Raw genomic sequence first — 143,134 nt, 5'->3', positions numbered from 1 at the left:
AAGATAAATTGTTTGATATACTTTATTCAGATAACAGATCAAAACATGTAAACATATAACATATCATAACCCATGTGTTACATAAATAATAAATAAACTGTCAGTAGAACAAAGCACTACAGTGACTCTCTTTATTCTCTTTCTTCATAATGCTACACCCCTCAGTGAAAACATTCTGAACGTTGGCTGAAATGCATAAGTCACAAAACATCAAGCCCAATTTGGAATCGTATCTCAACCAGTTCCTGTTAAATTTCCAACTGATGTTAAATTTACGTTTTGGAGTGGATGGTTTGACTATTTTGACTGAATTAGATGCTTGAGCAGGAGGGGTTGAATGTTCAGACCCCGAATTGGAAGAAAAACAAAACATTGACAATTTCTGAATTTTAGACTGACAAGGGTCAGAAGCTACAAGTTTACGTTTCCCCATATTGACAAGCCAAATGTCAAAAGTAAATGGGGTATTTGGTCAAGCAAGATTATCATATTTATACCGCAGCGCACTGGACATCAAAGAAAATTAATTGTCTGCGTTGATATGTCCATATCAATGACGACAGACTGCAGTGTTTTGAAATTTCATAAGAGAAAAGCAAACACAACCCAATTATAGAAAATTTTAATAAATAGTTTCAACGTTATCCAAAAACAAATGTTCGGGAATACGATTGATGTATACATATTATACGCATTTATATAACCAGTTATTTAGCGATCGGTGCACTGGTTACGATTTGACACTAATATGGAGACGATAACAGTATAATGAGTTAGACCTTAAATGCTTTAAAAATTGACCACAAGCCGTGTATACAACAGTCTCGTGCCCGATTACATAATTATCGACGTCTTGCTGCCAAATATTACCTGAGGCTATTATCTGGCCAGAGTTCTGTGTGCACTGGAGCGACGCGAGATTTCCGGTCGCGTGCAATGACTAAATAAACACACTGACTGAATAAACAGGTGTATATTTTAAACGAAAACTGAACACTGATTTTTTATACCATTTTATTACAAAAAAAGGATTTTCGCCACATTCAAATTTCTTTTCGCCACATTTGAAAAAAATTCGCCATTGGCGAAAATGGCGAAGCAGCCCAGCTCGAGCCCTGGTATTGGACTAGTGTTTTGAGACAGCAACTGGAAGCTAGGGCTGTATCGCCCTCGGGGCTGATATTTCTCTGTCTCAGCCCGTCGTCAAGAGGGTGTATTGCCCTCAAATTTAAAATCGCTAATTCCCAAATATCTTTGCTTTAAATTAAGACTAGTTTGTAAAATAACGATAGAATAACAAATATGTAATACAAAGCATCACCTTACACGTCTGAATATTTTTATTTATTGCTGAAAATTGAAAATAATAATTCAAAAATAGCGCCAAAGAGTGATATGTAGCTAAGCAAGGGGAGGTAACCTACACAACGGTTGTGTATTCAGAACAATAGCATGCTATATTTAATATCTCAACATTAAAATTATGAAGGATATAGAGAAGGATGGAACGAGACTTAATCTTAGAAAACCAGAGATAAGACTGTAAAAATTAAGTGATTAAAGTAATGGACGCACTTATGAACATTCTCAAACAACTTGCTAGGCCCTATAGGTCTAACAGTATGGATTTTTATGAATGGAATCTGACAGGAAACTTACGAAATCCCAGTGAGGGAATTTGAATCATTACGACGTTGGGAAGGATGTAAGTTTCTCTCTCGTTAATAGATAGTGCTTCATTTCAGACGATAGACTCTCTTCTACTATATATTTCAAACAACATAGTTTGTCAACAAAGTCCGACAACTCATACAGTTCTTAACACATATAAAAAAGAATAAAACGAACAAGTTTTGTAAATCCAAAAAAAAATCTATAGCTTCTTCATGATAAATTATATTCCTTATTTGGAATTTGAATAAAAGTCTTTGATTTTAGATATATGATATAAACAACATCACACTGTTGTTTTGATCTCGTCCCTGGTATCAGCCCTCGGATTGTATCGGCCCCCGCCTTTCGGGCTTGGGCCGATACCAACCGCTCAGGCTGATACCAGGGCTGAGATCAAAACAACAGTGTGATATTCTATGTGTCTCATAATATCGCTGTACTTATTTTTTTCCCTAAAAAAAGATATACCAAGTTATCATTTTCACACGTCATTAGTGCTGTTCAAAAAGCTTGTATTAGACCAGCTTCTCTGAGAAACATCAATTTCCCAACTTACGTAGTTTATTTTGTATGCTATTTTTAAATCACAAGTCTTATTCACCTTCAAAATTAGAGAGTTCCATTGTATCGTGGCATTGAAAATCTGGAAGCCTGGTTCAGTTATAACGGACAGTTTTTATTTTTTAAAAATAAAATATGACTCTTCATGAAAGCAAAGTCACTTAAACTGGTTAGGGAATAAAATAAACATTTTATTATGCTTTTTATTTAGTTTTTTTTCATCAGATACATTGTGGACTTTTGAACTTGCTTTCTCTCTTGAAAAATTTTAATTTGTGAGCAAAATTTTATTTGCTGATATACATGATATATTTGACAACCTTCTTTGCACTCATCCTGAAGTTGGAGCATGAACTCCTTGTGGAAAATTGCGAAAAACGGGAATCCTATTTTTTGGAACATACCGCGATACAACGGAACCCGCAATATAATGAGAAGAGAGTATATTGTTTAATTCAGACCAAAGTCAAGCAACTTTAGATAATACATTTTTTTATAAAATCTTGTTCACATCTTTTAAACAATATTTCCTACCTCAACAATACAATAGCTAGGTATTCAACAAGACCATAGAGTTTGACATTACAATTTTGAAAATTAAGTTAAGATCCTTTACCCTCTTCCCACTGGAATCACTGTAACTGAGTTCAAAATTCAAATTGCATCATATTCGTACCTGGGTTGAAAATCGTAATCTAAGATACTGTTTTTTTCTCCTAGAAATATCAAGCTCTCATTTTACGGGTAGATTAAGAAACTTTATAAATGTTGCCTTAAAGATTTACTCATTATCATTACTGATCCCTACAATGCTTCTCGAAAATTTCCCTAAATGACAACTGTGGTTCATGTACTGGCAAATGTATATGGTTTCAGGTGGTTTGGCAAAGTTTGATAGGTAGATGATTATATCATAGGTTGTTTGTTATAAATAAATTGCTGTTATTATACTCATATTTCAGTAAATTGTAGCAGTTTACCCTGAAAAAATGTTGTGCAACATTTATTGTGAAACAGTAAATGTTTACGCATGTAGGTTTTAAATCTCAGAGGTTTTGAAGCTGTATTCAGTGTTAAAATTACTTTGAGTTAGCTTGATTTCTTATTTTGTTCCTATTTTGTGCATAAAAATAGTGTTTTTGATTTGCATTGAAGAAACTGAAACTTTCCAAACTCTCTAACCTCTATCATAATTTTTTTTTTTAATTGAGCTATAGGTTTGCAGCTAAATGTAGATAGAATATGTACCATTACATGTAGGTACATGAATTCTTTGCTCTCAAGTCTTTAGGATATTCTGTAAATTTTGATTTGTTTTTAGCACCTACAATGAGACTGGCATTTAAAAATCTGAAGTATTTGCAACAAATACTATCTTCATCAAGGAAATGGCAGCCTTTGTCACTAAGTGGAGTTAGATCCTTCTCTGGTAAAAAAGATGAGAGTGATGGTAATTCATATGAGAACGACTATATTTATGATGAAGAAGGAAATGAAAAAATCAGACCTGGTGCAGGAAAAGCAAGGTAATGATTTTCTGGATGCACTCTTTTTGTAAAAAAAAAAAATTAGTTTGCAGGAAACAATTAGCAAGGAAAATGAAAATGCAAAATTTAATAAGAAATTAATCAAATAGCACCTAATTTAAAGAAAGAATTAACCAGTTTTGTCTAATTTATGTCCTGTAAACTGTGTAAGCAGCCCCATATTAATTTACACATTGTATGAAGCTTGGCTTGATATTCAGGACTGAGACCTTCATCAAAAGTTGGGGTTGTTGATTTTTTCAGACTTAAATTATGAAGGTCTGCCTAAAGATTCAGTGAAGCCATCAGTCCAAATTTCAAGCTGAGCCAAATCTCAGCCGAGATTAATGTAACATCTTTGACCTTACATTGACAGGAAAATGGGGAAGTTTTTCAAGGAATCCATATCCAAAATGTTCTCTTTAAAAGAAGAGATTCCAAGGTCAACTGACCTAGTGATTGTTGGTGGAGGGCTGGTGGGGTCAGCGGTAGCCTTCTTTGTCGCTCACAAACAAACAAATAGAGAGCGCGAAATCATGGTTATAGAGAGGGATCCAATGGTAAAGAGTGGTCATATACAGCTGTTTAGAATTTTATTTAATCACTAATTTTGTTTAAGACTTATTTATCTTGAATTAACACAGAGTAGCTCATATATTGTACAGTATTAATACTGCAAACCTCTTGTCAGCCACTTAATCATATATTTGTGTATATATATGTTTTATTTAGAGAACGAGACAGGTTCTCTATGTTTGATACAAATTTGGGGGTGGACTCGTGCGTAGGGTGGACTCGTGCTACGCACGATTCCACCCCCAATTTTGTATCAAACATAGAGAACCTGTCTCGTTCTCTAAATGATTTGTGATACGATTGAGCATCTGGCACTTCTTACTGAATAGCAGTGACATGTAAATTTCACTTCTTACTGTATCGAAAAAAAACCTAGGTGCATTCCAGGGTCAATAAGTGTATTGGAGTTAGATGATTTTTACACAATTTCCGCAGATGGCGTGAGACTGTATCAGTTTATATTTGACTACAGCTAGGGTAAGATGGACATAAGCTCTCTTGATTTTTTAACGGACGAAGTAGACGATATTACCTTATCGCTCATATGCAAATATATAGAGACAGAGCATCATGTATTTAAAGGGCTTCAAATTCTTCGTTTTTGTGCTGATTCGAATGCGGGCGCTGCAGACAGCTGTTCAATCGACTTTGATTGCGGGAAATTATGACTATTTATGGACTGTGACGTTCATAAGAGCAAAGTGAAAGAAAACACTGCCTCTAGATTTGGACCAGTCGTAAAAACGATAAGAATGAAGAAATATTATTGAAGGTCAGGAAAACCGAAACACAAAATTTATTACAAAATAGGCCTTGAATGTGTTTGAAAAATGGCTTATCTTTGGTAAATTTGGATAATTCTGAAGATGACGATGCAAAAACCTCTTGCCAGGAAAACCAGTTTTCATTTTCGTTTGGATCTAAATAACTCAGTGGAATTAAGTGCTGTGTTCCTGAATTAAAAAAGTCCTAATTTTCTTGGGAAATTTTTATTGAGAAGGACCCATACTCCTTTTCTTGCTATGTGTATTTTAGTAGTTTTGAATATTACTGTGGAATCATAAAATTTCGTGGGGGCCAATTTTCGTAGATCGCTTAAATTTTACAAGTTCATGGGGACGTACGGTAATTTCATGTATTCTGTTAAACTTACAAAGGAAATATGACTTTTTGTTATACTTTCATGTTGAATACTGAAATCTGATTGGTTAAGACGCAGTTCATAATCCTTTCTATTACCCTCAGCGTTAGCAACGCACTTAGCAACGGGTAACATTAAAAATTGTTACAAGCGCGAAAATTATGCGCGTACGGTTCGCTGTAGAATTCACGTTATTCCTATATAAAAGCAGTAAAATTTTCTTAAAATTAAGACATTCAGTATAACAAAATAAATAGTGCCTGTTTGGGAGGATAACAGTTGAAATTGACACCCCTCGAAAACCATTGTCATCCTCCGCTTCGCGTCGGTTGACAATGGTTTTCTCGGGGTGTCAATTTCAACTGTTACCCTCCCAAACAGGCACTATTTATATAATAACACTTATTTATTAATTCGTGGAGGATGTTAATTCGTGGATGAGAGGTACCCACGAATTCCACGAAAATTTAGCAACCACAAAATCTAATGATTCCACAGTATTTGCATACTGATTTTGTTAAAGTTGACATTAGATTTAAATATGTTGCATTTATTGTTGCATTGATTTATATTTAGATTGTTCTGTATTTAAGATACAGAACAGTTGGCTAATACAGAACGGTTTATTGGCTAATATCGCACACTTTATCAGGTAATACAGTACAGCAAATAGCTCCGCCCCCAGTAGCCTTGTACTGTGTTGCTATTATATAAATAGTGCCTGTTTGGGAGGGTAACAGTTGAAATTGACGACTCGAGAAAACCATTGTCAACCGACGCGAAGCGGAGGTTGACAACGGTTTTCGAGGGGTGTCAATTTCAACTGTTATCCTCCCAAACAGGCACTATTTATTTTGTTATACTGAATGTCTTAATTTTGAAGAAAATTTTACTGCTTTTATATAGGAATAATGTAAATTCTACAGCGAACCGTACGCGCATAATTTTCGCGCATGTAACAATTTTTATTGTTATACTTTCATGTTAAATACTGAAATCTGATTGGTTAAGACGCAGTTAATAATATTTTCTATTACCCTCAGCATTAGTAACGCACTTAGCAACGGGTAACATTAAAAAATGTTACATGCGCGAAAATTATGCGCGTACGGTTCGCTGTAGAATTCACGTTATTCCTATATAAAAGCAGTAAAATTTTCTTAAAAATAAAGACATTCAGTATAACAAAATAAATAGTGCCTGTTTGGGAGGATAACAGTTGAAATTGACACCCCTCGAAAACCATTGTCAACCTCCGCTTCGCGTTGGTTGACAATGGTTTTCTCGGGGTGTCAATTTCAACTGTTACCCTCCCAAACAGGCACTATTTATTTAATGTTACCCGTTGCTAAGTGCGTTGCTAACGCTGAGGGTAATAGAAAGGATTATGAACTGCGTCTTAACCAATCAGATTTCAGTATTCAACATGAAAGTATAACAATACAAAATGGTAAGCTTCAAAGAAAAACACTGCCATCGTGTCACAATATATTACATTACAGAGTGAATGATAAAAAATGTGCAACTATTGTGATTCTGATAATTAACAAACAAGATTGAATAAAATTGACACCAATTGATCAGAGTCAGTATTAACGCATTAAGATTTTGAATTAATGTTTACATGTGAGTTAATGATGTTCTTGTAGTACACCACAGCCTCTTCTTCCCTGTCAGCGGGGGGCATCAGACACCAGTTTAGTGTCACAGAGAATGTGCAGATGTCAATGTTTACCACAAAATTCTTGAGGAATATCAAGTTCTTCTTAGGATTAATAGGTAACGTCTGTGATTTTCATTGCCATTTCAAAATGTACAGTAAGAAATAAATGTAAACATGTGTATATACTGATGTGTTTAAAATGTGTTTCAGTATGAAAGTACAACTACAAAAACATGACTGTACTAGTATTTAGATATCTTTGGTTGCATTTTAAAAGATCCTGTAGGATTAAATGTTTTACAGATCAGCCCCCTCCTGATGTACAGTTTAATCACCAAGGTTACTTATTCCTTGCAACGCCAGAGAAAGCTGAAAAGTTAGAAGAGCTTGTGAAAATGCAAAAGTAATCTAATTTGTCTTTTGCTTGAAATACACGTCCCCCATAAATTCCTTTAATAGGATATCTTCTTCACCATAGAAAGACTCTTTCATGATAATTCCCCCTCTAGAAAATGACCTTGAGATATTAATCAACCTCTGAAATTAAAGGACACAAGTGTCACAACTATTTTGTTTTGAATGTGTTTTGTTTTTTGACAGATATTTAGGAGCTGAAGTGGAGATGTTTTCAGCAGAAATGCTGAAGCAGAGATTCCCATGGTTAAATATTGATGGAATTGAGGCAGGTTCTCTTGGTAAGGCAAATTTTTTATGAATAAGTTCAAATATTTGTAAAGCTCCTAGATCAAATGAAGATCTTGCAAAATTGGCTTAATTTTTATAACATAGTCATACTGTACCGGTATTGTTTTTATTTCTACTATTTCACTGTTTGTTGTGTTGGGACAATATATTCAAACATCAATAAAATTGATTTAGTGTGTTAATAATACAGATACCCAAATGTATATGAAAAAATTTAAATTCCTGCTTTTTTAGCTCACCTGAGCCTTTCTGAACACTTTTTGTCCGGCATCTGTTAGTCTGTCTGTAAACTTTTACATTTTCAATTTCTTCTCAAGAACTGCTGACTCAATTTCAACCAATTTTACTTAGCACAAAGCATCAGTGAGTAAAAGTGATTCAAGTTGAAATAAAGGATCATGTCCTGTTTCAAGGGGAAATAATAATTATTGAAAATTTGTTTATTTAAAAAAAAAAATGGTAGGATTCGGCCACAATTGGGGGGGGGGGGTTGAATTTTTACAAAGGAATGTGATATTATAGGGAAAAATCTTTCAAGTTTTTCTTTTAAAAACCATTTGCTTAAAAAAGGTGTAACATGTTGTTAAAGATGTTCCTGAGAACTTCAATGCTCAATGTGAGATTCAACTATAAAATCATCCTGTTACATAAGAAGCTCAATGATAAACATAAGAATAGCTAGAGAAAAATTTAAAAATCTTTTAATACATTGTCCTGATATTTTGCATGTGACTCCATAAAGCTGATTTCATTATGTCTTTTGTTGCTAAGATGAGTGATGTGGCCCATAAGCCTCTTGTTTATTCTACACTAAATTATATTTACGAAATATTTGACAAACAATTTTACAAACTTAATCTAAGGACTACAGAACATTCAAAATAGCGACCATGTCAATGGCAGTGTGAAATTGTTTCTTTCAATGCTTAAAGTTTAATTAATTAAATGTAAAGTATATTTTTTAAATCAAAAAGAAAATATTTTGTAGTGACACATATACCATGATAAATACTGAGACAGAAAGAAGTGTATCTTCCCTGCCCTTGGTATCTTTCTTGTGGCTTTCACTCCACAGAGAATAAATTTTTCTTTTAAAATATATACATCAGTTTATCAATTCTTATGAGTAATTAATGAACATTTACCCTCGTAAAATTTCTTAATGGAAGAAATCTAGGAAAGTAAATGTCTTAACCCCTTTAATTGCTATGAGAACTGAGAGAAATAATTTAATATGAATGCACCATATTTAATGCTTTTATTGTGAACTAAGTAAAAAATAAAAATGCCATAATAAATTCCATGACTACAGTATAATTATGTATTCTAAAATTTTGTTAGCATAAAACCATTTTGTTTTCCTTAAAAAATTGTTTTTGTAAATGGTAACTCAATCTTTGTGTATTGTAAACTAGGTATACTTGGTAAACAGGAGGAACTGTTAATTAATATATTTTTCTTATAGAAATGGTAGCTCACAAATTTACATCATTACACAACAGTAACTTTTCGAATACCCATAGACAATGGCTCCCATGAAATCCAAGGATTCCACAGTGGATTATCCATTCAACATTATTGGTAGATTTATCCCAGAAATTGGTCCTAACAGGTCTATCATTTGTTTGTTTCCTTGTTCAGGTTTAAACGGGGAGGGCTGGTTTGATCCCCATTCACTCCTGGCTGCCCTGAAACAGAGAAACATCGGCCTTGGAGTGCGGTATATTGATGCTGAGGTCATTGGCTTCACCAAAAAATTAAGTGCACCAGAAACAATTGGCAACCAGTATGTGCTCGCCTCTGTCATAGTAAGTATGTGCTCGTCTCTGTCATAGTAAGTATGTGCTCGCCTCTGTCATTGTGAGTATGTGCTAGCCTCTGTCATAGTAAGTATGTGCTCGCCTCTGTCATAGTAATATGTGCTCGCCTTTGTCATAGTAAGTATGTGCTCGTCTCTGTCATAGTAAGTATGTGCTCGCCTCTGTCATTGTGAGTATGTGCTCACCTCTGTCATAGTAAGTATGTGCTTGCCTCTGTCAAAGTAAGTATGTGCTCGCCTCTGTCATAGTAAGTATGTGCTCGCCTCTGTCATAGTAAGTATGTGCTTGCCTCTGTCATAGTAAGTATGTGCTCGCCTCTGTCATAGTAAGTATGTGCTCGTCTCTGTCATAGTAAGTCTTTCCTCTCTGATGATCAGTTTCTTGGATTTCTTGCATAAAGACCACAGCCACTTGAAGTACATGTATGGATGCTTCTACTTAACCCCCCAATCTGAATAAAGATCTCTACGGAAGCACAAAGTTCAGAGAGTTCTGACAATTTGATGTGGGTTATGTTCTGAGATGTCAGAATAAACATTGATTTAACCAATCATATGGCAAGTTACAATCTTCTGAAAGTGATCTTTTTGGGAGTTGATTTTAATCAACTCTCCTATGCAGTTACTTGGACAAACCGAAAGTGAAACAGCGTTTGGACCTCAGCACAAATCATCGCTGCTGACAAGACTTAGTTCTTGAAAAAAATTGATAAATTTGATGTAATGTATGCTAAAGCATTGTTTTTCAAGGAAACTTATTTACAAATACCTTGAAAATAGTTAGATTTTAAATGGTACGAACAATTCAGACATTTTTTGTAGTCGTATATATTCCTACGCCAGAGTTCAATATAGTCTCGTTCAAGTCGACGCTCGGCTGTCTCCGTAGATCTCCAACAAGCAGAGAGTCTCGTCAGCCGAGCGTTTGGTTGAACGAGACTAAAGTTCAATATTGCTTGGATCCATACAGTTTTCGAGAAATATTTCTATTACTGATACATAGTTTGATTGAATTAATTTTATCTTTAAATATTATTTAACATGATGGGGGTTTCTCGACATTCTTGTCGAAAAAGTCCAAAAATTCATATTTTAAAAAATGTACTTGTCATGCAAAATAAGATATCATTGATTTTAAAATATATTAACATCGACAAAATCAACTCCCGTCAGTTCTTCAGTACTTTGATTAAACAATATTACCATCTACCTCTTAAAGTTAATTGTGATTATTAATAAATTTATCTTTCATGCAAATGATAAAGTTTATTCTGAAGCCATGAAAGATGACTCTCAATGGGTCGTTGTTTGACCTCTTTGCACTTTGCACTATTGTAGAGATCTATATTTTAATCAGATTTCATAAGCAGGCTTTTTTTTTCAAGTAAGTGTGTTTTGGTTAAAAAATAGTACATTTTTTTTTAAATTTTATTACTATTTTACCAATATTATTTAAAAAAATTTTTTTTTTATTGCATATGAATTTTTTAAGATTGAGATGAAACAGCAAAATTTAATATTGCAAAAATAAAATCAACAGCATCCCCCAGAAAATCCAATTTTATAGTCTATTAATGTCTTGATTTTTCATGGAAGAGATGAGTACCTTTATAACAATGTTTATTCATTGTGTTGTTCAACTATCCACAGTCAAGGGACACTGATGGAGATATGTTTGAGACCAACTGTCATCAGGTTGTGAACTGTGCTGGACCGTGGGCTGGCCAGATAGGAGAGCTGGCAGGAATGGGGACCGAAACGGGGGCGTTATCCATTCCCTTACCTGTGGTACCCAGGTAACAACCTTATTAACACTCTCAAAGCATGTTTTGGTACACTTGTAATTTATTTGCAAATCAACAGATCCATTTCACCTATTTAAAGTAAAAAGTATGTTGTTTATTTGCTGGTACAGTCCAGTTTTCTCAAAGTGCATGTCCCTTTGTAGGCTTGGATTAAATGTACATCTCTGAAATTCCTATTAGAATATAAGGACTCACCATTTTGAGATAACTTTTGTTGGACTCTTTCCCCTAAAATACAAATAAAAGTATTCATCTCTCTAATAAAGAGATCTATATCTGGAGGACGAAAGTATGTCGGCACTTAGTACGTATAATTTAATTTTAGCCACAAAGAGATTCTAACATACATATACAGAACATACTGGTGTCATATAATATTTAGAACCCCCCAATATATTGAACCCGGGTTCAAAATATTACTGTGATACATTGAGCCCTTCCACCCCTCCACCCCCAAATATATTGAACCCGGGTTCAGTTTAATTTGCGGTACAATGAATTAAACTATTATATGACACTTGTATATTACGGCCCAAATACGGCAGCCAATAAAAGACTAATTTCTTTACCCTACCTAGCTCTTTATTCATGCTTGCAGTTATATGCATACCATAGTAAATGTTTCTTCTTAACAATGGATAATACATGTACACCATATAATTGCCAGAAGCATGTTATTTTGTATGCAAATGTAAGAAATTGTTTTATTATGAAAGCAAAATTCTAACACAACTCATGAACTGTCTAATAGGGATACTGATTTTCTAAATTAATTAATTTGCATTTCTAATCAATAAATACTTCAAAATGAAAACCATAAATTTACAAGTATATATAATGAAATAAGACTCAGAAATAAAATAAGCAATTTTGTCATTACTGCTATCTATTTGTCTTACACAGGAAAAGATTTATTTATGCCTATCACTGTCACAACGGCCCGGGGATTAGCACTCCTCTTACTGTGGACATCACTGGGACCTACTTCAGGAGGGAGGGGCTTGGGGGGATGTATATATGTGGAGCTTCCCCAGAATCAGAGGTGAGTTTAGTCAGGGTGCAAATCTGCTATCTGTTTTGTTGTTTATAGAGATGCATGTAAAAGCAAAGCTAAGGAACCTTGGATATGTAATAATTGGTATATTTCATATCATATTTTAGTTTAACTATTTTAATGAGAAAAAAACTGAGATTTTTTTGAAAATATACATCTTTCAAAAAGTTAGGTACAGTGTACATGTATTACCTAACTTTTTAGGTCACCTGAGTCACTCAGGTGACCTATTGCAATTGGTCTTCGTCCGTCGCCGTGCGTCATGTGTCGTGCGTTAACAATTTTACATTTTTAACTTCTTCTTGAAAACTACTTGGCCAATCGTTACCATTTTTGATGTGAAGCATCTCTATGGTAAGAAGAGTCTAAATTGTGAAATTCATGACTCTACCACCCCTGGGGTGCCACGGGCGGGCCAAATATGCAAAAAAAGCCAAATTTTCAAAAATCTTCTTCTCTACTCCTACGCATGTGAGGAAAAAACTGGTTGCATGGCTATGATGTCCATGAAGCCCTCTACCAAAATTGTGAAATTTATGGCCCCTGGGTCAGGGGTTCTGGCTTTAGGGTGGGGCCAATATGGCCATATAGTAAAAATGTATTAAATCTTAGAAAATCTTCTTCTCAACTACCATATATATTTTTTAAAAACTAAATGCATGATTATGATGTCCATGAAGCCCTCTACCTAAATTGTGAAATTCATGACCCCTGGGTCAGGGGTTCAGGCTCTAGGGTGGGGCCAATATGGCCAAATAGTAAAAATATATTAAATCTTAGAAAATCTTCTTCTCTACTCCCATTTATATTTGTTAAAAACTAAATGCATTATTATGATGTCCATGAGGCCCTTTATCAAAATTGTGAAATTCATGACCCCTGGGTCAGAGGTTCAGGCTCTAGGGTGGGGCCAATATGGCCAAATAGTAAAAATGTATTAAATCTTAGAAAATCTTCTTCTCAACTACCATATATATTTGTTAAAAATTAAATGCATAGTTATGATGTCCATGATGCCCTCTACCTTAATTGTGAAATTCATGACCCCTCAGTGAGGGGTTCAGGCTCTAGGGTGGGGCCAATATGGCCAAATAGTAAAAATGTATTAAATCTTAGAAAATCTTCTTCTCTACTCCCATACATATTTGTTAAAAACTAAATGCATGGTTATGATGTCCATGAGGCCCTCTATCAAAATTGTGAAATTCATGACCCCTTTGTTTGGTGTTCAAGCTCAAGGGTGGGGCCAATATGGCCATACAGTAAAAATGTTTTAAATCTTAAAAAATCTTCTTCTCTACTTCCACACATGTGAGCGAAAAACTGAATACATGGTTATGATGTCCATGAGGGCCTCTACTAAAATTGTGAAATTTATGACCCCTTTGTTAGGTGTTCAGGCTCTAGGGTGGGGCTAATATGGCCATATAGTAAAAATGTTTTAAATCTTAAAAAATCTTCTTCTCTACTCCCACACATGTGGGCAAAAAACTGAATACATGGTTATGATATCCACAATCTCCTTTACCTAAATTGTGAAATTCATGGCCCCTGGGTCAGGGGTTCAGGACATGAGGGGGGGGGGCAATATGGCAATATAGTGTTAATGCATATAATGTTTAAAAATCTTCTTCTCTATTCTCACACATCTGTATAAAAAAACTGACTAATAATTATGTTAACCAGGAAGTTCTCTACTGAAATTTTAATTTTCATGTCCCCTCATGGATGGGTTTTGACTCTAGGGCAGGGTCAAAATGGATGTATAGATGTTAATGCATATAACGTTAAAATATTATCTTCTTTACTCCTACACACCTGAAAGGAAAACTGAATTCATGATTTTGTAGATCAGATCTTTTAGTTTTTCACCAAAATTATAGGTTTCACAGTTCTTCTTGAAATTGGTCGTCATTACAAATTTATAATTTTTCTACTCCAGTATGAAACCTACCGTAATTAATTAGATGCATATATGAGACTCCATGACAGATTTGTGTATGGGATATATGCTACTCAGGTGACCGTGAAGGCCAATTGGCCTCTTGTTTAAATTTTGTTATCAATAATAATTCCAATATTACTGTGAAATGTTGGATATTACAATAAATACATATTTATGTACCGGTATATCTCTTAAACTATATGTCGGTTATTCATTTATTTTTTAGGAAGAGGAACCATCTATTGAAAATTTAGATGTAGATTACGAGTTTTTCAATGAAAAGATATGGCCAAGACTAGCTCACAGGATCCCAGCTTTTGAAAATATCAAGGTAAGTGCGTAGTGGGGTTTTTGTGCTTATATATGCATTTAGCCCACATAAAATTAATATTTAGATTCTCATCTTGATTTGCAAAAAAATATTGGGCGGGTGGGCAGATTTTATTTATTATTTTTTTATTTTTTTAAAACCACCTTTCCCACCGTTCATGTTCTAGAAATAACAACAGCTCTTTTCTTTTAAATTGTTAATGCTTATATGAGTACACAAACCCACTTGTAATCTTATAATTCCATTTTATTTCAACTTAACTGTTAATACATGAAGAAATTTGTATCCTTATGATAACAAACATGACTGAAATCAAACGGTAATTCTTATTTTTGGGCAGCCACTAAAATATTTTGAATTTTTAGCTCACCTGAGCCAAAGGCTCAAGTGAGCTTTTCTGATCACAATTTGTCCGTTGTCTGTCGTAGTCGTTGTCGTTGTCGTCGTCGTTGTCGTCGTTAACTTTTCACATTTTCATCTTCTTCTCAAGAACCACTGGGCAGATTTCAACCAAATTTGGCACAAAGCACCACTAGGTGAAGGGGATTTAAGTTTGTTCAAATGAAGGGCCACGCCCTCTTTAAAGGGGAGATAATTGAGAATTATTAAAAATTTGTTGGTATTTTTCAAAAATCTTCTTCTCAAAAACTATTTGGCCTGAAAAGCTAAAACTTGTGTGGAGGCATCCTCAGGTAGTGTAGATTCAAGTTTGTTCAAATCATGGTCCCCGGGGGTAGGGAGGGGCCACAAGAAGGGGATCAAGTTTTACATAGGAATATATAGAGAAAATCTTTAAAAATCTTCTTCTCAAAAACTATTGGGCCACAAAAGCTCAAATTAAAATGGAAGCATCCACAGGTAGTGTAGATTCAAGTTTGTTCAAATCATGGGTCTGGGGGGTAGGGTGGGGCCACAATTGGGGGATCAAGTTTTACATAGGAATATATAGAGAAAATTTTTAACAAATCTTCTTCTCAAAAATTATTAGGCCAGAAAAGCTCAACTTTGAGTGGAAGCATCCTCAGGAAGTGGAGATTCAAGTTCGTTCAAATCATGGTCCCCGGGGGTAGGTTGGGGCCACAATTGGGGGGTCAAGTTTTACATAGGAATATATAGAGAAAATCTTTAAAAATCTTCTTCTCAAAAACTATTGGGCCACAAAAGCTCAAATTAAAATGGGAGCATCCACAGGTAGTGTAGATTCAAGTTCGTTCAAATCATGGTCCCCAGGGGTAGGGTGGGGCCACAATTGGGGGGTCAAGTTTTACATAGGAATATATAGAGAAAATATTTAAAAATCTTCTTCTCAAAAACTATTAGGCCAGGAAAGCTCAAATTTGAGTGGAAGCATCCTCAGATAGTGTAGATTCAAGTTCGTTAAAATCATGGTCCCCGGGGGTAGGGTGGGGCCACAATAGGGGGATAAATTTTTACATAGGAATATATAGAGAAAATCTTTAAAAATCTTCTTTTTAAAGACCATTTGGCCAGAAAAGCTTTAACTTGTGTAGAGGCATCCTCGGGTAGTGTAATTTCAAAATCACAGTCCCTAGTGGTAGGGCGGGGCTGTGATGGCGGTTTGAATTTTTACATATATAGAGAAAATCTTTAAAAATATTCTGGGAAAGTTTTTCGGTCCAAAACTCAGTACTTAGTGTGAAAGCACAGGTTATGCAGATATAAGTTTGATGAAACCATGATACCCTAGAGAAAAGTGGGGCAACAAAATGGGGGGGGGGGGTATATAGGAAAAGAGAAAAATCATCTTACAGGTACAACAACAAAAGGGGCTTGGTATTTACCAAAAGAAAGAGGTGGATAAAAATTGGCAGATTTTCAATTTTTTTTTTTGCAAGATCTACTGTACTTAGTTGTCAAGATATTTTGATACATGTACTGTAATGCTAATTTGATCAGAATTAAGGCAATTGTTGCTCAGGTGAGCGATGTGGCCCCTGGGCCTCTTGTTTGTATGCTGAGCCCGATTTTTGTTACCGAATTTTTTTTCCACAGAATTTTTTTCACAATAAAATGCATTGGGCGGGCCATTTTCAGAGGGGCGGGCGGGGATGAGAATCTAAATATTAATTTTATGTGGCCTTAGACTCACCATTATACTGTATTTTGTATCACAGTATCTGTAAAGTTACATGTACCGGTAGTTACAATTAACTTGTGAGCGTTGTGGCCCATGGGCCTCTTGTCATAAATGTGTCGGGGTAGAAAGATTTGAAGATATACTGTAGATTCCTAATTAAATACGAGGAATTATTTCTGCGTAAAATCATGAGACCCTCGCCATTTTTAAAATCTGGCTTTTATTTTTCAGACAATTTTGAACTATAGTAAATTTAGCTGCAATAATGTAGCCCTCTCCGATTTTTTATATCTGATGTTTACTGGAGAGGCCTCTCCCAAAAAAAAAAAAAAAAATATCGGGAGAGGGCTACATTATTGCAGCTATAGTAAATTATAACCAAAAAATTGGTGATCACAATTTTATTTTCTTGCAATTTAATACAAGGAATCGCGAGATTAAGTATTCGCGTAAAATAAGAAATTTACAGTATGTAACCGATAAGCTATTCATATTGTGTTTATTATGAAAATTCACAGAGTTCCTCTGCAGTTAAATGACTTTTCTTTTGATTTCAGTTGAAGAGTGCATGGGCTGGTTACTATGACTACAACGTATGGGACCAGAACTTAATCATTGGACCTCACCCTGTCATCACAAACTTTCTGTTAGCCAATGGAATGAGTGGCCACGGTTTGCAGCAATCCATCTGTGTGGGCAATGCGATCAGCGAAATGATACTCAATGCCGATACCTTTACCGTGGATTTGAGTAGATTTAATTTTGACAGAATAATTAGACGAGAAAAAATCTTAGAAGATTTTATAGTGTGACATGGGCTTTTTAAATGGAGACTGGACAGCAATTCTGTCAAAGTTCTAGAGAGACTTCTCTGTGATTAATTCATCTGTTATTTGACTCTCATCAATGAATTGATTGATACTGGGTGTGCCACCTAATACAGCATTAGAAAAGTGGATTGATAAACTTAAAATTTTTTTAATATTGTAACCAGAAATCTTAGACCAGTGATGATCATATACAGACTTTAGATATAGAATCCTCATGATTTTGAAAATGAGCATTGTTTTTATAGCATTCATAATTTTAAAGAATACACATTTGTAGATGGAAATTTTTGTTGCGTTTTATTTTACCAGTAGTCCAGTACATGTATAGGGTTTTAATCAATCAATCAACACTTACATTAGACTCTTTGATCATGTACTGCATCAGCCATTTTTAAAAATTTTAATACGTTCATTGTAAAATGCTTTATCTGATTTCACTTTCAGTGCATGTACATGTATTTAGAATCACTTTTCATATACATCTTTATGTGCAACAAATTAAAGCAAACATAAATGAATATTGCAAACATATCCTTCAAGTAAAACATAAAAGATCTTTTTGCATTCAACCATTCAATTTTATTTACACAAAATACATATATTATCACAGGTAACAATGAATATTGTCTCTAGCCGCACTGCTCTTCAAATGTCCTATTTACCTTTTTTCTGGTTTTTCTGGGGCTAAAAAAACAAAATGAAATGATCATACATCCTGAAATACACATGTAGGCACATGTGATAATAATTTCTAGATGACAACAGGAATTACAGATAAATATAATTCAATATCACAATTCATAAAACTATGAATTGTATATTATTTTGCTTTAGACCAAATGTGAGTAGTAAAAATTCTAGACGGTTAAAAAAAAATTAAATGCAGAGCACGAAATATAATTAAAATATAATTCTGCTATAACTTATTGATAACACATGATGATTGTAATAGTAATGGAGATGCATGATGCATTCTTGTTAATCACATTAAATTAAAAACAACACCATTCCACATTACCCGGACAAACTAAAAACCTTTCTAATTTGTGATGCACGCTCTACCAACAACAACTTGCCAAGTGGTGGTAAACAAATTAATGTCATGCTTTAAATCACAGCAAACATTCCGAGTTAATGGAGTTCAATAATGAGTTCAGACAGATGTTGTGTAGGCAGTAAAAAAAAGTGATATCGTCATTCTGGGTGGACAAAAGGGGAACACACATGCGCTCAAACTAATTATATACTTACTGTTTCTACTGTTAAAATATTTAGAAACATTGTATTGACACAGTATACAAACAAAGTGTAATGTATTCCATACATAAAGAAGAGCAATTTAAAGGCAATTTAATAGTTATTATTTGAATTATCGTTCGAGTTTTTATTTTATTAGTACCTGGTTCGTTAAGTTTCTGTATTATTGGTGTGATGATTTCGTCCAGGTTTTGTCTCTGTGATATGAAATCCTGTGTCGTAGCATCAGAGGTGTTCTCCACCCATTCTGTTTTTTCTTTACATGAGTTGGTAATGATGTTCTTTACATAAAAAGAATTTTAATGGTTACAGATTGCAAGATTGATGTAATGAAAAAAGATTGTAATCAAAGGCACCATGAATAACTGGCCTCATATTACGTGATTTCTATTGTTTAAAGGCTTTGTGAAAATGATATGTAGCCATTCAAAATATTAAACTGAGAATCTGTTTAGCACTTAGAAAAAACAGAACTGTTATTTATTTGTTCTATAAAAGAGCTTCACCTTGTCTTCTTTGGTAAGACGGCCTTGATTTCTTTCAGGATCTGTCAAAAATTCCTGATGATTTCGGATAGCCTCAAGTAGCTCTGATTTTGCCTCTACACATAAAGAAAAAAACACATTGTTTTTCTAAAGTAGATAACAATTACAATAAAGTGAATTTTAGAAAGATGGTGTATATATAGTCATAGAATTGTACACATTTACCTGCCCAGTCTAGGAAGTCCACACATTCTGTTTGGTTGTATCTTAACGCTGTTTCCCGAGCCCTTTCTCCATGCGCTGTCTTCAGCTGTAAATCTGCTAAAGCATCTACCAACACTTTCAAAAGACTGACTTTTCCCCAAGCAGCAGCATGATGTAGAGCTGTATACCCTAACACATGTATAAAATTTGGTTTGTTAATCTGCTTCCTGATATTAATGTTCAACATATTACATGTATATTATTGATAGTGTGAATAATAGGCTCAGTACTGTCATATTTCTTTTAGCAATAGCTATATAAAAGTACCCGTAAGTTAATTAACTTATTAACTCAGTCAGTACTCAGTAGACTGAAAAGAGTTTTGATTTTTATACTTTATAAGGGTCTTGGGTTCAAGCATCATTGTGGTTTAATAATAGAAAGAGATTTGTCAAAACTGAAAAATTTTGACTGATGATGTCTCAGAATTTTTTTCAGTCTCAGTACGTGAACATGGTGAGTCTCCCTGAGATTATGATTTGGCCGTCCTCCTATTCTATTACAATAATATCACAAACACAAGTGATTAGGTCTCAATCAAAACATAGGTATGTTACCTTCAACAAATAAGACCCAATCACATAAATTATATATAGGCCTATATGTGATCACAAATAAAAAAAATACCTTTTATATTTGCAGAATTAACTTCAGCGCCTCTAAGTATTAATTCCTTTGCAAGTTCTATTCTACCAAGCGTTGATGTCAAGTCAAGAGGAGATTTTCCATCACGACCTCTGGAGTTTATCAAATCGGCTACAGTTTCTTTGTATGGATCTTCATCATCCTCAAAAGATTTTCTCAAACGTTCGACGTCATTTTTCAAAACGCAATGTGTAACGATATTTGCATTCGGTAACAAAACTTCAACTGGTTCTTCTGGCTCCTCTGGCTGCGATGCTACGTCTGTTGTCATATTTTTTTCTCAAAAATAAAAAAAAATTCCTAACTAAATTTTCGGTTTCCACCCAAGCTTCGTAGCTAATAAACAAGTCTTCTAAATGTTTGAAAGCAAGTATTCCAATGAGTGCTTGTTATCAACACAGAATGGTCTCTAAATTACAAAACCAACATGATCAGTGTCGTGATTAAAGTTAAGCTTTAGGACGAGAAAAAATATTTCCTTTTTGAAAATGTGTTTTTTTTCCTACAAATAATCTAATTTTACTCAAAAGATAGTAACTTAAGGTGTATAAGTTTTAAAAAAAAATTAACCATTATTTTTCCGGAAACATTGTGCGTGTAGTTTTTCAACTGTTAATGTGCTAATGGCATTTCCTGAAAAAAGAGAAGAAGATATTTTTACGACTTACTGTTATATTTTATTTTAGGATTCAAATGTTTCAGTAAAACAATAAAGACTTAAAAAATTTGAGGACAAAGGAAATATATTTTGGAAATATGGCTTGGTAAGTATTCTTTATCCTTTGTAGTCAGCTTAAAAACCGGGTGGAAACAGTAACCAGTAAACTGATATGTTGAATCATGACCCACAGGAACACAAAATATATTAATAGCAAATCTTACTAATGTTAAATTTAAAGAAACCCGTGACTGCTTAACCAATCAGTTGTCCCAGTGTACCTGACTCTGAAACATACATGTATCTAATGTACTCTGTCCCAACAGCCAATGTATTTTGATAAACATACATGTATTACAGTAATTCATACCTTTGTGACCAAGCTACATTCATCCACTTAAATGGAAAAAAAATCCAGTTTTGAAATGCTCCCTCTAAAGGATTGCGAGAATTTTGCATTGCAAACGACATTAAAAGTACCCGTATAATAGCTAAACATTTAGGTGAGTCCTGAGAATTTCCAAATGGTTAAAAGAAGTCAGATTTTCCCATTACCTATTGTATAAATAACCATAAAAAACATATTTTTGTACCTAGGGGTTTCTTAGAGTATAAAGGGAAGACATGTAAAAAAGGAAATCTTAGAATTTTTGACTTATATTAATTTTTGTTGACTATCAAGTACAGTCAAACTTCATTAACTTGAACTATAGTTTGAAATGTGTTTAAAAACTTTGAGATAACAAATTATTTTAGATATCGAGGGTAAAATACTTAAAAAATAACTGGTTTGGATTAATAAATCACTTCGACAAATCCATAGTATTAGAGATATCACTGTTTGAGGTCTCAAAGAAAAAGGGGCATTTCAAAGTATAAATCTTTGGGATATTCCTCTAGTGAAATATTTTGTTAGAACTGAGGTATTTATTTATATTAGATAATTTTATAAAAAATGTGCTGCATTATAATCTTGGGAAAGAGTATATTAGGATTTATGATAAATTATAAATTTTCTTCATATTAAATATTAAATTATTAATTGAGTGCAACATTTTTGGCAAGAATTTTTTTTGTTGTAACCCTACAGTTTTGAATGCAAAACACCCTGGTCAACAGAAATTTTGTCCCAAAGACATCTCAGCCAAGACAGGTCAGCCCAAAATTTAGGACATCTTAGCTTATACATAGTTACCAATCCATCTCATTAATTATGATTCAGATCTGAATTTTAGAATGAAAATTTAGATCTCATACATAAAAACTGCATCTAAGTGTAATATTGTCTTCAGAATTATTTATACTGGAAAGGTACACCCTTTATGTGATTTTCCATGACTGTCTGTTTATAGCCTTCCAGGACATATAGCATCTATATCCCAAGCCTATGACCGTGTCGGCCATTTCTCAGCCCAAATCAGGTTATCAAAGCAGGTATTGGAAAGCTTGTAGCACGTTTGGTGTGGATATTTGAGCTTTCACTGCCACATTTTAAGCTCCAAGCTTTAGCATTATATTCACAATGGGATTTAGAAAATCTATTCATATAAAAAAGATATCTGTAAAAACACACTTGCAAATGTGCTATGCACAGATTTTTAAATTGCTTGCCTCATAGTCATTCATCTGTTTTTCCAGGAAATAATATACTGTACATTACAATTACATCTATTATCCCATCTAAACAGACAGTACTGAAAAGTTTCTGTGATCAATTGGTGAATATTTTACAAAGTTGAAATGTAGAGGGAGATAGAGGGAGAAGAAGGTATGGAGAGAAAAAAATATGAAATTTCATGATAAAATAAATTGATTGCATCTTGGGAATATCATATTTTTATTAGTGTTTAGGAAGATTGGTATTCAGTATTTTTTGTACTTACAGGATTAAGTGACTTTTAATGTCACTATTTTCAACATATCTGAATTAAATACTTATTTTTTAAAATTCATTTTGTAAATTGTAGATTTCTTGATTAATATATTATGTTCAATTAAGATTTTTAAAAGCATTGAATATCTTTTTGTTTGCTGTTGTTGTTATCAATAGAAAGTTGTTTTGACAAGAAATTGTCAGTTTTTCCCACTGCGTAATTAACTCTGTTGGAGTCAATCAAACAATGTAATTATCTTATAATAATACTTGATATAATTATCACATTTGTTTTGATGGTAAGATTGGTTTGAACAACAGTAAATATGATTTAATTGTAAAGCAAACAAAGATATTGAGTAAATCTTGATTCTTACCCATAGTAGGACATATAAAGACACGCACATTAAATCCACATTCAAAGCAGGAATTGGTATCATGCCACCCCATGAGGTTTTCTTTCGATGCAGGGTTACATTTCTCCCCAAGAAAAAGTGTAGGAGAAGGAAAATGTACAAATATTTTCATTGATTTTTATATTCAAACCTTTTCAGTGTTCTTGCACATATTTGATGATACATGTAATTGATAATATTTCAAATTCAAATTTTGTGAATTTTAATTTATAGTTTCATCATTTTTCAAAGTGAGTCCAACATGATTATCTTTAAACATTGCATGTTGATTTTTCAGTCGCAACCTACAGACAGTGATTTGTTATATTTGAAATTCAAATTCGTTAATTTTAATCTTTATTGTGTCATTGTACTAATTTTAATCTTTATTGTGTCAATGTACATGTATTTCAAAGCCAGCGGGACAAAATAATTTTTTAACATTGCATGTTGATTTTTTTTAGCCGTGACCTACAGACGGCGGACCTGATTCAGACTGGAGGGATGGACCGACCCCCCTCCCCTGCACGTCTAGCCTACACCTCTGACAAACATCCCAGACACACCCTGGAGGCCATCAATGTCCTGCGCAAACACAGAGAGCTTTGTGATGTGGTCCTTATTGTGGGAAGTAAAAAGATCTTCGCTCATCGCGTCATCTTATCTGCCTGTAGTCCGTACTTCCACGCTATGTTTACTGGAGAGTTAGCCGAGAGCAGGCAGACAGAGGTGACCATCAGAGACATTGACGAGACAGCGATGGAGCTTCTGATAGACTTCTGTTACACCTCTAACATTACTGTAGAGGAGGGCAATGTTCAGACCCTACTCCCTGCAGCCTGTCTGTTACAGCTGGCAGAAATACAGGACGTGTGTTGTGAGTTCCTGAAGAGGCAATTGGACCCCTCTAACTGCCTGGGCATCAGGGCTTTTGCTGACACTCATGCCTGCAGAGATCTGCTAAGGATAGCTGATAAATTTACCCAGCATAATTTCCAGGAGGTAAAATTCAGTTTTTATTTTTAAATAGACCTTTTATTTGGAAATGCATTAATAAATTATCGTATAAAGACAGCTTGCATACTACAGCTGTGTACAGATAGTATGTTCTTTGACAGATACTTCTGAAGCAATCGCAGTATATGTTTTAAACTTAAATGATATATGTAAGCCTAAGAGAGGTGGTCAGTGATGAGACATACGTTTTTATTGTGGATATACAGGTAATGGAGAGTGAAGAGTTTCTGTTACTGCCTGTCAATCAACTCGTTGACATCATCTCTAGTGATGAACTCAATGTACGCAGTGAGGAACAGGTCTACAATGCCGTCGTTAACTGGGTCAAGTTCAACATTGCCGAGAGAAGATCACACCTGCCTGTGGTAAGTGTTTCATTAAAACATTGGCAATGTTGAATTTAATATGAAAATGTGTCTGTTGCATCTGTATTATTTGTTTTATCACAATTTTCAGAAATTTCATTGTTAAACAATTTTTCTGTGCAAAAAATTCATTGTTAAGAAAATAAAAAGTTCTAAAAAATCTGTAGTAGAGTAGAAGTTTTCCCCTTTTGTATTTTGTCATGAATGTTGAATTGCATCATATTCCTGATTTCCAGGTTGTTCAACATGTTCGTCTTCCACTGATGAGCCCCAAATTTCTGGTGGGGACAGTGGGCTCTGAGCTTCTTATAAAGAGTGATGACACGTGTCGAGATCTGGTGGATGAGGCCAAGAACTACCTACTGCTGCCCCAAGAGCGGCCCCTAATGCAGGGCCCCAGGACCCGCCCACGTAAACCAATCAGATGTGGAGAAGTCCTGTTTGCAGGTATTCTTTTATAAAATTATACACTCGTTGTATTTTTGTGCGGTATTTATTTAGCAAACATAGATTTCTTAAATTTAGTGTGATGATTTTACAGAAATTAAAGAACAGTGTATTGAAATACCAATATACAATATCACATTTTACGGAAAATGTACTCGTGCATTGAATGCTGAAATGATCTATGTATGAGCAGTCTCCAATTTATATTTACATATGTATTATATTTTCAACAGACAAGGATAACATGATGTAGTTCTTTTACATAATATATTATATCAGAAAATTATATTTATCTGCATTTTATTCAGTTGGAGGATGGTGTAGTGGAGATGCCATTTCTAGCGTTGAACGGTTTGATCCACAAACCAGTGAGTGGAGAATGGTAGCACCTATGTCCAAGCGGCGTTGTGGAGTGGGTGTGGCTGTCCTCAATGACCTTTTGTATGCTGTTGGGGGTCATGATGGTCAATCTTATCTTAACAGCATTGAAAGGTAAGATACTTTATCATCAGATCCAGTTTGCAACACTTTACAATGACCAATTGGTCATGGATTGAATGTTCTTAATTTATGGAGTAATGCAAAGACAAGTATCTGAATATGGAACACATTATAACTTGGTAGTCAAAATTATTGCCTGAATTCAATTTTTCTTGGGTTTGATTTTAACATATTTATTTTAAAATCATTTAATAAAACAAAGGGATTAGAAACTAGTTCTTATTACTTACAAGTTCTTGAATTAAAAAGAACTTCAGAAGACAAGTGTCTGAACCATTTATGAAACACATACTGGTCAAAATTAATATCTTAATAATTCATGGGTTTTTTTCTTCAGATTTGACCCACAGACCAACCAGTGGAGTGGAGATGTTGCCCCGACCAGCTCCTGTCGGACCAGTGTAGGGGTCGCTGTCTTGGATAATTACATGTACGCTGTGGGGGGCCAAGATGGAGTCTCCTGTCTAAACTTTGTAGAGAGGTAAAACTGAAGTCAATGTTTTACACTGTAATCGAGAACATCAACAACAATAGTTAAGTTGATAATCATTTCTTTTGTGGAAATTTGAACTGTAATCCTTTATACATATCGGACCACTTCATCACTGCATGTCATCAAATAAGATTGAGTAATCTGTAAATTATGTTGGAGTGTAAAACTTGTTAAAGAAGAGAATTCATACATATTGTGTTGATTTACATGGAACATTGTAATAAGCAATGGTTTTGTTTTGATAGGTATGACCCACAGCTGAATAAATGGACCAAGGTGGCGTCTATGAGTACCAGGAGGCTGGGGGTGGGGGTTGCTGTCCTGGGGGGTTACTTGTATGCTGTAGGAGGATCTGATGGGACTTCACCCCTAAACACAGGTAAGGGGTTATCACATCATAATGAACTTGTCCATTGATTTTCATTTATGTTCTGGTACATGTAGTAAAGAAAACTGAAAATAATGGACTAGACATTTGATTTAGAAGCCTATATTTTATACTACTGCAGTGGTAACTTTCTGTTATTCAGAAAAACAGGAAATATCACGACTGAAATTTTAAAGAAAACTATTATTATGAAACTTTCATAAACAGAGAGACCTCTGAAAACACCACTGGAATTCTTTTGGTTATCATTGAGGGCATTAATTGTACCAACAATGGACAAATTTACAATTATTATCAGTGAAAGAAAAAATATTAAATCTACTTTGTAGAAAATTAAATGTATCAATTTGTTGATTTACATGTATTCATTTTCACTTTAATTTCTGCAGTGGAAAGATATGACCCCAGAAGCAATCGATGGACGCCGGTTTCACCCATGGGAACTCGGCGTAAACACCTAGGAGTGGCAGTGTACAACAACATGATCTACGCAGTCGGAGGAAGAGACGACACCACGGAACTCAGCAGTGCGGAACGCTACAACCCCCAGACTAACACCTGGCAAGCTGTGGTCGCCATGACATCACGCAGGAGTGGGGTACGTGGTTTACTCAAAAGTTGGGTCAGATGTCTACTGTCACAAAATTCAATTGCCAGTATATTTTGTTCATTTAAAAATCTTGATAAAAATCAAGTAGGATAAGGAACTATTATACTGCAGAGAAAAGGAGAGAATTATTTGTTCTTATTTTATTTTTCCATACTTTTAGGTTGGTTTAGCTGTAGTGAATGGACAACTTATGGCCATTGGAGGATTTGATGGAACAACTTACTTAAAGACAATTGAAGTGTATGATTCTGATGCGAACTGCTGGAAGTTGTGTGGGGGGATGAATTATCGCAGACTTGGAGGGGGAGTGGGGGTGGTGCGCATGCCCCAGCATGAATCTCATCTGTGGTAGTCGCAATGCTTACAGACATGATTGTAGAAATGGCATTACTTACAGAATTAGCTGCAATACAAGAAGGGGCTGTTACAGCTTTCTTGTTTCCCTGTATAATGAGAATTGGAAATGTTTGTGGGGAAGACTGCAGGGGTTGTCTTTCCATGTTTACCAGGAATTCTGGTATATATCATCCATCTTACAATTTATTATGTGTATTATTTGCCATATAATGTCATTTTTAAATATGATGTATAAATGAAATACCAGGTAAAAACTTGTGATAAGAAGAATGTCCTTTGACTTGTGATGGAATTTTTATATTTCAATATCAAAGCAGGGTTCTTTCTCCCTTGACAAAGCTTCGAGATAAAAACTTCAACTGGTGAATTGAAAATTGAATTCCCTCATAGATTGTGTGAGATCTTGTTGCTATATTTGTACATATGGACAGTATTTATCTTCTATTTAACTTAGTGCTTTCACTGTTGCACCCCAAAGGATGCATACTTATGTCATATGATGGCTGCCATTGGCCCTTTCCACTACCCCTAGAATCACTGGATTTCTTTGCCCAAACTTTTCGACATTTTTTCAACAAGCAAGGAAATCAGAGTTAATGTTCTTATAGCATGAACATAAAACATCTAATATCAGTGACAAAAGGTGCTTAAATAAATCATTAAGAATTATTAAATCTATTGTATATGTATTTGTGTGAATGTGTGCCTGCATGATGTTTTAAGAATGTGCAAATGACACCCGAGATATAATAATGAAAGCAAAGCAAATGTTGGTTGTTTTATTTTTTTATTGGTATTGACGATGATGTCCATTATGTTTACACTGCACAAACATTTGCAACATTGCAATTTGTAGCTTTCATCATCATCAGTTATTTGTATGTACCAAATATGGGGGGTTTTTTGTGTGCAGACTTTTTTTTTTTAATCTTCTGTCTTGTCACATGGGTGTAAACTCCCATTTACAGAGCAGATAGAGATATTGATGAATAAAAAGACATCTCAAAAACAATATTGTGTGATTGTCTTTGGCTTTGAGATATACTGTATTACACAATATGTGTATATACACTGAACATGTAACAGTATTTACCATTGTCCACAATAATTTCATCTGATTATATGATTTTTCTGCAACCAAGATTTTAGGGATATAGGGCCCAATCAATCTACATTTATCTGCAAAGAGGTACATTAATTGCATGATCAATATATGCCCAAATATTTGCTACCAGTAATATTTTGATAGTGTTATTGCAGTCCACAATACATATAAAAAGAAAGCACATGGATATATAACTTTGTCGGTACATATGGTAGATAATCTACGTCCTTATAATTACCACCAAAGAAACCAGGGATTCCCTCTGTCTTGATTGACGCACCCTCCATCAGTGCTGCTCTACACACTAACATGGGCATATTTTTACATTATTTTTGTCGAGTGATAAAAATACTGATAGGTTTAGGAGAAACTACAACTTGGTTTTTTCACTCTTTTTATGCTTTCAATTTGAGTTTGAGCCTGATGCACTATTGGAATAAGCATCTGTTGAAGCTAAACTCAAGAGGACTTCTAACATTGTTTTTTCTGTTTCATGCATGAGTGGAGTAGTCTTAACTTTTGAAGCAACTTTAACAAGTTTTGGCTCATTAGACTGAAAACTGTTTACATTCTGAAATTTGAGTTCGTATTTATATATATTTATTTTTTCTCTAGCATGCGAAAAAAAATTGCTTTTGCAGATTTTAAACTCCTCTACTAACCCGGAACAAAAAATCTTGTAATTTACTACAAGCCAGCATGCAAGTATGGAAGAGTAGGAGAATTTGCAAGAAACTGGGCTTTCAAAAAGGGGAACACGAGAACTCTCTAACAAAACATCATGTTCTGTGTCATAAAACAAAATAATCAATTCTGAATTTCCAATTCCAATGCAAGGTGTCAAGAAATGTTCACGCTCTGGGTGTCTTTTTTCCTGTAGAAAAGAAAACACAATAGTCTGAGCAATGATTTTGGGGTTTCTCTGAAGATTAGATTTAACTTCAACTGCAGATTTTTCTCTTGGACTGTCTAGAGAATTCCCAATTGCTTCCACAGCCAAATCATCGTTGATGATGATGTCTAAATTTCCATGCCACACCTCCGAATTTCCTGGAATGTTAAATAATACAATGCAAATATTGGCAATGTCAGTAGTATCGCATTTAATTTTACCATCCAGTTTAACTTGGCTATAACGAATTCCTAGGGGTCAGTAGATCTACTTTGCAATATCATTAATTTGCTATATTTGTATAAAGAATTTATAATAACAAGCATAGAGAATTTGTTATATACAGTCATGTTTTCTTCAACATGACTATCATTTGTGTTTATTGAGGCATTAAATAAAAAATACCTTCTTTGTAAAGCTACAATAATCGGAATTTTTAATTGAAAAATTTGTGTGGAAATAAATTCATTGAAGCAATTCTGTTAATTGATATTGCTAGCTTTTAACTCTATATAAAAATATTCTTTGTAAAACGTGAATTTCATTATTTTTCACCTCTACGGGACTCAAAATCAGTTGACTATATCCGTGAATTTGTTATAATTTATTTCTTTTCACTGTAAAAATTAACATCAACGATGAGATGTTAATAATTTTGCCTGGAACTCCACACAACTTTGCTATATCCGTATTTGTACTACATGTAATGAAAACAAGTTTTACTGTATCATGTTCACTAAGATTCTCATTCTCTTTAGCTTTTAAATACTACAAGTGCCAAGAGAAATTAAGCACCCTAAATTCATAAGACCTTTGCATCAAAAACCTGACAAGATGCTATTAAAAAAGTACATACATGTACATGTCATGTACATGTATGTACTTTTTTAATAGCATCTTGGTCATGTATAATAATTAATATATAAAGGCTCTCCAAGTTGGTAACAATTTATAAAAGACAAAAATTGGTAACACCAGTGAAATTAAGGTGAATTCATGAAACATAGGAAAAACTGAATTGTTCATTCTCTTTATTCAAGTAATTTAAGACATCAGAGAAGAACCTCTATGTTCAATTAAATTCTAGACAAACTGCTTATGATGCAAAATGGAGGATAACTTTCCAATGTCTATACTGCAATATATTTACCAATACTTGTGTCTCCATACTCTCCTGTCATTCTACAAGAGTCTACTCCACAACAACATCCATCTCTTTTTCCAGTACAATTTTTGTCAACCAAGTAGCAGGATGAAATAGCTAATTTTCCCAACAAATGGTTTGCTACCAGTACTGCAAGCTCTGTTTCAGGCAAGGCATGAAGATTCTGAGGACTGTTAAATCTGATGCTCTTTTCTAAAGCATAAAAAAAGAACCCATAGGTTATAAGAGATTACAAAGCTCACCTCGAAAAGGTATCATCTTTATGAGACACTATTATGCATTAATTTTTTGATACAATAAATAATCGAAACATATTATACATTTCTTATTTTCATACAATGTCATATGATAATATTTTATTACACAGTATGTTATTATTATTAATCATATCATGTAATATAGCTTATTACTATTGGATACCATATGATGCTTCAAACCAGTATATAATTTGAAGGGTCACATCAGCCAAGGAAGATTAAGTAATTTAGTGGGAGCATTTTCATATAAATAAAAGACTAAAATATAGAATCAGGGGAAACATCATGTGCAAGGTTTGAATCCACAAACTAAATCTACGCTACATCAATCAAAACAGTCAGAGGTGTTTTATTTATTCATTTAGTTAATTTTTTTTGGAGGGGGGGGGGGGGGGGGATTTTTAGCATCCAAGTACCCAACCCCACAGAATCATGATTTGAACAAACTGGAATCCACACTACCTGATGATGCTCCCAAATAAGTTTCAAATTATGTCTCCAGATAAATTTCAACCTCTTTATAGACAAATTGCTGTTTAGAAATTTGTTAAATATTTTCCCTTGCATACTTCTATGTTTCAGTTAAACCAACAACCCCCACCACCACCACCACCACCACCACCAAAATGTGATATTATGTTGCAGGATAAACAGAATACATGCCAACTGTCTTGAAATATAAGCTTTATTTGGGCTTGGATTGAAAATGTAAAAGAGGGCTCGACAAGCCTTGTCCTCTGTCACGTTTTCTTACCCTAGCCCAAATATCGCTTATATTTCTAGACAGTAACTACAGCAGCATAAAATCATAGGCTCTAGCTATAAGTACTATGTCAGCTGTATGTGTCATGATGGTAAGAGTAAATCAATACTTATAGTTATATACCTCCATTTAGAAAGTTCAGAAGTTTATCAAATGCAAGAAACATGCGTCTCTCCTCTGGAAGTGTTCCATTTTTGGCGAAATTTTTTAAAGTTTTAATCCCAGTTTGAAAAACATCACCGAGCACCATTCCTTCGTCAAAGGATTCAGTGTCACAAAAAGCCTTAGAAAAACATGCACCGCCGGACGATGCTGCATTGCAATTTGTTATTTTCAGGGGCGTAAGTGTTATTTGCGTGTTATAAGCATCTGCTACACACAGCCCCAATATTGCCATGCAAAAACGTCTCTTGTCATAGTTTTCCACATCTTCCACACGCATTTTCTTTACTGCCGAAGCCATGATGAATCAGGTGCCGAATTCACCAGGTGCCGAGTTGACTTGTTACCAATGAAAATATGCTGCAACGAATTACCCAAAAGAACCCCAAAAGACTTCTGATAAACTCCAAAGGAGTATCAAATGACATGGTAAACTAATAAAAGTACATTTTTTACCAGGATGAGGTAAATGCATATTTAGGATAATATAATTCTTTATTTTTATAAATACGGTAACCTACAGGGAGATCCCTAACCGTATAAGGATGCTTTAAATATTTTTGAGGCATTTTCTGATATCAGATATGAGATTTTTGAATATGAAAAATTATATTTTTATATTATATATCCAAAATCGAATATCTGATTTCAAAAATAATTTTCAGATATCAGCCATGAGATATTCGATTTTTGATATTATAAAATGATTTTTTGATAACAGAAATTCAAAACTGTTTTTGAAATCAAACTATATTTATTTTCTCTGATATCAGGTATTCAAATAAAATGCCGAATAGATATCAAATACTTCATAAATATGAATCACGTACCTTTCTGCATATGAACTACAGAGTCCTGTTTTCTTTTTAAAAGTTGTTGCTTCTTTATTAAAAGATTTATTTATTGTAAGAAATTTATAAGTGTTCTTGAAAGTTCTTGTCTAAACTATTGAAAGTGCAAACTGAAAGCCTGTATAATACCTGAATATTATTATGCGTCGCCTTCTTTTTTTTTTTAGGATCGTCTCAATACTCCCAGCGAATCGCAAAGAAAGCCAGTGCTTATCATTGTATATATACGATGCATATGGACGAACTTGCCAAAATAAAAATAAAACAAACTGTATTATTTCTATTCATGCATCTACAGGTTTTAAAACACAATTACTGACGAGAATACAAAGGTTGCATCTCAGGAAGCATTCATTATTATACATGTAAGTTGATAATAATTTTAGTCTTCTTTTCTGATATCAGAAAATACCTTAATATGATTTTTTTTATATCAGAAATGATTTTCTAATATTAAGAATTCAAAATTTTGATATCAATAGACCAAATTTAATTTTTAATTTTCTGATATCAGAAAATCATCTATTATTTATTGATTATCAATTATTTATTAACGTATTATTGGATGTCAATTATTTGAATTATTGATATTAAATATTTATTTTAGATATCAGAAAATACCTCGAAAATATTAAAACAGCGCCTATTATATCCGTCCTAAAATGTAATATGTTTTCATTTTTCAAACATTAAATATATATATATATATATGTATAACATGCGAGTTTTAACTAAACTCTAAACTATATAATACTCTTGCCATGTGTATAATACACGACTAAATCAAAATGAAAGAATCTACGGAGATTTTGCATTGCAACAGACATGAAAAGTACCCGGATGATAACGTTGCGAGATATTCCGAGTGACTTCCGAATGGAGAAAAGATATCGACTTTTCTTATTATAAATCTCCGCAAGAAATCTGTTTTCGTTCCTGATTTTTCCAAATGAAAAATGATTATGTGTCAATGAAGATATCTTGGATAGTTTATTTTTCATAAATTTCGATTGTACTTCTTTCACATGTGTGGGTGTTTTACTTTAAAAAAAAATTAAAATCGTCTAAATGTGACAGAAACAACAGTAACTTGGGACAGACTCTAAGTGAGGATTTTTTTTATATTTTGATATGAGAATAGGTCTACGACTGACTCTCAAATTTTGGTCGATCATTAGAAATGCATTTCTAAAGCATTGTAAACAATAAAAATAGAAAATAAAATTTGATCAAAATCGTGACCATGCCCCTTTAAGATCAAGTCATCAACTGACTTCATTAAAATGTTGCTGACTTCATAATTTGAAAAGGTTTCAGGAATTAACCAACCATAAAACAAAATTGTTTAGAATTGCTAGTTTTCCACTTAGTCCATCAATCAATTACAGGAAGCCACAACAACACGAGGTTTACTCTTAAATAGAGACCAAATTTAACCAAGGTCGTTTGTCATGGCATTTATATGCAAGTAAACCCATTTAAAATTTCTTTGAAAAAGCAATCCATATGACGAAGCATGTCCCATTAGTTGTTATATTGATCGGAATATAAAGACTTCAAAGTCTGGCTAAAACATGTTTATTTACTTGAAATCTACAGGAACATTTACATTTTCAACCTCTACACTGGGTTAATCTGAAAGAGAGTTCATAAGTTTGATAAAACATTTGTATGTTAACATACATTTTAAACCAATTCTCTTGCATTTTTAAAAGATTCGGTATTTTTAATGCTAGAATAATAAATTTAAGAAGCTATACCAAACTATACATTAAAAAACAAAAATCCAAATATTTAAGATGTGAAATTCTAAAATTTTCCTTTATCTTAATAAATACAGAGCTCTTCGTCTAGAGAAGATTAATAAAGTATAATTAAAAATAAAATAATTAATTCATCCAGCCTCCTTAAGTGTGCATGACATTAGACTTACCAATCAAAGCCATTGTAGCCAGGTTGTGGTGGAGACCTGTGTGGGGGTACCCGGGGTGGATGTAGGCCAACTGTAACCCCCCGAATGACGGGCTTGGCCGGAACAGGGAGTAGTAGGAGGGAATCCGTCCAGGCGATCCTCCCGAAACGGTCGAGAGACTGCCGCCGTGGTTGACCGGGACAGAGGGAGGGGCGCCCGGAGATCTGCCCCCGGAGACGACAACGGGCACTGGAGCCGCCCCACCGGACAGGGAAAGCCTGGCCTTCAGTTTGATTGCATCAGATACTGAGCCATCTAACAGAAGTAGATGATATACGATATAGTCATAGCAAATCCAGACTCTCTCTCTCTCTCTCTCTCTCTCTCTCTCTCTCTCTCTCTCTCTCTGGTTTTACCTGCCATTTTATAGAGCTGTTCTGCTGGAATCCCGGGTATACCTTCGAATGCACGCTGTTCAAACGGGGACAGGGAGAAGAAATCGCTCCCCAACAGACAGGCCACGCCTACAATAAACACAAAGGATTTAATTTTGTCCTGGCGTCTACCTCTTCATTTAACTCGCACTCCTTTTGTTTAAATCCGAAAATTTTTGACAAACAAAAATAAAATCGTAAACGGATACATTGTAGATACGCATATGACACAGAAGAGTTTTCAGATCAAGGTCTTAAAGGAAAATTCTTATATGAGTAAGTAAATATAACTTTTTCATAGATAAGTTAATATGTAATCTAGATAACTCACTTGCAGCATTTAGTATTAGTACTATAGCTCTCCACATTATTTTGAGGTCTTCTCACCAGTGCTGGATGGCCAGTTAGAACGATATTTCAATAACTATGTTATTTTTGAAATTAGAAAAACAGGAAGAAATGTCTTTTTTGATAAATCGAGTCATAAAACGAACAACCCTCAAAGTCCTGAACAAGTGATACTTGTCATAACAATCGCTTTAGATCACCCGCCTCATTTCTCCCAGATGATGTGACAACAAATTATTCATTAACTTATAACTCCTTGGGGTCTTTCGGACGGACTTTCAAACAATTCGTGATTTGTCAACACTGAACTTACGTGTAATATGACATATAATTCAAAGCCAATCATCAAAAACGGAAAAATTACACGAATGTAATACGCAATATTAAAAATGGTTGGAATTTTACCAGAAAGGGGGAGGGCCATTCCACTAAGTTGTCTCAGTATATTGAGAGAATCTTCTTGAAACGGAATAGAGGGTGCATGTCATTTGTCCAATTTTACTGTGTATCATTCTGTAATTTTTTGTGTGTGATAGATTTGCTTTCCTTGATATTTCTGGACAGCATAGATTTCTTTTATCAGAAAGTTAAGACCCGATCATTTAATGAAATAGTTATGGTATAAAATAAAAAAAAAGACAAAACTTTTAGCCTCGATACTTCGAACTAATATGAGCATTTATATCCAGAATTGTGCAAGGAATAAGCCTATATATAAAAATACACACGTTTTATAATGGAATAAGCTACCCAATAGTCAGAAACAACGATGGAAATGTACACGACCTCGTTTTGACAAGATTTATACCCCCTCCCCTTTTATACATCAATTTAAGAAGAAAGTCAAGGGTGAAATTTGCAACAACAACAAAGTGTAAAAATGATTTTTATTTCAAAAAGGTTGTTTATTTAGTTTTTTAGGGAAAAAATAATTAAATGTTCATTGATTTATTTTTGGATTTTTTGGAATTTTTGTAAATTGTATTGAGAATTAAAATAGCCAAACAAATGGATGCAAAAACCCATACTTGTACTTTGTTAGGACTTTGTGTATCACCATTGTTCACTTCAGTAAAAGTGGAAAAAAAACCACTTTAAAATTCAAGATGTTTAAGGATTTACTTATATCAAAACGGCTCACCTGTTTTAATTCATAGTATGGTTTTATGTAAAACATTATTAATTAAATAAATTACATATACATTTAAGCCGGAAATATTAACAGTTTTCACAAAATCTGTAAACTTCTTGAATCTAAAATACTGTGTCAATCAAGTAGCAATGACTGAAAAAATGGCCAGCTTTTATTTTTATTGAGGACACAATACAATTTTTTTTGTAAAATATGAAATGATCACGTATACACTGGACCCAAAATTTGGATACGTGTAACTTTTAAACATTTTAGTTTTTTTCTAAACATAATATTTATCATTTTCTACTGATTTTTTATTTTCAGAACAGTCTTGTCAACATTTAGTTATATTTTTCACTTCCCAAGAGAATATTATAGAAAGAAGAGAGATTCTTTGATCCTGTCCATCATATACACAGGATGATCTATGATTTCCAGTGGTAAATTGTGTCTGTTGCAAACAAAGTTACAGAATAAATAAAACATTAAAGTTATTTTTATGACAAATTATACTTATGGAAAAATAGAACAAAGTTGAAATCCAGAGAAAAGAAGACAGAATCACTGTTATAAGAAATAAATTGTCTAAATAAGTAGCATAATAAAGTGTAGAATATGTCGTTACATAAATAGTCTACTGGTGCAAAAAATAAAGTTATTTAACGATGTTTTTCTTATTTAGATTTAATTGAGATTTTATGCTTCAAGCACTCATTAACAGTAATTAATGCTCATACATCTGGGAACGGCTTTCGTTCGTTATTATACAACCGGAGGAGTAGCATCCTGAGCTTTACAAGTTTGGTTTATTGCCTGATGAACGTCATTAATAATTTCATTAGAACGCAATAATGTGTTCTGTTAAGACGTGCTTTAGTAAAACACAATGTTTTCGGAAAACTTGTCATAAGATCTGAATTACTTGTTTTTATATGACAATCTCATATTCTGCTATTTTCTACTCCTTACATTTTGTTTTGGTAATAAACTGATAAAGTTCTGGTTTATGCATAGATGGAAAGCAACTCAAGAGTATAGAAAGTTAATACATGTAAGTTTCGCATGCAATTTAACAGTTCAATGTTCATTTAATCTTGTAATGACCGTCAGATGTGTTCTTTTTGAATGCTGTTATTGTTTGTTTGTTTTTGTGATTGTCTTTTTTTTTTAGGGGGGGGGGATGTTTTGTTTGTTTGGTTGTGTTTTATTTGCGGATCATGTAGAGCGGAGCGGATCAGAAACCCTTGACTTGAGAAGATGTATGCGGATATGCAACTGGGTTTAAAGGGGCATGGTCACGATTTTGGTCAAAAATTAATTTTTCGATTTTGATGTTTACAATGCTTCAGTAAGTCATTTTTAATAGGCAACCAAAATTTGAGTGTCATTTGATGAGTTATTAGCGAGTTACAGAGCTTACAATTCTTCGCTATGTAAACAAAGCGTTTGTTTACATTTCGAATGTTGAAGTGAAAATTCCACTTTTGGACCTAAAATAAATGTGTAAATCGTTAGGAACCGTTTATTTATGCTTTAAATGAATAATAAGATAGACGAACAAGCTTTACAAAGATTTTTTACTGGTATATTGAACCTATGTAAACAAAAACAGGGCACGAGCCTTGTTTACATGACGAAGAATTGTGAGCCCTGTATCTTGCTTAAAACTCAATGACTGGCACCCAAATTTCATTTAATCATTAGAAATGCATTTCTAAAGCATTGCAAATAATAAGAACAGAAAAATAAATTTGACCAAAATCGTGACCATACCCCTTTAATATTAGATTGAACTCTTTTTGGTATTCAAATAAAATCCTGAAATATTCTGAATTTTTTCCCAACAGGATATGACTCAACATAGGCAATAATCCACGCATTAATTTCAGACTTAAGTGTTAATATTACTTTTAAATTTCAGATTAAAGCTGCGGCCTTTAAATAATTTTCCGTTGCGGACATAGGTTTGGTCCTTGGCATTTCGCGCCCAGTCTCCATTTGAGAATGGTCTGATTAAGAGATCCACATCTAAAATGATCGTTCGTATTAACGTAGTAATGATATTAAAAATGTGAAGAAAAAAAATAAACGATTTTTTTTTCTTCATCTGTTATGATATGCATGTAAATAATTTTCTCTGTATATGAAAACAATATTTTACGTTTAGTTGCTTTTCTTAAACACTTATGCATGTGTATATTTATTGTTTGTAAATCTGACTTGTTTGATTTTTTTTTAGAGAATGGAAAATTGAGATAGCAGGTTGAATTATACATAACAAGGATTGTACAAAGGAAAGAAAAAATAAAAAAACAAAAAACAACTTGTTTAGCTTGTTGAACCTAAAACATTTATGACTGTCCTTCAGTTAAAACCGCAACATGTTTAGTGCTGATGTCTTTTGAGCTTACAATTGCACCACTAAATACGTGTGATAATTATGAGGACAAAAATAGTAATATTATCATTAAGCAAATTCAGAAAATGTACTTTAAATACACAAAATGTTATTGTCATTACTATTTATTACTCAAATGCTCATGTACATGTACTATCAAAAAGAATTCAGACACCTGCTAATATATGTCATAATGGTGTAAATGTGGGTAAAAATAGATCCATCACTTTGTTAATTGAACACAGGGCATGTCTCCAAACATTAATCTGTGCTAATTAAACTCGGCATGGCGTGCTTAATCAGGGATTGCATCAGTTTTGGCTTGTAAGTGATTATTCACAATTAAAATTTTCACGACTTTCGACAAGAAATTTTAAGTTTTATTTTACTCCGTGATTTACAGTAATTGAGTGACAACGCCATTATCACGAATTCCTCGCGATCGTGAAACTGTACGTTTGTGTCATTTTTGTGAGCGCCTAAATTAGCGAATACAATAAAAACACATATATCTGTCAAAAGAAAGTTTGAAGAGAAAATGAAGTCGTTTAAATTTAATTTTGTATTAGTCCATTCTAACCGTTTGATATGACATTTTATTTGAACTTAAATTACCTGATACACGTGCACCCTTCATACCTGTGACCCCGTGGTTGTGACAGAGTAACGTCATACAAGATCTCTATAGATATATTCCCTGTTCATTAATTGATATCGTAAAAAGCAGTGAACAATACAAATGGCCATGGCGTGTAAAGGTCAGGCAATCATTATGCTAATCTGATCATTAATATTTAAAAATAACTTCTCTAATATATTATTTTCTAGAAATATCATCCCATTTACAGAGGGACTAAATACACCTCCAACAGTTGTTTTCACCTGCATACATTAAAGCAATGATCCCACAATTTTTGCTTACTAGACTCAGAAACCAGAAAGATAACGATAACAACAAAACAAACCTTAAGCTTCAATTTTACAATCATATACGGGTTAAGTCTTTGGGAGAAAATGTCCCTGCTCATCCTTTAAGACCTTTTATATATAAATTCCCATTTTAAAGCTTTTTAGGAACATTTTAATAATCATTACCTCTCTCTGCCCTCTTGTTATGGAGTAACCTTTTTGGCCTTCTCTTGAAACAGACCCCACACCCATGTACCAAAATTCAAAGTTTGTCTATATCATGTGTATATTTAGCGTCTCCCTCAGAAGTTGCATGCTTTACAGGAGCAGCAACAAATCAATTTCATAAAGCTGCAGTAAGAATGGGATTAAAATGATATCCTTGATCCAACAAACATGCCTCCTACATTTCAGCAATAAATTGCGCGTTTGTCAATGATCATGGTGTTATGAACTGCAAATGCCCAGCTTACATATTCCAGGATGCACGGTAGCACATGATGGATAAGATGCTAGCAGACTTATTGGAGATCTATTAGGAAATGAATAGCAATATTAAAAGGTTCATCACGAAATGAAGCTGGTTGGTCACGTGATCAAATTTTCTCTAAACCCCAAAACCCCAAATAGCACTATATTCATTTTTTTAAAAAGGATTGTTTGCTTATGCGTACAGTGTATACTCTATTATGATTAAAAAAAAAAGAACTAAAGAATCTAGGAAAAATAAATACTTAGTAATGTAATCTTCACTAGACTTGGACATAATATTTTATTCGGATTGAAATTTATACAGATGTAACATTAATGACACCTGTGCTCCTCTATGGGGAGATGACTCCAGTAGTTTTGAAGAATAGTGCATAAGAGTGTTCATAAGAAATCTCATCGTTTCTGATTTATCTTTAATCAGAAAGTATTCCTAATATCGTATTTCTATATGCATATCTACTTTACTTGTAACAACGATTAACGGTTTTTGAAATGGTATCATTGTACATATCCTTAAAGAGGCATGGTCACGATTTTGGTCAAATTTTATTTTCTGTTTTTATTATACTATGCTTTAGGAATGCATTTCTAATGATCATATGAGTCAGTTATAGAACTATAAGCAAGATAAATGGCATACGATTCTTCGTCATGTAACAAGGAGGTTCGTGCCCTGTTTTTGTTAACATATGTTCAATTTACCAGTAAAAATCTTTTTCAAGCTGTTTGGATATCTTCTTGTTAATTTTAAGCACTAATAAACAGTTCTTAAAGTTTAACACATTCATTTTAGGTTTTAAACTCAAATTTTCACTTCAACATTCAAATTTAAACAAGAGTTTTGTTTAAATAACAAAGAATAGTAAACTCAGTAACTCGCTTATAACTCAACGAAAGACCCTCAAATTTTGATTGTCTTTTAAAAATGCCTTACTGAAGCATTGTAAACATCAAATTCGGAAAAATTATTTTTGACCAAAATCGTGACCATGCCCCTTTAACAATTAAATATTGTTTTGTTATAACTACATTGTGGACAGTGTTTTAAGTTTTTAAAAGGTAAACGTGCCCTGTCCTCTTGTCAACAAGACCCTACAATGAAATATGTTCAAACAATAATAAAATGATCTTTTCTTGGTTTAAGGTTTATGTGGTTGCACAAAGGCGACGAACGAAGCTGGATCTTTCTTTTGTGGAAATAAATTGTATGAGAACTGGAGCTAAGATCCCAAAAGTGAAAGTTCTACGTGAGACGTCAACAGCATAGACAGTTAATTCGATGAAGACACCGAGCGAGTTCTAAAGACCTTTGCATGCGATTGTTCAATTCCTGTAAAAAGTTCTAGAAAAGACACAAAACAAACGAGCAAACAACGTTTAAATACTCTTATCTTACTGAACTACATAAAGTTTTTGAAGTGTCTTCACCTACTTGTATGGGTTTTGACGTTTAATTGATTTGTGCACTCACGCTTTTCATTTTGCAACGTCTGCACCCGAGTCTCCAGCACTGTAGCTATCAGTATCTACTGGTTTCTGTAGTACAATAATACGAATGACAAGAAAACCATATTTACAAACCTTTACAACCATAAAAGCGACAGCGACAAAATTTAATGGAAAAGCGTAAAACTATTTATGAAAATATGAATATAGAACCCGAAAAGAAAAATACAAAAAACATTTTCTTGAAATGAAATATAAAATATTATTTCAGTGATTCAAATTATTAAATATATGTAAATTAAACGCTGTCTAACAGGGTCGTAATTTATCAGATGACATCATAGCGATCACCACAACTGAGGCCAAACCAAGTGTCTATAAAGGTATTCAGTTATCATCTGCATCTAATACTAAAGAACTGTGTAATTAAGGTAAATATTTATATTATGCAAACAAGCATCGAACTTTTAATGTGAATTATCAAAATTAATTATGTACACTATTTTTTGTCTTACTTGTTATTTAATATGTATATGTTCACATGCATATAACCTATGAGATATTTGTCTCTTGGAATAAAGAACTTGAACTTGAACATTATACATGTCAGTGGCGCCAGAAGCAAATTTACTAGCTGTTCAATTTGTTGTAATTCATATATCATATATATTTTCATATATGAATCAAACACATATTTTAAAGACTTGGACTTGATTTGAGCTATAAAAAAAATCAACTTTGTTTTATAAATTAAAAAAAAACCGCGCTATCGACTTCTTGAGATAAGTATCATTTAGTTCTCCAAATCATAGATTGCAATAAAATCTAATCATTTAACGGTTTCGTTTATGGTGAATTAATTGCCGACTTAATAAACTGCTCAAGCGATGTTCGTGTATATGTAACAAATCATTGCCTAAATAATTTATCTACGTGACAATAGTCCAATCCACACTTTGCTGCAAAAGTTGTTCCCCTTTCCGGGGTCAACCCAAAGGCAAAAGGGAAAAAGCAACTTTTCCCTTCTTTAAGCAACCCAATATTTTGGCGTCCTCTGAAGAAATCTCTTGGGATATGATTTATTCCTTCGATATGTGGGTTGCCCCAACTTGGGGCAATAAAAATATTCACAGTGGAAACGGATTTTTAATATCAAATGACGAAGTTACAACCCTCTAAACTACAAAGGCTAAGAAATATATGGGGTTTTCCCCAAAGATGGCGGCCAAGGGATATAACGTTTGTAAAGTGTGGATTGGTCTATGTATTTATATTTGTTCTGACATCATACTGCTGCTGTTAATTTGCTCAATTTCAATGTTGTGAAAGTTATCTAATGCACTGAAAAGAATTTAATCAATGACTTGAATCAAGTATGTGGAATAGCGAAGGTAAGTACAGTTTTATACATGGTCTTGATCAAGTGAGGAATGAGTATGTTGTGAGAAAATTATCCACATTTAAATATTTGTACTCAATCATGATTTTTAACATAATGTGAAAAGCGTGCTGGTTCATGTTTTTCAATGAGATGTAACTCTTTTATTATACACTTAATATATGTAATAGAAAAGCATGCATTTATATGAAGTAATCATTTGAGAATTACAGTATACATTTAACTTGATTATCCTGTCTTTCAGGGTCATCATCCAAACCAAAACAATTTCATGACTTTGCAATTCACAAGACGAAATTCAACAAGGCACCGAAAAAGAAGAAAATCAGAGCTTTTGAGCATGATCCTCGACATCCCAATGACCAGAAAGTACATTTTCAAGATTGCCTACAGTTGTTTTCTTCTTTAAGAGAGTGTAAACCAAATGCCCCAATTAACAAGCTATACCAACCCTCTAAATTTAGACCCCCAGAAGACAGATTTTTTTTTTTACAAAGAACACTCAGTTCAGTCTCTTCCAGATATGTATACTGTAACAGAATGCAGTGATCCCAGGGTTCCATCCAGAGAAGAAATAGCCACTGAAATGGATAATTTGCCAGAAGAACCATCTCTACCTGGTACAGCTCTACAATTAAGTCAGAATACAGATAGCTTGACAAATTTAATTGAACTTGTAAAGCGAACGCCAGAGGAAATCCGTGCCACTGAAGAAAGCACTCAAGGCCAGGCAAAAAATGTTTGGTGGCATGACTACAGAAAAGGTATTATTACAGCCTCAAATGCACACATTGTTAAAACTGCCATGGTAAGTCTAAAAGCAGGGAAAACCCCAAATGTCAGCAGCCTACTGAAAACATTCCTGGAAAAATCATTTAAAGGAAACAAAGCTACTGAATATGGCAACAAATTTGAACCAGTAGCTCTGCGAAAATTTGAGGAAGACATGAAAAAATGTCATGTAAACACAAAAGTGAGAGAATCAGGATTATATCCTCATTGTGTTGGATATTCATGACTTTGAGAAAACTCTCTTTTTGAAAAAAATGGGATGAAAAGATTACACTTAACAGACCATAGGCGTCGGAACCGGGGGGGGGGGGGGGGGGGGCTAGGGGGGGGGCTTAGCCCCCCCCCCCCCCATTTTTTTTGCCGAGTTAGACCTAACCATTAGGGATCTAGCATCATAGAGGGTTCACCCCCCCCCCCCCCCCCCCCACTTTTTCTTGTAGCAAAGATAATTGTTCCTAAATGTACCCTGAAAGATTGAAATGTTGGAGTCATAGACATACTTCCCCCCCCCCCCCCCCCCGGATTAGGAATTTCATGATTTGGGGGAAAAAATGTTGGTAGGTAAAAAAAATTTTTTTTGAAGTACAGATATCCCCCCCCCCCCCCCCCCCCCCCCCCACGGATTAGGATTTCCATGATTTTGGGAATTCGGTTTTTTTCCTCAATATTTCTGAGGATTTGTCTAGCCCCCCCCCCCACCCCCCCCCCCCCCCCCCCACTTTCAATTTGCTTCCGACGCCAGTGGACAGAAACCATAAGTATTACACTCAAGTTCAGGTACAGATGGGTGTGACGAATATCCACAAAACCCACTTCATTGTATGTTCACCTGCTGATTATGTTCATGAAGTCATTGAATTTGACCAAATGTACTGGAATACTGTTATTGAAAATATATCTCTTTTTTTTGAAAAATTTCTAGGGCCACACCTAATCAAGATGAGTGCTCGTCCTAATGAGTCAGAGGCAGCAACTTTCTCAGACTTGAATATCAAATGTGGGCACTGGTTAAGATCTTTGGAGAAAGAAAAGGATAAGGGCATTTTATGTCAGTGCAACTGTGTATGTAGAAAATGGTATCATTGGTCATGTGTCTACTATACTTACGAGTATGAAGATTTAGATTGTCAATGGTATTGTCCTACTTGTGTAAGGAACTGTGACATAATATTTTAAAAGTCAGACAATTCACAGTTTCCTTGAAATCAATTCTGAATTTTTCTTTGCTCTTGAAGTTTTGAATTATAAAAATATCGATCCCCAAACCTTATTAAAACATGATTTTAAACAAGTTTGTAGTGATATGAACATGTATTTGATAATATGAAATAAATAGAAAAAGTAACCCATTCATTTTTATTAAATTAATATCAAATTGAAATTACGGTAAAACACGATACAGGGTACAAGTATTTATCACACAAATAGAACTTGGTGGTGTGTATATTAAGCAGAATTATTTTCCAACTCAATACTTTTGTATACTCTACATCAGACAATGACAGTTGAACTTGCATAACATAAAATATATGCATCTCAATTATGTATCAGCATTATTTTTTAGTTCAGAAACACCATAATCATCAGACTTTAAAGCTGCTTAGTCCGATTTTATATCAAATTTTATGCACGCTTTTAAACGATGGCTATGCTTAGTATATGTATAATAATAGACATTGCAGTAGTTTTACCCGTCAATTATGCCAAATTTCAATGAAGAAAAATACGTACAAAAATTGCTAACAAAGCAAACGACATTAAAAGGTACCGCGTTATTTCGCCTCATGTTAAATTTCACCCCTGACGACGAGACGGGTATGGTTGTATTACGACTTTGTCATCGCTTTAAATAAAGGTCGAAATGATCAGACAAATTACAAATAAACATGTGTACGTTTTGTTTGCTAATATTTCCAAAGTCTGCTTTCTTTACAATCGATGCATATCATGCGGGTTGAATAACCCCAATCATTCGGGGGACGAAACCAAGCGGTTTCCTTTTCTAAACATTCCCGTGATGCATTTTGGTTTGTTTTTTCGTTTGCCCAAAGAGAAATAATAATTTTTATTTACTTTGAATATTTCTAACTTTTAAAGGAGACTGATTCTGCTGGTGTAAATAGGAGAAAGTCCATAGCTGTCTAAGATAAATGGTTTGTATGGAAAAAAAATTGATACTGTAATTACAAAAAAAATCGGACCAAGCAGCTTTAAATACGGATTTTGAAAATTAACAAGATAGGCACAGGTTTTGAATATTTGCTCGTATACATCAACTTGCGATAGTTTTAGTTCTTGTCTTAGAATGTTGAAAGACTTAATCCTACGCATACATCGTTCCACATGAACTCGTGCCCTGGAGATGACTTTTGACTTTGATAGCTCATTTGCGGTAAGTTGTTATCTGCTTGCACCATTGAAAGAAGGAATAACTTATTTGACACCACAAGGGAGATCCTCTTCAATTGTAAAGCCCCTGTCCACCATAACTTTTTGTCCTGGTATAAGGGAGTCAATAAGGTCCAAGCTTTCTTGTGTGATCTGTTTGTCTGACGACTTTCCAGGATAAGCTTTAGAGATGTATGTCACAGCCCCTGAGGGATGGATCCCAACTAGAAATTTTATTGTAGAGTGGTGTTTATAATTGCTGTGAGTCTGTTTATGGTAATCCACACTTGAAGGTGTTTCACTGAACAGTTCTGTACAGTCCAAAATATCTCTCAAGTTTGGAAATGGTTTGAATCAACTTGCAAGTCCAACATCTTCATCTGGCTCTGCGTTTTTACATAAAAGTTCCAGTTCAATAGATAAGAGATTGATCCAGGTTGTGAAATTTCTGGAGAACTGACTGGTGCTCACACCAAAGCGAAGACTACATTTTCCCAGTAAATGTCCTGTCTGTAAACGATACAAAACACTGAAGAATTCTCCTTGTAGATTAAGCTGCCTGGTGACACAAGGCTTTCTCTTCACACCAAAGCCATCCAGATTAAATGGTTGGACATATGTTGTTCTTTCACCATGGAAGCACTGCATAGATGAAGCTTTTCGTTGTAGATAGGTAAATAATGAGTTGAAAACATCAAGATCCAAGCCAGTGTAAAAATTAAATAATTGTTTATTTTGCTGTATGACTTCCATTTTGAAGATCTGATTTTTGGAACACATTTCTTGGTAAATCTTAGAGTCTTTTTGAACATAATTGAAAAATTTAGTGAAATCAGGGTCACTTAAACTTAGATCTTCAAAATTCTGGAAACTCGTCCTGTCATACGGTGTTTGTAAATAATCATGACCATTCCTCTCTGGTGCCTGTAAAATTAATAGAATAACCTATTAATCGCATAAAATAACTCTAAAATATATATGGTTTGAGTAAGTCAGCGAAATGATCCAGATATATATTCTGTTCATACATTTTTTAAAAATCTAGTCATTTTTTTCAAAAATACAAATTTTAAAACAAGAAAAAAAGTATATATTTCACCAACTCTCAATGACTCTTGGAGAGATTCATGCTGATTGGTAGTCTCTGAAACCGTGTCAACTGAAGCTAAAAATAAATAGAGCATTTAACTTCTAATTCCCTGGAATATATGCAGTAATCTATTAGACCACATTGGCTCCTTAGATAAAACGTATTTTTTTTTCAATGAAATGTGACAATAAAATCTAACAAATAGCTGACTCTTACTGCTTATTATGCAAAACTGATTACCTGTACTTTCAGAAAAAGAAGATGCAGTTGGTGATGGTTCCTGTAGCTTATCATGTGATCCTATTTGGACGTCTTCTCTTTGGTTTTCCTAATTATAAAAGAATAACAGAATAAAATACAAAATGCTTAGATTTAGATTTAGATATTTGAGTTATTTTAAAAGATGATAAGAATACTGGTAATTGTGTCACAGGGAATTATTGGCACTGACCATTAAGAGTCAATGGTATATATCAGTTCAGAAACACTAATGACTCATGCAATTTTAAATGTAAATGAGAAATTAAAAAATGAAATGTGAAATTTAAATGAGAACTGTAGCACCACCTATGCTAGCCTGGTTCCCGAGGCATTCCGATTGTGCAAGCACAGAAGGCCTTCTGTGCTTGCACAATCGGAAGGCCTCGGGAACCAGGCTACACCCATGCCAGTGGTATTATGGGAATACAGTTTTTCATGGATTATTCTTTATATGCATAAGACTAAAATTTTGTAAACAGTGCACAAAAGTACAAGATAAAGTTTAAAAAGCATGTACAAGCCTACGTAATGTTTAGGTCTAACGTTATATTCCTCGATTGTACTTGTATATCATATATAAAACCTACATGTTTTGACCTATTTATGATATTGGTGATTGCCTACGTAAATATATACATATTACATGTTCTTGCCTTGTGTGAAAATATCGTGGGAATTTTGTTTTTGTTCCCCGATTTTCTTGATTTTGGGTCCGGGCACCGGTCGTTTTCAAAGTGACAACTACAAAGCTTCTGGTATTCTGATGGCGTCCACTTCGTTCTCTTGCCACTTTCGTAAACAACTTCTCGTTTGCAGGCATTGACCCACCTTTGAAAATATTCTGGGTCCTCGGGAAATGTGAAGAATGTACAAGTTGCCCCGTAGGCACGGTGGTGGTTGCAGCCGTATGCAACACAAAAGTAATTTTTGCCCATTTCGAAAACAGTATACAGTTGTTGACTGGGGTCGAGGGCAACAGTTGATCTGTCGGACCGGGTCGCAAACTGTTGCCCAAGGCCGAAGGCCGCGGGCAACAGTTTTCGAGCCGGTCCGATAGATCAACTGTTGCCCTCGACCACAATCAACAACTTTTTTGTTATACCCCTTCTAATCAATAACACGTTTTCGCGGAATGTGACGTCACAGGTCAACAGTCTTTTTTAACAGTCGATTTTAACAGTTCCAATCTAACAGTTCCAGTCCAACAGTCAAAATGCTGGACTTTTTTTCGTAAAGAGTTATATAGTAACTGTTTTACAGGGATATAACAATATCTAATGGCGCTTTACCCCTGACATCGCTTGACCCTAACATCCGCCGCAATGCATTATCGGAATGTACAAGTCGAGAATTTGACTGTTTGTTTCAACAATTATTCGCGCCGCCATCACGTTTATGTTTTTGACCTGTTCATCTTTTTAACGGAGCGCTGTGCCGTAAGTTCGTTGACAACTGGTATTGTAGGGTAGGAAGAGAAAAGATCTCATTACTTTGTGTCACGGGGACCTAACGAATTTTGAAATCATGAAGAGGATATTTTGTTTTCTAGCTTTAATCCATGTAACATGTAAGTATTTTTTACTTATTTATTTTTCATTATCAAATGATATTTGAAAAGTTTCAAATTTAACAAATGTATTTTATTGCCAATTTTTAAACTCATTTTGAAGAGACATTGTTTGAAGTTTCATTTCATTGCTTTAAAGTGCTTAAATATTGAAATTCAGAAGGATTGGCTGTTCGTTCGCTCTAAAACGCGTTCGCCCTTGACGCCGTTTAAAGTTAATGAAATAACTTATAATATAGTTTATTTATAAACAAGGAGCGAGCGAGGTTTAAAGGGACATGGTCACGATTTTGATCAATTTTTATTTTTCTGCTTTTATTATTTACAATGCTTTATGAATGCATTTCTTATGATAAAATGAAATTTGGGTGCCATGCAGTCGATGAGTTTTAAGCAAGATACAGGGCTCACAATTCTTCGTCATGTAAACAAGGCTCGTGCCCTGTTTTTGTTTACATAGGTTCAATATACCAGTAAAAATTCTTTTTCAAGCTGATTTGTCTATTTTCTTATTCATATTAAACATAAATAAACAGTTCCTAACGATTAACACATTTATTTGAGGTCTAAAACTGGAATTTTCACTTCAACATTCAAAATGTAAACAAACGCTTTGTTTTCATAGCGAAGAATTGTTAGCACTAAAACTCGCTTATAACTCAACAAATGACACTCAAATTTTGGTTGCTTATTAAAAATGCCTTACTGAAGCATTGTAGACATTAAAATCGGAAAACAAATTGTCCAAAATGTGACCATGTCCCTTTAAGGCGAACGATAATTTGGGCGAACGATAATTAGAGCGAACGGACCTAGAGCGAACGGACTAAGACAAACGTGTGAATAGGGCGAACGCACCCGAGACCATTCAGAAGATATTAGTTAAAATTTATTGTCATCATTTTATTTTTCTAACAGTACAAACCAATCATGACTGAAAAACATTTTAAAGCAAGTATATGAAAAGGAAATTCAATAGATTTCTTATTTTGCAGCTGAAAATGAAAGTTCTAAATTAAAAAAAGATGGGAAAGACTTCGTGGACGGCTTTTTGGATGACAGGATAGAGGATCGAGGGTTTGAAAGTGAGGAACAGCAGTATAATGACAGACTGTGGTGCGAGGCGGTTATTAGAGAGCTGAAGGATTTGCTGGCTGAGAGAGATGACTGGGACAAGAAAAGGAACAGGAGGGACAAGAGAGAGAAGGTCTATGATGGAACTGAGGTCAAGGAAGAAAAAGAGAGGAATTTCAAGGATGGGAAAGACTTCCTGGATGGCTTTTTGGACGACAAGATAGAGGATCGGGGGTTTGACAGTGAGAATGAAGACATGCTGTGCGAGGCGGTTCTTAGAGAGCTGAAGGATTTGATGGCTGAGAGGGATGACCGGGAAATGGAAAAGGAACATGGGGGACAAGAGAAAGAAGGCCTACCATGAAACTTTGAGCTTACAATTGCACCACTAAATACGTGTGATAATTATAAGGACAAAAATAGTAATATTATCATTAAGCAAATTCAATAAATGTACTTTAAATGCACAACATTTTATTGTTATTACTATTTATTACTCAAATGCTCATGTACATGTACTATCAAGAAGATTCAGACCCCTGCTAATATATGTCATAATGGTGTAAATGTGGGTAAAAATAGATCCATCACTTTGTTAATTGAACACAGGGCATGTCTTTAAACATTAATCTGTGCTAATTAAACTCGGCATGGCGTGCTTAATCAGGGATCGCATCATGCAGTTTTGGCTTATAGATGATTATCCACAATTAAAATTTTCACGACCTTAGACAAGAAATTTCAAGTTTTATTTTTCTCCGTGATTTACAGTAATTGAGTAACAAAGTCATTATCATGAATTCCTCGCGATCGTGAAACTGTACGTTTGTGTCATTTTTGTGAGCGCCTAAATTAGCGAATACAATAAAAACACATATATCTGTCAAAAGAAAGTTTGAAGAGAAAGTGAAGTCGTTTAAATTTAGTTTTGTATTAGTACATTCCGACCGTTTGATATGACATTTTATTTGAACTTAAAGTTACCTGATACACGTGCACCCTTCATACCTGTGTCCCCGTGGTTATGACAGAGTAACGTCATACAAGATTTCTATAGACGTACGGTTTATTCCGGATAGACCCCTGTTCCTTAATTGATATCGTAAAAAGCAGTGAACAATACAAATGACCATGATATATAAAGGTCAGGCAATCATTATGCAAATCTGATTATTAATATTTAAAAATAACATCTCTAATATATTATTTTCTAGAAATATCATCCCATTTACAGAGGTACTAAATACACCTTCAACAGTAGTTTTCACCTGCATACATTAAAACAATGATCCCACAATTTTTGCTTACTAGGACTCGGAAACCAGAAAGCCATTCAAAATTGTGAGATTCAATTTTACCATCATATATTGGTAAAGTCTATGGAAAAAATGCCCCAACTTCTCCTCTTATACCTATTATATATAAATTCCCATTTTAAAGCCTTTTAGGAACATTTTGATAATCATTACTTCTTTCCGCCCTCTTTTTCTGGGAATTACTTTTTTAGCCTTCTCTTGAAACAGCCCCCCAGGTACCAAAGTTCAAAGTTTGTCTATATCATGTGAATATTTAGCGTCACTATCAGAAGTTGAATGCGTTAAAGGATCAGCAACAAATTAATTTCATAAAGCTCCAATAAGAGTGGGATTTAATTGATATTCTTGATCCCACAAACATGCCTCCTTCGTTTCAGCTAAATAAACTACATTTAATTTAGTCAATGAACATGATGTTATGAACTGCAAATGCCCAGCTTACGTATTCCAGGATGCAAGGTAGCACATAATGGATGAGATGCTAGCAGACTAATTGGAGGTCTATTAAGAAATGAATTGCAATATAAAAAGGTTCACTACGAAATGAACTTGGTTGGTCACGTGATCAAATATTCTCTAAACCCAAAATCCCAAATAGCCCTATATTCATTTTAAAAAGGATTGTTTGCTCATGCGTACAATGTATACTCTCTCTCTCTGTGTGTGTATATATATATATATATATATATATATATATATATATATATATATATATATATATATATATATATATATATATATATCATCGAGGAAAAATAGATACTTTTGTTAGTAATGTAATCTTTACTAGACTTGGACATAATTGTATTCGGAATGAAATTTATTCAGATGTAGCAATAATAACACCCGTGCTCCTCTGTGGGGAAATGACTCCAATAGTTCTGAAGAAGAGTGCATACGAGAAATCTCATCGTTTCTGATTTATCTTTAATCAGAGAGTATTCCTAAAATCGTATATCTATATGTATATCGACTTTACTTGTTACAACGATTAACATATTTTTTGAAATGGTATCATTGTACATATCCTTAAAGAGGCATGGTCACGATTTTGGTCAAATTTTATTTGTTTGTTTTTATTACACACTATGCTTTAGGAATGCATTTCTAACATTTCAAATGATCATATGAAATTTGAGAGTCAGTCATAGAACTATAAGCAAGACAAATGGCCTACAATTCTTTGTCATGTAAACAAGTTTCGTGTCCTGTTTTTGTTTACATATGTTTAAAGCATTAATGAACAGTTCTTAAAGTTTAACACATTCATTTTAGGTCTAAACTCAAAATTTCACTTCAACATTCAAAATGTAAACAACAGTTTTGTTCACATAACAAAGAATATTAAACTCAATAACTCGCTTATAATTCAACAAAAGACCCTCAAATTTTGATTGTCTTTTAAAAATGCCTTATTGAGGCATTGTAAATATTAAATTCGGAAAAATAATTCTTGACCAAAATCGTGACCTTTAACAATTGAATATTGTTTTGTTATAACTACATTGTAAAATTTATTTCCACAATAGAAAGATCCAGATCCAGATTTTTTCATTGCCAGAGTCTTGTTGACAAGAGGACAGGGCACGTTTATTTTTCAAAAACTTAAAACACTGTCTATGAAAACTGAAACTGAGATCCCAAAAGTGAAAGTTTTACGTGAGACGTCAACAGCATAGACAGTTTTTGGGAAACGTTAATTCGATGAAGACACCGAGACACTAAAGACCTTTGCATGCGATTGTTCAATTCCTGTAAAAAGTTCTAGGAAAGACACGAAACAAACGAGTAAACTACGTTTAAATACTCTTATCTTACTGAACTAGATAAAGTTTTCGAAGTATCTACACGTACTTGTATGTGTTTTGACGTTTAATTGATTTGTGCACTCACGCCTTTCCATTTTGCAACGTCTGCACCCAAGTCTCCAGCACTGTAGCTATCAGTATCTACTGGTTTCTGTAATACAATAGTACGAATGATAAGAAAACCATATTTACAAACCTTTACAACCATAACAGCGACAGCGACAAAATTTAATGGAAAAGCGTAAAACTATTTATGAAAATATGAATATAGAAACCGAAAAGAAAAATTAAAAAAAAAATTCTTGAAATGAAATATAAAATATTATTTCAGTGATTCAAATTATTAAATATATGTAAATTAAACGCTGTCTAACAGGGTCGTAATTTATCAGATGACGTCATGGCGATCACCACAACTGAGGTCAGATGACAGGGTCATAATGAGAAAGAAATTAGAACAATTAAACATAGATGCATTTCACTGTTTGTTTCAGCAATTAATCGCGCCGACATCACGTTTATGTTAATGACCTGTTCATCTTTTTAACGGAGCGCTGTGCCGTTCGTTGACAAGTGGTATTGTAGGGTAGGAAGAGAAAAGATCACATTACTTTGTGTCACGGGGACTTAACGAATTTTGAAATCATGAAGAGGATATTTTGTTTTCTAGCTTTAATCCATGTAACATGTAAGTTTTTTTTACTTATTTATTTTTCATTATCAAATGATATTTGAAAAGTTTCAAATTTAACAAATGTATTTTATTGTCAATTTTTAAAATCATTTTGAAGACACATAGTTTGAAGTTTCATTTCATTGCTTTAAAGTGCTTAAATATTGATGTTCAAAAGATATTAGTTAAAATTTATTGTCATAATCATTTAATTTTTCTAACAGTACAAACCAATCATGACTGTATGTCAAGCAACAATTTGAATGCAAACAGAATTTGCAACACAAAAAATCAACTTAGTTATAAAAACGTATACATTTTTCTATCTAAAGAGTCATTTTAAAGAAACAGTAAGGATCGATTACCCCCAGTATTTGATAAAAGCAATATATCATTTATATGATTATTTTTAAAAAATAGATCTATATGATAACGATTAGAACTTCAATTTCCTTAAAAGCAAAAAATAATTTTCTTTTTTTTTCAAATTAACCAAACAGAAACTTTGAAACAATAAGGATATACTGCGTTGTTTTCTTAATAACACTCAAGGGAAAATTAATTTAATGTATTCCCGCAAACGCTTAAATCTGCTTCATTAAATATAGCGTAAACTCATTAGAAGTCTGTGATGTGACATAAGGAAATCCAACAATGTAGACTAGAATTAATGGTTATGTCATAACAAACTCTCTTTTTCTGTAAGGAGAGAACAAAAGTGAACAGTAAATTTAACTCATTAAATTTGAATTAATGCAGCACTTCGAGATGATCACTGCGCGCCAAATTGTCAAATCAAACGTGATTTAGAGAGAGCTGACGATAGCCATTAACATATATAGCAAATCTGATGCTCATTACCACTACTGAAATGTAAATTTTGCGATTCGGCGATTATATGAAAAGGTAATTAGTGCTCTGCTTTTTTGCTATTATCCAAATGTCTCATTAACTGGCACCTTGCAATCTGTATATATAGGCATTTGATATAAAAATTCAAGCGCCTCGCCGATAAGAACGATCATGGTCACAAGTCGCCTTTGCGTCGCGCGCACGCTCTGAGACAGTGCTGAGTTCCTTTCTTGTGACATTTCCGATATCTTTTTCAGATATAAATTGCCAGAGTCTTAGTCATATGCCAGATCAAATTAACTTAAAACGTGGAAAACACGACCAACGAACACATTCTAACCTCGGATTAGGGCCCACTTTTAGTATGAAAGACATCATAAGCAACAGAGGATCAAATGTATATTTTCCATCCACAAACAACAAATCCAAAACAAGTGATTCACAAAGACAAGAGCAAATGACCTCTTATTCTCAACAATTTTTAGGTGCACAAGGACAAGGTGTAAGACAAAAGCTTCAGCAGGCTCCAGCTGCTACATTTGTTGGCTTCAAACATAAGGCTAAAGAGGTTGCTTCACCTCCCGTTGGTAAGTCAAAAATTGTTCAGGAAAGCGCGCATAGCACTACTCCTGAGTCATCTCTCAAAACCAAAATTGTAAAAGCTATTCAAGTCGGTGAACTTTCTCCAAACGCAGCTCCAGCTCCTAGCAAACCTGAGCCAAGTCCAGAAACTTCTGGGGTAGCGCCAATAGTCAATAACCCGCTACCAGCACCAGTGCAAAAAGCTGCTCCTGCAGCTGCCCCTTCCCCGTCTCAGCCTGAAACCGCAGTCAACGCCCAGCCAATGGTTCCTGCAGCCCCAAATAACAACGGCCAAGCAGCCAACAGCGCGGCAACATCAGGGGCAGGAACTCTGGCCAAAGCTGATTTCTCTCAATGGTTTGGTAACAATGTTCCTGAGCAGTTCTCACAAATGACCCCCGAACAAATGTACATGATGTCAGAGCAGAGCGCAGCGGCGATGCTGGCCCAGGGATTACTCGGGGCTGCTGCATTCGGTCAGAATCTGCCGCCACCCCAACCAGCAGCCGCCGCCGCAAACAATCTCGTCGCTAACAATCCAAACGCTCCCACCAACCCTGCGGTTCCTAGCAGCGCCAATTCCTGGATGTCTGGTAACGCAATGACCGCCATGGATCCTCTCAATCAGTTGAAGCAGATGAGAAACCAAATGGTTCAACTTAGAGTCAACCAGAAAATTGCAGAAGCCATGAACCCTCGTGAAGCAGGCATAGGTAAAACCCATCAACTGATAGAGTTAGAATTTTGCACATACGTTTGTCTACTAGTATTATGAAACAATGCTATGGACTTCTAAACAGATATTTGCGTTTAATTACTTTTAGATGTTAACCCCCTCCAAAAACCAATCGTTTGTAAGGGCATTGTGCCGCCAGCACCAGGGAATGAAACAGTACAACAAATGTTGGCCGACGGAGGCAAAGCCTCAATGGTAGCAATGACTTTAGGATTAGGTAAGTTTTCACAGTACTCAAAGCAGAGCTAAAGTGAAGAAAATTTTTGACGAATATACAATCTCAGTTCTTACATTGCAATTTTATTTGAAAAAATTAAACACTCATTAATTGAATTAGTTCCAATATGAATTATTTAACTATTTGATTCGTTGTGTATTCCAGAGTTGTCGGTGATGGAGGGTGCCGTTCTGTGCCACAACAAACTAGCCGAGTTCCAGGCGTGCGACATCACCCCTAGCCGTCTGAAGCGACCCTGCCAGCCTAACATTCCCAACGCCTGCCCCGTCGGTCAGGTCTGTAACCTCTACTCAGGAGAGTTCAGCGCCATGTGCTGTCCGAAAACAGTCAGAGAGGCTGTCATGTTGGGTAAGGATGCTCACATTTAAAATCTGGATTCAATAAAACAGTGGAGGTTTCATTATCTCCAGTAATAGACCACATATCATAAAGTTAAAACATCGTTATGTGTTTTTCAAAAATTAAACATTTCCTATTCTTCTTTTAGATATGATGGCTTAAGAAAACACAGTTCAATTGAGACTTTCGTGATTTCAAGACTTTGATTCTACCGAGTGCGGACATCCCTTGCGTATACCGAAGCTATGCGTGATGCTTCCGGGCCAAACCCCTGTATAGTTATAGCATAATGCATGATGTGTTCCTGTGTTACTTGAGAAATGACAATTGATGTGAAAACCAGGAAATTATTTATACCTTTACATGTTTCACTTGTTTTTATACTGCGAATATCAGTTTTAAAGACATCGATTACTCATGTGTGCATCTTTGTTGTTGTTTCTAATTCATATCACTCCAGTTTATATGTTTTAATGAATTAATAAAAAAGTAAACATTGATTATTAGGTAATAGTATTAATTTTCTGTATTTAGAACATATGGACCCCTCATTACTAACGCTCTTTTTACAATTAAATATTAGATGCACTTTGATTAATAAATAAGCAATACACGTGGTTCCGTTAGCATAGAAACATAGGCTAAAGATTATAATTTCTTATCTAATGCGAGGACAAATTATAAGAGATCACAACAGTTTGATCTACTCACAATAAAATTTGCGAAACCTTTAATAAAAAAGATGAGTAAATGACTATTTTATGTCCTACTTTGGTTACAAAATGATTTTTCAAAGCCAATTACTGAGATTTTTACGTTAACGATTTTTATTCGTTCATTTTAATAGTTCTGCAACAACAAAAAATGAATATTAAAAATAAAGTTCGTGGTTAAGGTAACAAAATAGGAAGGGGGGGGGGGGAGGGATCAGAACAATGTCTCAACGCAATTTTTGTTCTACGATAATTCCTCAAATTGTTTAGTATAGAAGATTTACAGCAGATCTAGACTGAAAAATGACAATTCAAATATAAATAGCATTTTGTAACCGTTTTCATATCTCAATCAATTCGAGAAATATTAAATTAATTGAAAATTAAATATTTGTTTCCTTCTCTGTTGTTTTTATTTTCATTCAACTTTTGTAAAACAGCTCAAAGATTTTCACTAATTTCTTCATCGAATATGGATAATTTTTTATCAACGTGATTTAGCTTTTCACATTTTTTCCCTCAACCTTGGTTGGATGGCCTTGCATGATTAAATGAACAAGAGTTGTCGTAAAAATAATTTGTTTCGCTTCTTTAATCTTTTATTTCACGAAAAGTTAACTATTTTTGTCATTTTGGCGTCAGTGACATTGGAGCATTTCGTTGTATCATCCAGCGTATTGGAGGAATTTATGGTAATAGTATGCAGATATAATTATGTTTCTTGTTAAAATTCAGCTTTAAGGGAATAAAACTTGTTAATTTGAAATATACACATTACAAGATAAGACAAGTAGTCTACGGAAGTAAATTTTTGAATAGGTAAGGACGTCACATCATCTGGGGTCAAATTATGGCTGTTCTGTAACACCAGCTGAACATCGAAAGTAAACAAACTGCAAAAAAGTTTATATATTTTCACAAGCCAAAGCTAGATGTAAAATAGAGATTGATACAATTTTGTGTACTGGTTTAGTTTTGGTATTTTATTTTTGTGACCGGGGTTTTTGTTTTGTAAGAGTTGGATGGGAGATTCTTTTTCGTATGTATTACTGTGTGTATACAAAACCATGTGGTAGATTATTGGGTTTGAGGAATGCGAATTGTCGTCCATGCATAATATTTTCCCTGCCTTGCTTGTCAATGTTGTTTTAAATCCTTTTAGACCTTATCTCCCATGCAAAGACTTTAAAAAAACTTTGAAAAAACTAAAAAAAAAATCGACATCGACCAAATCTTATTACCTGTAAAGTCTGTCAATCCGCTTCTTGACTGTTCATAAGTACTCGTATATGGTATCTAATCTAACAATTCCAGGGGCGGATCAACGAGCACTGGATCGTCAATAGCCATTTCTAGACTATAATAATATCATTTAAACACAGAGTTCTGTAAATATAGGGAAATATTCAAATTTCGAAGCTGAAGTATTTGGTTTTTATATCACAGAGTAATAGTTTATGGCCAAAAATATCATCTCTAAAAGTCAAAGGCATATCTGAAGGGCAATTTGTAGACAGACAGCCTCCTAAATTGGATTAAATATGGAGCCTCACTAATGGATTTTAAATTGTAATTTATTGTCATTTGAAGCATGCACCAGGTAACTTAATTTTACTTTTATTTAAAAAATGGATATGAAACAAGAATTCATCACTGCATAATTATAATGGATAATAAACCATCCGAGATATATCGAAGATATACATGTATGTGTACACGTAACTAATGGTGCGTGCTTTGTGTCTCTGGATTGCGAAACATAAATTGCTATCTTGCAGCAATAAACTTCTCCCGTTTGTACTTTAAGAATAACTTTTTTTTAAGATTCAAATTGGTGTTTTGGTATTTAAGGTGTGATTTTTTGCTGTCAAATCGTCCTTTAGATAAAATATTTATCTTATCTTTCCATTCTACATGTCGTAAATTTTGCTAGTTACAAATTAATCTATTTACAAAATATTGTATTTTAGATCAACAAATGCATAATGCATTATTTATAAATTGCAATACGTACTGAAAATATTTGTCAAACAAGCTCTATCGTCATCAAACCAAGCTCATAAATATGGTAGTTAACCACACAAAGCCGTTTAAGTGTTAGATGAAAATTAGTACATTATTTACCGCATAAATTTCATAAACCAACGAACTATAATAACAATTGTGTGGTGTGTAGTTCTTATAAAACATTTACATGTACATTTATAATCATGTTCAAGGAATATGAAATGGTAATTCGGTGATTTTTATTATAGCAATAAGTATAAATTTTTACTTATTTACGTACATTTTGAAGGAACATTTAACATCTCCTCAGTTTTGAATTCAGTTACTAGTTAAAGGATTGTACAGAGACCTTTACTTTGGTTTTGGAAGCAATAATTGATTAGTACTTAAACGCTACATGGTTGCAGCTTTTTTTTTTTTAATGAAAAGGGGAAATGAGCGTGGTGGTAAACCTACGGCTAATACAAATACAGTACATGCAGGGAGAGTGGATGATTAACAGTTGGCCCTCTATTATGCCAAGTTTACTTTCACTGTTAAAACCACCAGTCTGTTAAATTGAATGAATTTTACTTGAATACTAAAGTCAACAATTCTTCTTAATTTGCAGGAACAAACCTTCAATTGAGCTCGATTTAGGACTGAGCGTGCCCTATGCAACGATGAAAAATGGTTGTTCTTACAATTTATTTCCAATCTTGAGAAATTATCTAGATCCGCGCCATTATCCGTGTCAATGACTCAATGCTATGCAAACTGCTACAAAATACATGAGATGCGGACGACAACTCTATGAGGCAAAAGCGTTAAGGTTATTGCCCGGGCCGTCTATTAATTTCAACGAAATGCATGGAGATTAATCTATGCTTTACCACTTGTCTGTCCATAGTGATTCAACAGTTGGCTGAATTCAAAAAGCATTTCTACGTTGTTAACCAAGAGAGTGTTGCCAATCAGTTATATTTCTACATTTCTTCTGTTTGACTTACACTCAAATATCTATTCAACGTCGATGAAATATTTGTTTTGAATTGAAGTGGTTCAGAATCCACGTGGTATTTGTACAGTGTTGTCTGTTTTTGACAGAATAGAAACTTAAAACAAATAAATATGCAATTGTTGTAGGACGTTAAATCTGTTCGGTCGTCACTTCTGATATTTGTTTTGATTGTTGTCAATTTGGTGTTATTTTGTTGTTATTTTTGAGTAAAGTAATGATTATTGTACAAACGTATATTATGAATATTTAAACGTGTTTTTGGGTTAGACATATATAAGCACCTGATGCCAGGGCCGGAGAGCTTTCTCATGAATCGATCTACCTGGGGAAACAAGACGAACGCCGCATCACCGGCCTTGGATTCCTTTATGGCAGGTTTAAGTCTCCCAAATGATTAATCCTAATTAATGAATAATTGATACCTGACAAGCTGGGGAAGTCAGGTATGGTCAATCGACTTATTCATCAGATTCTTCAATATCCAATATCAATCGTGCAAGCTTCTCGACACTCGATCAAAATCCAGATAACTGCTTCTTATATTGATTTAAAATTAGGAAAACCCAGTAAATAGTTTAAAATCCAGATAATTGCTTCTTATATTGATTTAAAATCATGAAAACCCAGTAAATAGTTTAATTTTTACATTTGCATGAAGACATTGGAAACAATCTTTAAAACATCTTAACGATTTATATCTGCATGTTGCCCACATTTTGTTTGCACCAGCAATAGAACATCAGTTTTAAATAAGAATTGTTTTAAAAATTGATTATGGGTTTAGTGTTGGAGCTTCAGTCTTTACAAGGCCACAAACTGAAATACAATCCGCGGCATGTACACGGGTCAACCACCTGTCTACAGCCTCTGAAGATTCCCGCTGCACCTGAAGCGGCACTCGTAACATAGGTCGATAGATTTAAAAGCGTTCAAAGTCGTGGAAACGATTTATATATACGTAATAAGCACCCTTGAACGATTTTCAGGATATATTTGTAGCTCTTCAAATGTAATTGAAATACAGCCCCCCTTTTTCGACAATTCAGCATTTGTAGGATTTTCACCAAGAGACCAGTATGTCCACCTTCCTTAATTCATTCCCATTACCAAGTGCTCCTATCTGAGTCCTTAAGCTGTCATCTTTCGAAATGAAGGAGGACACCGCCTTTAGCAAGTGCCCCAATTGGCACAGAGATTGGTTCTCTGTTGTGAGAACAACGACAGCCTTTCCGTCATTTTGACAACACCGGCTTCTTGTTGCACACTAACCGGAAAAGGACAGGATGGTCATGAGACACCCAATAAGGAGACCTCCAAAACTTATAGATTGTAATTACATTATTAATTAAATCTTAATAGATTGTTTCTTAATCAGGGCTGCTACAAAGCTATATAAACACTTATAGAAGCATTGTGCTACTACATGTATTACATTCTGCTGTTTTTGAACCAATTGCAAGTATGCGATTTGTACGATTTGTTCCCTTGAGTTCGATGCAGTATTGAAAGTAAGTTTTTATTAGGTCGCTTTTTTTTCTTCGAGTGAAAACTGCTTTTCCATCCATATCCACAACATGATAGTAAAACTGAGGACTCGGTGGTTGAAGAGGACCAGAATCAAAATGAGGACCTGTTGAATGAACCTCCTCCTCCTCCTCCTCCTCCTCCTCCATAATGTGTAAATTCAGACCTTCAGACATTTTAGACATTTCTATACATTCATTGAAAACGGATGCTAGTTATTATACTCATGCCCATAGTACTGATAATTCTATTTAGTCAGTTCCGGTTTAACCTTATACAAGTTTGGCTCCGGCAATTGTTGCGACGTTGGCTCGTGACTCTTGTGGTCTCTCGAAACGATGACGTCAGTCGTAAACAAAATCCATGCATTAATAAAGGTTTTAATGTACATGTATCCAATATGGATAACAGAGTTCTTCCTGGTTCATAGGTCTAATGTAATCAGTTATTCTGTGTTATTATTGTTATTCTGTTGTTATTGTTGTTGTTTTTATTCTTTATTTTTGTTTTGTACCGATTACTTACATGTACTGCAGTACCGATGTTCTTTATAGAAAGGTGTGCGCTTTATGTGTTACGGTGTTCATGCTACTCAAAATATCGAACATCATTAAAAGTAAGAAAAATAATTTATGAATAATTCATACACTTATCAGAAAAATTTTCATACTTTCACAAAAAAACTTTAAAAGGTTTGATAAAGAAGGATTTCGAGTCCATTCTTTAACATTAAAAAAATATCTTCTTTGACCAAAAAGGGCTTTAGGCACATTCATACACTATTGAACTAGTGTGAGGAAAGACTCCATCATTCAAAAATGTATTTCAATGAAAGGAATATGTTTTGAAGAGAAAAATTCAGTTGAATGTTTCTTTGATCAAAAAGAGCTTTAGGCTCATTCATACACTATTTATCTGGTACTAGGAAGTGATCTGAAGCTTAAGACTCGATCATTCAAAATTTCAACGAAAGGGAGATGTTATGTTTTGAGAAGAAAAATTCAGTTGAACGTTTAGATTTAATGAAATTGTTTCCTGAAGTACTTTCAAAATTACATCATTACATTACAGAATTGATTTTATTATTTTTTACAAAATAAAACATTTGCCCACGTGATGCATCACTCTTTAAAGTACAACCATCAATTTTTTTTTAACCGGTAAGGTTCGCGTGGTTGACATTTTCATTTCTTGTGTTAATCATGAAACTACAGCCTCCAGTCGCTGCTTAATGTTTCAATATTCAAGCAAAATTCAAGTAAAACTACCATTTATAGGTATTTGACTGATTATTTTATTCAGAGTTAATATAAATACCGAGAAAACAACTTCATGTGCCTTAAGTAATTGGCTCAGCAGGAGTGAAATATTTGCATAAACTGTTGCCAACGGTTCATCCAGGCATTCTACGGATAAAACACGGTGTAAAATGATGTTGGAGAGTAGTCAGATTGCTGGGGGTTTTAGTGTTTAAGTACAGTGCAACTATGATAAAGCCAGTTTATATTTATAATGTTTAATCTTAATATCTTGCATAAACTTCATTTTAAATACTTGTATGCATAAAGGACCAGAACATCCGCTAAAACATATTTATCCCGACTTCAATCATGCCGATGCATCTTAATGTTTATACCTTAAAAATACATAGATGGAAAGTTTTGGCAATGTTGACAAAATATTAAAGGACTATATATGGTATGGGCCTAAAAAGGCCCCCTAAAAGGAATATCATTATTTTACTGTAATTCTTTGTTTTCTTTGTACAAATATATATGTGATGTTTTAACTTAATGTTCATTTTGATTCAACTGCCCACAATTTAGAAATACGGCATTGTAAAGACAACCTTTTTCCACCATTTTTGCATTTTAGCATAAAAGAGCTTGTTTTCACGAAGTTTTTCTTTCAGGAAACATAGAGCGCATGCTTGAACCAACAAAATATTTTAATCAGAGATGTATCTAGCCAAGACTAATAAGTGACAAAAAACTTGTCCTGGTTCAAGCATGCGCTCTATATTTTCCATTCGTAAAAAGATGAGAAAAATGTCAATTTCGACTGCTTTTGATTGAATTATAGAAATAGCGTCACTTCTGACGTCATATACTGCAAGTGAGTGAAAATAAATCAAACAAATATGTGAAAAATATATTTTATATCAACTCTTCTAAATTATAACATAACATTTTATTGTACCCGAAACACTTTAAAAAATGGTGAATTATGGGGGCCAAATTTAACTCTTATCATATATAGTTCTTTCATCGGCTTATATTTACTGGTAAACGACATATGGCTCCTCCTCATCAAAAAATGTAACATGAAGGCATATTGATTTCTTGATTTGACTTCTTTTTTCTTGACATTAAAATACACTGATCCTCTGTTTCGATGATATTGCTATTTTTCAAAAGTTCATTATTTTCTTGAGTAATCAAATATTATATTATAATTAAGACTACAATAAGTATTACAATAAGTATAAGTCCATGTAATTACATTGCTTGCTGTCTGATGTTCTAAATGTGCACAAGTGTCAAATTTACACAAGTGTCAAATTTACACGTGTCTATATTTGTTTTACACAAGTGTCAAATTTACACATGTCTATATTTGTTTCGGGAATTGTATGAAAAATATTTTTACTTTTGTCCTAGCGGCTTATCAACTAGAATATTGATGTGCGAGTCCTGCAGAGAAACCCACCCACAGGACGATCTCTATTGTCCTTCACAAAATCAAAAAGTTGGTCATATTGACCATTTGATAAGAAAAAGAAATGAATTTGTTATATGCAGTAGTTTATGTACAAGAGCATAATGACGTCATAAAGGCCGTAAAGAAGAAATGGAAAAATGGAAATGGGCTAGAAACTTTGTACACACATTTACATGTTAACATATACACACAGTACGACGTAGCAACCCCCCCCCCCCCCCCAATTCATTATCCCATGAATTGTAGTTTTTTTGGTGTGACTTTTAATAAAAACAGTTTAAAAAGTGTTTTTTATATATCATTTCATAAGTAAACATGTTAGTACATTGTTCTTAATTCTTATATGTCTGTAAACTCATCAATAATGACTTCAGATTGAGTGGCAATTAAAACCTCCTGTTTGGTTTTCTAATTACTCCTAAGATTTAAAAGGGAAGGTAGTTGCTGATATGCATATACACCGGACGGTGTTTCGACCATCGACATTATAGGTGTATAACCCTGTAACTGAATTTTTCATCGATCTTTACGGTATGAAGTCTCTTTAAACTCCCCCAATAGAACGCCTTGCCGATCCACTGTTTGAACGTCGTGGCGAAATACAGGCTCTTGAAACCCGTGACTTTAAAATCGGTCCCTTTTCTGAAGGAATAAACACTGAACGGTACGTAATTTATCCATACAATCTTAATTTGCATTTGGTAGAAATTTCTTTGACAATTTCGAGAGAATATACCTTTCATTTGATTTTTGCTTTCTTGTATTGGTATGAACCGTTAAGTAAACCTTTGTTTTTGGTCATTTTCCTCAACAGGAAACTTTTTTATATTTTTAAACGTAAAAAAATGTCGTATCACGTTATGAATACGCATCGCAAGGGTTTTCGTCTTTATAACACTGTAATAATAGCACGAGTAAAGTTAAAGACATTTTGACTATCATTTATTATTTTTCATCATTTGATGAATGGTCTCAAATGGAACGGTATTCAGAAAATAATAATGTTAACGTTTGAATGTGTGTTTTTGACTTCTTGGGCGATCGGGTAAACATTACATTAGCTAGCATGTGACGTTGAAGATAAATAATTGCTTTTCCTTTAAATTCCAAGTTTTGATTTAAAGTTAAACCTTTAACTAGGTTTAATTTGATCGCTAGATGATAGGTTATTCGACAAACAATGTTCTAGAGAAAATCGTGTGTTAACTGAATGGGTTGAAAACAAAGAAGAAAAAAGGCTTTGAGAACAACAAAATGGTACCAACCCCTTCATGGTTATCTTTGGTCTCAAATTTCAAATATGCACGTACTACCTTTGAATAGAACAAATACTCTTAAGATCTCTCCGTTTCATATTAGCGAACATAGAATTTTTTTTAACTTCCTTTAAACCAGCAACAAAAATAACGCGAAAAGTGATGAGATTTCCCTTTAACATGTACCGAGTGAATTTGTACATGGTTCAGCGGTGAAATTGAATTGTGGCCATACTGTTCCGGGCTATGATCGATATTTTACTCTTAAGCCATTTTTCCAGTCTTCATATTCATGAAATCAATATTAGAGAATTGATTATGACTCTGTTACAATACCCGGAATTAATAAAGAAGGTCCTTTATTGATGCATGTATGGAATTTGTTTTTATAGGTTAAAAACTCTCATGAATTTTCTATGTAGCAATAATTTAAAAACTGAATATTTTGTTTTCATTTCAGTAAAATTACGCGCTCCTATCTCTTTTTATATATTTTTCTGAAATGTCAACATTTAACAGTTTATTTAACTTTTAAAATCAAACTTTAAGCAGCGTTAAACAATGAAAATATTGCCCTGTTTTTATTTCAGGAACTAAACAGCCATTGTTTTTTAGGAAACCGAATCAATGCTTTTTGTTATGGTTATGAAACGCCTAGCTGCGGGTATGTAGCTCCCGGTCTGAAAAAATTCGGATTGACGACCTGGGCTGCATTTTACAAAAGAGCTTACGACAAAGTCGTAAATATTTACAGTCTCATGGAATGGTCTTTAATGAACAAAATTTATATCAAACCATTTATTTACAACTATTTTGATTTTCATACTTGTATTTTACAGATATTACAATAAAACATTGATTAGTTTGTGTTTAAAAAACATTCATTAATTTGTCGTAAGTCGTAAGTTCTTTTGTGAAACGCAGCCCAGGGCTGCATTTTACAAAAGAACTTACGAATTACGACCAAATTAATGACTGTTTATTAATCACAAACTAATCAATGTTTTATTGTAATATCTGTAAAATATGATAATGGAAATCAAAATAGTTGTAAATAAATGGTTTGATATAAATTTTGTTCATTAAAGACCATTCCATGAGACTGTAAATATTTACGACTTTGTCGTAAGCTCTTTTGTAAAACGCAGCCCTGGGAGCTACATGTACAGTGCCTCCCATAGTGGAAACCTGCAATTTACGGCGCATAAAAAATTGCGCAAGTTTTGGATGATTCACCTTATTTCCGAACTCATTCTGTGGAAAAAAATTAGAACCATTAAATTCTTTATTCAATTTATAGCTGCAGAACTGTAGCTCTCCGGGAAAAATATATTGACAGACCGGAGAGCTACCGGGCCACCCATTGAAAAAATTGTATATTTATTGCGCAGAAAAACGTGCGCTAGTTTTCGACTGATTTACCTTATTTATACGCAAATTCTGTGAAAACAATTAGTACCATTAAATTCTTCATGCAATTTACTACTGATATCGTCTCTTCACTTGCCTCGGATACTCTTTTAAACACCATCACCAGTCCCGTAAATTCATGTGGTGCACTTTGTTTACATGTAAAAATGGCGACTCTCGATCTCGATGTAAATTCAACATACTTGATTTTCCGAAGTCGGTAGCGTGTTTCGGAGAAAGTCTGAGGCAAATAAAGAGGCGATATCAGTAGTAAATTGCATGAAGAATTTAATGGTACTAATTGTTTTCAGAGAATTTGCGTATTAATAAGGTAAATCAATCGAAAACTAGCGCACGTTTTTCTGCGCAATAAATATACAATTTTTTCAATGGGTGGCCCTGTAGCTCTCCGGTCTGTCAATATATTTTTTCCCGGAGAGCTACAGTTCTGCAGCTATTCAATTTACTATTGAAATCGGACGTTCATCCGAATTTTCTTCAGACCGGGAGCTACAGGCCTGCAGCTATGAAACCCGAATAGATTGCAACTACCCCCTCCCCCCCCCCCCCCCCCATTTGCAGCTTATATCACCTGCATTCTCGCCGTTTCATACCTTAATCGGGTTCTAGGTGTCGTATACGTATACTTAATTATCACAATATGTACATTGAGGGTACTTAATAGTACCAACATATTGAATATTGAGAATATTGAATTAATTATAAATTATTATGTTAGCCATGTAGTTCATGTTTACTGTATAGAATTACCTGGATAGCAATATCACCCTGTGTAAAAGGATATCTTAACAATACAAGGAGTCAAAAAACCGACAGAAAATAGATTTATGGTTTATAGGTAGCCTTTCAGCTGTACAGTACTTGCAAGCAAGCTTGCACACACTTTGGAACTCATCTTCTCTGTTTTATTTCATTTATGTGGATGTTTATTTATTTTAGAGGTAATCGTGTTGAAAAAAATGGACACCTGAACGTGATATGTTCTTTATTTTACTTTCTAGAATACACATTAAACATTTGCACTGACTATCCAATAAATCATGTACATGGGGAAAAAAATGTCTGAAATTCATTGCGAAAAGACCAAAGTTAGCTATCGCAATTAGAAGCTTTTAAAACTTGCTTGTGAAATTCAATCTTTTGGTCGACCCATAATTATCATTTTAAATCCTGTCTACTGGTGTTATGTTCTTAAATTTCGTTTTTGTAAAAAGATAATGTTAAGATTTTCAGCATATTTCCAATTATTTTTTAAAGTCCAAAACATGTGAAAGTTAAATAAATCTTCATTGCATACCCTTGAATGAAAATATTATACAAAATGTGTTAATAGAGGACCGATGGTTAAGGACTTTTAACATTCTACTGAAGGATTCTTATTTATATATATTTCTAAAACTTTTGTCTAATTTTTGGGTCGCAGGGAAGTTCAAATGAATAGAATGGGCCTTCCGAAGAAAACGTCAGCGTTAGAGGAATATATTATTTTACTTCGTGTATTGAAAGTGAGAAGTGGGCAAACATTGAAATAGGATTGCGAAGTTGGAATGGGTTTTAATCGTGCGCCATAAACAGACAACTGAATGCCGTGTTTTAAGTTAGAGTCGAGGATCCCCTTACACACCGTTCTATTTGTTCCAGATCGGGGTCCTGGTGTTTGATCTAATCTTTAAAGCAGTTGAGAATCCTGAAATGTTGAGGTATTGGTCACTGAATGTGCATTTGTCCCTGATTTATAACTCAAAAGTATCAATTGGCCGATTAATTCGTGTGGAATTCAGATTGCAACTTGGTGTGCTGCAAGTTATACCTGTCATGTTTAAAAAATTATAAGGATAAAGAAGGGGCGGAGAAAGCGAATCGACAAAGTCCCCTTTTAATCTTTAAAATTATACTTAACATGATCTAATTAGATAAGCTTACTAAAAACAAAGCTTACTTGTTCGTTGATTAATATTTCTTTGTTTTCGTTCGAAAATCTGGCCTCACTGTGATCATGAACATTCTGGACGAATAACATTATCACTGAATAGGATATTAATTCTGCATTTGGTGATTTGATGAAAAAAATATTTTATGTTTATTTCGAAATACATGTATCTGTGCTACACGTACCTTCGAATTCAACATACTGGAACGATTTAATTATTCGACTTTTCTTCTATCGTGGCAAGTGAAATTCATTTCACATTTTTGTTCCGGTGTTATATAGTGCCTTTTCCCCTAGCCATCTTTCCCCCCGGAAAAATGGCTATATAGCAGTTCTTCCCCCCGGAAAAATGGCTATATAGCAGTTTTTCCCCAACGGAAAGCAGACTATATAGTGGGCTTTCCCCCTTTTTATAGCCAGATTACCCCCACGGAAAACCTACTATATAGTGGATTTTCCCCCTTTTTTTACATTCCGGCCATGTATATGGTGGACCATTCGTGGCAATAATTTGCAATAATTGATATATTAATTTCTCATAAAAAAAGATAATTATGGCATTTATTAATACATAGAATAAAATAGTATTTCATGGTTTTTTAACCCCAAATATGAACTAAGGCACGCGCCTCCATAACATTCATGTGTCATCATCGTTTATTTCACCTGTTTTTACACCTTTTTGGAACACCTTTTACACGGATTTCGGAATACCTCGAAACTTTTTCATCTAATCGATGCTTATCTACAGTTTCGACTTCGACGTTAAGAACACGTGAGAACACATTTGAGTAAAAATACGCTGGTTTGGAACTTTAATTTTTCAATGTATTACCATCTCTGTATAAGCTTCTCCGAGGGAACAAACTGTACAATCTTGACTTAATTTTGTAGAGGAAGGGAATAAAAAGTGGAAATGTATTACTCCCTTCGTCCAAAAGGCTATCAATTTTAAATTAATACCCTTCGAATTGACGATCTTAAAAACAATTATATATTTCTTCTTCTAAATATCAAAGGGGAGACAGGGTGCAATGATATGATGAGAACTGAAATGTTTTAGTTTTATTTTGATTGATGGGGTTTTAAATCATGGGTAAGGGGTATTTTAATTGATTATATATTAAAAGCATGTGAAAAGTTAGTGTTACAATTTTGTTTTAAAGTTACGCATATTCATATTTTTTTGGCACATTTTTTACGAAACGCGAGATTTTATGATGTAAACATTTTGGTAAAAAAATTAAATGTCTTCACAACCAGAACAATGTCGGTATCTTTGCTGGTTACTTTGGAAAATGTGAAATGGAGCCTGAACTAACCTTATGTATATATTTACACTCACTATTTGCTAATTTTCCACTTTTAAGTTTGCAACGTGATTTATAAATATACAATTTTGAAAACGATGCCATATAAATCAAGATATACGATTCACTTACCTAAAAATCGTAAACAAAAATGTATTACTATTTGTTTCATATTTTTGCAATAAAGATTTACTTGTGTACCATATTATTTCTTCGAACAATGAAACAAGGGTAATTAAAAAAAAACCCCAAACCCCCCAAAACCAACACATCTATAGTGATGAGCTGACTTATTTCTTTTTTAAATATAAGCTTGGTCTTCTAATCAACTAACAAGTTAAAAAAGTCGTATACATGTATGCGCTTAGGTTGGTTATTTATTTTTGATTTTCAGTTGCTCCTTTTATGAATAAAAGTTTATTGATTTATTTATCTAGTTATTTATTATATCATTAGTCATCTTATGAATTGATTAAATGTTTTGAAGAATAATGAATTTACCTGCGTACCTTTTTAAAAACAAATGTTCGAAAACTTTGGACTATATATGATATGGGCGCCTTAGATGGCCCCCTTAAATGAACATCGTTGTTTTACTTCAATTCTTTTTTTTCTTTGTACAGATAATTATATATGTGATGTTTATACATAATGTTCATTTTGATTCAAGTGCTCACATTTAAGAAATATGACATCGTAAAGACAACCTTTTCCCGCCATTTTTGCAATTTTAGCATAAAACAGCTTGTTTTTAAGCAATTTTTCTTTCAGAAAACATAGAGCGCATGCTTGAACAAACAAAATACATTTTCCTTATAATTGGATTTCAAACATCGGGCTCGAAAACAACAAAGGCCCCTACCCTGCATCCCCAACTTTTTTAAAAATTACAGTAATTAACATGTCATATACTAGTGGTATAACACTATCACTGTGAAAATATGGTTAAGTGGTCATCTCTAGAATATGAGATTCGGATCCCCACTTATAGAACACTATTCAATCATTATTATGGGGGTTTAAACATCGGGCCCTGAAACATCAATGGCCCCTACCCTGAGGGCTGAAATTTTCAGAGTCATCTACAAGTGGTAAACCACTGCCACTATGAAAATATGGTGATATGGTCATCTCTAGTTTATGAGACATTGGACCCTTAAGAATATGCACTATAATCATTATAATAGGATTTTAAAAATCTCTTTAAAACAGAGGTTTAGCCCGGATGAAATTTTTAAAAAACAGACAGACAGTCTGATAGATTTATCAAAAAATTCTTAAAACATTCTCGCTTAGTACAATTTCAGAACACAGAATTATGCATAAAAGTGTATAACTTGTAAAACCAAGTTGTTTTTTTTCAATTAATTACCTAAATTAAGTTTTATGTGTAATTCCATTACACACATGTTCAATTTTCAGCATAGTCTATTAAAATAATAAATCGGCAAAACGAAACTTAGCCTTTATAGATGAATGCAGGTGTACATGTATGCAATCTTGGAGTGTAGAAACATTAATTTTAATCCTCACTGGATTTCCATTAATATTTTTTATAAAATCTGAACCAAAAACGTGAGGGAGAAACCCTACTATGGGGGAAAAGCTACTATATAGTAGCTTTTCCCCCAGGGGGAAAGGCTACTATATAGTAGGTTTTCTGGGGGGAGACGCTACTATGGGGGAAAAACTGCTATACAACACCGGTTTAATCATATAAAACAAAAACCTTAAATAGAGTTTCGGATAAATTAAAACAAAAAGTTTTGAAAACGTGCTTTTGTATTTTTTTTTTCATTACAAAGAAACTAACCATGGTTTCTCCAATTATCAAAGATATATTGTAGAATAACGTTCTTTCTAAGATAAAGTCGCGAGGCATTAAATAGTCGTTTCTTATCCAAGTTAATTACTATGATGACCCCCCCCCCCCCCCTTTGTTCTGTCTTAACCCCACCATAACACGACTAAGTCGTCTTACATTATAACAATATCGGCGAGCCGGAACCAGCATACAAAGAGCGTCCGTTCAGATGGGGGAAAGGGGTTACATTTTGTTCTGGTGTGGGACGATTATGTTGATATTCAACTAAATTTTATAGTAATGCAAGTCATTTATTTTGACATGAAACTTAGTTTTGTGGACAAAATTAATGTGCATGACAGCATGTCATTATAGACAATAAACGCGTGACCCGGATAATGTTAAAAAAATGAAAAAATGAATATAAGAAAAATCAATCAACGATTATCAACAAAAATTTTGCCATTTGAAAACTATTTTTTGTTTAATTGGATAATTTTTATATACATCCTTGGCTATCCTGAAGTACAGTAAAAAAATTCGTTTATATATTAAAAAAATGAATTAGATTAATGATAAAAGGTTAAAAAAGATCGAATTTAGATCCGTTTATTACATGCAGTTTGATTGGGTAACATTATACTCATGTGCATTGCTAATGAGATATATCCTGTGTTATTTGAATTCATTTCTCATTTTCTTTAAATAGGGTGCGCTGACACGACAAAGAAGAAAGCCATGGGTTGTTTAGTAGGGTTAGGGAGGATATTGATAGTCATTATCAACATCATATTTCTGGTAAGTTTTGAAGTTTTTTTAGAGAGAGAGAAAGAGAGAGAGAGAGAGAGAGGGGGTAGTTCTGTAAGATGTTCATTAACCTGGCCCCATTCTTACTTTCAAAGAAATTCTTATGCATCAATAATGAGAGTGCTTGTAACTCAACCTATGGTATTAATTCAAACTAGACTTTCTCAATCTATAGACTTGTTTATCATTCATTGTGTGATTTATTACAATTAGTTCATCGCTATTTAAAAAAAATACTGGAAGATTTTCCTGGATTCTATAGTGTTTGATTGCCAGTAATTATGACACCCCCCCCCCCTTTTTTCTTAACCAAAACAGTACGTCACTGAGTTCATATGTATATAATATGCAGTTGTATATACATGTCATACCGCTCATTGGTGAGTTCTGACACCGGTTTCTTGTACCTTGAAAACTGATTACTTATGACAATTTCTAACGTTTATTCTTACCAAACTGTCGACAAGTCCAAAAAAAGGATATTGGTCGATTTTGGTGTTCAGTATTGTAGCACTTTATTAAATTTTTAAAAAAAAAAACCCTGCATGAAACATGTCTTATTGAACTTGGATACAAATGCATAATGAATTTTACTCAATATATAAGCAGTTTTAATTAAGATTTTGACGTGACACCCTCTGTGATCCAATGTTCAAAAATTAAAAGTTTCCTATGTACAGTGTTGAGATCTGCGCTAGAACACCCTCTCCCAGTCACACATCTCCGTGCGTGTACACAAAGGCGGTTGTTCTGCTTTCAGCATAAATACTCTTACCAGAATATTGTTGCGAGTAATTTTATTTTCTTTTAATTATGATACACAATACAACTTTCTGAGTGGTTATCATCCCCAACTTTTTTAAAAATTACAGTAATTAACATGGAACTGCAGATTTTATTATCATGTCCTTATTTAGAAGCTTTTTTATATACCAAATTGGTGTAAAAAAAAAAACGTGGATACGTATGTACGCAAAAAACATGAAACCATACCAAAAATAATATACATTTATCACGTTAAGAAAATTATTGCTGAAGAACCAACCGTTTGAATCAGTAATCACCTGAAGATACCTTCCAGTATGTCGCAAGAACACACTGTACAATGCGAATGATGACAAATTGTTATGCCTTTCCAGATACTTGGTTTAGTGTTCTTTGCCCTGGGACTCGTCTGTCTCGTGGGAGACTCTATGCTGAAACCTTACTACCAGAGTGTACTGGATACACTCAAAGCTCAGCTCGAGGCCAACAACTTTGGTACCATTGACCTCTCGTCCTTCAACATCAGCGCCCTGATCGGGGGCCTGGGCTACTTCTTCGTGGGTCTGGGCCTCTTTCTGCTGATCATCACCATTCTGGGTTGTTGCGGGGCCTGTTGTAAGGTCAAGTACATGCTGATCACGTATGCTGTCATCGTCATCGTTATTCTCGCCGGAGAAATCGTCTTCATGGGGATTCTGTATGGGTCACCAGACACGGTATGAACAATTGAGGATTTTTATTTGATTTAGTTTAAAATACTGGACGCTCAACAATCCACCTTGAAAACTTAAATTATGAGTTTTAGCTATATATGTATATATGTAGTAGAGGGAAAAAATTGAAAACTTTTTTAGGTTAAATTTTGAATATTTCCTTATATCTTTTTTCAGATGTTTGTGTCAGGGAGATTAATTTAGTATAAAAATGGCCACGGCCATTAACCTTTCTTAAAGCTCACAATACCATCGGTCGATTATAAGGAGTTAAACGAAAAACAAACTTTCACCAACTAGTTATTAACGAGACGGTTTGATAAAAATTGCATTACCAAATATACATTGTCTTGTCTACAGATAAAGGACGAGATGAAGGGCCCTCTAAAGGCATCTATTCAAAGTGATTACATGGGATTTAATGGCACCAACATTGTTAGTCTAGGCTGGAATTTCGCTCACAGACAGGTAAATATCAAAACGCACACACACAGGTAAAAAATTAAAACGAACATAAACAGGGTAAACTCAAAACATACACAGACAGGTAAAAAGCAAAACGCAGACAGATAAAATATCAAACGCATGCAGACAAGTAAGAATCAAATGCACACAGGTAAAAATCAATCGCACGCAGACAGGTAAAAGTCTAAATGCAGATAAACAATTACGGTAAACTCAAAACGCACGCAGACAGGTAAAAAAAAAACCCACACACAGACAGGTAAAAAAATAAAAAAGCGAACATAGACATGTAAAAATAAAACGCACACACACACATAAAACTCAGAACGCACACAGACAGGCAAAAATCATAACGCACACAGACAGGCAAAAATCAAAACGCACACAGACAGGCAAAATCATAACGCACACAGACAGGCAAAAATCATAACGCACACAGACATAAAACTCAGAACGCACACAGACAGGCAAAAATCATAACGCACACAGACATAAAACTCAGAACGCACACAGACGGGCAAAAATCATAACGCACACAGACAGGCAAAATCATAACGCACACAGACAGGCAAAAATCATAACGCACACAGACATAAAACTCAGAACGCACACAGACAGGCAAAAATCATAACGCACACAGACAGGCAAAATCATAACGCACACAGACGGGCAAAAATCATAACGCACACAGACAGGCAAAATCATAACGCACACAGACAGGCAAAAATCATAACGCACACAGACATAAAACTCAGAACGCACACAGACAGGCAAAATCATAACGCACACAGACAGGCAAAAATCATAACGCACACAGACATAAAAATCATAACGCACACAGACAGGCAAAATCATAACGCACACAGACAGGCAAAAATCATAACGCACACAGAAAAAAAAACCACGGCTCGTTGTTCAGCGAGGAGATTAGACCAATACAAAAAATACAAACAAATGAACTACCTTAAATCTTTTTCTGCGTTTGCATATAAATGACATTTCAAGATGAATGATATCATTAAAATGACTTAAGATTAGTACAATGTACAAAGAACGATGTGTGAAATATAAATATTAAGCATAGTTACTTATGATAATCATCACTTTAGTTATCTATTTCGCTAAAATTCTATGATACAATCAACGGTAAATATGAAAATATAACTTTTTGTTCAATTCTTTGTTCAATACTGCCTATTAGTATAAATACTTTTTTGGGAGTTGATTTTAATCAACTCTCCTATGCAGTTACTCTGACAAACCGAAAGTGAAACAGTGTTTGGACCAAAGCACAAATCATCGCCGCTGACAAAAATTAGTTCTTGAGAATAACTGATAAATCCGAAATAATGTATGCTAAAGCATTGTTTTGCAAGGAAACATATTTATAAATACCTTGAAAAAAGTCAGATTTTAAATGGTACGAACAATTTAGATATTTTTTGTAGTTGTATGTATTCTTACGCTAGAGTTCAATATAGTCTCGTTCAACTCGACGCTCGGCTGTCTCAGTAAATCTCCGACGAGCATAGAGTCTATCTTGCTTGTCGGAGATTAACGGCGAGAGCCGAGCGTTTGGTTGAACGAGACGAGAGTTCAATATTGCTTGGATCCATAAATTTTCCAGAAATATTTCTATCACTAATACATAGTTTGATTGAATTTATTCTATCTTTAAATATTACTTAACATGATTCATACGGGGTTTTATCAACATTCTTGTGTCGAAAAAGTCCGAAAATTCATATTATAAAAATGTGCATAATTCAAATACAGATTAGAAACTACCTGTTCTTGTCATGCAAAATAACATATCATTGATTTTAAAATAAATAACCATCGATGAAATCAACTCCCGTCAGTTCTTCGGTACTTTGATTTCAAACCGATCTGTCAAATTCATATCTATTAATGAATTTTATTACGATCGAAACAATGTGCTGAATTACCAATTCGTATTGGGGTACTTTTTCCTTCAGAATTGACAAATAATAAAAAATATACCACCTAACGAAAATACATGGTCAGTCACCTGAAGTTTTTAAAATCTTTCTAAGGTCGCCGCAGTGCAAATAGACGAGCTATTGAACCTTTGAAGAAAAACATAGGTAGACAGAAATAAAATACAGGTGCTTGAAAATGAATATCAATTCAAATATTTATTCTCTAGACGAGTTTAGCATACGATGATTTCGTTAAAACTTGTTTGAAGGCAATTTCTTGGCCTATTACCCCCATCCCCCAAAAAGATCAATTTTGGTACTGCAGGTCATGGGTGGTGAAAATTAGAATAGTTAAAATTATCACCTTCTCATCATGTCTCAACTCACCCTCTTTTATAACACGCACTGTGTTTTACTATCATACATATATACTATTAAATTGTTACTTAATATTGCTGCAGGGAAAAAAACCCATTCATGAACCGAAAACCTATCGCTTTGAAATCCTCCTTTACTCGAAAGTTAACACATTTAGACATTTCTTTTTTGCTTTTACTTATGATTTTATCATTATTTGCTTGGTAGTTTTCGTGCTGTGGAGTAGACAGTTACAACGATTTCACGGGCGGAGTCAAATGGAACACAAACTACGGTGGCGGGCTGAAGGCCCCGATCACGTGCTGTATCACAATACCTGACTCAGGCACGCCTACCTGTGCCGAGACACCCTCTGACATATACACAAAGGTAAGGTTTATGTCATATACAGTATCGTATCTCAAAGGTTTAACTGCATCCGCTGATAAAGAACTGTACACCCCTTGTAACGACACAGCAGAAAAATCTCGCATATCCAGACTACCTATGTACGTATAAAGATTATTTCATGAATGTTTTAACACCCCCCCCCCCCCCCCCCCCCCCCGATTACGGTATCTTATTCGTCACTGTTATTATTACAAGGACAGGTTCTTAAGTTTTATCGCAGTAAGCCATTCTTCTTTTGAACTAATGGGTCGATGATTATAAAAACATTCTTTGAATATTTTAATTAATCATTTAAAACATTGATCTCTGTTTCATTTGCGCTAAACGGGCATGTAATTTTTTTTCTTTGCAATGATGTTTTTGGTGAATTTTTCTTTTTGTTACATGAGTGTTTTGATGAATATATTTAATGTATTTTCTGGTGAATTTATTACAGGGTTTCTATGATAAATTGTTTATTGATGCTTAGGAGTACTTTGATGGTTTCTATAGAGGTTATACGAGGCATAGAGTGTAGATAAATTTCTCTATTTAATTAAATAGGGGTTCTATGTTGAATTTATAGTGGTCCACTGATACTTATAATGTTATACGTGATCTCTGGTGAGTCTCTATGTATGATGTTATACACGTGTTTTATGGCTATTTCTATTCGGTATTGTAGGGTTGTTTTGATTACTGTCTTTATATGATGTGATAGGGGTGCTTTGATGGCTTTCTCTATTAGATATGATAATGAATTTCTCTATTTTATTTCAGATTATTAGGGCGCTTGAATGTCTTTTTCTTATGTTGTAGCGATGTCTCAATAACTATCTTTATTTGATATCATAGACTTGTTTCATATACCTCCTCTTTTTGTTGGTGATGGGATTCTTTGATAGGTTTCTCTATACAATGTTGTAGGGGTTCTCTGAAAGATTTCTCTATTCAATGTTGTAGGGGTTCTGTGATAGATTTCTATATTCAATGTTGTAGGGGTTCTCTGAAAGATTTCTCTATACAATGTGGTAGGGGTTCCCTGATAGCTTTCTCTATTCAATTCAATGTTGTAGGGGTTCTGTGATAGATTTCTATATTCAATGTTGTAGGGGTTCTCTGAAAGATTTCTCTATACAATGTGGTAGGGGTTCCCTGATAGCTTTCTCTATTCAATGTTGTAGGGGTTCTATGATAGATTTCTCTATACAATGTTGTAGGGGTTCTATGATAGATTTCTCTATTCAATGTTGTAGGGGTTCTATGATAAATTTCTCTATTCAATGTTGTAGGGGTTCTATGATAGATTTCTCTATACAATGTTGTAGGGGTTCTATGATAGATTTCTCTACCCCATGTTGTAGGGATTCTCTGATAAATTTCTCTGTACCATACTGTGCTCTGATTGTATGATGTTGTAGGGGTGCTCTGATTTTTTTTTACATGATGTGGTACAGTTGCTATGATTATTCTTTTTTATATGACGTTGTAGGGGTGCTCTAATTATTTTTTAACATGATGTTGTAGGGGGGCTCTTATTATTTTTTACATGATGTTGTAGAGGTATTCTGATATCTTTTACATGATGTTGTAGGGGGGCTCTTATAATTTTTTACCAGATGTTGGACGGGTGCTCTGATTATTTTTTACATGATGTTGTAGAGGTATTATGATATTTTTACATGATGTTGGAGGAGGGCTCTTATTATTTTTTATTTGACGGTGTAGGGGTGCTTTGATGACTTTCTATTTTCAATGCTGTAGGGGTGCATTGATAAATTTCTGTTTTCAATGTTGTAGGGGTGCTTTGATGAAGTCTACAACATGTTGCTGGGTAACGTGTCCCTGGTGGCTGGCTCCATCGCTGGATGCGGTTGCTTTCAGGTAATCACCTTCTCTCCCCCCTCCTTCGACTTTTTCAAATGTTTTAACATAATCATTTAAACTATGTAAGAGTTACTGTCATAATAGTTTTGAAAGGTTGTCTTATACTCAGCTCGCTAAATTTCAAACTGCTAGCGCTCTAGAAGTGTTATCTTGCTTAAGACGTTGTCTTTTGCTTATAAATGCACCATTTTAAAATTCTAAAGCCAAAAAAAAATTACTATGTGTATCTAAGTTATTTTTACAAATTATAGCATTTTTAACGAAGCTGTTATAGTTTAAAATATAAAAAAGCGGAAATTTGTGCAAAACTTTTAAATTTGCGAACTAAAGGGCCCAAATAAGGAATTTCAAACATGTAGTGTTGATGGTAACCAAATGACCTCAGAAACAAAGATAATAATTATAACCATCATCCATGAAAGACACCGCCAGACTTATCCATATTTTCTAACATCAATCCGAGTCTATGATACATGTATACAATAAATGATACCTGAATTCAAGAGTTTTTGAACCTTGCTTAGGAGCGAATGACTTATTAAAACGATTCATTCAACATATTAAATAACTGGGTTGTTTTTTTTTTTGCAGCTTGTTTTGATCATCTTTGCATTGATAATTTTCTGCGACGCTCGACAATCATCAAAAGTCAATCCGAAACAGTAGTAAGTATGTGCGTTTGATACGGCTTTAAATAAATCTTGATTGTCACATTGAAGAAAGAAATTAGGAAATGAAGCAATAGTAATCAGTTATTTAAAAAATACAAAGGGGGATGGTTGACAGAAAGCAATTTAACAATTGAACGTGAAATAGGTGTAGACTCTTTTCTTATTATAAGTTTATGGTTGTTCTTTGAACTTGACTGAAAAGTAGACCAACGAATTCAGGAGTCTGTAAGAGGCTGCTTTATATTGAAAACGCAGCGTTTTAAACAAACCTGCACATTTACATGTTGTGTATTCAGATCCAACGGAAAACTCTATAAAGAAGTCAGCTACAAGCATTGAATTCTTGTGAATTTCCCCGATACGAACAATGGTCACGTTTGTTCGGTAAACAATAACTCATGTAATACTGAACTTGGCTCTTGTTTGAGGGAGAACTTGATAGGCTTCCAATCGATCAGAAATATCTAACTGTTTGAACAAAGTCGTGTAAAAATAAGACGGTAATTCTAATGTGGCTGTTAAAATTTTATGATTTTTCTCTGAAATTTGAAGTCAGAAAATCTACACTATTATCTTGACACTCATCAAGATAATAGCATAGACAAGATCAGTTGCATCACAATAAAACGCATCAAATTTATCTAAGGTACTAGTCTCCACCTAAAAAGCAAGATGACTCTTACAATTAAAATATGCTGAAATCGTGCTCATTTACTCACAATGCGGGTACTAAAAATTATTATCACAGAGAGTGCTACCTCAAATTGCTACAATACATGTATCCTCGATATTTCCAGTAAGCGGAACGGGTAAGGCGTGAACATCATGGACATTTAGGGCCTAACATACTTAAGTCTTAGAACTCTGTCAAAATATCTTTTCTATATTAAAAATAGATGGTGATTTTCTCTTCTTTTGTTTTTTGGTTTTGAATAAAGACTTCCTGCATAATTCTCTCTCTCTCTCTCTCTCTCTCTCTCTCTCTGTTTACTTTTCAATTTTATATACCAAGAAATCTTGAAATATTATAAACATAAAAAGTACATTACGTGATGAAATTCTCCCTCGAAAAAATTTTCCGCATCCGACCGCTGCAAATATAATATGCTTGGAAATTTAACAACACCAAACTTTCGTATGCGTATCAATTTTACAGCTATATACTGTAGAGTAATTAATTTACAAGATCTAATCAGATATATGCTTTCACCCCTTCTTTGTCGGGTGTTAAAAACTATCATAATAATGATTGATTTTGACCAAACACAATTTTTAAATTCAGGTTAACTTTTAGAAGCATTATCCATTGTTAAAAGTTTGGATAACTGGAGAGACATGTTTGATCTTAAAGAATCTGCCATTCATTGCACAAAATATGAATTTATTTTTGGATTTAGTACACATTATGTCAAAGAGAAACAAATTTCTTTTGTTAATTGTTTTTTCGAGGGTGAACTAACTTTAGACTTCCTCTTTATTTCCCTATCTTTCTTTAGAGATTTTGAATAGTCTTCTTTATTCTTCGTTATTACTGCAAGTATTTGAAATATGTAAAAACTTTTAACAATGCTGGCGTGTACCAAGGTTATGAACTTTGAACTGTTCTATTTCTTTTGCAAAGAGATGATATTTCACAACTTGTATTCTAATAACTTCTCAGTTATTAAAACCAGAAGACACAGCTTTAAAATGTAGAAAAGTATGTTTTATTTTTTAAAGAAGACTCTGGATTTTTTCTAGATTTTTGGATGGGTTTTGATATTTATCATTGCTAAATAGTTATAATTAAAATTACCCAATTTTCAAGAAGGAATAATGTTTCAGTTCCCTAATTCATAAAAATCATAAAATTTTCTGATAAACGTATTACAGGTATCTGACTTTTCAACCACTAAGTTTAGCAACTGGAATACAGTATTAAAAATTGATTCTAACTAATTGTTGTTTGTATTTTACAGGACTTTCAACAATCCCCCGCCACCAACTCCTTCAGCACCATCCTAAAACATACGCAACTTTATAAACGCAAAACTCACAGGATGCAACTCAGAGCGTTTAGTCAACCGAATGTTTACTGAAAGGACTGGAATGGTTACTGAATACTAACACATCAGTCAGCTTTCAGTCAACATTCAGTCACATTTCAGTCATATTTTAGTTGACTGAATTGCAGAGTTTCACCATGTGACTGGAATATACTAGTCACGAAGTAACCACAATTAACAAGACAGTTTCCGTCCATTTATATATTATTGAAGTAAAAAAAAAAATTCAACAATTTGGATAACCATACAGAGGGAATTTATTTTCAGGAAAACTGAAGACAATTACAGAGACTACTGTGTTTGTTTGTGACTGTACTGTTATTATACTATTTTGATATATATTTGCCAGTCATTTATCGTCTGCTGAGCAGAAATTGTTGTATCCTGTTGAATTATTATGTTTGCATCTTTGACCATTATCTTGTATTTATTTTTGGTAACATGAATAATGAGGGTCCAATGATCTGAAAATGTTAATCTGTTTATGCAATAAATTGGTTTTTTTACAGTCTGGCTTCTGTTAGTGTCGTAGCAAAGATAATGCTGTACATCTGCCTGGAGCAGAAATCACATCTAAATGTCAGATGAAAAAATATATGTAGCCTTAGTTTCTGTTTGTTGCTTTTCGATATTTTAAATACCTAATGCCCTGGTGTTTTCAGAGAACAATCCCCACTACGTCTAAAATTAATGTATTTGAGATCTGACCTTCAAATATCACCCAAATCAAATTATGACTAGATGATTTTGGTCTCGACATTTTATTGAAAAAACAATTATAAAGTCTTGTAATAAATTTAAATTACTGAGAACTTTACACCATTTTCTACGTCTCTAATAGTGTATTATTAACCACATTTAGAGGACACATAATTGATACTACTAGTATTTGGATATTTTCAATATGATTTTGAGACCGAGGAGTATTTTCTAAAGTAGTTTGGACGACACTGAGCAAATGGTTATAGGGCATGGTCACGATTTCGGTCGAATTTTAATTCTCTGTTTTTATTATTTACAATGCTTTTGGAATGTATTTCTAATGATCAAATGAAATTTGGGTGCCAGTCGATGAGTTTTAGGCAAGATACAGGGCTCACAATTCTTAGTCATGTAAACAAGACTCGTGCCCTGTTTTTGTTTACATAGGTTCAATATACAAGTAAAACATCTTTTTCAAGCTGATTTGTCTATCTTCTTATTCATTTTAAGCATAAATAAACAGTTTCAATGATTAACACATTCATTTGAGGTCTAAACCTGGAATTTTCATTTCAACATTCAAAATGTAAACAAAAGCTTTGTTTACATAGCAAAGAATTGTAAGCTCTGTAACTCGCTTAAAACTCATCAAATGACGCTAAAATTTTAAATACCTATTAAAAATGCCTTACTAAAGCATTGTAAACATTAAAATCGAAAATATAGTTTTTGACCAAAATCGTGACCATGCCCCTTTAAAGATTTTCTTAAGCAGACACAAAATAATCAATATTCCAAGAAATTTAACTCCTGCAATAATGCATTCGATTATCAGGACGATGTCGGTATATTCTTAATCTGTTGAACTTTAAAATTGACTCGAATGCTTCGTGAAATAAAACAAGTAAAAATCATTTTTAGGGTAAGGGTATCATTTTTCATGTAAGTTTTTATTCTATAATTGACATTCAAGAACAAGTGGCCGCCATAAATGTACTTACGACGAAGCACTAAAAAGAAACAAAACGCTTATTAAACGCTGATTAATGTTCAACGTTCAAGCCATCTACTCTGAAACTGATTTTTTTTCTGCCATCATTTTTATGAGAGTAGCATACCGTTGGTGAATATCACTGGGGCCTCGTTTCCGTTTGCCTGCTTGTCACTAGAATTCTGACCTTTTGCACAACTTCCGGCATTGTCACTTAAGTAAACAAGGTTATTTGTACCCACCTAAAAATAAAAATAAAACCTTATTAATAGTTACTTTGATAAATAATTTAAACGTATTCACAGATTCGGTCTTTGTAGGCAAAGTATTGACTGCAATGATAGTCATTTTTTCACGACTACAATAGTTTTAAATGTGTAAAGTTATTTTAAATCCAAATGAAGTCTTTATATTTACACAAAAACTTTTCAAATCTTTTCAAATCAGGATTTAGAACTTTAGATGCATTTGATGCGCTGTTGACCGCTTCCTGTGACTTGAGTATCCCGCACAGATACGTAATACCGGTCGTCATCTTCATGGACACTACAAAAAACAAAGTAAAGGTACTAATTACAGCGAGAAAAATAATAAATTGTGAAATTTGATGCTTTTTGTCGACCAATAAATATATTATCATTTTAAATCGGATATCCAGTCTACTAGTTTTAGGTTCTTAAATGCCGTTCTAGAAAAAGGATAGTGTATTATTCAGCATATTTCCAATTTTTTAAAGTGAAAAATCTGAGAGATCTGAATAAATCTTCATTGCATACCCTTGAATGAAACTATTATACAAAATGTGTTAATAGAGGACCAATGGTTAAGGACTTTTAACATTCTGCTGAAGGATTCTTATTTTTATATATTTCTAAAACTTTTGAATAGGATTGGGCCACAGGGAAGTTCAAATAAATAGAAAAGGGCTTAAGTAGAAAACGGTAATGTAAGATGAATATATTTTTCATTTTGTATATTTAAATGTGGCTAATCATTTAAAAAGGATTGTGAACCTGGAATGCGTTTAATTGTATGTTATTAACACAGACATCTTTCACTGCCAGGTTTAAAGTTAAAGTCGAGGATTCACTTAAAAACCGTTCCTTTTGTTCCAGATCGGGGTCCTGATGTTTGATCATGGCTTTAAATAAGTTGGGAATCATCAACTGTTAAGGGATTGGTCACAGAATGTGCATCAAAGTAAATTTTGTCCCTGATTTACAGCTCAAAAGTATCAATTGACCTTCTGAATTCTTCTGAAATTCAGATTGCAACTTGGTGTGTCGTAAGTTATATACACTAAGTTAAACCATGTAACTAAAATTATACCATAAAAAGGGGCAAAGGAAATGAATCGATGAAGTCCCTTCTTAATTGCTAAAATTTTACTTTGGTTAATCGAAAGATCTTTGTCTTTTCTCTTTGTTTTCATTTGAAAATCTGACGTCCCTGCAAACATAAGAATTCTTGACAAACAAAATCATCACTGAATGAGTTAGCTGATTTAAAGAAAAAATTATTTTTATTTTCATTTCTAGATACATGTATCTGTGCTACATGTACCTTCAATTTTAACCTGCTTGAGTGGTTTCATAATTCGGCTTTTCTTCTATCAATTGCAAATGATACTCATTTCACATTTTTGTTCCAATGTATTTATCTTAAACAAAAACTTCAATTTTGGTTTTGGTTAAATTCAAACAAAAAATCTTGAAAATGTGCTTTTATCTATTCTATTGTTGAATGTATGAATTTTTTTTATTTACACAGAAACTGTTTCCCCCATTATCAAAGAAATATAGAACGTATTTTTTTCTCAAAGATTAAATCATGAGGTATTAAATATTTTTTTCATATCCAATTTAATTATTATTAATAAATATTACAATTGTTACTAAATAACTACTTCAAATAAACCTATTAATAATTGTACATCACGTGACACCCAACGTAAGTATGCGCATTATTTCAATCCATGACCCGGATACAGCATACTAAGTAGATATTTTTAGATGGCGGGCGGACGAGGGTGACCATCTGGTTTCCGACGATCATGTTAATATTCAAATATTCAATTAAATTTTGTTGTCATGCAAATCATTTGTTTTGACATTGCGATTAGTTTTGTGGACAAATGAATTGCATGATTGCATGTCAGTATTGACAAGGAGCACGTGACCCTACCACAAACCCCTTCAAAGCAAAAAATAGAAAAAAGAAGAAAAAATAAATCAACTTTATCAACTGACGAAATAGTTTAATTTTTGCAAATTGAAATTCAATCCTAAAAGTGTTACTCCTACCTATATAAGGATCTCGTATCTCAACGCTGCAAGTGAATTTCATCGGTTGAAAATAAACTTTTTGTACAAAATCGAGAATGAAATTTTTCTGAAGTTGGTGTTTAAACATAAAAAACGTAGATATTTTTGTATAAAAACAATTTAAGCCAGGTCGTTCAACGCAATATCAACGCAATTTAAACGATCTGTCAAAATCACAAATCTACAGTATTTTTAATTTCCTAATCGTCAATTTATCTTAACTTTTTATTGAATTATGAGCGTTTGAACAGGGTATATTAAACAATACACGTCAGCTTTAACAGTAAGAAAGTTTCACTAATTGAAATTTGATGAGTTTATTATCTTATTCAATATAGGTAAAAGTATTAATTTAAAATGAGCTCTAACGATGGCACAATATATCCATTTACATTTTCTATATTCGTGTGGAACTAACAGTGTGTAAACGTCATTGTTAAACTGGACTTTTTTCATTGAAAATTTTGTCTGTTTTATCTTGTTTCATATCAGACGTTCACTGGTGCATAACTCTACATTTTAATAATAATATTTATTTCCCCACCACCTCTATTAGGATCTCGTTTTTGAAAATATCAATGATATGACACCTCTAGACTATAATTTTTTCTGTGCATCCTTGCTATTTTGTATAGTCAGCACCTCTATGAGAACCTCGTTCTGCGCATGTTTGCTACTTAGTATAGCTTGCATCTCTATAGGGACCCTGATACTATTATTATCAATGATTAAAGGTCTTTGTACTATAAATATCGATGATAAACGTCCCCATTACGGATTTCCATATAGTCAATACCTCTATGCAACCCTATAACACCTCAATGAGGCTCCTAATAGTTACGTCATCATCCCAACCTCTTACTCTATAAAGCTATATAGGAAGCACCCACGCGTATTGCTTATGAGATATATCCTGTGTTATTTGATGTCTTTTCCCATTTTTCTCTTTAAAAGGTTGCACTGACAAGACGTAGAAGAGAACCATGGGTTTGTTAACAGGGTTAGGGAGGATATTGATAGTCATTATCAACATTATATTTTTGGTAAGTTTTGTAGTTGAGAGAGAGAGAGAGAGAGAGAGAGAGAGAGAGAGAGAGAGAGAGAGAGAGTTTCACTGGATGATCGTCATCCTCAACTTATGCAGACTTTTAAAGAAAAAGTAAGCGTTAATAAAGAGAATCCTTGTAACTCAACCTATAATAATAATATAAACTAGACTACCTCATTACTGTACTCTTGATTATGGTTTATTTTCATTAGTTTATCACTATTTTAGATATACTGAAAGATTAACCTGATTTATACAATTTTTGAATGCAAAAAAATGATGAATACTTTTTTTTTATCATAACCGTAAATCACCGAGCATATGTTTAAGTTACATAACTATGATACCTCTCATTGATGAGTTTTGACACCAGTAACCCTGAGAATATCATTAAAGATGGCAGCTTAATGATTATTTTTCTAAATATGCAGTCAGTTTTCATTCTGTGCCAGTAGATGTTTTTTAACCATTATATACTAGTACATTAACACTAAATGACCATTTTGGCAATACTCTGCATTCAGAACCCCTACCACTTTATACACTATATGAGTTTTTTGGCCCCGTCCTCCATTCAAATCCCTTCATTGGGAGAAATGAAATTTGAAATTTTGATAAATTGGTCTACAAAATTGTAAATTTAGTTTTTCTTACAGGTGTACGGGAGTAGAAAAAGTTTTAAACATTATATGCATTAACACTATCTGTTTTTGCCTTGCAATATAGTCAAAATTCATACTACAGGGGACATAACATTTACAATTTTAGTAGAGGACTTCCTGTTTAACATAATTATGAAATCAGCTTTTCTTACAGACATGTGAGAGTAGAGAAAGAGATTTCAAAACAATAAATGCATTAACACTTTATGGCCATATCCCACCCCATGGCCTCAGGGACCATGGATTTCATATGCATTCATTTTTTTTCTCTCTTGTGTGGGAGTAGAAAAAAAAGATTTTTGTGATTTTAGCTTTTTTGCATATTTGGCCCCGCCTGTGACGCCCCGGGGGTGGTAGGGCCACGAATATAACAATTTGGATTTCTCTTACCATAAAGATACTTCAAACAAAAAATGGTAAACATTGGCCTTGTAATTTTCAAAGAGAAGTGTAAAATGTAAGATTGTTTACGTACGACGGACGACGCACACAGCTTGACGCACAACGACGGACGAAGACCAATTGCAATAGGTCCCTTGAGTGACTCAGGTGACCTGAAAAAGGATATTGGTTGATTTAGTGTTAAGCATTTCAGCGGTTCATGTCACAAAAACGCATAAAACATGTCTTATGAAACTTGGATACAAATGCATAATGAATTTTACTCTATGTATAAACAGTTTTAATTAAGATTTTGACGTGACACCCTCTGTGATCCAATGTTCAAAATTAAATGTTTCCGATATACAGTGCTAAGAGCTACGCTAAAACACCCTCTTTCTTTGAAACATCTCCGTACGTGTACACAAAGGCGATTGTTCTACATTCAGCATATGTATACTCTTACAAGACTATTGTTGCAATTGATTTTCTTGTCATACATTCAATACAACTTTATGAGTGGTTATTATCCCCAACTTTAAAAAAAACATGCAGCTATAAACATGGAACTGCAGATTTTATTATCATGTCCTTATTTAGAAGCTTTATATACGAAATTAGTGTAAATAAACGTGTGTATGTACGCAGAAACACTAAAACATATAAATAATTAACATGTAATAACGTTACAAAAAATATTGTAGAACAATCAACCGTTTGAGTTAGTTTTATCCCCAGGAGACTTCAGGTATGTCTAAAAAAGAACACAATGTAATGCAAATGATGACAAATTAAACCCCATTGCCATACCTTTCCAGATACTTGGTTTTGTATTCTTTGCCCTGGGAATCGTGTGTCTCGTGGGAGACTCTATGCTGAAACCTTACTACCAGAGTGTACTGGATGTACTCAAAGCTCAGCTCGAGGCCAACAACTTTGGTACCATTGACCTCTCGTCCTTCAACATCAGCGCCCTGATCGGGGGCCTGGGCTACTTCTTCGTGGGTCTGGGCCTCTTCTTGCTGATCATCACCATTCTGGGTTGTTGCGGGGCCTGTTGTAAGGTCAAATTTATGCTGATCACGTATGCTGTCATCGTCATCGTTATTCTCACCGGAGAAATCGTCTTCATGGGGATTCTGTATGGGTCACCAGACACGGTATGAACAATTGAGGATTTTTTTAAATCTTAGTTTACACAACAAATGACCCATCAGATCTACTTTTATTAACAAGAGTTTTGAAAAACTATGGGTATTAGCCCTATTAATGTATGTAATTTAAAAAAATTGAACATTTCGATATATCTTTATACAGATCCGGGAGATTAATTTAGTATAAAAATGGTCATGACTATTCGTCTTTCTTAACGCTTACAACCAGCTTCAACGTGTCATAAAACAATCGGTCGATTATAGAGAGTTTAATGAGAAACTTAAAAACTTTTACGACCTAGCTTTTAACAAGGCGATTTGATAAAGATTGCATTACCAAACTTACCTTTTTCTCGTCTACAGATAAAAGACGATATGAAGAGCCCTCTAAAGGCATCCATTAAAAATGATTACATGGGATTTAATGGCACCAACATTGTCAGTCTAGGCTGGAATTTTGCACACAGACAGGTAAAAATCAAAACAGGGCTCATGGTTCAATGAGGAGACCCGACCAAAACAAAACAAAAACAACAAATTAACCATCTTTAAACTTATTTGGTGTTTGCATATTTTCATGCTGCATAGTATTTCAAGATGTATAGTGCTATAGAAATTATTTTAAAATAGCACTATAAAAAGAATAGAAGGTGTTAAAGTGTGAATACATGTGTTAAAGATTGTCTCAGGGATAAGGCATTCATCTTTTTAGTTATTATCTATTACGCCGAAAATTTATGATATAATTTACGATAAACATAATAAATGAATGTAATTTTTGTTCACTGCATATTGGTATTAAACAATGAACAATACAATTATACTTTTTTTCAAAATGTTCTGTCATTATATTTATTTTAAATTTTCTTTTGATTACGATCAAAACATTGTAAAGAAGTACCAATTCATATTCGAATACTCTTTCCTTCCGATCTAAAAATTTCAAAAGCCTCTCTGCCTGCAGAATTGACAAATATTGAAATAAAGCCAGTCAACTGAAGTTTTTTTTTTAAATATCATCCTTCTAATGTCGCCACAGACGAGCAAACAGAGGAGCTATTGTGTATGTGGAGAAAAATATACATTGTGGGTAGAAAGAGAAATAAAATATTAAGTGAACATCAATTCAAATATTTATTCTCCAGTCATGTTTAGTAAACGGTGTGTCCGATCAAACCTGTTGACGGTAACTCCTTGGCATATACCCCCACCTAAAAAAGGATTTTTTTTTCTGGTATTGCAGGTCATTTACAGTGGAAATCAGATTATGTAAAGTAATTGCATTCTCACACATTTTAACTCATAAACATTTATTTAAAATAACATACAGTTTCGTTCCTACATATAATGTATACATATTTCTATAGGAAAAAACAAGTGAGCCAAAAACCTATGCTTAGAAATCATCCTTGACAACAATTTTAACACATTGAAACTTTTCTTTTTGCTTGATAGTTTTCGTGCTGTGGGGTAGACAGTTACAACGATTTCACGGGCGGAGTCAAATGGAACACAAACTACTTTGGCGGGCTGAAGGCCCCGATCACGTGCTGTGTCACAATACCTGACTCGACCACGCCTACCTGTGCCTTGACACCCTCTGACATATACACAAAGGTAAGGTTTATGATTAAGACATGATAATTCTCCTTTAAATCCATTTATTATTTTCCAAATGAAAGCTGAATACTATATTACTAGTAAATAACAACACACGTTGTGGAATTAGCAACGACACGCTGCAGCTATTTAAGATTTTGCATATTTGAAGTACAAATACATAATTATGACATACAGTTAGTTCACATAATTTTTTTTATTTTAATAAAAAAATTCTTAAAATTTTAACTTTCCGCTGTACGTGTCGTCCTAAACTAGTATTTAAAGGGGCATGGTCACGATTTCGGTCAAAAATCATTTTTTTTCGATTTTAATGTTTACAATGCTTCAGCAAGGCATTTTTAATAGGCAACCAAAATTTGAGTGTCATTTGATGACTTATAAGTTTATTTATGCTTAAAATAAATAATTAGATAGACAAACCAGCTTTAAAAAGATTTTTAATGGTATATTTAACCTATGTAAACAAAAACAGGGAACGAGCCTTGTTTACATGACGAAGAATTGTAAGCCCTGTATCTTGCTTAAAACTCAACGACTTGCACCCAAATTTTGTTTGATCATTAGAAATGCATTCCTAAAGCATTGCAAATAATAAAAACAGAGAAATAAAATTTGACCAAAATCGTGACCATGCTCCTTTAACACCTAAGCAATTCTTTAATAGCCTTGCTAATAAACCGGTTCTTAAGAACCACGTGACACAAACGGGTATTCGAATAAAAAAACCTTATATTTCTGGTCAATAATTCATTATTACACCAAGTGGAAATTGATTTGTCTAATTCGTCCCTCACATGAAAGAAATCATATTTTTACAAAGATTCAATAACATCCGCATAAAATACATAGAAACAGAGATACAGAAAAGTACACCGTTTTTAATGAATCGACACACTTGAAAAATTAAAATGGAATTTTTTTTTTAGCAACTTAGCTAAACCAAACCATTTATGAATGTATCTATTTATATACAGACATATACAATAATATTTAGCATGTAGAAAACATACGTGACGAAGCGGCTTTCCGTCAAAAACGCTAGATAGAATACACAGCTAATATACATGTTGTATAGTACCCTAAACAAGTAGAAGTATATTTTGCTGAAGTCCATTGAATTTATTTAATAGGGTTGTTTTGATGAAGTAATTCTACTGTATTTAGGGTACTAGCCGCGGGGATGATGAGATTTTATGAACCAATCTTTGTTTACGGGGTGGTTTTTTTCTCTGTCTTATCATTACAGGCGAATGTACCCATTCGTACCTCGACGACTTACTTTAATTTATATTAAAATGTGTGATGATTAATTTCTTTGTTTAAGGTTAAACGGGTGCTAAGACCATTTTTACTATTCAATATTAAGGGTGCTTTGAATAAATTCATTTCTCTTTTCTTTTTTGATTTTTTGATTTTTTAAGTAATCAGGTGAATTCCTCTAATTGAAGTTCTGATCTGATCCATGTCTCTATTTAATGTTATAAGGGTTCTTTGATGACTTCCTTTGACTGACGTTGTAGGGGTGTTTTGATGAGCTTTTCAATCGTGTTCTGACGATTTTCTTTTTTTTTATGTTAATGGAAGGGGTGCTCTTATTCTTTGTTTAATAGCAAACTACGTAGAAGCTTTTAGTAGGCGGTAACTCCAAAAAAGTTTCAACATAATGTTTTGACTGATCTTTGTCCAATCAGATCGTAGTAGAGCAGAGTGAAGACATTGCCGCTCGTGACTTGAATGAGAGAAAGAAGAAAGAAAGAAAGCTAATGGAGATGAAGAAATCATTATTAGTTATAAAATGGCAAATATTACATTAAATGGTGTAACTTTGAAGCGTTTTAAATTAAGATCATCGTATTTTTCTCATTCGCGCAGTGTCTACAAATAGGGATGACGTAACAACCAAAACTTTCATAGAGATATGTATACGGGCAATAAATATTTTGAAATGGAAACGAATGGTCATTTATGAATTAAGATATGGTAAAACGGACAGGCAACCCAGGTGGAAGCTTTGTGGAAAAGCCCCCAAAATAACGGATAAAGGTAAAGAATGTTTCACACTGAGTAATCATGAAGAAATTTTATAAATCGAATTTACGTATTATTTCAACGTGTTTTCCAGCAAAATTACGACCTATGTTTAATTCGGGGAAGATTAATCGGCATACGTTGATAAGATTACTATCGGCAATACTTGTTATGAAAAGCAGTTTCTTCTTAAATTAAATATACGTACAATCTTCGGTGTTTTAATTACTTTATCCCATTATCTACATGTATACTGTAGATTGGCAAATAATCACGAGGGTTATAATTTCACTATGTTCGCGATCTAACATTTTCCCGCGAAATTAAACCCATAGTGAATACTATCATTAGATTTCCAAAACGTTTTAATGCTTATATTCTGATCAATTGATTTTTAAGCAACATGAAATTAAAACTATCGCGATTAGTACTTTAATAGAAATCGTGAAATTTTAACACCGTGGAATTAAAACGACTTACAGTATATAGACATCGCTGTTCTCCGGTGAAGGAATTTCAAACTGACATAAATTTATAGGATATACTGGACCTTGATTTACTTTATAACTATTAATAGATATTTTGCTTAATCATTTTTGCCATTTCTAATTACTCCATTAAAAACTCTCTCCTCCCTCTCTCTTATATTCAAGTCAAGAGTGGTTATGCCTCAACTCCACCTTCTACGATCTGATTGGACAAGGGTCAGTCAAAATACTACGTTGAAACTTTTCTGGAGTTGACGCCTATTACAAGCTTCTACCTAGTTCGCTATATTTTATGTAGAAGGGATGCTTTGATGAGTCCCCTCTAGTTGATGTTGTAGGGGTGCTTTGATGACTTTCTGTTTTCAATGTTGTAGGGGTGCTTTGATGAAGTCTACAACATGCTGTTGGGCGACGTGTCCCTGGTGGTTGGCATCATCGCTGGATGCGGTTGCTTTCAGGTAATCACCTCCTCCCTCCCCACCCCGAATTTTCAAAATGTGTTTCAAATATAATCATTTTACACGTTATTTTTTAAACGTTATAAGATTAATACCAAGCTTAGTTGTACTTGAAAAAAGCGGAAATTAGTGGAAAACTTTAAGAGGTGGATAAGAGGCGAACCTACAAACTTCAAACATTAAAGGCTGATGGTCTCTGATATCGGATCGACTGACAACAGAAACAAAGTTTATAATTATAACCATTACCCAATAGAGACACCACCAGACTTATCCATATTTTCTAACATAAAAGCTAAAAATTTATTATATGAATACATGATACCCGAATTCAAAAGTTCTTGAACCTTGCTGAGGTACGAACAACCTTATGATTGTACATCCAACGTATCGAATGCTAAAGTAACAGGTTTTTTTCCTTTTGCAGCTTGTTTTGATCATCTTCGCATTGATAATATTCTGCGACGCTCGGCAATCATCAAAAGTCGATCCAGAAGCGTAGTAAGTAGATGTCTTTGATACAAATTTCAATTTTAAAAATAATCATTTTGCATTGGAAAAGGATTGTCGATATGCAGCAATAATTCGTGTTATTCAAATATAAAAAGGGATGGATTAATGCATTTCAACAATTGTAGGTGAAATATTAAATACTTTTTTCATTCATAAGTCTTCGATTGTTCTGTGAATTTGAATGGAAAGTAGACCAACGAATTCAGGAGTCTCTAGGAGGCTTCGATCTATTGAAAACGTAGTGTTTTCAACCAATCTGCATATTCACGTGTTATGTATTCAGGACCAACGGGAAACTCTATAGAGAAGTCAGCTACAGGTATTGAATTCTTAAGGAACTCACCGAGTACAAACACTGGTGAGTGGGGGGGGGGGGGGGGGAAGTTTGTTTGGTAAACAATAACTCATGTAACACTGAACTCCGCTTTTTGTTTGAGGAAGAACTTGATTCTAATCGATCAGAAAGATAATTATAACTGTTAGAACATAGTCGTGTAAAATTCAGACGGTAATTCTAACGTAGTTATTAAATTTTTATGACTTTTTCCCGAGATTTGAAGTCAGGAAATCTATACTATTATCTCGACACTCATCAAGGTAATAGCATACACAAGATCAGTTGCATCTCATTAAAAACGCAACAAATTTATTGAAGGTACTATCTTCATCCTGAAAAGCAAGATGACTCTTACAATAAATATTCTCAGAAATCGGGTACTTGAAATTTTTATGACAAAGAGTGCTATCTCAAATTGTTACCATTATGGATGTTAGGCGTTTATATGATAATTGAAGACACAGAACTGCAAAATTGAATATATATATATATATATATATATATATATATATATATATATATATATATATATATATATATATATATATATATCGTCAATATTTCCAGTAAGCGGAACGGGTAAGGCGTGTTAAAATCTGTTTTATGAAAACTAGAGAGTGGTTTTCTCTTCGTTTATCATTGGTTTTGAATTTTGACTTCCTGTATCATTTTTTTTATTTTCCTGTTTTATATGTACTTTATTTTTTATCTAGTCAATAAAAAGATCCTGGCGTATAAATACCAAGAAACCCTGAAATACATGTATCATAAACATAAAAGACACACAAATTGTGATGATGAAATTCTTCTTTCAAAAACTTTCTTCGTATTCGTAATTTATGCTTGTAGTTTAAACAAAACTTTCGTATCCGTATCAATTTTACAACTGTATGATAAATAATTTACCAGATCTAATCAGATATTTGTTTTCATCCCTACTCTGTCGGGCATTAAAATTATCATAATAGCAATTGATTTTGACAAAATACAATTTTTTAAAACCAGAGGAAATTTTAGAAACATACTCCATTGTTGAAAGTTTGGATAACCGGAGACCCATAGTGGGTTTTTTTGTAAATTTTTGTGAAAATAAGACAGTGGTCTTTATTTGGACGGGTTTTAATATTGGTCTGTTTAATTGATCACTGTCAAATAAGTATAATTAAAATCGCCAAATTTTCAAGAGCAAATTATTTTTCAAAGTACCGAGTCCCTAAATTCATGTAAATAATAAAATCTACTGGTACGCATTACAGGTGTTTTAATTTGGCACTGCTTAATCTAGCTATAGCTATTGGGAATACGGTTTAAGATAAATTGATTCTAACCGATACTATTGTTTGTATTTTACAGAACCTTCAACAATCCCCCGCCACCAACTCCTTGAGCACCAGCCCAAAACATACGCAACTTTATAAACGCAACACTCACAGGATGCATCTCAGCGCATTTAGTCAACCTAATGTTTACTGAAAAAGACTGGAATGGTTACTGAATACTAACACATCAGTCAGCTTTCAGTCAACATTCAGTCACATTTCAGTCATATTTTAGTAGACTGGATTGTAGAGTTTCACCATGTGACTGGGAAATACAAGTCACGATATAACCACAATTACCAAGTCAGTTTCCGTCCATTTAATTGTAATTAACAATTTGGATATACATGTAATCATGCAGATGAAATTTATTTTCAAGGATCATAGACTACTATGCTTGCTTGTGACTGTACTGTTTAGATATAGATTTGCCAATCATTTATCGTCTGCTTAGCAGAACTTGTTGTCTCCTGTTACAGTATTACGTTTGTATCTTTGACTATTACTTTTATTTATTTTTGGTTACATGAATAATGAGGATCTAATGATCTGAAAATGTTAATCTGTGTATGCAATAAATTGTTTTGTTTTTTCGGTGGGTTTTTTTTTTTACATTCTGGCATCTGTGAATGTCATTGCAAAGATAATGGCGAATATAATTCTGGCGAATAATCAGAGAGTACATTTAAATGTCAATAGAAAACAAAATAGACATTGTTAGTTTCTGTTGCATTCTGATACCTATACCCTGGAGTTATTAGAGAAAAAATATCATTACTTCGTAATGCATTTAAGATTTTACCTTCAAATATCACTCTAAGATAATTAGTAACATTTTAGTAAATTCAATTATTACTAGATTTTTTTGGTCTCCAAGTCGACGTATTATTGAATAAAGAAAACGATTTGAAATAAATTTCAAATACTGAAAACTTTTCATGCATAACTTTCTACGTCTCTAATAACGTATTTTTTATCACACTGAGAGGACACAGGCTATTTGGATATTTCCGGTATGATTTTGAGACCGAGGGATATTATCTCAAGTAGTTTTGACGACAGTGAGGGTTTGCCTATTCTACTCAAACCAAATGATAAATGCTAACCATATACAATGTCGTGTAACGTACATTTTCCGACTACAATTTACAAACTATTCCTAATTTGATGCTTACGAAACAGAGTGTTGTATAACTAGATATGACTATAAACATAACGGTATGATTTCCAGTCTTTTCCGCTTGCTAGAAACGAACGATTACTCAATTTGACAGTTTTACTCTTGATTTCTGCTAAAACACGTATTCAAAATGCATGAAAAAAATTAAACTGTTGAATTTCAAAATAAAGTCAATATGATATGATTCATATCATTATTATGTCCAATGTTAGCGAAAATACTGCAGTTAATTATTTTCGCCAGATGAATCTTCAAATATTCGCCACACTGCCTTACTATATTAATAGTTTTTAAATGGCTTCTAATCAAGCGCGCGGGACATCTGATATTCAGAATGACTGAACGGACCAAGGAAAGAAAAAAGTCGCACATCAATTGCTTTTCAATGAATAATAATAATAATGAACAATTCAAATTTTTTTTTTTAATCAAAGTGATTAGAATACCGTCTAAACCTGCTGAGAGCAGAGATGGGATTTTAAATTCCTTAGTTACCTTAATGACAACCATCACGAGTCAACAAGTCACATTTATGAAGAGCTATATCCACCGGAACTTCATTTTAGGCGCCTTTGGTTCAATGTCATGATTTTGAATTTTTTGCTTGCGTACGGTATTTCTAAATCTTGAAATATTAGTGATCGAACGGGTAACTACAGGTTCCACAGAACCACTCAAAATGCCCGGTTTACTTATTGACACCGATTCGTGAATAGGGAAAGCAGAAACTTTGGCAGCTGACCTTGGTCTCTTTGTTGTTCTTGCCGTGTGTCTAATAGATGTTATGGGTCCTTGAAGTCTTTCTTCTGTTACATTCGTAGGTGGCGTCCTCGTTGCATTCACCATGTTACTTGTTCTCGATAACATTTCCGTTGAGAGACCCGATCTTTGCTCATCAGTTAACGAAAACTCATATTCCTCCATTACTACTCCCGTCTGATGCATCGAATTTTGGCGATTGTGCATATTTGTTGGCGAATTCGATTTAAGTGTCACAATTTCGTTGACAAGCAAAGTATGGGGAGTTGATTGTTTCAAGTTCAATTTAAGAAGTTGATCATGGCCATCTGACATTGTTGTTAAGCTAGAGGATGAATTCGACAAATTCGCTGATAAAACGGTCTTATCTTCGAACTTGTCTGTCTCTGTAAAGGTACTAGACGTATTAGCTAGGTCAGTTGAGACGGTAGCATTCAAATACATCTCCGCCTCAACATTCTGTTTGGCAAACACACTTTTTTCGAAATAGTCCCGCTCGCGTGACGTCATATCCGGAACAAAAGACATACGAGAATCTTGAAATAACTGTTTCTCTAGATGAACCTGTCTGTTTATTCTCTGTAATTCTTCCATATCTTCCTCAGTTGTCTGGCGATAAAGCTCTGATAAATTTCGGCTGTTTGACCTTTCCACACTGGTATACCCGTTTTCTGCTTCATTGAATTCATTCACTGTCACTTCAGATTCTAACTCATTTCGAAAACAAACGTCACCTCTTTCATCAACTGGGGGTATACCAAACTCGAAGTTCTCTTCTGAAGAGTCAAAATTTTCCGATAAAGATGCTTCTGATTGGTGCAAGGTGTCTTCGATTTCCCGATCAGTTCTGTTTTTTCTTCCGTCATGAATGTCATGTATTGAATCGTCCAAAGTTTTGAATGAAAAGGATTCGTCTGCATTTTTTATGTCTTGGTTTTTATCTTTACAGTCATGGCTTAAATCATCCAAATTGCCCACTATGAAGGTTTTCGTTGTATTTTCGATGCTTCGAAATTGAGTTGACTTCTCTGGTTTTGATTTGCTTGAACATTTGGATAGAAGGGATCCTTCAACATTTTCTTTGATTTTAGGTTCCGTTGAGGAATCGTGTTTTGAATCGTTCAGGTTGTCCAATACTAGTATACAGGATCTTTCTTCGTTGTTGTTGTTGTTGTTGTTGTTTTGGAATTCATTTGTATCTTTGACTTTATGCGACGACAAAGTCTTTTGCTGGGAACTAGTTTCTAAAATTAATAAGGCTTTCTATTGCTAAATATGAACATACCTTACAGTGCATAAATGATGATTGGAATTTCATTGGCGGATTCAGTTTTAAAAACTTTACCTTTTTGTTGTTTCTTCCGTTTCCATTTATTACAACAGCATTTAAAGATTTTCTTCCTAGTTTTCTTACGCAAACAAAGAACTAATATTATCAATACTGCAAGGAATACAACTCCTGCAATAACGCATCCAATTATCATACCAATATCGATAGATCCTTCTTCTGTTGAACTTACAACTGTCTCGAATGCTTCGTGATGAAAAACAAGAAAAAATTTGGTTTTCAGGGAAGGGGTTATCATATTTCATGTCTTATATCTATGATTGACATTCAAGAACGAGTTGCCAGCATACTTACGACAAAGCACTGAAAAGAAATACAAAATTTATTAGATTAATTTTAAACGTTCAAGTTATCTTCACTGAAACTGATTTTATTTTCTGCCATCATTTTTTATAAGAGCATACCGTTGGCGAACATCACTAAAGCCTCACTTCCAGGTGATTGCTTGGCCCTAGGATCCTGACCTTTTGCACAACTTCCGGTATTGTCACTTATGTAAACCAGGTTATTAAGTTTTGCAGCCGCCTAAAAATAAAACGTAATTAGTAGTTAACTTTGATAATCATTGTCATATTCATAGAGATCGGCCTTTATATTACTGCTATAAAATTTTCACTTTTTTCTTTTCATTAAACGCAACACTTACTAATGACAATAAATAAAATAGTTTCAAATGCATAGATGTTATATCCAAATGAATTATCTGCTTTTATACAAAGACTGTCTTTCGGTGGCTCTAATGGAGTCGGGATTCATAACTTACGAGACATTTGATGCGCTGTTGACTACTTCCTGAAACTTGGGGGTCCAGCACAGATACATAGTATGTGTCGCCATCTTGAACGTAAGTAACACAATGGAGCTCGTGAACCACTGCAACACAAAGTTTAAATGGTACTACATACATGTACTGCGTGGTAAATTCATTGTTAATCATATATTTTCTAAGCATTTGGTGTCAAAACATGACCACCGAGAACCAGTATTTTTATTCCATCGTCAACAAATGAAGATAAGACCATGATATATCATTCTGCAAGTAACATTTTTTTTTACACTTTATTGTTACTACTTGTTGAAATTTTACAACTCACAAACTTGCCCGGTGCTTGTAGAACACTCCGTCCGGTTCATCGTCGTTCTATTAGAACACATATCTAGTATGACGTCAGATTCGCAAGTCTGACCGGTCTTCACGTATGCCGAGTTATACAGAACAGCTAATAACGGCTCAGGGAAATACTGCCTGATACTCGTACTGGAGACGTTATCTACAGTGATACAGACGTGTCATTATGATTTGGAATGTCATATTTGTATCAAAACAATGCGTTATTTTATCGAAATAATGCGTTATATCGGGTTCTTGTAAAAGACAAACATTTGCCATCTTATTTTCTAACTCTTAGGCAGAAAAGAATAAAACGACTGTAATCGTTTGTGTTAATTGGTTGTGCAATAAAATGCCATTGGGCATTCTTTCATAACATGGAAGACTATATGAAGTTACTTCCAAATAAGTAGGTTCAATAGCCCTGTACCTGCTTTCACGAGGACGTGGAACTCCTCGGCGCCAGGTGGACTGACAATGTTACAGTCCCCGGATATTGTCGCGTTCCTTTTGATGCTTATGACGGACACCCGCTCGCCACCCGCATTGGCCTGCTCGTCTAGAAAATGTAATCAATAACGTACTAAGTCACCAACTGTCTAATTTTGTATCTTATAAAATTGCATTCCTAAAGACTAAGATTCTAGACAACGTTCCGATTGAATTACCTGCCATTATAGTGTACCTGTAGGACACGTCAGTAACCTTGGTTACCTTCAAACACAGGTACGCCCGATGTAAGGAAGTAAACACAACTACCTCCTGGTCGCTTCTGTTTGAAATATATGTTTCATAGATTTAAGGTTAAATGTGTCTTAGTTACGACAGATGACTCAATCTATTGTCTTGGTTACGAAAGACAACCCAATGTAAATTCTCTTTTTCTGTCGAATTATGACAAAATTACAAATGTAAGCTGCTTTTTGGTATTAGATTTTCAACTTTTTCAAAGGGCAAATTTTCATAGAGTACTTAGCATTGAGAAGCTAACTTACTTCAACAAATAAGTATCTTCTGATTGTTCCACACATGTCCATGACGTCACAGTTGAGGTGTAAGCGGTTACTGACCAACCAGACAGCACAGCGGAAGTCGCCTGATCCAGAGTTACTTCCGCGTTGCGGCTGTCGTACCAAAGTCCGTCCCACTCTGCAGGAAATGTACATGATTCTACTGGAATCAGAGAGAGAGGGGCAAATGTAAACCTTAATTGAGGCATATACACGCAGTGACATATTTGTGAAGTACAATATATAAATTATGTAATTAATCAAATAACCTCAAATCCATGTATACTCACCGACTTCACTAGTAAAATACAGGTTATACACAAACACTATAGTAAGGAGTACATCCATTATCAATTTGTTGGTATCTGTTCAGCGCTTGGTTCTCCATTACTTTAAAAACGAATTCGGTTGATTAAGGATCGTCAAAACTCATTGTTTCCATTTAATAAACAGTGCACATGTTAACTTTGTGTGTCTGTCTTCGGTCAAATGATAGCCAGTTTTTATTGAAAATACATGAAGCGAATTTCCAATCGATCCACATTCAATTGTTTTTCACTTCTATTATAATGTTTTCTTTCTTACGTTTTGTGTACTTACCCAAAAAATTCAACCATGATAACGCCCTTGTAAGTTCATAATTATGCGTATTAAGATGACGAAGCGTTGACTAGAACGAATGTCAAAACCATGCAAAACTTTTATTCAGACCTTTCGGGTTTGGACACTTTTAAAATATAATTGTGGGATAAAGTTTTATCGTTTATTTCAACACATTATGTAGTTGTCGCGTAATTTCTAATTATGACTTAAATAAGTAAAACAAAGTGACATATTATAACCATTTTAACAAGACCTTGGACTTTCGGTTGGAAGTAGCTATCTATTTCTTGCGTCAAAACAAGATAAAGATGACGCGGTTTCAAGCCAAATATGCACCGATTGCGTAGTCTTTAGCTCAAAAGGCAGACAAATCTTGTTGATTTCAAAAATCTATGGCTGAGTGGTTAGCAATGAAATAGACAGGCCTGTGTCACATTGCTGTTTGACACAACAGTTACTAACCAAAGTCCAAACTCTTGTTAAAATGGTTCTAGTTGACCATGACCTCTTCATTGCGTGGACCCTGAGGTCCACGCAGAAAATATATAAGCGAGGTTAAACCGGATGCTATGGGGAAAACTCAGCCTGCACATGAGCTAGCCTGGTTCCTGTTCGTAATTGGTAGCCCCTCAGGGAACCAGGCTAGCTTACGTTTATCTGAATCGGGATCGGGATTCCATGCCATATATGTGCAAAAGTTCAAAGGCGCTGTAATTGTAATATTGTCGGTAAACAGTACAGAAATAAATTGGCATGTGATATGAACTATCAGTATTATGAAAAAAGTTAACGTAATGCCGAAACTACAACATGCATTAAATAGCATAATTTGTAATGTTTTGTTGTTTTCCGAATACACATGTAACTTAACTTTACTTTTATAGTAGGCGAGGCTAGAGTACTTCCCGATTAATTTTTTTAAGCATTTAAGTATGATTGAATAATTATGTCTCTGTATAAAAGTTTAACTCTCAAGAAAAATGCATCAAAATATGAAATTTTTAATTTACACAAAGCTGTCACTGCATAGTTAACAAAGTAGTGCGAATCGTAATGTGTGTGCAAATAGTAGAATTCACCGAATGCCTGATACTATACATGCAAACTTCATTCATAGATAGATCATAATTATTTTAGAAGTATGAACTCTTTAAATTCTGAGATAAAAAGTCAGGGCTATACATACATGTATACGTAATACAACATACAAATTTAGTGGTTAAAAGCAGAGGGCTAGAATCGGTGGAATCTCTGATAATCTTAAGGCTTTCACGCAAATGGTCCACGTATTGTAGTCCTTTTTTAAAGGACAGCAACTTGTATTAGTTATTATTGTTCTGATCACGGTTCCAGTGGAAGTCAATCATGATTATTATACTTTCATGTTAAATACTGAAAGCTCATTGGTTTAGACGCAGTTGATAATCCGTTCTATTACCCTCAGCGTTAGCAACACACTTGGCAACGGGTAACACAACGAATTGTTGCATGCGCGTTAATAATGCGCGTACGGTTCGAAGTACAATTCACGTCATTTCTATATAAAAGCAGTAAAAATTTCTCTTAAATTAAGGCAATCAGTATAATAAAATAAATAATGCCTGTTTGGGAGGATAACAGTTGAAATTGACACACCTCAAAAACCATAGTCAACCTCCGTTTCGCGTCGGTTGACAATGGTTTTCTCGGGGTGTCAATTTCAACTGTTACCTTCCCAAAGCGACACTATTTATATAATGACATAAGCGGAACCAGATTTTTTTATTTGTGAAGGAGTTGTAGGTCAGTGGTGGGGGGGGGGGTCAAATGGATAATTTTGTTTGACGGGGAGGATCCTACTTTCGGTAATTTCACTCTGCGAAACAGTATGTTTGAATTCTCCGCAAGGTAAGGGGGTCCTGACTATCCGCCTTTTATTATATCGAATTCCTCTCCTGGCCGTTTCGTGAAAGTTCAAACATTTATCATAGATATTAGTGATTTAATAAACAATAAGTGTTTAATTCTCTGTTCCATGAGTTTTAACTCTTTTATTTAAATAAAAAACACAATTCGCAGGAAACTGAAGATAAATCCCTCTCTGATTTTGACAGCTTTCGACTCCTTACTGACTCTACTGGTGGTCCCGTTCTATTAATACACGTAAAACAAATATTTCATAAATACTTTATTAAGAAAATACATGAATATTTTATTTTCGACTAAAATCACTGACAGCACATTACCCAGACCGACAACAATTACACTTTCAAGTGTGAAAATATAAGGTAAGATGTTTATGACTCTTTGTTCACCCATGTTCAAAACACCAAAAAATGCCACCCGATAAATTTCGGCAGAACATTCATACAACAACAAAGAATATGGCACATCTGCCTATACAGAAGATTTTATCTTATCATAATTATGTAGCTAAATTTCTACTAATAATCATACATAAACGGTATCCCTTCTTTTTCATCTCATAATTCAAATTATAAGCATTGTTAGCAAGACATGACATTTTGAAGATTACTTTTTACTTGTACAAATCAGCTTCGGTTGAGTACTGGACAAATTAAAATACTTGATTTCAAACATATATCCATGGAAACAAAGCAACACATCCTTTTTAATTATCATTTTCTAATGATTTTCCTAACATCATTGCTGTTTGAGCAGTAAACAGCTATAAACCATTGCTCCTTAGTGCATTGATTTAAATAGAATCCATATCAAAAAGGATCTTTCTAAAAGAATATATATTCTTATGTACAATAATAATTATACATTCATTGTAAAAACAGTCAGAAAAAAATTTTTTTTTTTGCCTTAGGACATAATAATTAGGCAACACTTAATACTGAAACAGCCAACTTTTCTGCAAGACACTTCAAAGTACAGGGTTGTCTCTAAAAATTGAAGTAGAAGGAGGAAATGAAAAAGTAGAAGGGGGTATGGGTATCTTGCTTATAGTTACATTGTGTTTGAAATGCAAAAATAGCCGGGTAATTAAGGCATTATAGTCGGGGGAATTCCCCGCCTCCCGGGTCTTAGAGACAACCCTGAAAGTACATGTATAATGCTACGTCATTCATCTGTCAACAATACACACTGTAGACAAAATAGTTCAGTTTTCTGAAAAGGTGTCTAGAGAAAAGGAAACAAATGATGTGACCTGTGAGGTGTTCGGTCAGGTTAGACCTGACAACTAATGGCCTCTGTCACACAACTGCGTGATTTATATTGTCACTGAAGAACAGAAGACGCAGAAAATCTCTGTTCTCTGAAAACAATTACAGTACAAGGAAAATACAGCCTACAGTTAGATCCTCCATGAGCAAACAAGTCAACAAAAACAAAAATTTGTCTCACTAAAAAATCCCATGATCCATTCTTTTTATACACTTCTTCAATATACTGCATCACACTTCACTTTAAAATTATGCACCAATAACAACACAATAATTACCTGATTGAGGTACATGTACATGTATTAAATTGATTTTTTAAGATATTGGTATTTTCACAATATACAAGTATTGGTAAATATGACAACCTGACTAGGCTGAGGTATAATAACAAATATTCATGTACTTTGGTACTTTTTACAATAGTTACCTTTTTATAATATTGTGTTAAGGAATGATTAAGGCTGCTTTAAGACTTTGGTACTTTGACAGGCACCCTATGCCAAGCATTACTCAGCACACCTCTCAAATTCCAGATCCCCTCCACGTTATCAGGCTGTACGTTGTAGGCGGTGTCTGCTGCCTTACAGACAATCTCAACCTCACCCTTGTGATCCTTGGGGAGGGGAATCGTTCCCTCCCAGAACGTCCAGGCATAGGTCTTGTACAGGGGTTGTTCAGTGGGAGATAACTCTGCCGAGTGCCAGGTTTTCCCTCCATCGGCCGACAGGTCGACTCTGACGATGCCCCGCCCACCTCCGCTCCAGGCATAACCTTTGACCGTCACCTCCTCGTCATCCTCTAGAACAGAGCCAGCCTCCGGCTCACAGATAACGGACTGGACAGGGAGTTCATAAATAGGAGGGACAGAGCTGTAATAAAATGCGCAGACTTTGGTTGTAGACAATTTTGTTGCTATTGAAATAAATGCATGCCTCTTAAAGATATTTAATTAGCAGATAACTTACGTGAAATCTACATTATGCCAATCAATCGAGGAATGAAATCCTTTGTAATCTTTTTGCTGCCAATGGCAGGTACTCTCTTTATCACTCAAGGTAATTTTGTTCAGCCATTTGACCTAAAACATAGCATATTATGTGCAAAATAAATACACCATCCAAAATAAAAAATCACATAAAATTTAATCTTTAATCATAAGACTGAACATAACATAAATACAGTATTAATATTATCAATACAATGAAGCATATTGCCTTACCTGCCGCGCTCCTACAACACCAGGAATGATAACCCTAACAGGATAACCATGATCTGGTGGGATGTCCTTACCATTCATCTCATAAGCTAGGATAATGTCTTTCTTCAACAATCTAGCCATCTCAATAGGAATGGATGCCCCGTAATTATGTCCAGTGGGATCAGCATCAGCACCATCAAATATGATGTGCTTAGCGTCCACTGTTTCAATATCAATGCCTGCCCTTTTCAAGACATCATCCAAACAAGCACCTGCCCAGCTCGCATTACTGATGGCAGCAGCTCCCCAGTTGAGACCTTTAACCGGTTTGATAGTCACCATTTCACTCCTTCGATTGCCTGCACATTGAACTATGGAGACTACAGACTTCTTGTTGAATTTTCTCTTCAAGTCTTCTAAACTGAGGTTTACTTGTTTCGTAGAGCCAACTTTGGTAACTGTCAGTTGGTATTTCTTTGGATCTATGACTGGGACAGGAAGGTGGTTTCTTACAAAGAACAAATCATTGGGTGTCAGGTAGCTGTGCCTGAGAAGTGAGAGAGGAGGTTCAGCATTGAATGGCTTACTGGAGCTAGGCTTGAGTGCAACATGCCGTTTTGGGTCATTGGCATATGGATCACTGCTATCCTTTTGCTCATCTTTTGATTTTTCAGTAATGTTGCCAATTCTTAACTCCTCAAGCATCTCATAAATCTCTTCCTGCTTATGGGCTGCATACATTTCCCAGTAAGGTTCAATAGAAGAACCTGCAGCCAGTAAAATTCTGGACCCTCCTGGATGATTAGATACATAGTCTGTGATGTCATATACTCCATTTTTGTATGTAACCTATAAAAGATATTGATATCTCTGTATATGGGGTCTCCAAAATACTTCAAAGTTTATCATTCTGTTATCTTTCAAGACCTTACCCATATCCTATTTTCCTTTTTGTTGTGTTTAGCGACCTCCTCTAGAGAGTAGGTAGGGAGCCCTTTCTTTAGGCTTCCAGCGGTTTCTGATTGGGCTGCATGTACAATATTTCTTTTTCTGTTCAACAGCCATATTACACTCCCTAAAGCGAATCAACAATTCTTAAGTCTAGGGTTCTTTTCATGATTAATTTTCAAATCATATATTACAAAACAAGGGGCATCCTCTACAAACAAAACTATGGTGGCATACCTCTGCCCCTTGTGTGCAAGTTATTTTTCTATCAAATATGTCAACATGCAAGATAAATATGTCAACATGCAAGAAAATTATCTATGTCGACATGCAAGATAAATATGTTCACATGAAACATATTTATGTCAACAAGCAACTTAGTTATGTTGACATGCAACCTATAAGTTGCAATGCAACATATTAATCTGGCATGTGAACATAACTAAGTAGCATGTCAGTATATTTATCTCGCATGTCAACTTACTAAGTTGCATGTTGACATAAATAAGTAGCAAATGAACATAAATAAATTGCATGTCGACATAAATAGGTAGAATCTAGCATCTTCGATGTCACATGTGGGCGATATTTGATTTTTGAGATCTTTTATATTTGATAGAAAAATAACTTGCACACAAGGGACAGAGATATGCACCTACTATGAGTACAAAGTAGGTCAACTGCGGTCATTAAATGATAAACACACCTGTTTACACCTAAGCGATACCCAGAGCTTGCATCAAATCTACACGATACTGACTGGATATAAAGTAATATACCTGTTATTCCTAATGCAAAACAAAGCTTTGTGGTCACCGCATATCCAGTGCTGTCGAATTCTCTCTCGTTGTTCGAGTGTTGTTGATCGTTGTTTTTCGAGGATAGAGTTTTTTGGGCCGACTCTGTCGACAAAGAGCGATTAAACAGATTCACTTGACACAGAATTCGAGATCGGCATTGCGACCTGTTTAATTTTTTACCAAATTCTTTCCATGACAAACCACTACTACATAGCCTTGCTGTTTTGTACATCGCTCACTAACTACGCTACTCTCGAAATCGTCAACGTCGGTCTCATGAGCCGAGCCCGATCACTATAATTAATGTCAACGATTTCCGAACCCAACTCAATTTGAATTAAATTTTTAAAAGCGCGGACGTCACGTTTAAAGGGTATATATAGTATCCATGTCACGTTCTCGTACTTTTAAAAAAAATAACCGACTTACATATTGCACTGTCATTGCCCATAATGTTCATGAAATATTTTCATGATAGACATAGGCTATACATGTTCCTTTTTATATAGTGGACAGACAGCAGCAACTATTCTTTTAGCACCAGCACCAGAAATTTAGTGAGTGAATCAAGAATTATTTAAAGTAGACAAACAAATATACCAAATGATATATTAAGATTAATTATCATTTTCTCGTTTAAAATAATCACATTTTAAAATAATATAATTGTTACAAACATATACTTTGTAAAATAATTATAATGTACAATTATTTCTGATTTAGTTTTTGATTATATGAAAAAAAAAATTCTAACATCGGCCATAGATAAGAATATTATAATGTTTATGTACATTAACGTATAATTATCTATTTGATATCTATTATCTACTATCTATTATCTATTACATGTAACTTGAAATATCCATTTTTTACAATGTCTTTAAAATCTACTTTGATTTTTAAAGTACATGTACTATACTCCTCCGGAGAAGAAACTGTACATAAAGCAACATCATACAAAAGTATAACGAAGTACCGGTATTAAGATAAGAGGCTCATGGACCACTAACCCATTTGATTAACAGACCTCGAGTTTTCAGTATTCATTACTTTTTTTTTTTATATATAGCCTCATCTGGGAAAAAGGGAGAAAGCAGGAAACCTAATAAAAAGAATTTTTATATTTCATATATTTTTAGCGGGCACTATGCCACTACAATCTATCAGTATTGTCCTTCTGACATATTTTAAATTTTTCAAAAAAATTTGCCTTATGACTACAAAAAAGTAGCCATAATTCATGTTTTTCCTGCTAAATTTAAAATATGTTGGAAGGACAGTGTATTAGAGAGGGGGGGTAATCACCGGACCTCACAGAACCCTTCGGCGACGAAACTTTGACCCAGGGATCAATTTGAGTTTGAAATGATAAGTTAACTGACCAAGACAAAATTTTGGATATGTTTGATTATTAGGATAGGAGTTTCTGCTTCCGTCAAAGAGAAAATTTAATTTCGGCGACAAATTTGTTAAATGGATCAAAATTTTGCATACAAATCCATATTTCTATATAAAAAACATATTTCTATATAAAAAACAATTATAAGATATCTAGAAAATGTTATATGTAAAAAAAAAGAAGGTGTTTAATAGACAAGGGTGTCCTGTCTCAGCTATTTTATTTCTCTTTCTAAATGTGATGGGAATTTTATCTACAAAAATAAATAACTCCGATAGTGTAAAACGATTTAAAAAGCATTAATACATTTTAAAATGAAATCAAACGCATACAATATGCAGGTGATAGTACTTTCCCTGACAAGGACATAGAATCACTTGAACTTGTCATTAAAATCGTTGAAAATTTGGGTCTTGTACTCTGTATATCAAGAACAAAGTTTGAATTTACCAAAGACGGTGTATTCCATTTGGGTGATTAATCAAACTTACTATGGAAGGAGAGACAACTCTGAAAGGCGTAAACAATAAATGTCTTGGTTTATTGGGCATACAAAAATTGTAGGTCCCGGTCTGAACAAATTCGGATAAACGACATGGGAGCTACAGAGCCACCCATTGCAAGAATTGAGTACTAGTATTTAGGTCATCCATGCGAATTTTTCAGACCGGGGGCTACAATTTGTACAGACCTGCAGCTAACAGAAAGTCATGAAATAACTGGTTATTTAATCATAAGGACTTGATTCCTGGCGAAGTAGAATTTAACTCTTTCTTGAAAATTCCAGCTTATGAATTCTCTTTTAATCTCTAAAATCTTGAACACGACTACTTTTTTAGAACACTCTGAACAATCTTTCATAAACATTGTTTTATAATATAATAATTTTCTCCTTTATTTGGGGAAATTGTGAGTAAATCAAGCGTAACATCTTAATTAGAAAAATAAACAAAGGCGGCATTGGTTTACAGACTTTGAATCAAAACTCAAAACTATTAATAAAAGCTTCATTGGTTTCGAAAATTATATAAAATAAAAGTACTTATAAACGCTTGTGTAGATAAACACGATATCAATATTCCATTTTGATAACTTCAAATATTTCAAAATACGAAGAATTTAAATGAAACTCCCTCCCTGTGCTCTATAAAGAGGTTCTTGGGGCCTTTGACGAATGCAAAGATAAGTCATTAACCCTGGTTTTGCTAATCAAAATATTTGGTTTAAAAAAACATCTGTTTTAAGGGTAAATCACTATTTTTTCAAGTCGTACTAAAGGTGGCTAATTATAAGTAAAAGACCATATTGAATGAGGATGGCTTTAAAACAATAAATGATAACAGGGATACTTGGCATCCACTAACAAATTTTTTAGGCGATTACAAAATAGTTAGAATTGCAAAAGATGCACCATTCGAGGATAGATTTCACAAACCCACCTGCTAAGTTGCATTTATATTTTGAAGGAAAGCTAGAAGTTACCTAAAATAAAAAGCGTAAATTTTCTATATTTAAAAAAAAAAGAAATCTCAAAAACCTATTATGGAAAAAACCTGGTGCAAGAATTCCAAATAGAAAAGTACTGATTTAATGTAATTTACAAGAACAAGGTTCAGTCTTTATTTGATAAATCTGCTCAGTTTAACAATCAATTACTTCATAACCCGTTGACCACAAATCTTTCGGTAAGTAAATGGGATAAATACATATATAGCAATTGTAATTATTACAACATGCCAGAAAATATAAAGCATTTGATCTTTGAATGAGATTTGATAATGTCACTTTGATCGAAAAATTTCACTGGCACTAGAAATTAATGTCACATGAAAAATTATTGTTATTGGCTTTATTTTTATCAGCAACAAATACATTTTTATCTAAGATAATACTTTGTCATTTACAGCTTGTAAAATTTATAAATATGAAATGAAATGAGCCTGTTTCATATGAATGTATGCACTTTTTTTATTTTACAAAATGCGCAAATACAATTGTATCTCTCTGTGAATATTAAGTCAAAATATATAAATTTAAACTTTAGAACTCTCAAAAAGTTTTCCTGTGATAAACGATAAATAAAAGAATAGATTTTGTTATGGAAAGTGACAACCATCAACCGACAACCTGTCTTTAGTCGAGAGTAGATTACTTTAAAGGGACTAGATGGCCGTGGCCATTTTTAGACCATATGAACCTCCTAAAAGAGAAGAGCTATGTATAAAGATACAGGACAACAGTCAAACTTTAAAATTAAAATTCTTGGATTTTTTTCCTTGCTTAATAATAGCTTATAGCTAAACAAATTATTTTCAAAATTATTGGGTAGATCTGATGGTTGATTTTGTTGACCACCCAGCGTCCTAAAGGAAAATGTCGACTGTCAATCGTCGACCTGTTCCCGGTCAAAATTAGAGCGTAAATGTGGAACAATGTATAGATATCTCCATACAATATTTTCAAAAGTACTACTATGTCCATATATTGGATCGAGCCGCCATTTTTAGCGCTCGCTTCAGAACTGGTAGTTCTACCAGACGATTGGCCGTCTCCGTAAGATTTCGACAATCTCTGCTTGTCTGAGATTTACGGAGAGAGTCGAGGGTCTGGTTGAACAAGACTGCAGAATCGGGGACGGACTTTGATTCCTGTCCGTAGGATTTGGCTGCAGAGTTTTAAAATAGAATAAAACTAATTAGCAATTTTTTATGATACTTTTTTCTGCGCCTTCTGAAACCGAAAATTACAACAATCAGGTTAATGTCAAAGCATACCGCGAATTTGATGTCGAAAAAGGAAAAAAAACAACAATGAAAAAAAAATATATACTTACGTTACAGAAAATCAAAACGTCCAACTGTTTGAGTTTTATATTTCTGTCATTAAAATGTAACGTTGACGATGGTTCCTATGAGGTTCGCGTATCTCGTGAGAAGATGTACATTTTGTATAAGTGAATCAAAAGCAAGAGGTTTACATTTTTTCCCATGGTTAATTTGTGGTTTTTAAATCAGCATGCGACAAATCCTGTTGATAATAGTTTTGTTTCATTTTGGTTGAAACCTTTTACACATAATGAATCCCCCCTACCGGGCAAACTTTTCTCAATCCAAATCCTTCTCCATCACAGTTTCCACAGATATTACCATCCAAAATGTTTGGCACAATTATCCAATGAACCGGTTTATTTTTAACCCTTAACATCAGTCACAGTCAGCATTTTTTATTTTTTCAGATTAGACCATAGACATGATTATGTAAGAAGAGCGCTGGAAGAAAGTAAATGAGTGTAAACTGTCATTGCAGCAGAATGTGCATAAATTAGAGGAATGCTTAAACCAAAATGATTTATCTATTAATTCAGTGTTAGAGTATTGTGTCGAAACTTTTGTGAATGAATTAGCTTTCGTGATGTCTGACTATCATAAGCTGTACAGTCTCCGTCATGTCAATAAGAGTAATACTACTTACATGTAGTAGGTAATGCTGAACCTACAAATAAGACCGAGCATGGATTACTAAAAATAAGCGTTTATATTATATAATATATATCGTAAAGCGCTATCTAGCTGAAATAGCGAAAGCAAATCTGTAGAAAATCATGAATTTTTTAAAAAGTCAAGTAAAAGGCTCTACAAAATATTTGAACGGAAAAACCTAAGAAAATATCTGAATGAAAAAGGTTATTTGTTAAAAACTATGTAAGGAAATCTAATTAATTCTAGTTCTTTCTTTTTTTCGAAATTCAGTAGGAAAAAAGTTAACAAAGTAAATGTCTCACTTGAGGTCACATTTCAAATCCCTTGCTGATATTGATCACCCTTCCTTTGGTTATGATATTGTCGAAGATGAAAAAAATGAATCTTAGATCTAATTTTACTACGCCCTGGCCCCTTTTTGACACTTATGTAGGAAGCATTGCTTAATATACTAGTATACGGTCTGGAAGTCTGGGGCTTTCATTCTGCCCAAAATATATTTTAATCAAAGTACTGAAAGTACTGAAAAGCGCTAAGTCGGGAAGAAAGTGTTAAAAATATATCGATTGATATAAAAATACATGTAAAGAACCTTATTGTTCGTTATTGAGAAAAATGCACTTACTCAGAATTCTGAAATGACGTAGAATTTGGATATGTCTCAGTTATAGAATGCATAATCTTTTTAATGATTAATGCATGCTGTCGTGTTACAGTGAAAACAAAATGCTGATGACTTTTTATAAAATCATAATAAAAGCATTTAGCAATAAATGTAAGTGTATCTTTATTTTTGAAGCATAGAATGATTTATCCATTTGACTGTTAAGTCAAAATTTCCAATTTACAATATAACAATCTGCCTTAAAGCATGTTTAAAAAATGCTTGATTTTAAATTTTTAGCAATTTCTTGAAATCGAGATCATTTGTAGCATTTTTGGGATTTGATTTTAATCAACTCTCCTATGCAGTTACTCGGACAAACCGAAAGTGACACAGTGTTTGGACCTCGGCACAAATCATCGCTGCTGACAAGACTTAGTTCTTGAAAACAAATGATAAATTCGATGTAATGTATGCTAAAGCATTGTTTTTCAAGGAAACTTATTTATAAATACCTTGAAAATAGTCAGATTTTTAATGGTACGAACAATTTAGATATTTTTTGTAGTCGTATGTATTCCTACGCCAGAGTTCAATATAGTCTCGTTCAACTCGACGCTCGGATGTCTCCGTAGATCTCCAACAAGCAGAGAGTCTCTTTTGTTTGTCGGAGATTTACGGTGTCAGCCGAGCGTTTGGTTGAACTAGACTAGAGTTCAATATTGCGTGGATCCATACAATTTTCGAGAAATATTTCTATTACTGATACATAGTTTGATTGAATTAATTTTATCTTTAAATATTATTTAACATGATTCATATGGATAATTCTCGACATTCTTATCGAACAAGTCCAAAAATTCATATTATAAAAATGTGCGTAATTCAAATTAGAAACTAAATGTACATGTACTTGTCATGCAAAATAACATATCATTGATGTTAATAAATAAACATCGACAAAATCAACTCCCGTCAGTTCTTCAATACTTTGATTATAATAAAATTTGCTTGTTAGTTTTAAACAGATTTCGCGACTGTTAAGCAGAGCTACAGAGTGCATGCTTCTTGTGAAGAAAATAAAGTAAAATAAGATTGTCGCCAATAACAACGATCAAATGATGATTAATATTTATTTATTTTTATTTGCTAATTTTCATCATTTCTTTGTTTTTACATCCGACAACTTCCAACCCCCCAACCCCCCCCCCCCCCCCCCAAAAAAAAAAATTGATGAACTCTAAAAAAAAATACAGTGGCAAATTACGATACCAATATTATTGTAAAATAAAAAGCCAAAAAGTTTTGACAGAAGTAAGATAATACTAATCGCATTACAGATCTGCCTTGCAGGGATTACTACTTATTCTTCAAAATATAAGCTTTGGTATTCGAACAATATTTCCAGCCTTATTTTACAATACACCATGCAAAGACCACTAATGTATTAACATTACCTGATGTTAGAATATCAAAATGGAGTCGCTTCTTTTCATTTAAGCATCAACTAGACGGTCTCTTCTGGGGAACATTTCAGGGTATATCATTGAATTTGATGAAGTCTAGCTCACATCTCATCAGACGTAAAAAGTGTGGTGTTTTTAACAAGTTTTATGAAAAGGATGTTGTCATGGACTCCTATGCAGATGTCACAACAGTATATTTCACCGTAGGTTCACGTCAAAACCTAGCTGAGGCAAAACCATTCCCGAATTCACCTTCGAATTTGGGCCGTTTCCGCCTGCGACAGGGGCTACCTTATTATGAGATGAAAAAAAAATGTGTCAGATGTCTGACTATTCACGTTTTGTAATAATGTGAGCTAGGTCATTTTTTTGTGATGTGTGTTGTTTTTTAATGGGAAGACGGGTAATAAGTTCTTGGCTTGTGGTCTTGTGCTTTTCAAGCACACGTGTAACTTCGACGTAAACAAACTTTCGTGCTTTGCTGGATGATACTAAATTGGAGAAGAAGACTTAGTGTTGTTTTAAAAAAAAATCAAAAGCATTTTCGCAGAAATTTGTTTTGAATTTATAACTTGAATCTAAAGATGCACATTTATGGTAGGGATATATAGTAAACTTGAATACTGTAGTGACACCTGCAATACATACAAGGTCTGCCGGATAGGCCCGAGAAATTGCCATTGGATGGAAGAACTGTTTACACCAGCGTATCAGAGGTCGTATTAAAGAAAACTCGTAACCATGTAATAGGGTATTGGTTCTTTTAGAAAAATTGAACTCAGAAAACTTTTAGAATATTTTCGACGTTTACAAGCAATATTAAATTGACAAATAGTTTCATTTCATATATACCTATATAATGGGTACAGTTATCACATAACACGCGAATTAAATAACTAATAGTTATATTAAATTCATAGCAATGTTGAACCCTACACATCACTTTCAATATTTACTGTTACTAAGTGTTTTTATTACTGCGTAATATGTCCATACTGCACATAAATTAAATCATTAATAAAATTTAATTTTCCTTATGTTTACTCAGTTTAGTAAACACCGGATTCTATAGGGGAGTACAATGTACTCTATTTCGATAAAAAAAAAATCGGTAGGGTTTTTCATATAAGAACAAAATTATGGGACGTAATACGAAATTCTTTAAATATTAAGCAATTTTAAAAGCATTTATTTGAGATAATTACAGTATTTCTAATACAAATTGAAAAAAATGCCTTTAAATAGGCATTAAACGCTTTCAAAAAAAATCATATGACCCAAAGAAAGGGGGGGGGGGGGGGGGTTCCGACTGCATAAGTCTCCAGCATCCGCCAGTAGGTGGCGATATTTAGGAAACGCGAAAACGAAAGTGGAAGTAGGTTTAGAAATCTGGCGACAAAAAAGCGCTGCAGATATGCTTAGCGCTTTAAAAATCATCTTAATTATTGTTAAAACATACTTAATGTTAAAAGGTCACACTTGAGATGATATGATAAAAAAAATTATTAATATAAACATCTAATCCAACAAATATAACTGATTAGAAGAACCATAAACTTGTCTCTTCAAGTAGATGTACATGTTTGCTTAAGTACTTCTATTCAAAACAATGATTTGGTCTACAAATTCAAAAGAGGTCAAGTTTAAGCCGCTTGAAATATACCAGGGACACCCTTTCGATGGAACAGAGTGTACAATGTAACATGATCAAAAAGGCCGAGAAAAGAAAACTCTTGTTTTTATTCGAAGCCCAAAAACTGCTGCGTTAAGAAAAAAAAATGTTTTGAATTTTTTTTTCACTTTATAACGAGTAATCGACTAAAAAAATTTAGTCGATGATAGGTGTGACCGAGCGATAGTCGAGTACTCGAGTACTCGTTGGCATCCATAGAAAAAAGTGTTTAAAAAAACTGTTTTTGAACTTAAATTTTAACAACAAATTCAAATTTTAGCTTTATTTGTTTTTTTCTTTCGACAAAGCGAGTTTTTTGATCGCTTACGCAATCCATTATACACTGTATTTTATATTGGCGCCGTATTCGTTGGGGCAGACTAGAAGTGTTCTAAGCCGTATAGTTCCGAGAGGACGGGGTAAAATAAATGTAAAGGAAGTTCGTTGGGTTTGTTGCAATCGATTAATTTCGGTAGCACACGCAAAAATTTAAAGTTATATCATTAAATGTAACTTGTAGTGTCCACGAAGTTATGGCATTACAATCTATCAGTATATTGGAAAGGGGAGATAATCACCGGACCTCACCGATAAGAAGCAGGTGCCCGGAAGACAAGGCAGAACGGCTTGTCGATGAATTAACCCCTCGGCGACGAAACTTTGACCCAGGAATTAAAATACATCAATAAAGTAAGAATGAGAATTTAAATTTTTTTCTTAAATTATGATGCTCCATTTTAATCAAATAAAATTAATTAATTTGAAGTCTTCGCTCTAAATCAAATGTTTAATAATGTAACACGATTTTAGAATTTGTTTGCTTGATCTTTATTGGTAGAACAAAAAATGACGCTGCGGGTATCTGTCTTCCTCTTTTTCTTGACACTTAAAACAATAAATGGAATCGGGTTTGACAAGCGAAAATATGTTGACGGAAGGGGAACTGGAAATGGTTTCCAAGAAAACCAATTCAGCGGTTCAGAACTTGGGAGCTCAGGAAATGTCCCTCCAGCAAGTCTTGGGTTTCCAGAGAGTGATAGGGGATTATTCAGTTCTACTAACAACGTTGCGAATTTAGACAATGGTGGGAGGGGTTTTACTGGTGGCGCCAGTGGCTTTGGCGGTGGAGCTGGTACGATTGATACAATCAGAAACGGGAAAGGAAGCTACTTCGATAATAACGGGATGAACAATAATTTTTCTGGGGGCCGAGGATCATTCAATTCCAATGGAAAAGGCGGAGGCGGTCCATTCTCTGCTAATGGTAATGGCGGTTCGGGTGATTTTAATGGCGGTTCAGGTGGTTTTGATGGCGGTCAAAGCCCATTTTCCACCGGAATTGGTAATAATAATGGCGGATCAGGGAGCGGTGCCGGTAGTCCGTTCAGTAACGCGGGTAGTGGTGGAGGATTTGGCAAAGGGCCCTTTAATACAGCAGGAAATGGAGGAGGATCTGGTCTTTCCGGTTTAAATGGTGGTTCCGGTCCTTTTTCGGCTGGAAATGGTGTGGACGGGGGAATGAATTCGGGAGGAGGTGCAGGTTCCTTTAGCAATAATGGTATTGGAGGGGGTATGGGGAAGGGACCCTTTAACACAGCCGGAAATGGAGGAGGTTCCGGTTTAAATGGTGGTTCCAGTCCTTTTTCGGCTGGAAATGGTGTGGACGGGGGAATGAATTCGGGAGGAGGTGCAGGTTCCTTTAGCAATAATGGTATTGGAGGGGGTATGGGCAAGGGACCCTTTAACACAGCCGGAAATGGAGGAGGTTCCGGTTTAAATGGTGGTTCTGGTCCTTTTTCTACCGGAGGTGGAAACAGTGGGGGTGCGAGTTCGGGAAGTGGAAGTGCAGGCCCATTTAGTAACGCTGGCAGCGGTGGAGGGATGGGCAAGGGACCATTCAACACAGCGGGAAACGCGGGGGATTCCGGACCTTTTAATGCTAACGGTGGGAAAATGTCGAGTCCGTTTAACACCGCTAGTAACGCAGGGTCAAACCAATCTCCTTTTAAAACCACAGATTCGAACCTAGGTAAAGCAATAACAATGACGTTTCACCATACCTACATGTACATAAAATTATAACAAATATTTTGTAATCACAAGTAATCATAGATAAACTTACTTCAATTCAAACTTGTAGACGGAAAAAATCCTTTTGACGCGTCGAAGTTTCAGGGGGTCGACTTCGGAAGTATGGGTGGGGCTATGGCAACAAACAATGGTAATACAATACTCAAGTTACAACCTAATTCATAGTATCCTTGTACATTTATCTTTAAGGGGGTACGGGACATCTGTCGATATAAATGTGGATAAAAGTACATATGTATTATAATTAAAATACTTTTACCGGTGTAGAATTTTATAATATTTGACCAAAAATATGTTTTAAATATTTTTTGAAAGGTGAAAATTAAAAAACAGCCTCAGCAGGATTCGAAATCTTGACTTAGAGATTCGTAATTAACGCTCTAACCAATTTCGCTTCGCTTTTAGTTAACAATTTTAAAAAATATTATAAGATTATTCTTGATTTTATTGTTTATTTCGACAGGAAGTACGACATGATATGGAGGTGTCCCATACCACCTTAAATTCAGTTCATAAAAAATATTTTCGATGGCTAACCTCACTAGCAATCTGCAAACACGTTATACAAAGCTCTGTAGTCATATTTATATACAGTTGCAAATGTTAATTTGCGATGGTATAGCATTTTACATGCCCTTTCTATAAAAAAAAACGTTATACACTACTTTGGATTTAATTAACCTTGCATTCTTTTTTAATAACTAAAACGAAGGTATCTTCTCCAGCCGTAGGTAACCCAATTGGCTCGAACTCCCTGGCCCAGTCCCCTGTTGGCCCGGGGGGACTCGCTGGGTCAGCGTTTACCACTGACACTGGAACAGACGGGGGCCCTGGCGGATTAGCCGGAGGGTCGTTCTATGCCGGAACTGATTCTTCAAGACCAGGGGGATTTGGAGGTAACCATTGGTATATCATTGCTAGGAATTTGAGGCCTTTTGGGCTTTTGAAATCTTTTCTCACGTCTTTTGCTAGTGCCAATAATTCAAAGGGGACTTTTTCAAAAGTATCTTTAATGTTTTGAAAGGTGGAAGTTTCCAAACAGATAATTCTCATGAAGCATTGTTTGTCAACACCGACACAAGCTTAGGAGAGGTACGTGTGAAACCATGGTAACGGTTACAGTATGATGATAATCAAAGACAACGTACTACAGTTATCTTTGTGGGTTTTTTTATTTTTGAAGGATGGGGGCAAATTGATGAAAACCAGAATAGACTATCCTTATATAGATCAACCTTGGCCAGTGTATAATTTAGTGTGTGTGGTTTTTTTTTTATCTATTCGTCATTCATTTTTTGATTGACTTTCAGAGACAGCCATCGCGATTTGATACAGCGAAATACGAACAGATGTTGTCACAGATGTACAACCCAAAAAATTACGACAATCAACTTGTGGATAAACCGTTTGGTGGTCATGAATACACTGGTGCCCCTCAAGTTTCTAACACGGGGTCCTATGGATCATCCTATAGCACCGGTGTTAACGGCCAGGCGAGCCATAGCTCCACCGGTAAGTAAACCACAATTAGGATAGCCATATGCATAGTTAAACCGGTAAGTCAACATTGACCGATTCATCGGTAAATTATATCAACGACTAGGCTGTTTAGAATCCGCAAGTATGTCAAACACCACTAGGCTCGTAATTTTACCGGTAAGTTAACAGTGAATGTTCTGCCGGTAATTCAACAACGTGGTTATTCCACTTGTGAGAAAACAATGGTCATGTGAGCCAGAGTTTCATCAATTACTGCAATATTCAACAACGACCGTTTCAAAACAGTCTGAATAGTCGTTACCATGCACTAGCAAGCAAGAGTTTTTTTTTAGAGTAAAACATTAATAAGCTTTCATCATCCTGACAATCAAAAGAATCAAAATGATTATTTTTGCGATCAAAATAAAATACCGACTGATAGGTCACATTTCTGGTTGTTTTAATAATCTTTCTAAAGGTCTAAGCGCTACATAATCCCATCAAAACAGTAACGACGCAGCCTATTTTGAAGGTTCTCTGTCTGGCGGAAAGCAGACGGATGAGCCAGGTCCGTTCGATACCAGACCATTCAAGCACGTACAAGGTCCGTTCAGTTCTCATACCGGAAATCAATACAAAGGCTCCAACTACCAAGTGGATGCAGCCTCCTCGCTCGGTGGACACAACTTTGCAGCTGTAGGATACTCAGGTAAATGACCGATCTCATCAGCCTGTCAGGGTTCACGTTTACATGTGGCTCTATAGTCTGTCCCAAGATATTTATGCAGCACATTTGGACGATTTTTTTTAAAAAATACACATACCTGTGAAAGAAGTGCACTTGTAATAGTTGAAAGGGATAATTTATAAGATAATTTCATTGACACATTATCAACTGTCACTCAGAAAAATTCACAGGAACGAAAACAGATTCCTTACGGAGATTTATAATGGGGAATGTTTACATCTTTACTCCATTCGGAATACACTCGGAATACATCGCGCAATTTTTCAACGTTATCATCCGGGCTTGCTGCAATACAAAATCTCCGTGGACATCACATTTTTTAGCATTGTATTGAAACCTGATACGCTAACAGGGGCGTTTCGACTGAGAAATCTTGGAAATTTTTTATACTTTTGAAAAAACATCGTTTGAACCCTGAGGTATTTATAAATATCAAGCAATTAAGCAAAATGTGAATCCAAGATATCTTGGGACAGACTATAGATGCTGCTTTGCTAAGGAGACATATTTGTCGGTTGGATACATACATGTAAATATCCAAGCATTTACTATTGCATCTCTTATAGTAGAGGGTCTTAATAATACTTTTTATATGCTACTTCCGGACAGACTTTTGATATTGTGTAACTTTTAAGGAGGATCATACGGTGTAGATTCCAGCGGATATTCTTCTGGATCAGCGCAATACAACGCCGGAAATGCGGCCGCATACGTCAGCGGGAACAACGCAGCTGGCGGAAGTTCCACTGGATTTGAAACCCCATTTGATCGTCACGTGGATAATTATAATGATCTTATATCTAATCCATTTAACTCTAATGTATGTTTATTTTATAGAACTGCTTACGATCTAATTTGAATTGATTTAATATGCATTCAGAACTAAAATAACAAAATTATATCTTTTTATAATTTTTTAGATGAATTCAAATCCGAATCAATACAGCAAAGGATCATACGGTACGATGTTTAAATCCAACAATAACTATGGAGGAATGTCGGAGACAAATCCTGGCGGAAATCCTTTCCGCCAAGGTGGCAACAAGGCCGGGGTGTCCATGGCATTTAACAACAAAGTATACAACGGTAAATTCAGACATAAACTGTTAACTGTTACTGTAAACCAATTACCATAGGTATTATATTGGATTCCTGGATTAATGGTTGAAAATCGATCCACGGCCGTTGTCCTTAATTAGGATGTTATCATTTTTATTGCTTTTAACAAAAAAGCAGTTATTTGCTAAAATGTGTATATCACTAGTGTACTTGCACGCGTACAGTATAGAATTAATAGTGTTTGGATTACAATATAAAATGTGGGCTCATTTGCAATTGTAATTTCGTGACCACCCCCCCCCCACTCCAATTCTGAAATATTTTTCTGTGTTTGTCTACAATTGAACCCCCTTAAAAAATAGCTTGAAGCCTAGCTTGATGTTTATATATTATATCAAAGTTGTTAAAACAATAACCTTTTTATTTTGTTTGTTTGTTTTTTTTCTTTTATACAGGTTGAAAAGGAATTTGAGACCTGTGGCGAATATCCACCTGTTCCTAGTATCATGTTTTTCTACACTGATTTTGTCAATAAAACAATATACACACTAACAAATATTGTTTTGTTTCCCCTTGAAATAAATGTCATTCACAAATTTAATTATAGATTTCTAGCGGAACATAAGTGTGCATACGCTTCGATCATTGCAAAAGTATTGGAGACTATCTACTTCGTTTTACAGGAGTACTTTATAATGCCAGACGCCAGAAATAAAAAAAAATTAACGTAAAATAATAATTTTTTATTTATTAACAACTTCGATTTCATTTAATATAAGTTATCTTTCTTGGTGTTAATGTACCCTTTTGCATTCGTGACATCGAGCAGTGCTGATTTGCGGTCCGTACATTGTTTGAAAGATCGCATCTTTTAAGTATGATAATACACTCTTACAAATATGTTATATATAGTGCCATTTAGGTAAACTTGATAAATGTTCCAGAACGATTCCATTTTCCTTTCAAGACTTTTGTCACGATCATCAAAGAGACACTAAGCATGCTGCTAATTAATATATATAGATGGATTTTCAAAACTTGCTCAATCTGTAAGAGGCACGGGTGAGTGAGTTAAATAACGATAACTTTTATTCTCTTTCATTATCAAATTCACAATAATTTAGAGAATTGTTACAATATAATTTATCTTAACAACAATATGAATATGATGGTATACATATAAAATGGAATGAACATGTACAAGATCATCATCATTTTTATCACCAGCTCAAACAGTGTCCATAAATGTGTATGTTACACAACATGCTTAATAAATTCTAAATTTTCATAATAATCAGTCTGAAAGTCCAGCCGCTGAAGGTACTCGTCCCGAGTTCTGTTAAAATGGAGCTCCTCCAAACACTGTAGGGCGTAGGTCTGATAGTACAAGTAGAACTTGTTGGCGAAGAACTCTGGTCTCCTCGCCAGCAGCGGGAGGTCCCCGATCCCGAATATACAGATCTGTCTCACACGGCGGCCGTAGCACGGCCAGTTGAAGACCCCCGTGCCCCAGTTCTTGAATCGGGTTAGGAACGGCTTCTCTTCGCGGTCCGTCTCTGGCTCCCCTAAAAGTCAAATCACCCGGATGTTAATTAATCAGATACTTTCTTTCTCCGTTTTGTACATTATTTTTTTTTGTGTTGGCATAAAACTTTGATCGTTGGTCTGACAGTGATATGGGTTTGCCATGATTCCAAAGATTGGGTCCATTCAGAGGAAGAGATTGGCTTGTTATTGCAAGTAGATGGCGCATTATATTTTTAAAAAGATTCTAGGTTGTTTGGAGAATCTTATTATTGTTAAATCAAAGCTAGAGTATATCAAAGTGGTATGCTCATTCTAAACTCAATTTGTCTATTTGCAGTTGACTCTGTAAGACCTTTTATATTTGGCAGCTTAGAATGACATAAAGGCTTGGAGATAGAAAATGGAAGAGGGAGTGGGTATGAGACATATAAATTATACTTGTTTACACTACTAGCTCTAAAACATTGTGTTTTCACAATCTGTAGTTATTTTACCCTCAAAATAATTAATTGCATTTCAATTCTAAATAAAGACTTATGTCGGCTTTGGATTGTGATATTTCTTCAAAAGGTACTTGACTTTTAATAATCAAATATAACTTTACGTTTTAGATAAATTGAATGTTTGGCCATAACAAGGTGCATTACAAATGGTGATAAAGTTTCAATCAATGATTCAATCTTCATGAAGGCGTTAGCTTTATAAACGTCCCTAAAGCAGTTCACATTCAAATAAAACTGTTATAGCCATTGAATTCATTCATAAAGATGCATCTAATCTTTCAAATTATAACTGTACAGAATGGTTGGGAATAATTTTTGTCACTTTTTCACGCAAAGTAAACTGTTTTTGTTCATTTTCAATTCTTTTGAAAATCGTTGTTAACTGGAGAAAAATTCTTATTTAGTGAGCAGAGATACGTTGTACAATAGCCTTAACAGTTTTATGTAAATAACATCTATCAATTTGTTCAGGTCTGGACAATATTGGACGTCCACAAACAATTGTGTTTCCGGTCATCTGCTCTGTACTACTTAAGGAATAAGAAATCGTTCTTTGAATTTTTAAAGAATGATTCCTTTTTACTTATATTTATAAATATACATTTTTAAATGTTTTTGTCTGTTATAACATTACGAATCAATTTTGAAGCCTATAGCACAATAATTTCAAAAAAGATTAGCGACACAAAACGGGCGTGTCTTATAGCATAACTGAAAAACGGAATTGGCTGCGACGCGTAGCAATACATTGCATGTGCTACATCACAAAATAGTGGTTTTTAAATATTGTTTTAAAAAAGTGAAGAAATTGGAAATATAAATATAAGTAATAATTAAGAAATCATTCTTTGAATATTATGAGGTGATAATTTCGGTCGAAGCGTGGTCAAATCTATCATAAACCCCTTCGGGCTTTATTTGATTTGACCACGCCCCGACTAAACTTATCACCTCATAATACTCAAAGAATGATTCCTTATTACTTATATTTATATGCAAACCCCGCTTGCGCCTCAATTATACAACATTTGGATTTATTGGACTGTATAGAACAAAATAAATTACTATGGAAAATTTTGCTTGGTTCCCGTTCATAATAGAAAAAAAACATTAAGATGAAACAAAGCATTAAGTGTCTACCTTTAGATATTTATAACATTTATCCTGAGTAAGCTTTCTTACGATTCAGTGACAATGAACCTCTCCATTTAAAATGTTATTGTACAATATGAAACAAATTTCAAATATTCTTAGCAAAAGTTCTGCTGTTTAGATCTCATTCTTTACCCTTGTAAGTTCCAGGAATCCGTAGATGAGGATTATGGTTCAAAGAAGCGAAGAACGTCTCGTCTGGTACCGCCACTTTTCGGCTCCAGTTTAAGAAGTCCTTCGCCACCGGGTTATTGATGACGTAGTCCACAAAGTCCCTGTTTGCGGTGATGTGGACAGATCCCTTCACAGGGTGGATCTGATGAGGCGGAGGTCCGGCTGCCAGCCACCGGACTTTGTTTGCACTGAAACAGACAGACTGAGATGTAATTCAAGTTAGGACGTGAGTAGGACGTCGGACGTAGGTTATGGTATCCCGTTAGGTGTGACTAATCCTTTAATGTTTGTCTCACCCGAGTCACAACAGGCTCCGGGGCAAAATAACTAAGATGAGCTCACTGTTGATCTCAGTCTCACGTTTTCACTATATATACTAGTATTCTTTTTGTGAAGTTGAGATTGAGGTTTAAAGTAAGCTCGTCTTAGTTTGAAAGCCCCGGGGCCAGGACCTTAACCGACCAACAAACGATAATGTAGACGTTTTCTGACGTAACCGATATAACCGTACTGTTGGTTTCGTGTCATGTTCATCGTTTTTATTTGGAAAGTGAACTTATCCGTTATAGTCGGTATGGTAGACGGACTGCGAAATCTTGGACAGGGTCGGGAACTACTTTCCTCAACAGGCAACAGGCAGATTTCATGGGGGTTTTTTTCTTTCCATTTTCATTTTATCCGTTGAACGTCAGTTGATGTAATTCAGTGATATGTAATTTGATTAATATTCAAACTGCTTGCTTACTAGAATGTCTCCTTGAGTATTAAAGTTATAAGAATACCTTATCAGGTTTTCATGCTGGGTGGAGGTGTCTAAAAAAAGACCCATTCAATTTTTTTTTTGTGGTTTATTTCAGTAAGATAACTTTTGACATTATTTTGTGGGTAACTAATGAAATATTAGTATCACTTCTGCACTTTTAAAGTGCAATCCATTCAGAAAGTTTCCTCAACATGTACGATATATCATTAAATAGAAGTGTGCAGATGTCTTGGTAATTTCCTTATAGACCCTCAGTATACTATGGACTACTCGAAATTCTCCTGTCGTTGATGTTAAGCATGTACATGTATGATACTAGTGATGTTCGTTTTGTTTGTTGTTGTTTTTTTTATTTTGGGGGGGGGGGGGGTTGAATGTAGTTTTTTGCTATATGTTTTTCTTTCGGTTTTCGCCAGTTAGCGTTAGTCTGTAAGCGAGATGTAACTTAAGCATCTGAACTGCTGGCTTACTATAATGTCTCTAAGTATCAAAGATACCGGTATGTTTGACGCAATTTACAGGTACGGGTATTTTACTTCACTTATTTGACCACATTGTATGTTATCGATAGAATTGTGTTCACAAGTCGAAATGAACGTTAAGAAAAGACATTTTCCAGGTGAGCGTTTATATAGGTAACGCTATTTATTCTCGGTCTGTTCTGTGATAATGAATGAATTTTCAATCAAAACCCAAGTGGTCTCTTTCAGTTAGAAACGCAAAAATGTACGGAGCAGCTTAAAAAATTAATCATTTATTAATGAAATTGATAATGATTTCAACTGAAAATTTTCAAGAAAAAAACCCCATTTCTTATATTTTGAATACCATTTCCAAAGTATGAAAGATTTAAATAGAAGCTGTCGAGTTGCAAGATAAAGGGTTCGCAATTCTCTGTTTGGTATACAAGATTAGTGCCAAGTATTTGTTTACATAACCTTTTTAATAGTCAAAAATTCACATTTAAACCATTTCTTCTATATGAAAAATATTTTGAGCAAAATCCAAGTTTTTCAAGTTTGTAAGATTTTGGCTTCAATTTGAAATTCACGTTAATTGCAGTAACTTATTTGTAAACCAAAACAGGGTACGTGTTTTGAACAGGGTACGTGTTTTGTTTACATAACAAGGAATTGCGATCTCTGTATCTCGCTAGCAACTAGACCACCGACATTCAGTTTCGCTTAAGCTTTATAAATAATTAAGTTTATCACTTTAAACACGAAAAATAAAATAGTAAACTTGTTATTGATACCAACTAAAATTAAGACAGTGTCCTGTTCAAACGATTTATTGTTATGATCAAGCGGTCAGGAGTCATTGAGAGATGTTTCATGCAGTTTGTCAGAAGGTTCTCTTTAGATCTAATATAGCTTATCGTACGAAATAAAGTTCCAACACTGCAAAAAAAAAAACAAAAACCAAAAAAACGAATGACTACGGCATAAATAAAGCTTTATATTACTTCTTTTTTTTAACCTAATACCATATTTTGTGTACCACTAAACTGCTAAAAACCATGTTCATCTGCTTTTCTTGAAAAAATTGTTTTACTATCAGGTAGTATATGAGATTTTGTTCGGTTGTCACATAGTTAGACCACCAACAAGTCTCAATACACTTTCAGGGTATAGATTACAGATTTATATAAATGCATTCCTCTTGATGCTTTTAAATCCGTTGAAAAATAAAAACGGTTAAACTGAAAGGTCAAGCCATTTATTATCTGAACAAATTTTAACATTTTGGTTTATTGCCATTGAATAATTTGAAGAAAAGTAAACCTAGACTCGCTTGGTTTCAATGGCAAGAGCAATATACTGATGACATATTGAAAAAAAAGTCTTGAAAAAATCCCACAAAATGAATTAACCGTATAATACACGGATATAATTATACGAAATTTGTCAATTTTAAGGATCTCAATGGTTGTGTGACTGGAACTCAGCCATGATGTGATGATTAATTCCTAGAACTACTTACTCAAACTGACACTCTTTCTTACCGTTGAACTGTTCCTTCTAAATCATTTGCACCGTTATAAATTTTCAATATCTTCACAAGCTCGTAATTAGTCCGAAGAGGAAATTCCTGGCCAGTCAGATTAATAAAATACTTCCACTTTTTGTACTTGAGTAGGTCCTTCATACAAACTAATTCTTGCGTCAGAACACTGACGTATCCCCAGTGCACAGCTATTCTCGTGGAAGCCAGGAATACGTTTGGGAAGCAATGAGCAATGCTCTCAAACTCTTTGAAGACGACGCTCGTCGTTTTCTTGTCCACGTGAACACAATAGATATTCTGCGGCCGGTAGATGGCTCTGAGTAGGATTTCAAACTGTTCCGGGCTCTTATAGACCATGATGCCATAGGCCAGGGGAAAGTTATTTTCCTCCTCGGTCAAGGAGTCCATCATGTATCCCCGGGAATGTACAAAAGCAGAACAATTTCTTGTCTGACCTGCAAATGTCTTTCCCGGATCAGACTTCGGAAACGATTTGCTCAATCGTTTTGCTTTTGCCACTTCCTTTGTGTCGCCTTCAAAAAGAAGTCGACAGTTGACATTTTCTAGGTTGTGTCTCTGCTTACCCAGAAAACTGAACTGTTGTGGTTGGGTAACGTTTCTTTCTGAAGACCTATAAAGCGGAGAGTAGGAGACGAGTGTCGCATTTTTTGGAGCACTGGCACCGAATTTCTCCCTTTGGGTCATTAACAGGGCTCTCTGCGAGGCTTTCCTGCCTTCATAGTCATGTATTATATCTTTGATTACCGATGATATATTATCGATTTCCAGAATAATATCAGAATTAATTCGATTTTTGAAAGCCCCATGTAAAGTCAAAGTCGAATTTTTGTTGTATTTCAAGTCCTTGGCCAGAAACTGGTACGGTTCCTGTGTCTTCGCGGCTTCGGTTGCATCATTTGATATCCACACGTGGATTCCAAGCAACAGAGTGACGAGAATAAAACAAATTGTAAAGAGTTTCCTTAACGTTTTCGATGATGTCCGCATGTTACGAAAAGATCTACTTTGTCCACAATTTTGACAATCAAGCTACAGTAACCTGAAAATGAAAGGATGATCACATTTTAAGAGAGGTGATAAGGTACGTCCATATCTGACACAGAGACTCCGGGTATACTAAAAATAACAGGATTTTGGTAAAATCAAAGTGGTGGGTAAGATTATGACCGTAAATAAACTGCAAGGTGTGTCTCTGATAACGAGGAACCCGCGATGTTTACCGGGTACCCTTTCCCTTGTTTTCCTCAGAGTGCATGGAATTTTATCAGACTTCGGCAAGCTCTATGTTTGCAACGTAGTTTGAAAGAAATTAATGTTTCTGCTATACGGATTTCATTTAGTGCAAGACTATTGATTATGAATTTCTGTATATATGGCGGTGAAATGGTTGTTATAAGATATGCTTATCAGGGTTTCATGCTGAGTGGAGGTGTCTAAAAATAGATCCATTCTATTCTTTTTAGTTTATTTCAGGAAGATAACTTTTAAAATTATTTCGTGGGTAACTACTGAAATATTACTATCAATGCTGCACTTTTAAAATAGATTAAAATAAAACATTTATCATAAATTAGTACATTAAGTAGCTTCTACATGTATATGAAGACTTGTACAGGGGCCCGTTTCTCAAAAAGGCCTACGTCCAGGCGTAAGCTTAGTCCGGACTAAATCAGGGACTAAACCTCAAAACCAGACTAAGTTGCGTTTCACAAAAAGGCGGAAACTTAGTCGGGACTATTTGGGCTTAAATCTTCGCCTGCTAATGGGTAGGCGTAAGTCCTTAGTCTGTGCACAAAAATGGCGAGTATTTTGTTTCTAAGGCAAAAAAACAGAGAATTTTATTTTTTGGTTTGTTTTATGTGTTATTAAAGAAAACATTCACATTTATTTATTTATTTATTTATTTATATATAATAGATGTATATAAGTACGAATGGATTAATGATTTTTTTTATCAATACTCAGTAAGCATGAACTAGAATTTAATGTTTCTAATCAAATTTGAACCTGTGAACGAAACTGATCTTAAAATTATGAATAGGAGCAACTCAAAACGTTTACAGTTGTAATTTGTCCTCGTGTGTGGTTGTTTGTTCTTTACCTATACATGTATTACTGAAAACTTTACAACACGTATGCATTCTCATTTTCATTTTTTTACTCCTAGTATCTTTACAAAACCGTATGAAAGCTACATGTATTTTGGAATGTTTATGAACTCGCATTTAGATACAATAAATTTTTGTTTGTTAAAATATTACTTTTAACATGTTTTAGAAGCCTGCAGAGTGTGCATCAATTTTAGATCTGTTGACAAGCGTTTGTCAAGGTTATCGAATATTATATATTTTCGCATGCAAACCTTGAATTTTTGGAAATCGAATTCATTAATCTTATTAATTCTAGGATAAAGTGATCAATTGCGTTCATATTTAACATCGATCGTAATTCTTTTAAAATAGGTATGGTTTACATGTACTATCAATGATCTTCGTGCATATTCATATGTATTGTTTATTTGTACTCATTTAATTGAATTGATCTTTAATTACTTGAATTAATGATAGTTTTGTTTCATCATATTTAAGATGTACGTATATCAAAGGATATTTTTTTAGTTCGAAGTTGTCGATTTGTAATACAAAAGCGTTGTTTTAGCAGTTTTACAACAGTGTGCATTATTTACAAATTTGACTAGCTTGCATTTGTTATACTTATTACGTATATAAACAATTGTATACACACCCACCCCAATAACCCAAAGCAGATAGGGAAAAAAGTAAAAAGTAAAAAAGTAAAACTCACATGCACTTGTTAAAACCGCAAAGATGCAAAATGTCTTATCCGGAAGGGGATAGGTAATTTTTTAGATGCATTTTCCATTAAACTTATAAAAACCTTTTATTTATAAAACTTTCTTTAAATAGGAAGGGTGTTCTTAGATAACTGCTTTTATATCTTTATTTTAATCAAGATACTGTATACAGGGTTATTTTGGTCCCGTGTAATTTCCGTCCTTCTACACTTGTTACTTAAGTTACTTAATATTAGATATTGAAAATCAACATAACTTCACCCGCTGACAACGAGGGTGAAATGATTGAAAATTAAACAGGGCGAATTATTCCCTGTTTATGGTGTATATTACTTTCAACCCCCCCCCCCCCTCCCCCGAAAAAACCCCAAACAAAACAATCGATCGATTATTAAACCAAAAACAGGAAAGGGAGTTCGGGAGATCCCGGCCTCAAATGTTGATAATTCCTGTCTTGTTAACTGTTGACTATTAATATCTTTCAAAACTATTATCATTTGAATCGCAGAAAATCAGGAATCGTTTCCATGTCATTGTCTACATTCTTTCAATATTGGAACAGAGGATGGACAAGGTTCATGTAATATTATTGTAGTGCTTCAGGTTCGAAGCACTACAGTAAATGGTGATTATTATACGAAAAAGACACGCGAACTAGCAGTAAATTTGATGTCAAACTTCCGACAGCCCGCGTAAAACTGCACGGGATTACAAGGACAAGGTAAAACAAGATCACACATTATATAAAGGATTAGGGTAAACAGAGTCCCATCTGCATCACACTGCCCCCATCCAGCCTCCTTTAAGTCTCTTAAAGGTCAAGCCGATCAGGTGGTTTAATTTGTCGCCCTGCTCGAGTCCGCTGGAATCCACTGGGTGTTTCCTTACTGCCCAGGGTCAAATCTCGGTAAGACTCCTTGACGCAAATAGGCTTGGAATTTTTACTGGCTGGCACTCCGTCCTGTTCGTTATCCAGTTCACTAATGGTCTCCATGGGCAGGGTGTCTAATTGGTCAACGAGGCTAAATCTTGTGACCCATCCCGGCACAACATCAGATTTGTAAGCTTTCAGTCGGCCATGGTGAATAACAGTACAGGTTTTCCTCCCTTGAACTTCATAGAGCACCGAACCATATTTCTTTACAATAATAAATGGACCTTCCCATACATGTTCCAATTTCGGGCACTTCCCGACCTTCTTTGCCATTTTATTGACATAAACCAGATCGCCTATCTCGTACTGATTGTTACAAAGTCGAACATCATGCAAACGTTTCTGTTTCTGTTGACATTTATGAAGTGATTTTCTTGCAACACTATGGGCAGTGTCTAAGGCGCTCTTGAGCTTTTCGATATAAGTTGCATGGTCAAGAGCCTTCCTGATAGCCTCACTGTCCTTGAAAACTAGGTCAGTCATTTGGTGTACCTCTCGACCCAACATCATAAAGTTAGGAGAAATACCAGTAGACTGGTGTGGTGTACTCCGGTATGCTGCCAGAAGAAGGGGCAGCTGCTCATCCCAAACAGTCTGATCCCGGCTGATATAGCAGCGAATCATTTGTAGTAGGGACCGATTGAAACGTTCAACCTGACCATTTGAAGCCGGATGGTAAGGGGTGGTTCTGGTTTGTGTGGCCCCAAACAATTTGCAGACTGCCTTAAACAAATCACTCTGAAAATTCCGGCCCTGGTCTGTGTGGATTTGAAGGGGAGCCCCAAATCGTGCAATGAACTCCTCCACAAGCTTTTTAGCAGTCGTTTCACTGGTTTTATCTGTAACCGCAAAGGCCTCAACCCATTTTGTAAACTGATCAGTTATTACCAGGATATACTTATTGTTATTCACACTTGCAGGGAAATTTCCAAGAAAGTCCAGGTGCAGACGGTCCAGGGAAGCACCGCATACATATGACTGTATTGCTGCTCTACTTTTCCGAGCGGATTTCTTGGATGCACCGTACATAGCGCAAGTAGCAACGTAATGCAACACATCAGCGGTTAAACCGTACCAATAAAAACTGCGCTTAACCCTTTCTAAGGTTTTCTTTTCACCTTGATGTCCAGAAGATGGTGGGTCATGGCAACCCTCAATGATCTTCCGCCTGAGAGACCTGGGGGCAAACAGTCGCAGTGACCGTGAGCCAACGTCATCAAGCCACTCATAGTACAGCACTCCTTTGACCATGCGAAATTGCTGGATGCATGAATAATAGCATCGCATAGCTGGATCCATGAGTCGCAGTTCCGAGTGTGTTGGTTTTTCCCCATACCTTATCAAAAGTTGAGCCTCTTTGTCTTCAGCTTGGGCAACCTTCATGTTATAGCTCTCCATCCAATTGCAATCTGGTTCCGGTTGAATCACTCGCCGAGTTGTCAGTGGAACAACATAATCAACTTCATTTGTAAACCTTTCCCACTGCTCTTCAACCTTCCTGCAGTATTTGCAGCCTCCACATGGTAAAGACTCAGCGCGCTTGCCAGCATTGTAGCAATCGCAAGCTTCTCCATCTCGTCTCGACAAAGCTTCCGCGTTGCCATGTGACTTTCCTGCTCTGTGTTGAATTACGAAGGAGTATTGGCTTAGTTCTTCCAACCACCTTGCTAGCTGGCCCTGGGGGGCTTTGAATCTGAAAAGCCATGCCAAACTGCTATGGTCAGTCCTGAGGAGGAATTGTCTTCCCAGTAAATAATGCTTGTATTAATGACAAAATGCAACTACTGCTAGAAGCTCCCGTCGAGTGACACAATAGCGCTCCTGTATTGGGCCCAAGCGCCGACTTGAGTATGAGATAACCCTCTCAACCTGACCTTGTTCCTGGGGCAGCACAGCCCCAATGCTAAAGTTAGCAGCATCAGTGTCGAGGATCATTCTACCTTCTGCAAGCGGATATGCAAGAATCGGTGCTGTTGTCAAAGCCTTCTTAAGAGCACCAAAAGCCACTTCCTGTTCTGCTTCCCAATGGTAGGTCACTCCCTTGCGAGTTAAATTGTGCAAAGATCGAGCAATATCGGCATAACCTTGAACAAACCTGCGATAGTAATTTGTAAGGCCTAAGAATGCTTGAAGCTCTTTAAGATTTTGGGGAACAGGCCATTTCTCCACATCCTGAACTAGTGAAGGGTTGGCACGCACTCCATCCTTGCCCACGACGTGGCCTAAAAACAAAACCTCTTCTCTATATAAGCTGCATTTAGTTGGCTTTAGCTTCAGTCCAAATTTTCGGAATCGAGAAAGCACCTCTCCCAGATTATTCAAATGCTCTTTAAATGTTTTTCCTGTGATGATTACATCGTCTAAATAGATTAAAAGAGTAACCCACTGAAGTCTTCTCAGCACTAGTTCCATGCCTCTCTGAAATGTGGAGGGCGCATGGCAGAGCCCGAAAGGCATTCGCGTGTACTCAAACAACCCATACTTTGTGATGAATGCCGTCCTTGGTCTATCCTTTTCATTAACCTCAAACTGATGATATCCACTTAGTAGATCAAGAGTAGAAAATAGTTTTGAACCACTCAAAGTGTCAAGGCACTCTTCTATCTTGGGCAGTGGGTAGGCATCTTTCTGAGTGGCCTCATTTACCTTCCGGTAGTTCACACACCAGCGCACTCCACCATCTTTCTAACGCAACAAGACCACCGGGGATGCCCATGCAGAACACGATGGCACAACAACTCCTGCATCCAATTGCTTCTGCAAGTATTTTGCCTCCTCTGCCTGAAAACTAAGAGGAGTTCGGCGGGCAGGCTGTCTTATCGGCTTTGCATTTCCTGTGTCAATGCTGTGCTTGATAGCGGTAAAAGTACCAAGGTCGTACTCTTCCCTAGAAAATACATCCTCATATTCACAAAGCAACTTGGTCAGGGCTTTGCGTTGCAGTTGAGTCATACCTTTGGAGGACTTTTCTACAAGATCTATAAGGTGACTAGGTACACATTCTCTTATGTTTCCACTTGAACCAAAAAGGCTATTTCTAGCAGGCATTTCTCCTTCTGGTTCACTGTTTGCAAAAACATGTTGTATTTCATCAGTGGCTTCAGTAACTTTTCCTAAATGCATTCCCTTCACAAGGCGAACCCTTTCGTCTCTTACATTAAGTACCCGTACAGGAACCTTGCTTTCCATATTAACCTTACAGGATCCAACAAGGATGCCACTTGGAAGTTCATCATCACAACTGTCTAAAACACCTAAAGTTCCAGTTCTAGGTAATTTTCTGATTCATTGTACATTTACTCGAAAGTACACAAGTTATACTATACCACAGAATGTTCAAGTTAAAATTGTTTATAACAGTTTATGTTAATAAAAAAAAAAGAATAAATGTTTTTAGGCTTCTTGACATAATGATTTTTTTTAGAAAATACAGATGATATGAAAGGGGCAGACATAAAAGATATGACAATTGAATTCATCGCAGACGATATTGAAGCACAATGTACGACACAGTGCATAGAAATTATCTCCAATATTCGTGTAAAATTGAAAATATTATTAGAATGCAGGGCCAGAGTACAGTAGAAATGCCTGCACACGTCTGCAGAATGATCAGTCATGCTTCATATAGATATTCAGACACTTTCAGCTGCTGGGATAATGCTGTATACTTTTCTTTTTAAATCAAATCACTGAATTATTTATAGACAATAATATGGCTATGATATAAACAGCAACCTACTGAAATCGAAAATATCCACTGCATGTATAAATAAGATGTACATGAACCTTATCCATGTCTACAGAAAGAAAGAAAAATTCCATCTTTTGTTCCAATATTGTAGAATTCAGACAGAATGTAGACAATGACATGGAAATGATTCTTGATTTTCTGCGATTCAAATGATAAAGGTTTGAAAGATATTTTCTAATAATTTAATTCTGGTTGTAACGCGGCATTTGATTGGATAGAAAAATTTAGTTAAATTTGTATAACCTAGGGTGCTTTCCATTTAACCGGCATCGCCGGATTTGCCGGTGTTACCTTCGTCGCCGATTGCTGGAACGCGCGTCGCCGGCGAGCGATTGTGGCAACGCAATATACCGTTGCTGATTAGGAAACAATATGGCGTCGATGTTATCATATTCTACAAAACTAGTATTTCTAAAACTACAATTTGTCGTACTACATTGAAATACATTAAAACTGCAAATAGCCAACATTTTTGGATCAAATTTTAAGATAGGTATCAGTTTTAAGCTGCAATCGTCATCGTTGGATCATTGTGACGTTGCCAACCGTTCCATTAACGTCGCCGTTTCCCGATAACGTCGCCGGCGAGGCAACGTAAATGGAAAGCGCCCCTGGTTTGCACGTCACAAGACACGTCACAATGCACCAACGTACTAATTCACTTGACGTTACGTTTGAATTTTGAACAGATTTATATCATTTTTAAAAGTAAAACGGACTCAATTTGTACAGCAAATTCCAGAAAATTAAATTATAAGGAATGAACTCAATCTCTACCCAAGTTATACTCGTATAACCTGGGTTGGAGCAATTTACGCTTTTTTATAATCCGCTTCGCGGATTATAAAGCGTAAATTGCCCCAACCCAAGTTATACGAGTATAACTTGGGTAGACATTGAGTTCATTTCTTAATAATTAACAACACGATAAATAACAACATTAGAGGCCTGAATCTTCTGTACCCTCTTTCTTGTTTTTGGTTTAATTAATTGTTTGTTTTGTTTTTGGGGGTGTTTTTTTTTTTGGGGGGGGGGGGGGGGGTGTTGAATATTACTTATTAGGTTTGTTACTGACTGTTTACAGAAATTTGTGGGGTCGGTAAAGTCCATAGAAGGCGAGGTGGAGCCGAGCCTTCTATGGACTTTACCGACCCCACAAATTACTGTAAACAGTCAGTAACAAACCTAATAAGTGTTTTGTTTTGTCGAGGACCCTAAATTTGATATGTAAACAACAAAAGATAATATATACCAATTAAATTCAAAGGCTTATTATCTAATTTTGTACCTTTCTCGTCAGTCATCTGTGTAAACCTGTTTGCCATTGTATATAGGATCGTTTTATTACGTCACGGGCAAAGGGGGAGTCACTCTAAATATTTTGGGGCTTAAAAATTATAGGTATGGTTGAACGTTGGTGTTAAAAAAAAGCTCAAATAACGTTACGTCCGCCATGTTGCCGTATAAATTTTGACGCCTGCCGTGTAAAGAAATTTATAAGGCAATCATGTGACGCGATTCATCCAATGACGTCGAGACATTCTAGTCCGAGGCAAAACAAAGTAATATATACTGTATACAAGGAATTAATTGCCCCCGTTTAATTTTCAACCTTTCACCCTCGTTGTCAGCAGGCGATTTTAAGAAATTTAAGAATTTCAATGCCTAATATTTAGTACCGGACTAAGTTAAGGCCAGACTTACGTCCTTGACAACGAGCTTGTGCACATGCGCAGACAGATGATAAACAGTAGAAAGGAAGATAGATAGATAAATAGAGAAAGATAAAAGGATAAAAACTTGTCAATTGTGTTTGAGAGAGAGAGAGAGAGAGAGAGAGAGAGAGAGAGAGAGAGAGAGAGAGAGAGAGAGAGAGAGAGAGAGAGAACCGTAAAGTATTTAGGCATATTAATCCTGTTAAGTGACAAAATCACACAGCAAAACTTGCTGAAATGTTTTATTTGAAAGATATATTTGATGAAGCATATAGGATATGTTCATTCAAAATTGTTAATTCAACAGAACTAATTTGTTATCGATATCTACGGTGATTTAACCATGCTTCGAACACCTTTGGAATTTCTCTTTTGATCATGCGTCAATTTTGACCGAGTATTAATATTTTTTATTAAATTTTCTGGTTTCCTCTTGCTATATCATTGAGAGAAAATCAGTGAATTTGTTTAAAAATAGAAAATATAGCGAATTAATGCAGTAATGGGCTATTTAACCATGGATTGGACAATATTAAGCAAGAATCGAAGAACCATACAACAGATACTAAAAATAACGAATTTTAATATTTCATGCAAAAAAAAAAAATTGAAGAGGCTCGGATAAATATATTATTTTCTTTCATTTTAAGATTTGTGTAAATGTAAAAAAAATATGGAACAAAAATGACTTAGGGATGAATTTCAACTCTAATTTTTTTTTTACACAATTTGTTTCCGACGTTAGTTTTTTTTCGAATTATTTAAGTGAAAGGGTACATACAAACCATAAGTGCATGCACGTTTATTTGTAAATGTTTCACCAAAGTTTTCAGATCCAAGGTACAGATGTATGTGTCAGACGTATAGTGGACTCAACATAAACTACCCAAGAACACTTACATGTGTATTTAGTAAATTGAACGAGGGTTCATATAAATTATATAAGTTAATAAAGAGTAGGAATATGTGACCTACGAAATAAAATCTATTTAATCTGGAGTCAGTGTTTTGCATCGGTTGTATAATAAATACATTATCTAATATTTAAAAAAAACCAGGGACTTTTGACGACTCTAAAACATAGTTCGAGCTTTCTTCATATTTTGGTATTTACATTTCAACAGTACTGAAAATGCTTTTATGATTAACCTTAGTTTAACAAACTTTAAGCTAACACCTTTTACTCATCAAAAATGAAATAAAAAAGAGGAAAATATAAAAGTCAATAATTCACTGATTGAGTTTTAAATTTCAAAATATCCCGCTCACACATATTTTGCGTGGAAGTTGGGGGGGGGGGGGGGATGAAATGCTTGAAATGCGAGACATTTCTTATACAAATATACCTTTGTACTACATGTGCATCATGTATGTATATTTTCTGCATTATTCATTGCCCAATTTACTGAAAAATATGAAACGTAAATCAAATTATTGAATAAAAATAATCGAATGAAAACTATATATCGAGTGTCTAAATATGTCAATTTAACATGTAAACGGCAAGTGCAAATAAAAATAATGTGCATAAAACATGGTAAGAAAGTTTCTATTCAAGAATTGGTACCACCTGTCAAAACTCTCTATTTTGTTAATTTCATACGAAATTAATAAAATTTACATGACAAATTGTACAATTTAACATTAAGGTCAGCATCGATATTCTCAGCAACAGAATTAGCAGTCAATTTCTGCTTACGCCATAAGTTACGACTACTCTTGGCTAGGTGTAGAGGTTTGTCTTAACTTAAGGCGGGTGCAGAGTGACGCCTTTTAGTGAAACGGACCTTAGTCCAAATATTTGACTTAAGCCCGGACTTACGACAGGCGTAAGGTTACGCCGGGCGAACGCCTTTTAGTGAAACGGGCCCCAGATGTCTTCTTTATTCCTAATTGACCCTAAGTATTCCTAGGACTTTTGGAAATTTTCCTTTCGTTGTTGTTAAGCGAGTAAAAGCAGAGTTTTCTTTTTAGTTGAATGCATACACTTAAAAGTCTTGAATTGGTGTTGTCATTGACGGCTGAATCATTTTGTTTTTTGGGGGTTTTTTTTGGCAAAGCAATTTCAATGTTCTGACTGTGAAACACACTGCGATTTCTTATGAAGATTATTATAATGATCAGTCTATATCTTTCATACGCGGATCAAAAAAAAAATTCGGGGCGGGGTGTGTGGGGGTGGGGGGTCCGAGATCGAGATAGAACCATTTTAACAAGGTCCTGGACTTTCGGTAGGATGTAACTATCTGTTTCGTGCGTCAAAACAAGTTAAACTGACGCTGGTTTCAAACGAAATATACATTTATTGCGTAGTCTTCGCTCAAAAGCCAGACTAATCATGTTGCTTTCAGAGAGCCATGGCTCAGTGGCCAGCAATGAAATAGACAGGCCTACGTCACATTGCTGTTTGACACAACTACCCAAAGTCCAAGCTCTTGTTAAAATGATTCTAATATTGTTTTCCAGGGTGGTCCGAGGCCTATTTTCGGGAAATTTAATAAATTGGAATTTTCCAGGAGGAAAGGAGGTCTGGACAACCCCCCCCCCCCCCCCCGACCCCTTCTAGATCCTATTTTGTTTTAATGTGTTTGTTGGTTTATTGCTTTTTTTTTTTTTTGGCAAAGTAGTATTAATGTTTAAAACCATTTTGACTGTGAAACATTGCGATTTAGATTGCAATGTCTAGATCTATATTGAAAATATTGTAAAAAGTGTTGTACATTGTTGTTAGTGTTCCTTGTTGTGATTGTTATTAGTGTCGTTAGTTGTTGTAAGTGTTCCTTGTTGTGGTTGTTATTAGTGTCGTTAGTTGTTGTTAGTGTTCCTTGTTTTGGTTGTTATAAGTGTCGTTAGTTGTTGTTAGTGTTCCTTGTTGTGGTTGTTATAAGTGTCGTTAGTTGTTGTTAGTGTCCCTTGTTGTGGTTGTTATTAGTGTCGTTAGTTGTTGTTAGTGTTCCTTGTTGTGGTTGTTATAAGTGTCGTTAGTTGTTGTTAGTGTTCCTTGTTGTGGTGGTTATAAGTGTCGTTAGTTGTTGTTAGTGTTCCTAGTTGTGGTTGTTATTAGTGTCGTTAGTTGTTGTTAGTGTTCCTTGTTGTGGTTGTTATAAGTGTCGTTAGTTGTTGTTAGTGTCCCTTGTTGTGGTTGTTATTAGTGTCGTTAGTTGTTGTTAGTGTTCCTTGTTGTGTTTGTTATTAGTGTCGTTAGTTGTTGTTAGTGTTCCTTGTTGTGGTTGTTATAAGTGTCGTTAGTTGTTGTTAGTGTCCCTTGTTGTGGTTGTTATTAGTGTCGTTAGTTGTTGTTAGTGTTCCTTGTTGTGGTTGTTATAAGTGTTGTTAGTTGTTTGTAGTGTTCCTTGTTGTGGTTGCTATAAGTGTTGTTTGTTGTTGTTAGTGCTCCTTGTTGTGATTGTTATTAGTGTCGTAAGTTGTTGTCAGTGTTCCTTGCTGTGGTTGTTTTAAGTGTCGTTAGTTGTTGTTAGCGTTTCTTGTTGTGATTGTTATAAGTGTTGTTAGTTGTTGTTAGTGTCCCTTGTTGTGGTTGTTATTAGTGTCGTTAGTTGTTGTTAGTGTTCCTTGTTGTGGTTGTTATAAGTGTTGTTAGTTGTTGTTAGTGTTCCTTGTTTTGGTTGTTATAAGTGTCGTTAGTTGTTGTTAGTGTTCCTTGTTTTGGTTGTTATAAGTGTCGTTAGTTGTTGTTAGTGTTCCTTGTTGTGGTGGTTATAAGTGTCGTTAGTTGTTGTTAGTGTTCCTAGTTGTGGTTGCTTTTAGTGTTGTTAGTTGTTGTTAGTGTTCCTTGTTGTGGTTGTTATTAGTGTCGTTAGTTGTTGTTAGTGTTCCTTGTTTTGGTTGTTATAAGTGTCGTTAGTTGTTGTTAGTGTTCCTTGTTGTGGTGGTTATAAGTGTCGTTAGTTGTTGTTAGTGTTCCTTGTTGTGGTTGCTTTTAGTGTCGTTAGTTGTTGTTAGTGTCCCTTGTTGTGGTTGTTATTAGTGTCGTTAGTTGTTGTTAGTGTTCCTTGTTGTGAAGGTTATAAGTGTCGTTAGTTGTTGTTAGTGTTCCTTGTTGTGGTGTTTATAAGTGTTGTTAGTTGTTGTTAGTGTTCCTTGTTGTGATTGTTGTTAATGTTGGTAGTTGTTGTTAGTGTTCCTTGCTGTGATTACTGTGATTGTTATTAGTGTTGTCAGTGTTCCTTCTTGAGGTTGTTATAAGTGTCGTTAGTTGTTGTTAGTGTTCCTTGTTTTGGTTGTTATAAGTGTCGTTAGTTGTTGTTAGTGTTCCTTGTTGTGATTGTTATTAGTGTTGTAATTTGTTTCTAGTGTTCCTTGTTGTGGATTTATTAGTGTTGTTAGTTGTTTCTAGTGTTCCTTGTTGTGATTGTTGTTAATGTTGGTAGTTGTTGTCAGTGTTCCTTGTTGTGATTACTGTGATTGTTATTCGTGTTGTCAGTGTTCCTTGTTGTGGTGGTTATTAGTGTTGTTAGTTGTTGTTAGCGTTTCTTGTTGTGATTGTTATAAATGTTGTTAGTTGTTTCTAATGTTCCTTGTTGTGGTTTTTATTAGTGTTGTTAGATGTTTCTAGTGTTCCTTGCTGTGATTGTTGTTAGTTGTTGTCAGTGTTCCTTGTTGTGATTATTGTGATTGTTATTAGTGTTGTTAGTTGTTTCTAGTGTTCCTTGTTGTGATTATTGTGATTGTTATTAGTGTTGTTAGTTGTTTCTAGTGTTCCTTGTTGAGGTTGTTATAAGTGTCGTTAGTTGTTGTAAGTGTTCCTTGTTGTGATTGTTATTAATGTTGTTAGTTGTTCCTTGTTGTGGTTGTTATTAGTGTTGTTAGTTGTTTCTAGTGTTCCTTGTTGTGATTGTTATTAGTGCTGTTAGTTGTTGTCAGTGTTCCTTGTTGTAATTATTGTGATTGTTATTAGTGTTGTTAGTGTTCCTTGTTGTGGTGGTTATTAGTGTTGTTAGTTGTTGTTAGTGTTCCTTGTTGTGATTGTTATTAGTGTTGTTAGTTG

General features: G+C 34.5%; 13 protein-coding genes across 21 annotated transcripts in view; 7 read left to right on the top strand and 6 right to left on the bottom strand.

The window, feature by feature from the left end:
• The window catches only part of LOC105340755 (FAD-dependent oxidoreductase domain-containing protein 1), an 18,464-nt gene extending 452 nt beyond the window's left edge, over positions 1-18,012 (top strand). Inside the window, exons 2-11 of the mRNA XM_034447264.2 lie at positions 3,557-3,761; positions 4,138-4,321; positions 7,128-7,257; positions 7,445-7,544; positions 7,742-7,836; positions 9,488-9,654; positions 11,316-11,461; positions 12,374-12,512; positions 14,696-14,800; positions 17,456-18,012. Coding sequence (XP_034303155.2) covers positions 3,565-3,761; positions 4,138-4,321; positions 7,128-7,257; positions 7,445-7,544; positions 7,742-7,836; positions 9,488-9,654; positions 11,316-11,461; positions 12,374-12,512; positions 14,696-14,800; positions 17,456-17,710 — 1,518 coding nt within the window. The 5' untranslated portion in view covers positions 3,557-3,564 and the 3' untranslated portion in view covers positions 17,711-18,012. The remainder of the gene's footprint in view (positions 1-3,556; positions 3,762-4,137; positions 4,322-7,127; positions 7,258-7,444; positions 7,545-7,741; positions 7,837-9,487; positions 9,655-11,315; positions 11,462-12,373; positions 12,513-14,695; positions 14,801-17,455) is intronic.
• Positions 18,013-18,284: 272 nt separating this feature from the next.
• LOC105340754 (ankyrin repeat domain-containing protein 45) lies at positions 18,285-20,747 on the bottom strand. 2 transcript variants are annotated; one of them, XM_011446951.3, is made up of 5 exons: positions 20,362-20,747; positions 19,696-19,863; positions 19,492-19,586; positions 19,128-19,266; positions 18,285-18,412 (listed from the first exon to the last, which is right to left on the bottom strand). In XM_011446951.3, the coding sequence occupies exons 1-5, from the start codon at positions 20,648-20,650 to the stop codon at positions 18,387-18,389; spliced, it is 717 nt and encodes a 238-aa protein (XP_011445253.3). In that variant the 5' UTR covers positions 20,651-20,747; the 3' UTR covers positions 18,285-18,386. The 2 variants fall into 2 exon arrangements, with proteins under 2 accessions (XP_011445253.3, XP_065933208.1); XM_066077136.1 differs by lacking the exon at positions 18,285-18,412 and adding an exon at positions 18,504-18,987.
• Positions 20,748-20,981: 234 nt separating this feature from the next.
• On the top strand, positions 20,982-28,404 carry LOC105340753 (kelch-like protein 20). 3 transcript variants are annotated; one of them, XM_011446946.3, is made up of 10 exons: positions 20,986-21,143; positions 22,390-22,471; positions 23,770-24,307; positions 24,529-24,687; positions 24,924-25,134; positions 25,443-25,626; positions 25,973-26,116; positions 26,374-26,507; positions 26,906-27,114; positions 27,287-28,404. In XM_011446946.3, the coding sequence occupies exons 2-10, from the start codon at positions 22,425-22,427 to the stop codon at positions 27,476-27,478; spliced, it is 1,818 nt and encodes a 605-aa protein (XP_011445248.2). In that variant the 5' UTR covers positions 20,986-21,143; positions 22,390-22,424; the 3' UTR covers positions 27,479-28,404. The 3 variants fall into 3 exon arrangements, with proteins under 3 accessions (XP_011445250.1, XP_011445248.2, XP_011445249.1); XM_011446948.3 differs by lacking the exon at positions 22,390-22,471 and having other exon boundaries at positions 20,982-21,143; XM_011446947.4 differs by lacking the exons at positions 20,986-21,143; positions 22,390-22,471 and adding an exon at positions 23,313-23,422.
• Positions 28,383-32,197, bottom strand: LOC105340752 (uncharacterized). Its single transcript, XM_011446944.4, has 3 exons — positions 31,789-32,197; positions 30,631-30,837; positions 28,383-29,638 (listed from the first exon to the last, which is right to left on the bottom strand). Exons 1-3 carry the CDS (start codon positions 32,126-32,128, stop codon positions 28,992-28,994), a joined length of 1,194 nt encoding a protein of 397 aa, XP_011445246.3. The 5' UTR covers positions 32,129-32,197; the 3' UTR covers positions 28,383-28,991.
• A 2,042-nt stretch (positions 32,198-34,239) lies between these two features.
• Positions 34,240-35,585, bottom strand: LOC105340751 (glycine-rich protein 2-like). The gene is made up of 4 exons (XM_011446943.4): positions 35,356-35,585; positions 35,007-35,114; positions 34,612-34,905; positions 34,240-34,313 (listed from the first exon to the last, which is right to left on the bottom strand). The coding sequence occupies exons 1-4, from the start codon at positions 35,390-35,392 to the stop codon at positions 34,309-34,311; spliced, it is 444 nt and encodes a 147-aa protein (XP_011445245.3). The 5' UTR covers positions 35,393-35,585; the 3' UTR covers positions 34,240-34,308.
• Positions 35,586-48,992: 13,407 nt separating this feature from the next.
• On the top strand, positions 48,993-50,793 carry LOC136273121 (uncharacterized). Its single transcript, XM_066077134.1, has 2 exons — positions 48,993-49,249; positions 50,245-50,793. The coding sequence occupies exons 1-2, from the start codon at positions 49,207-49,209 to the stop codon at positions 50,685-50,687; spliced, it is 486 nt and encodes a 161-aa protein (XP_065933206.1). The 5' UTR covers positions 48,993-49,206; the 3' UTR covers positions 50,688-50,793.
• Positions 50,794-53,977: 3,184 nt separating this feature from the next.
• Positions 53,978-57,285, top strand: LOC105320276 (uncharacterized). 4 transcript variants are annotated; one of them, XM_011419305.4, is made up of 6 exons: positions 53,978-54,135; positions 55,230-55,559; positions 55,668-56,267; positions 56,379-56,507; positions 56,673-56,876; positions 57,016-57,285. In XM_011419305.4, exons 1-6 carry the CDS (start codon positions 54,093-54,095, stop codon positions 57,027-57,029), a joined length of 1,320 nt encoding a protein of 439 aa, XP_011417607.3. In that variant the 5' UTR covers positions 53,978-54,092; the 3' UTR covers positions 57,030-57,285. The 4 variants fall into 4 exon arrangements, with proteins under 4 accessions (XP_011417607.3, XP_011416832.3, XP_034303152.2 ...); XM_034447261.2 differs by having other exon boundaries at positions 53,979-54,135; positions 55,458-55,559; XM_011418530.4 differs by having other exon boundaries at positions 55,230-56,267.
• Positions 57,286-65,292: 8,007 nt separating this feature from the next.
• On the top strand, positions 65,293-83,114 carry LOC105322212 (CD63 antigen). Its single transcript, XM_011421965.3, has 8 exons — positions 65,293-65,496; positions 73,273-73,361; positions 74,510-74,851; positions 75,209-75,316; positions 77,842-78,003; positions 79,804-79,887; positions 80,482-80,555; positions 82,520-83,114. Coding segments are annotated over exons 2-8 (831 nt in total). The 5' UTR covers positions 65,293-65,496; positions 73,273-73,301; the 3' UTR covers positions 82,521-83,114.
• A 4,300-nt stretch (positions 83,115-87,414) lies between these two features.
• On the top strand, positions 87,415-97,228 carry LOC105323968 (tetraspanin-1). The gene is made up of 7 exons (XM_034447258.2): positions 87,415-87,666; positions 89,533-89,874; positions 90,232-90,339; positions 91,324-91,485; positions 94,382-94,465; positions 94,893-94,966; positions 96,669-97,228. Coding segments are annotated over exons 1-7 (831 nt in total). The 5' UTR covers positions 87,415-87,606; the 3' UTR covers positions 96,670-97,228.
• A 962-nt stretch (positions 97,229-98,190) lies between these two features.
• LOC105334551 (probable E3 ubiquitin-protein ligase bre1) lies at positions 98,191-103,380 on the bottom strand. Of its 2 annotated transcripts, XM_066077133.1 has the most exons (9): positions 102,333-103,380; positions 102,028-102,205; positions 101,701-101,804; positions 101,463-101,591; positions 101,016-101,192; positions 100,685-100,794; positions 100,326-100,446; positions 99,919-100,224; positions 99,237-99,817 (listed from the first exon to the last, which is right to left on the bottom strand). In XM_066077133.1, the coding sequence occupies exons 1-8, from the start codon at positions 102,388-102,390 to the stop codon at positions 100,163-100,165; spliced, it is 939 nt and encodes a 312-aa protein (XP_065933205.1). In that variant the 5' UTR covers positions 102,391-103,380; the 3' UTR covers positions 99,237-99,817; positions 99,919-100,162. The 2 variants fall into 2 exon arrangements, with proteins under 2 accessions (XP_065933204.1, XP_065933205.1); XM_066077132.1 differs by lacking the exons at positions 100,326-100,446; positions 100,685-100,794; positions 101,016-101,192; ... (2 more) ...; positions 102,028-102,205; positions 102,333-103,380 and having other exon boundaries at positions 98,191-99,817; positions 99,919-100,161.
• A 2,651-nt stretch (positions 103,381-106,031) lies between these two features.
• On the bottom strand, positions 106,032-109,064 carry LOC105334550 (sulfite oxidase). Its single transcript, XM_011438058.4, has 5 exons — positions 108,744-109,064; positions 107,949-108,091; positions 107,038-107,865; positions 106,784-106,896; positions 106,032-106,687 (listed from the first exon to the last, which is right to left on the bottom strand). The coding sequence occupies exons 1-5, from the start codon at positions 108,994-108,996 to the stop codon at positions 106,285-106,287; spliced, it is 1,740 nt and encodes a 579-aa protein (XP_011436360.3). The 5' UTR covers positions 108,997-109,064; the 3' UTR covers positions 106,032-106,284.
• An 8,827-nt stretch (positions 109,065-117,891) lies between these two features.
• LOC105334549 (uncharacterized) lies at positions 117,892-123,316 on the top strand. 2 transcript variants are annotated; one of them, XM_011438056.4, is made up of 10 exons: positions 117,893-118,074; positions 118,223-119,413; positions 119,525-119,605; positions 120,201-120,371; positions 120,500-120,567; positions 120,786-120,987; positions 121,487-121,663; positions 122,338-122,522; positions 122,623-122,788; positions 123,217-123,316. In XM_011438056.4, the coding sequence occupies exons 2-10, from the start codon at positions 118,231-118,233 to the stop codon at positions 123,219-123,221; spliced, it is 2,238 nt and encodes a 745-aa protein (XP_011436358.3). In that variant the 5' UTR covers positions 117,893-118,074; positions 118,223-118,230; the 3' UTR covers positions 123,222-123,316. The 2 variants fall into 2 exon arrangements, with proteins under 2 accessions (XP_065933203.1, XP_011436358.3); XM_066077131.1 differs by lacking the exon at positions 119,525-119,605 and having other exon boundaries at positions 117,892-118,074.
• A 516-nt stretch (positions 123,317-123,832) lies between these two features.
• On the bottom strand, positions 123,833-131,839 carry LOC105334548 (beta-1,3-galactosyl-O-glycosyl-glycoprotein beta-1,6-N-acetylglucosaminyltransferase). Its single transcript, XM_066077130.1, has 4 exons — positions 131,714-131,839; positions 128,886-129,947; positions 126,079-126,305; positions 123,833-124,326 (listed from the first exon to the last, which is right to left on the bottom strand). Exons 2-4 carry the CDS (start codon positions 129,893-129,895, stop codon positions 124,016-124,018), a joined length of 1,548 nt encoding a protein of 515 aa, XP_065933202.1. The 5' UTR covers positions 129,896-129,947; positions 131,714-131,839; the 3' UTR covers positions 123,833-124,015.
• Between the last annotated feature and the right edge of the window lie 11,295 nt (positions 131,840-143,134).

The sequence above is a fragment of the Magallana gigas genome, chromosome 2 (genome assembly GCF_963853765.1).
Source record: "Magallana gigas chromosome 2, xbMagGiga1.1, whole genome shotgun sequence".
Lineage (NCBI taxonomy): Eukaryota > Metazoa > Mollusca > Bivalvia > Ostreida > Ostreidae > Magallana > Magallana gigas.
The sequence above is the reverse complement of the archived record's forward strand: the minus strand, read 5'-3'. Positions and strand labels throughout refer to the sequence as shown.

Bases quoted from the DNA above. Each gene is read 5' to 3' on its own strand.
- LOC105340754 (XM_011446951.3), bottom strand. From the start codon at position 20,650: ATGACAACAGACGTAGCATCGCAGCCAGAGGAGCCAGAAGAACCAGTT. The intron at 19,587-19,695 runs GTAAATGTGTAC...CTTTATGTGTAG, and splicing joins GGACTTCCTAGACTGGGCAG to AGGCAAAATCAGAGCTACTT. The intron at 19,267-19,491 runs GTGAAGCTCTTT...TTTTATGTAAAG, and splicing joins GTCTTACCAAAGAAGACAAG to AACATCATTACCAACTCATG.
- LOC105340753 (XM_011446947.4), top strand. From the start codon at position 23,349: ATGCCACCCCATGAGGTTTTCTTTCGATGCAGGGTTACATTTCTCCCC. The intron at 24,688-24,923 runs GTAAGTGTTTCA...CCTGATTTCCAG, and splicing joins GAAGATCACACCTGCCTGTG to GTTGTTCAACATGTTCGTCT. The intron at 25,627-25,972 runs GTAAGATACTTT...TTTTTTCTTCAG, and splicing joins TATCTTAACAGCATTGAAAG to ATTTGACCCACAGACCAACC.
- LOC105340752 (XM_011446944.4), bottom strand. From the start codon at position 32,128: ATGGCTTCGGCAGTAAAGAAAATGCGTGTGGAAGATGTGGAAAACTAT. The intron at 30,838-31,788 runs GTATATAACTAT...TTTATGCTTTAG, and splicing joins TCTGAACTTTCTAAATGGAG to AAAAGAGCATCAGATTTAAC. The intron at 29,639-30,630 runs GTAAATATATTG...TTAACATTCCAG, and splicing joins GTATGGAGACACAAGTATTG to GAAATTCGGAGGTGTGGCAT.
- LOC105340751 (XM_011446943.4), bottom strand. From the start codon at position 35,392: ATGTGGAGAGCTATAGTACTAATACTAAATGCTGCAA. The intron at 35,115-35,355 runs GTGAGTTATCTA...TGTTTATTGTAG, and splicing joins ACTAATACTAAATGCTGCAA to GCGTGGCCTGTCTGTTGGGG. The intron at 34,906-35,006 runs GTAAAACCAGAG...TACTTCTGTTAG, and splicing joins ACAGCTCTATAAAATGGCAG to ATGGCTCAGTATCTGATGCA.
- LOC136273121 (XM_066077134.1), top strand. From the start codon at position 49,207: ATGAAGAGGATATTTTGTTTTCTAGCTTTAATCCATGTAACAT. The intron at 49,250-50,244 runs GTAAGTATTTTT...CTTATTTTGCAG, and splicing joins AGCTTTAATCCATGTAACAT to CTGAAAATGAAAGTTCTAAA.
- LOC105320276 (XM_011418530.4), top strand. From the start codon at position 54,093: ATGAAGAGGATATTTTGTTTTCTAGCTTTAATCCATGTAACAT. The intron at 54,136-55,229 runs GTAAGTTTTTTT...TATCTTTTTCAG, and splicing joins AGCTTTAATCCATGTAACAT to ATATAAATTGCCAGAGTCTT. The intron at 56,508-56,672 runs GTAAGTTTTCAC...TGTGTATTCCAG, and splicing joins AGCAATGACTTTAGGATTAG to AGTTGTCGGTGATGGAGGGT.
- LOC105322212 (XM_011421965.3), top strand. From the start codon at position 73,302: ATGGGTTGTTTAGTAGGGTTAGGGAGGATATTGATAGTCATTATCAAC. The intron at 73,362-74,509 runs GTAAGTTTTGAA...ATGCCTTTCCAG, and splicing joins TTATCAACATCATATTTCTG to ATACTTGGTTTAGTGTTCTT. The intron at 79,888-80,481 runs GTAATCACCTTC...TTTTTTTTGCAG, and splicing joins CTGGATGCGGTTGCTTTCAG to CTTGTTTTGATCATCTTTGC.
- LOC105323968 (XM_034447258.2), top strand. From the start codon at position 87,607: ATGGGTTTGTTAACAGGGTTAGGGAGGATATTGATAGTCATTATCAAC. The intron at 90,340-91,323 runs GTAAAAATCAAA...TTTGCTTGATAG, and splicing joins GGAATTTTGCACACAGACAG to TTTTCGTGCTGTGGGGTAGA. The intron at 91,486-94,381 runs GTAAGGTTTATG...TCAATGTTGTAG, and splicing joins CCTCTGACATATACACAAAG to GGGTGCTTTGATGAAGTCTA.
- LOC105334551 (XM_066077132.1), bottom strand. From the start codon at position 100,159: ATGATAACCCCTTCCCTGAAAACCAAATTTTTTCTTGTTTTTCATCAC. The intron at 99,818-99,918 runs GTAAAGTTTTTA...TATTAATTTTAG, and splicing joins ACGGAAGAAACAACAAAAAG to AAACTAGTTCCCAGCAAAAG.
- LOC105334550 (XM_011438058.4), bottom strand. From the start codon at position 108,996: ATGTACAAAACAGCAAGGCTATGTAGTAGTGGTTTGTCATGGAAAGAA. The intron at 107,866-107,948 runs GTAAGGTCTTGA...TATCTTTTATAG, and splicing joins AAAAGGAAAATAGGATATGG to GTTACATACAAAAATGGAGT. The intron at 106,897-107,037 runs GTAAGGCAATAT...GCTATGTTTTAG, and splicing joins GTGTTGTAGGAGCGCGGCAG to GTCAAATGGCTGAACAAAAT.
- LOC105334549 (XM_011438056.4), top strand. From the start codon at position 118,231: ATGACGCTGCGGGTATCTGTCTTCCTCTTTTTCTTGACACTTAAAACA. The intron at 120,372-120,499 runs GTAACCATTGGT...ATGTTTTGAAAG, and splicing joins AAGACCAGGGGGATTTGGAG to GTGGAAGTTTCCAAACAGAT. The intron at 122,523-122,622 runs GTATGTTTATTT...ATAATTTTTTAG, and splicing joins CTAATCCATTTAACTCTAAT to ATGAATTCAAATCCGAATCA.
- LOC105334548 (XM_066077130.1), bottom strand. From the start codon at position 129,895: ATGCGGACATCATCGAAAACGTTAAGGAAACTCTTTACAATTTGTTTT. The intron at 126,306-128,885 runs GTAAGAAAGAGT...TGTCTGTTTCAG, and splicing joins TTAGAAGGAACAGTTCAACG to TGCAAACAAAGTCCGGTGGC. The intron at 124,327-126,078 runs GTAAAGAATGAG...TTTGACTTTTAG, and splicing joins GATTCCTGGAACTTACAAGG to GGGAGCCAGAGACGGACCGC.